Source organism: Falco biarmicus, chromosome 12, assembly GCF_023638135.1.
Source record: "Falco biarmicus isolate bFalBia1 chromosome 12, bFalBia1.pri, whole genome shotgun sequence".
Lineage (NCBI taxonomy): Eukaryota > Metazoa > Chordata > Aves > Falconiformes > Falconidae > Falco > Falco biarmicus.
The window spans coordinates 34,014,697-34,134,682 of record NC_079299.1 but is presented as its reverse complement, the minus strand read 5'-3'; the positions used below and the strand labels follow the sequence as shown (position 1 = coordinate 34,134,682).

General features: G+C 51.3%; 1 pseudogene; it reads left to right on the top strand.

The window, feature by feature from the left end:
• Positions 1–47,700: 47,700 nt before the first annotated feature.
• On the top strand, positions 47,701–114,837 carry LOC130157684 (hydrocephalus-inducing protein homolog; annotated as a pseudogene).
• Positions 114,838–119,986: the final 5,149 nt, after the last annotated feature.

The window sequence follows — 119,986 nt, the reverse complement described above, 5'->3', positions numbered from 1 at the left end:
TTGCTGTGGGCGCAGTCCCACAAGCCACAAACACACATCAAAGACTGCGGCCACTTCTCATCTTCTCCCCCTCTGCCATGTATTTGGGAACTATTTGCTGGAATTATTATCCAAATCTCTATTAATACCCAAACTGTCCTTTATTACTCTTTAAAAGTTTTTTGGTGGGAACAATGTCACTTCACTGCTTCATTTTGCAAAAACAGCTGACCCGATGTGACTTTGTGCCTGACCCTACTAAGTGCTCAGACTATTATGAACAACCTTAAACCCAGGGATCGCTGCTGCCCCAAGCATCAAAATCAGACTGCTCTCCTACTTTGCAAACCAAACGCCCATCCTTTGTGCAAGGAGGTTGGTGATGTTTTTAACTAAGGGACCATAGAGTTCAATACTCTGATTAACAACTATGGTTTCTCAAAGCTAATTTGGTTAGGTTACAAAACTTATCCAGCAAATATGACTCCTTCCAGGCATGAAATTACCATGCCCAAGAGCCTTTCTCCATGGAGAATGAGGGCCTTATTTTTCACTTACTAACACCCAAACTCTAGGCTCCCTACAGGCATGAAAAGCTGTAGCAGCAGAAATAAAAGCATGAAACCATTAAAGTCGCATGAGCAATTAGCTCAAATAGAAATACAACAGATGTGACAGCTTGGCCACTTCAGGCTATCCTAATGGCAGTTCCTCTCAAGCATCCTTATCCTGCAGGCAGCATGGCTTGACAGGTCCATGGGCCATCCTTCTTCTATCACCAGCCTGCTGACAACCTCCCCATCTGTCTCTCAAAAAGTGGGTGTGCAAGAAAGGGAAAGAAAACACCCCCAGAAAGTGGGTCTCAAGCACCGACAAAAGTCAAAGGTGAGTATGTACAGCATTTACTAAGCACTACTTTGGACGAGAAACCGTTTCCCCTCCCTTTCTGGCTAACTGGACCAAGGAACAGATGGATGTCCCCACCTCTTTTTTTTTTCTGGGACTTGAAAGACCAGTGGCCTCAAACCCCAGCTCTACCCTAAAATTATTTTACATCCTGACAATAAGTAAAAAATCACAGATCCTACCCCCTCCTGCTTCCTCCTGTTCCACATCATTTTTCTTCATGTGGACTTGCTGTACACAGCTAGACACCATTCTATGCAAAGACCACCATTCCCTTCCCCTCAAGTTTGACCCACATCCTGCAAACGAGGCAATACTTTCAGCTCATTACTCCCGAAACAGCTACAGCATTGCGCATGTTCACGGTACCAGGCCCTTCATAGTTTCAGGGAACAACAGGGTTGCCATTTCCTTTTGTCCTTGCCGGGAACATGAAAGAACAGCACGGTCCTACGGACACAAGGGCATGCTGCAGCTGGAGCTCAGATTGAAAGCCAGAAATAACTATTCGTTAAGAGAGAAATCTAATGGGGATGATACAACACTAATCTGGGTATCAGTGCTTTATTACTGGGTCTTGAGAGTAACTGGATTATTTGTTTCAATTTTCTAACTGTAATTTCACTTCACTTGAAACTAATCCTGCTCATCATGCCCACACCAGTTATTTCCAGAGGGCTTCCAGTCTGCATGCCCCCATACCAGTCCAGCAGCTTCCCCTACCCTCTAGCCCCAGAGTTAGGCACTTCCACAGCCCCACTTCCCTGGAGCCTGCAGGGACCAGCCTCCTGCATTAGGAGGAAAGCAGCAGAACTAAGAAAGCAGCCACATTCTCCTGCGGGGGCAGGACAAAACAGCAACCGCAACACAGCCCACCTCCAGCCACCACCCCTGGCTGCTGCACGCGGAGCTCCATCTTCCCCACCTCAGAGAGCCCTTCACCCCCCCCAGAAATTAAGGACAGACTGCAACTGCCCCTCTGCTCCAGGCTCAGGGCACAGACGGCTCGGGCACCTCGACTGTGGGTTCAGAGCATGAACGCCCCAACCCTGGGCAGGGGAACCAGCTGCGCCAGGACACAACAGCTACCATCACCTCAGAAAAGCAATGAGGAAATATACCCAGGGCTGGGGTACAATTCCTGACGTGTCTCAGGAAACCCACATGTGCCAGAGCAGGGGTGCCAAGCTCCAGCCCCCTCCCCCACGCTCCCTTTACTCCAGTACCTACTACTATGTACTGCTCTGCTTTTGTGCTGTGCCTCACATGGCTGCCAGGGCAGGGTGAGAAGCAGCAAGAGAATTCCTGCCTGGCACCTTCTCCAGGGGAGCAGCGCTGCACTTTGCCAAGGTGAGGTTTTTTGGCTCTGCATGATTTCAAATGTGAGGGGTCTGTTTTCTCACCACAGAAAGCAGGGAGCAGAACTTTTGTGCTGTACCTCACATGGCTGCCAGGGCACGGTGAGAAACAGCAAAACAATTCCTTCCTAGCATCTTCTCCAGGGGAGCAGCGCTGCGCTTTCCCAAGGTGATTTTTTTGTTCTGTGAATGATTCCAAGTATGAGAGGTCAAATTTCTCAGAACAGAATGCATGGAGCAGAACTTTTGTGCTGTTCCTCTCATGGCTGCCAGGGCACGGTGGGAAAAAGCAAGAGAATTCCTACCTGGGATCTTCTCACCATGTCCTTGCAGCCACGTCAGGCACAGCAGAAAAGTTCGGCACCCTTCTCTCTGTGGTGAGAAATTGGACGCCTTTACATTGGCAATCATGCAGAGCCCCAAAGAGTCACCTTGGCAAAGTGCTGCACTGTCCCCCTGGAGAAGGTGCCAGGCAGGAATTCTCTTGCTGCTTCTCACCCTGCCCTGGCAGCCATGTGAGGCACAGCACTAAAGTTCTGCTCCCTGCTTTGCGTGGTGATAAAATTGACCCAAAAATTTTGCACTCATGCAGAACCAAAGCTGCCCTTGACATAAGTGCAGCACTGTTCCCCCCTGGAGAAGGTGCCGGGAAAGAATTCTTTTGCTGCTTCTCACCCTGCCCTGGCAGCCATGTGAGGCACAGCACAAAAGTTCTGCTCCCTGCTTCCTGTGGTGAGCAAAACTGACCCTTCAAAGCTGCAACTGTTAAGAGCCCAAAAAAGGCACCTTGGGAAAGTGCAGCACTCCTCCCATAAAGAAGGTACCAGGACAAAATTTTCTTGCTGTTCTCACCCTGCCCTGGCAGCCATGCGAGGCACAGCACAAAAGTTCTGCTCCCTGCTTTCTGTGGTGAGAAAATGGAACCAAAGTTTTTGCACTCCTGTAGAGCCAAAAGAAAAAAATATATCTTGGGAAAGTGCAGCACTGTCCCCCTGGAGAAGGTGCCAGGCAGGAATTCTCTTGCTGCTTCTCGCCCTGCCCTGGCAGCCATGTGAGGCACAGCACAAAAGTTCTGCTCCCTGCTTCCTGTGGTAAGAAAACTGACCTCTTTTCATTGGCAATCATGCACAGAAAAAAAATAATCACCTTAAAGCGCAGCGCTGCTTACCTGGAGAAGATGCCAGGCAGGAATTCTCTTGCTGCTTCTCACCCTGCCCTGGCAGCCATGTGAGGCACAGCACAAAAGTTCTGATCTCTGCTTTCTGTGGTGATAAAATTGATCCTTCAGAGTTGCAATGGTTAAAAGCCCAAAAAATCACCTTGGGAAAGTACAGCACTCCTCCCATAAAGAAGGTACCAGGAAAAAATTCTCTTGCTGTTCTCTACCCTGCACTTGCAGCCATGTGAGGAACAGCACAAAAGTTCTTCTCCCTGCTTTCTGTGATGAGAAAATGGACCCAAAGTTTTTGCACTCATGCAGAGCCAAAAGAAAAAATATATCTTGGGAAAGTGCAGCACAGCTCCCCTGGAGAAGGTGCCAGGCAGGAATTCTCTTGCTCTTCTCACCCTGCCCTGGCAGCCATGTGAGGCACAGCACAAAAGTTCTGCTCCCCGCTTTCAGTGGTAAGAAATTTGACCCAAGCATTTTGCACTCATGCAGAACCAGAGCTCACCTCAGCAAAGTGCAGCGCTGCTCCCCTGGAGAAGGTGTCAGGCAGGAATTCTCTTGCTGCTTCTCACCCTGCCCGGGCAGCCATGTGAGGCACAGCAGAAAAGTGCTGCGCCCTGCTTTCTGTGGTGAGAACATTGACCCTTCAGAGTTGCAGTCGTTAAGAGCCAATAAAAATCATCTTGGGAAAGTGCAGCCCTGCCCCCCTGGAGAACATGCCAGAAAGGAATTCTCTTGCTGCTTCTCACCCTGCCCGGGCAGCCATGTGAGTCAGCACTAAAGTGCTGCTCCCTGCTTTCTGTGGTGAGAACATTGACCAAAACCTTCTGCACTCGTGCAGAACCAGGGCTCACCTTGACAAGTGCAGCACTGCTCCCCTGGAGAAGGTGCCAGGCAGGAATTCTCTTGCTGTTTCTCACCCTGCCCTGGCAGCCATGTGAGGCACAGCACAAAAGTGCTGCTCCCTAATTTCCAAAGTCAGCAAAATTGACTGTCCACAGTTGCACTGATGTAGAGATAAGACTTTCTTACTCAAAAGCAAAACCCAAGAAACCACGTACCCCTGGGAACCCCCTTGTCCTTCCGTGTGGCTGGTGACTTCCCATGGCTCTTCCACAAGGCAGGACAGGTAACCATGAATTTGGAAGCCCACGTAAATTCAAGTACACTTAGTCCTCTGACAGTCACTACTTATGGGCCAGCGGTCCTCTCACCCCTCCACAGATCTGCCTGTTAGTCCTCTAGCAGTCATTCCCCATGGAGGGACCACAAGTCCTCCACACCTACCCACCAGCTCACCAGAAATGAGTCAGACCACGCCAGAAGTGACACTGCCTGACCTGCAGGAGATCTATTAGACCACTAACGATGGTTTCAAGACAGAAAAAACACCACCATCCACCAGCACAGCAGAAAAACCACCAGAAGAAACTTCGTACACAAACCAAAGGCACCCATCCGTACTGTACAAAGGAAAAAAAAGCTGAAAAAGGCACTCTCCACAAAAAAACCCACCACACAGATCACAAGATAAGATAAAAATGCCATAACCCCAGGAACACAGGGCCAACAAACACAGATTCTGTCCATAACAATAACACACTTTGACACTAACTCGCTTGACCTCTGGCATACCATAACCTTGTTGCCACCAAACCCCAGCACACTGTAGCCCTAAGGCAACACAAAATGGAACACAAAGTCCCTGGAGATCTCCGCCAGGGCTTTCAGGTGCTCCCTGACCTCAAGTATCACAACCTTCAAGAGAGAACAAGATGGAGGCACCAGGACAACACCGCCATGCGTCTTCACACCCTGGAAAAGGGCCTGAGATAAACGCTCCTGGGCAGAGAGGCTGAGGCACTCGGAGGCTTTGAGCCAGCCCTCCACCACCACAGGGCTTCAGCTCATCATTTCTGTGTCAGAGCCACCAGGCAGGTGGCCCCATCCTCCCTGAGAGACCGCTCAGGGCACCTGTACCCAGCTCCAGGGGGCTGGACACACAGCCTCGGATCCATGGGGGGAGGGGTGCTTTAATCCTGGGAGCAGGATTTCTGACAGTGCCCCTGAGGAGGAAAGCCTCCTCAGGCCTGGAAGCCTGAGAGACATCCCTGCGCTGCTCCACACGTCACCAAAAGCAGGGGCTGAGGAAGGCTGCTTTGGGGCCCGTCGAGGGAACCAGCTCCCCTGGGCTGCTCTGCGGCCACCAGCTGCCGTTGCTGTCGCGCGGGTCTCAGGGCTGCTCTGCAGTCGGCCGTCACCTCCCCGCGGGACACTCCCCAGCGCAGCACACGTCTGCACTGGCTCTCCCTGGGGACAAAGATCACAAGCGAGGGATGGGCTTGGCTTTGCCCCCAGTCCCAGGCTGCCACCAGAGAGACCTGCCACCCCCGCCCCAGCTGTGCGATGTGGGCACCACGTACAGCTGCAGCTGTGGGTCAGGGCAGCTGTGGGCAGGGGGCAAGCCCCGTGGCGGTGCCCCCGGCGCTGGCAGCAGGCAGAGCTGGGGAGAGCGAGGGGCAGCCCAGGGCAGCCGGCAGCCGGCGGCGGGGCCTGGCAGGGTGCAGCACCCTCAGCAATGCCCGGCTCCTTGCGCCTCGGCCCCAGGGCTGCAGCGCAGGGCTGGCCCCAGCCGGGGCTGGGCTGGGAACAGCCAGGCAGGGCCCCTGGCACCCCGGCACGCACCTGCTCCCTGCGTGGGGCGGCCTGGTCCTTTGCAATCGACCCCGTGGCACCCAGAGAAGAGCCCTGCCCTGGGCCTGAGCCATCGCTGCAGGGATGAGGCCTTCCTCGGCGTCCGTCCCTCAAATCCCTCCCTCCGGCCCCCACGGTCCGTCCCTAAAACACTTCCCCTCGCCCCCGGTCCCTGCTGGCCCTGAAGGCTGGCCACAGCACTTGGTTTCAAGCCTGAGCTGGTCATGTCGTGGCTGTTCTGGAATGTGGTACAGTGAAAGGAGAGACTGAAATGGCAAATTTTCCCCCTCGGGGCGATCAAATGCTGGCAGAGGTTGCCCAAGGAGGTTGTGCAGTCTCTGTCCTTGGGGATCTTCAAAGGCCAAGGGCACACAGTTCTCAGCAACCTGCTCGAGGTGAGCGTGCTGGAGCAGAGGGCTTGGCCCAGAGGACCTCCACGGGTCCCTTCCAACCCCCCCCTCCTGTGTGGCTCTGTGCTTTCCTTTTCCTCCTAAAGCCCCTCAGCTCAGCCCCGATGCCCGCTGGAAAGGGTGCTGGGGCAAGGGACCATCCCAATCTCCTCCCCGAGGGTCCACCCCAGCACAAGCGCTCCCCACTCCACAAGACCCTATGGCAGACACAGTCAGGAGAGGGAAAAGATTCTTTTATTGTCAACAGCAGCTGCAGGGGCCCAGGAGTCACAGCTGTTCAGCCGGTGAAAATCAGTCGGCACCTGCAACGACAGAGTCAGAAAGCTCTGATAAGCCCCCAGAGGCAGGAAGAGGCAGGATTTGGTTCCCCCCTCTTTGGGGGACGCTGTTTCCGAGGAATTCCTCATGGCCCAGAAGGGACAGCTCTTGCTGGCCTCCACTCGAGGCCGGCTCCGGTGCCTTCTCCCCAGGGGTGATGTCCCTAGGGAGCTGTGCGTGCGCAGGGATGCTGACAGTGCCCCTGTGCCGCGCAGCAGGGCTCGACGGGGAGCCCCCGGGGAGCTGCCGTGGGGCTCATCCCAAACCCTGCTCAGCACCAGCCCTCGCCGGCCCTTGCCAGCCAGCTGGGCTGACTTAGGGCCGTGTTCAGGGCTGGGAAAGATGGGCAGCAGCGCGTGGTACGCACCTGGCCTTCCTGACGTGCTGCAGCTTCCTGCATTTTCTCAGGTTTGGGTCCACAAAATCACTTCCTCTCTTCTCCTTTTTATTTGTGCTTGGCTGTCCCTCTCCTCTGCCCAGGCTTCTTTTCTCTTCCTTTTCCTTGACTTTTCCTTCTCCTGCTGGGAGCCTGCAAACCTTTCCATCCCACAGCGTGATGAGATGGGGAAAGCCCCAAGCCCCTGCAGCGAGCTCTCAGGTCAGGCAAGGGGAGCTCTTCCTACCTGGTTTCCTGGGGCAGGCTGGTCAGTTGTGGCAGGCGTGCCAGGGACTCTGCCGTGCCCTCGGGGGTGCCTGGAGGCAAATCTGGAGGTGCCTAAACCAGAAACTTGGGAGGTAACGGGTGGCAAGTGACAGCCTGGGGTAGTGAGGGCCTGACTGCCAAATTGCTGTATGAGCTCTACAGAGGAGATGCTGGTTTGCATCGTGCACATTTTGCACAGTCCAGCCAACGCAGCCTAGACTTGATGAAGCTGCGACGGAGTAGGATTTGAGCAAAAGCCCTCTCAAGGTGGCAGCTACTCCTTTCTGTCCTTTTGTGGGTATTTTGTAGGTATGTTTTGTTTGATGAAGCAGATCACACTTAATGAAGTGCATTCCAGAAACAGCCTTTCCAGTTTTCCTTAGCACGCACCACTCTGGGGGGAGAGGAGGGACCCCAAAGGCACAAGAGAGCGGCTGCCAGGAGGAGGCCCAGCGGCTGCTTGGCCTCCTGGGAAATTACTGTCCCACTTGAGACATGTTGCCCCAGCGTCTGTGGAGCTGCCGTACCTCTGCCGCTTTGGGCCCTGCCCCTGTGTCTCCCCCAGCTCCGCTGTCGATGCCCAGCAGAGAGGCGGCTGCATCCAGAAAGGCTTTTGCCGGACGCTGGGTCTCTGCTGTGCCTGCAGGGCCACTTTGCTCTTCGCACCGCAGCTCTGGAAAGCAAAAGCACGTGCAGCAGCGCGACTTCTTGGAAGTCAAGAACACCTAAGCAAAGCCCAGCCGAGCCCTACACCACTTGTCTCGTCAGCGTTGAGGTTTCTGGCATCCCAAGCCCCAGTGTCTGTGACAAGCCTCAGTCCCGCCTCCTACCTGTGCCCCTGTCCATGGGTGCTGGCACCTCCTCGGCTGATGGAGGGGAGAGGCCGGCCACCTCCTCCCCAAAGATGTCCCCGCAGTTTTCAATGAGGAACTCCACCAGCACGTTCACCTGCAGACATCAAAGCCTTGGTCTCAAGCCAGGTGCCTGCAGACGTGTCAAGCAGCCTTTCCCACTGCTGACCCTTCGCCTGCGCAGGCGGCTGCGGCTGGGGGTTGCTCTTCCAGGCACCCAGCCCACCAGCACTGGCCCAAGGGAGGAGGCAGCCAGGGACCTCGCAACAGCCAGGCTCCGATGGGCCGGGAAGGCAGCACTGGCTGCTGGGTAGGGCGTACCTTCTCGGTCACCGCCAGCATGGCCTGCAGCGGGAGCAGGTCCTCGTTGGGTGGGCTCAGCAGGTTGGGCCCGACGCAGATGGCCAGGTTGCTGCAGCTCATTCTGCTGGTGGCTGCGTTGTGGCCGATGTGCTGCAGCAGGGCCATCAGCCGCTTCAGGAGGAGGAGGTTGGCCGCAGGCAACTTGTTGGCCACCCTGAGGGAAGAGGAAGACAAGGCTGATGAAGCAGAGGGTGCCCACAGCCGTCCCCGCAGCTGGCCCCAGGCGGGTGGGAGCCAGCGGCCGTGTTGCACAGCTTTGCAGCTGCCCGAAAAGACAGCTTTCTGAGGAGCCCGTGCCTTTGCAGGCAGGTCCCAGAACTCTCCCGGTCCCTGCTCACCAGGCAGGCTGCTGCCCACACTTACGCTTTCAGCTCCTCCACCTTGGCCTGCTTGCTGGCCCTCTCCATGGCTGCCATCCAGTCCTCGTAGAGGTCGACGACGAGGAGCTTGGTGGGGATGCTTCGCAGGAAGTCCTGCAATGCCAAGGGCTGCAGGTGAGCCTTTGAACGCTGCAGGCCAGCCAGGAGCTCCTCCAGCTGCACGTCAGAAGTGCTCACCTTCAAGATGACGGCCAGCAGCAGCGCAGGCTGGCTTCCTACGTCGATGTCCTTGCCGCGGTCCAGGGCCTCGCGCAGCTGCCGAAGTTCTGTCCCACCGGCAGCTCTGCGGAATATCCCCTCCGTTGCTGGTCCTTGCTGGCGCAGGACAGCCAGCAGCTCCTGCAGGAGAGGCAGGAGGCCACTTGCTTGGCTGAAGAACCAAGCGGTGGCAAGGACCAGAGCTCTGCCCCAGACGTGGTTGCCTAAGCGCCACAAAGGGTCTGGGACCAGAAGCAGGTTCTGGGGGTGCAGAGTCCAGTGCCCTGTCCCCGCAGCTGCTGGGGACACGCAGGCCCTCTCCAGAGCAGCCGGAGGGAGGGCTGGGGACCCCGTCTGTCCAGGCTGGCTTACCTGGATGGGCCGGGGCAGCGTGTTGTCCTCCCCACAGAGGGCTGCCAGGGGCTGCCCAAAGAGCACCCTGCTGCAGCTGGAGCCCGCCTGCCCTGGCGCCTGGGCAGCGGCCGGGGTGCGCCGCAGGGCGAAGGGCCAGGGCAGCCCCATCCTCCTCCTGCTGGTGCTGCTCCCGCTGCTGCTCCCTCCTGCTGCAGAGGAAAACAGAGTAAGACACCACCAATGGAGACCCCAGGCTAGCGGTCCCAGCGCCTGCCCTGCCCTGCGCTGCCCTGCCGGCAGCACGGTGCTGTGTGGTGCGGCAGGATGGGCAGGGAGGCAGCAGCTGGAACCGCGGCTGTGGCTCGGAGGTGTTGACTTAGAGGCTCTTGAGAGCCATCGTGCCACGGGGTCAGCCTGTGCCAGCCTTCGCCCTGCCCTCCTGCAAGCTGCGGGCAGCAGCAGAGGCTCCGTGTCCCCGCAGAAGCATATGCAGCAGGCACTGCCCAGCAGTTGTCCTTGTCCGTCCAGGTGACATCCTTCCGTGGGCTGCCCAACCTGCATGGCGACACTCGGGACAAGTGAGCACAGCATTGCAGGAGGTTGCCTTGCTTGCCCAAACTCACCTGGTGCGGGGCAAAGTCCCCCTGCGTTTGCAGATGGGGCCGTCGCAGGCCCTTGCTTGGGATGAGCCTGCAAGAACCAAGAATCGGGCTGTGCTTGGAGAGCAGCCCCGCAGCAGAAAGGGCCACCAGCAGCCTGAGCGCGGCAGAGCTGGGACCCTCTGCCCTCCCGGGCTCTCTTCCCCATGTGGCAGGGTTCCTCCCAGTGTCACCAGTCAGAACGTGCTGGCGTGCTGCTGGCTTCCCAAAACTCTCTGCTCCCTGAGTGGCACCATCAGACCCTCTGTCCCTCCCGCACAAGCTCACCCCAGTCCCTGCGCATCCCGGCGCAGCCAGAGGCAGGTGCAAGGCAGCCATTCTCACCTCTGCCTGTGCCTCCATCAGCCTCTCCAGGCTCCTGGCGCGCAGTGTCCTCCACTGGGCAGGAGAGAAGGAGGGGAAGAAGTTGAGCAGCCATGGCTCTGCTGCTCGGCTGCAGGAGCAGTGCCTGGGGACAGGGCCCAGAGCAGAGAGACACTCACGGCGTGGCGGCGGCTCAGCTCCCTCTCCAGGAGCTTGATGGATGTCAGATGGGTGACGCGGGCTCCCGTGCGTCCTTCTGGTGTCCTGTGCACCGGGAAGGGAGAGGGAGAGAGCTGGGTGAGCCCCAAGCCGTCTCTTGTCTCTTGTCAGGCAGCTGTGCCCGAGAGCTGCTCGCAGCCACGGGGGCACCTTCCCCAGCTGGGGGCTGTGTTCCCCCGTCCATCCAGCTTCTCCTGGAGCATCCCCCCGGCTTACCCCAGCAGCGTGGCCACCCACAGCTCCTTCAGTGCCTGGGATCTGCAGATAGAGAGGAGAGAGAGCGTCAGGCCGTGCTGCCCCCAGCCCTGGGCAAAGGTGGGTGCCTGCACAGCCCTGTGCTGTGGGGCAGGATAGAGGTGCTGTCCAAGCCCTGGGTCGCTCTGTCCTGCCTGAGCGGCTGCATTTGCCCTTCCCTTCTGGGGACCAAAAGGTGACCAGGGGATGCAGGATGGGGAAACATCCCCCATCCCTCCCTCCCTGCCACCGGGCTGCCTGCTCCCTGCCCAGCTCTGCACGCAAGGCAGAGGCCTGTGTTCATGGGATGGCGTGGGCACGGCTGGGAACCTCTGCTGCCCGACCACGACTCACCCAAAAGTGGCGATGCAGGAGCCGGTGGGCCAGGCGAGGATGACAGAGGTGCTGTCCTCATCGGTGCCTTCCTCCTCCTCCTGTCCATCCTGCCCCGCAGCCTCCTTCCCGCTGCTGAGCACCCACAGCTGGTCCAGCGCCAGGCGGAGCTGTGGGCGCAGGCTGGTGCCATGTCTGCAGAGAGCAGAGGCGGGCACTGAGCTGGAGGGGGGCTCCTTGGGCTGGGTCCCCACGCGCAGAGCCCTGTCCCCCACCTGCCCTTGGGACGGACATTGGTGCCTCCAGCACCGAGGGGCCGGGGCCTGGGGCTGGTGCCAGGGTGTCCCTGGGCCGGGGCTGGGGGCAAGGATCTGGGCTCTGAGGGTCTTACCGCAACTTGGCGACCACCAGTTCCTCGTGGAGGAGCAGAAGGCGCCTCTCGCTCCTCTTGCGGCCCCGCGTCAGCCGCACGTCCGCGCTCAGCACCGGCTCGGCGTCGCTGAGAGCCTCCCTGCAGAGCAGAGAGCGGCGGGCGTGAGCAACGCCAGTGCTGCGTGGCCCAGCTGTGCCCGCGTGTCCCCGAGCCCGGGGGGAGCCCACCTGGAGCCGCAGCAGCAGCTGGCCTGGCCCATCCTGCCCGGGAGAGGAGGGCCCTGGCCGTGCAGCGAGGAGGGGGCCCAGCCGGCGACGGCGAGGCTGGGAAGCGGGGTGCTGGTGCTGTGGCAGCGCTGCTGGGCCAGAGGCTGCCTCCTGCCAGCGCCGCTGCGTGCCAGCACGGCTCTGCCCTGCTGCCTGTGGTGGCCGTGGGCTCCCCGTGACCAACGGTCTGAGCCCAACGGAAAGTGGGCGGGGCCTGCGGGGCGGGGCTGGGGCCCTCTCCAGTATGGCCGGGCCTGCCTCGCCCCGGGGAGCCCCGAGCAGGACAGGGCAGGGGGCAAGGGCCACCTCCCTGCGCCTGCGGCCAGCGCTTTGCCCTGGGGTTTGGACAGGGTCCTGCTCGATAAAAGAAGCCGTTTTTCCTAGCGGTGACCGTTGTGGCCTGAGGCAGACTCCTCTTGGTGGAGGCCGGCCTAGCGGTCGGAAGGCCTCTGGCACACAGGCCGTGCCAGGCCTCAGGCCCCAAGGCGCTGGAACTGGAGCAGGCCCAGCAGGAGGAAAAACTTCCATTTTTACCAAAAGACGGGGGGACTAGCAGCAGTCAAGAGCCGCTCGTGTCCTGCCAGGCGCCACAGGGAAATGAAATGTGTGGTGAGCTTCGGCAGGAATTGTGGTGCCCCTGGAGCACCACCCTTGCTTGGGAAGGCTTTATTCCACCTGGGTGCTAAGGCTTCACCCTTGGCAATCAGGGCTGGATGAGCGCCACACAGGAGCCCCTGCCCTGTTAGCCATGACCTTCACCCAGCCGGTGGCCGACACGGCCAGGGGCGAGTCTGTGGGGTAGGCCGTGACCATGGCAAAGAAGGGGAAAAGTAGTCAGCTTTTGATGGCCCGTGTCTCGTTTCACTGTTGACCCTAAGCAATGCCTTGCTTCAAATAGAAGTGATTCAGAGAGTTACACACCCGCCCTGTTCAGGAAAAATGCAGGAAATCAGAGACATCTAGCAAATTCTCTTGTGGCTGTTGTACACTGCAGCAAGAAGCAGCGTGGGTCCAGTGGCTAATGCTGGAAGGGGAATTCAGCACTTCTGGGAAAGGGAGATAAAGGCACTCTTGTGGGCCAGGCTGGGATTGGAGAGCCTGGGTGGGTGTCTGGGGTCCCAGCTTTCCCGCAGTGCTGACTGTGGTGCCTGCTGCTTGTTCTTCCCTGCAACGCCGGTTGCATCCACCTGCTGGGGCTGTGCTTGGGAAGGGCTCCGGGGGTGAGCAAGCCCATGGGAGAGGCCTGGGGAGAAGCTCTTCTCCAGAGATCTACCAGAAACTGTCCAGAGCATCCGAGAGGATGCTCTGTATGACAAGGGAAGGTGCCCGTTGGTCCAATGTATGAGAGCCTGCAGGGCTCCCATCAGGGTCCTTTGACCTACCCATCCTCCAGCCAGCAATCCAGGTGCTGGGGGGTCCCATGTAGGTCTCCTGAGGTACCCTTTAGCCCCGGGCAAGGTGTCGTGCCTCAGTGTGTGCTTGCAGGGCATGTTTCCTTCCTGCTGACAAGGGCGGAATTGCAGTTAAATGCCCCTGGGCGATCCCGAGCCAAGCAAACTTTTTTCTATGGGTCACACTGCTTTGCAGTCCATGTGTGTGGTTCAGCTCCTGCATGGGAGCTGAGGACACGAGGTGACCTAGCTCGGAAGCTGGCCACTCTTGCTCCAGGCAACTCCAGTTGCTTGCGTTTTCCTTCAGCTTCCCCAGCCTGATCATCTCCACTGTCACCTCCTCCCTGTCCTACAAGAAGTATCCCTATCCCAGCCATTAGGACAGTGGCACAGCACTCAGAATCCAGATCACTGGTAGAGAAGAAGGACAGAGGAAAAGAGAAGTTCTCCTTTGAAAGAAATCCTTCTTTGTCCTCCTTTAGCTACTAGTGGATGAAAAAAAGGGGGACAGAATTTCAGGCCAGCCACAGCACTGGCTTTCAAGCCTGAGCTTGTCATCTCATGGCTGTTCTGGAATGCGGTACAGTGAAAGGAGAGAGAGAAATGGCAAATTTTCCCCCTCGGGGCGATCAAATGCTGGCAGAGGTTGCCCAAGGAGGTTGTGCAGTCTCTGTCCTTGGGGATCTTCAAAGGCCAAGGGCACACAGTTCTCAGCAACCTGCTCGAGGCGAGCGTGCTGGAGCAGAGGGCTTGGCCCAGAGGACCTCCACGGGTCCCTTCCAACCCCACCCTCCTGTGTGGCTCTGTGCTTTGCTTTTGCCCTGGCGGAGATCTTCAGGGACTTTGTGCTCCGTTTTGTCTTGCCTTAGGGCTACGATGTGCTGTGGTTTGGGGGCAACAAGGTCAAGTATGTCAGAGGTCAAGCGAGTTAGTGTCAAAGTGTGTTACTGTTATGGACAGAATCTGTGTTTGTTGGCCCTGTGTTCCTGGGGTTATGGCATTTTTATCTTGTGATCTGTGTGGTGGTTTTTTTTTTGTGGAGAGTGCCTTTTTTCAGCTATTTTGCCTTTGTGGGGTTTGGATGGGTGCCTTTGGTTTGTGTATGATGTTTCTTCTGGTTGTTTTTCTGCTGTGCTGGTGGATGGTGGTGGGCTTTTCTGTCTTGAAACCATCGTTAGTGGTCTAATAGATCTCCTGCAGGTCAGGCAGTGTCACTTCTGGCGTGGTCTGACTCATTTCTGGTGAGCTGGTGGGTAGGTGTGGAGGACTTGTGGTCCCTCCATGGAGAATGACTGCTAGAGGACTAACAGGGAGATCTGTGGAGGGGTGAGAGGACCGCTGGCCCATAAGTAGTGACTGTCAGAGGACTAAGTGTACTTGAATTTACGTGGGCTTCCAAATTCATGGTTACCTGTCCTGCCTTGTGGAAGAGCCATGGGAAGTCACCAGCCACACGGAAGGACAAGGGGGTTCCCACGGGTACGTGGCTTCTTGGGTTTTGCTTTTGAGTAAGAAAGTCTTGTCTCAACATGAGTACAACTGTGAACGGTCAATTTTGCTAACTTTAGAAAGCAGGGAGTAGCACTTTTGTGCTGTGCCTCACATGGCTGCCAGGGCAGGGTGAGAAGCAGCAAGAGAATTCCTGCCTGGCACCTTCTCCAGGGGAGCCGTGCTGCACTTGTCAAGGTGAGGGTTTTTTGGCTCTATATGATTGAAAATGTGAGGGGTTAATTTTCAGATCACAGAAATTAGGGAGCAGAACATTTGTGCTGTGCCTCACATGGCTGCAAGGACAGAGTGAGAAGCAGCAAGAGAATTCCTTCCTGGCACCTTCTCCAGGGGAGCAGTGCTGCACTTTACCCATAGTGAGGGTTTTTTCGGCTCTGCATGATTGCAAATGTGAGAGGTCAGTTTTCTCACCACAGGAAGCAGGGAGCAGAACTTTTGTGCCGCGCCTCACATGGCTGCCAGGGCACGGTGAGAAGCAGCAAGAGAATTCCTTCATGGCCCCTTCTCCAGGGGAGCAGTGCTGCACTTTGCCAAGGTGAGCTCTGGTTCTGCATGAGTGCACAAGGTTTTGGTCAATTTTCTCACCACAGAAAGCAGGGAGCAGAACTCTTGTGCTGTGCCTCACATGGCTGCCAGGGCAGGGTGAGAAGCAGCAAGAGAATTCCTTTCTGGCATGTTCTCCAGGGGGGCAGGGCTGCACTTTGTCAAGGTGAGTTTTTTGGGCTGTGCATTATTGCCACTGAAAAGAGGTCAGTTTTCTCAGCACAGAAAGCAGGGAGCAGCACATTTGTGCTGTGCCTCACATGGCTGCCAGGGCAGGGTGAGAAGCAGCAAGAGAATTCCTGCCTGGAACCCTCTCCAGGGGAGCAGCCCTGCACTTTCCCAAGCCATGTTTTTTGCTTCTGTATGAGTTCTAAAGTGCTGTGTCAATTTTCTCACCACAGAAAGCAGGGAGCAGAACCCTTGCGCTGTGCCTCACATGGCTACCATGCACGGTGGGAAGCAGCAAGAGAATTCCTTCCTGGCACCTTCTCCAGGGGAATTTCCCAGTTCCCGAGAGACTCCTGGCACCAGCTGCAAGGGGGCTCCCAGCCGAAGGGAATTGGGGTGGGAATTGGTGATGTCTCCTTTCCTTAGGCATGTTAACACTTTGGAATAACAATTGGATGTTTCGCTTCTGTTGCTCTTTTCTCATATTGCTCACAGTAACTGCTACTGGTTCCTTTTATCATATTGCATGCTATTTTCTTTTATTGTAATATAAGAAACTGCGTTTGATATATTCCATCATTTGATATATTTGATAGATTTGATTATATTTGATGTAGAGTTCAGCTTTGCTGTGTATCCAGTCAGTCAGCAAAACATAATTTGGCGTAGTCGGCATCGTATGAAGTAAAACTCTCTCTATTTAAGAAGAAAAAATGTTCCTCGACTTGCTATTGGCAGGTGGGAACCATTGCCTTACGGTGTTTGGGCCAGAGTGGTCTGGTGGTGCTGGGCAGTTGGGCCGTGCCAGGGACAGAGGGACGGGGGCAGGGGAGGGGGCGGGGGGAAGGGGTTTAGGGACGGACGGGTGGGAATGGATGAAGGTGTTTAGGGATGGAGCGGGGTGTGTGGGGGTGGGGCAAGGATGTGTGTTTGTGGGAGTGGGTGTGGGGGGGGTGGGGGATGTGGGGAGGTGGGTGTGTGTGTATTGATAAACCGGGGGTGGGGGCGTGGGGGGGGTTGAGGGTGTGTGTGTTATTTAGAGAACAGATTGGGGGGCCTGGGGGAAGGGTTTTAGGGACGGACGGGGGGTTGATGGAGGCCTTTAGGGAAGAACCGGGGGGTTGGGGGAAGGATTTTAGGGACGGGCCGAGGGTGGGGGAGGGCTGGACCAGGGTCTGGGGGAAAAGGTTTTAGGGACAGGGCGGGGAGGTGGAGGTGGGGGATGACTTCAGGAACAGCCAGGGTGGAGGAGGGGGTCAAGGGAAGTCTTTCAGGGTTGTTTGGGGGGAAGGATTTTAGGGACGGATGTGGTGTCTGGGCGGACGTTTGATGCCACCGTATAGATTCCACTGTATATACGTTTATGTCCAGGGATTCTGTTAAGGGAAGGCTGCTGGCTCGGCAAAGGGACAAGATGTCTGAGCTCCCCAGTTACCACACTGATTTGGTGTTTAGCTCTACGTTAAACACACCTGCGCACAAAGGTTAGGCCAAGCTGACTCTCTAAAGCTGTTAGAAGTGACAAATTAAGGGACCTCTCATCCAGGGAGTCAGCCTTGGGAAGGATGGGGAACAAAGAATGGATGGGGAAAAGATCTCCGTTCTCTTCAGTGATGCAGAAAGAGCCTCTGGGTGAGGACGTTGTGGCCACAGGAGGAGACAAGCCGATAGAGTGCTGCGATCCGCAGAATGTTGGTTGGAAGTCGGGCAGAGGTAATTGTTGTGGGGGGAGATCGCGACCTCTGACTCAGATAGCCCCCCGAGAGAGGGCAAGGCCCCGCTTGGGGAGCATGGGGAGCTAGTAAAAAACCTCAGCAGTGCTGTCTGAGGGTGTGTGCTCATTTGTATTAAAGCAAGAAACTTGTAACCCATCCTGTGCCTGACTGAAAATGCATGTGTAATGCGCTATGAGTGTGCAAGTGCTCTGCTGTCCATAGTGCGTGCCCTCGAGTAACTGGGTGAGCACGCTCAGAGGAAACATTCCCCCGTGCTCCCAGCACTGCCATAAAGAATGCCTGCCTTCTGAAACTTGCAAGCAAGGCTTAGAGGGTTTCTCTCCATGACCGACTTTATGGCATCATTCCCACCATACTGGAGAAAGCAAATCTTTTATTGTTTGGTGGTGAAAGCAGCTTGGGCAGTGTCACTGATGTGCAGCACTTTTTTAACCTCAGGTCTAAAGTGCCACCGGTCCCACCGTGGGGTACATCCTTCCTCAGGCTTTCACCAAACGGAAAGGATGCATCAAACCCACCCCACAAACACGTCCTGCACTTTTTTTATCTTTCCTGGAACGTGGGGACATGACCCTGCTGGGCCATCAGTGCCACCTGCCTGGGAGCCAAGATGGTGCCTTTGCATTCCAGGCTAGGAACTTACCTTCTTTTTTTCCTTTTCAGTGACTTTAGAGCCATCCTTAGGGAGGCTGGTTAAGCTGGTTTACTGCACAGCTGGTCGCCAGTGGAGGGAAATGGTAAGCTCCGCTGTTGCCTTTGGTGTTTACTTGTTACTGTGTCGCTCATTTGAGGGATCTTCTCATGCCCCGGCAAGCAGAAGCTATCACTCCACTTTAGGCCTTGGTCTAATAGTCATGCAAAGCAATATTGAAAGTCATTCTGAGGTCTGGAACAGGCCCCAATATGCATTTTATAAAAGTGCTTCTTGGCTGCTGTTTCTCTTTGTATGGGGTTTTTTTCCCATTTCTCCAGACTGTTGAAGCTCTGAAAGGCGCCGATGAGCTGCTCTCCCTCAGTTTGCTCCTTTGCCTTTGGGGAGTGCGGTTCATGTTTTCTTCATGGCTTTGCAGAGGAGAAAATCCATGAGTACACCACCTTGGTTTTTTCACCTAAGCTAATTTCAGAAACTGCCTCCTTTAACTTAAACATGAAACTCTTCTTCACCTCTTTGTGCACTTGTAGAAAAGCAGGGTGGGTGGGGTGTGGGGGTGTCTTCAGGAAGTGCCTGCAAAAGAGCCTTTGGGAGATCCTGTCCCTTGACTCACATGTGGGGTAGTGAAGAGTCTGAGAAAGTCATGGGTGTTTTGGTGTTCACCTAAGCAGGTTTTCGTTTTGGTTTTTTTCTTTTTTCTTTTTTATCTTATGTAGCTTATGTCACCAGGTAGTGACAGCCTGGGGATGACAGGAGGGGACAGCAGGCAGTGGCAGTGTGGAGTGTGACCAGAGGGGACAGTAGGCAGGGACAGGCCTGGGGGTGACAGGAGGGGACAGCAGGCAGTGACAGCCTGGGTGGTGACAGGAGGGGACAGCAGGCCATGACAGCCTGGGAGGTGACAGGAAGGGACAGCAGGCCGTGAAAACCTGGGGATGACAGGAGGGGACAGCAGATTGGGACAGCATGGGGGTGACAGGAGGGGACAGCAGGCCATGACAGCCTGCGTGGTGACAGGAGGGGACAGCAGGCAGTGGCAGCATCGAGGGTGACAGGAGGGGACAGCAGGCCGTGACAGCCTGGGGGGTGACAGGGCACGGGGCGGTGACAGGCTGGGGGACAGCAGGGACACCGGCGGCCCAGGCGGGGCTGATGAAGGCCCCTCCCCCAGGGGCGCTGAGTGGCCCCCTGAGCCCCTCTGTCACAATGCGGAGCCGCCTGGGTTGCCATAGCGAGCAGCTTGGCCTGGCAGCGCTGGTGCGAGGAGGGAGCGGAGGCCGAGCCAGGGCCTGTCCCCATCGTCCTCCCACCGGGGCTGCGAGGAGGAGCCGGCGGGCTCAGCCCGCGCTGCTGGCCCCAGCCCCTCGGTGGGCCCTGACCTGCTGTGGGGGCCGCGAGGCCAGCTGCTGCGTGAGGTGCCATCGCGGAGCGGGCACCGCCTGGCCCCGGCCATGTCGTGTGTCCACTACAAGTTCTCCTCCAGGCTGAACTCCGATGTGGTCACCTTTCACGGCCCCCACATCTCCCTGCGCGACCTCAGGCGCCAGATCATGGGCCGCGAGAGGCTGAAGGCGACCCACTGCGACCTGCAGGTCACCAACGCCCAGACCATGGAAGGTGCGTGGGGGCGGCGGGCGCGGGGACCGGGGACCGGCCGGCTGGCGATGGCGCAGGCGGCCAGTGAGGCGGTTGGGCCACGGCCGGCAGCGGTGACTTGTGCTGGGGCCTCAGAGCTGCTCTTCCGTGGTTGTGCGCTGGCAGCTGCCGTCAGGGCTGTGTGCGCAGCCAGGCACAGCAGCGTACGGGGTCCGTGTGCGACACCGCGCGTGGAAGAGGTTTGGTTTCTGGGAACCCTTCTAGGTAAAATGATAAGGGAATGTGGGACAATGCCTTGTCATCACAGACCTGCCAGATTTCTTTGAAAGCCGGCAGAGAAGGCTGAACATGATAGAAAAGGAGTGGGTGGCTAATTTAAAGGGGAAAAAAAAGTGGGTTTGGTGACTGAAATTTGTCTTCAGCTACTTTTACTCCACCGCATTGGAAAAGCGGTGCTTGGCTGCTGCAGAAACTGCTCAGTAGCAACGTTTTGGATCAAGGGTGTATCTGTGAGTGAGAATCTATGCAGACCCTGGAAAGCCATCTTGTAGACGAGTGTTCTGTCTAAAGTATACTTGGCATTTCTTGCTAATACAGCTTCTTTGCTGCACCATGCTACACATTCATTCAGATGCTATTGAGCATCATTTCTTCATTTCTTTCAAACGGTGCATTTTTGTCGTGGTACTGCGTGTTAAACGGTGTCAGGGCAGTACTGAAGTTTTATGGCAGATCAGTTATGGTGAATATACCTAGAAATGTTCTTAGAGAAACCCTAAGTTCTTTTGAATCTGAGAAATGGTGCTTGATTCTCAGAGACGGTAATGGTTTTGTATTACTTAGTGTGCTGTTTCAGTTTGGTAATCTACCGTCTGGCAAAGCTTGCATGTGATTAAAGACTTTGGAATATGACTTGTCAGAAATACAAAGACTTGGAAACCATCTCCATTCCTTAAACATTCAAATTTTATCGGTTGGGGTTTTTTTTCTTTTTTCCTGTGGTTCTGTGACATTCCCACAACAGTCTTGTCTTTACAATGTGTACTCATAGGATTTTTTCCTCTTCCTCTTTGATGTATTAAAACTTAAACAGAATAACATGCCTGCTGCGGTAACTGTAACTTTGGCCCCAGCCTTTCAAGTGGTTGGACCTAAAGACACTGTTTACCTACAGATAGGTAAAGTAGGTTCAGGAGAGTATCTGTGAGCAGACTTAACAGCACGGTGTTAGGGGTCTTGGGGGTGTTACGGGATCGCGTGTCATATACAGCAGTAGAGACAAACATGCAGGTAGAGGCAGACGTACAGGTTGTGACACAGATGCTTACTGGAACTTTTGTAAGGGTGTTTTCCCCGTGAAAATGCAAAAAATTCCCCAGCGGTTGTCAGAGCAAAGCTAAGGAATACATTTCGGTGTCATTTATGTGTATGCCAGATTTTGGGGTTTTATACATAACCGTGACTTTCCGTTTTTATTGGACAGCATCTACGTGCTTAAAGTCACCTTCAGAAGATGAAGGAAAGAACTAGGCCTGGATGCTCTGCCTAAAGGGGGTTCTTGGAGATCCTCCCTGTGGAGATATGGTAGTGGGTTTTATAACTTTGTGCAGGAGTCCTGACTAAATGTTGGCATGATCTTGGAAAGACCCTTCAGTGAACCTTGAGTGAAGATGGCCAACTTGTTCAGAGTTTTCCGAGCCGCGTGATCACGGAAATCTCGTAATAGAAGCAATGCTAATAGAAGCTAAAAGTAAACAGGATTTTACACATCACTGGGGGGAAAAAAAAGAGATGGTGGACTCTTTTTGAAGATGGTGGGAAGGCAAAATGGATGGTTGGGATGTGTTTTAAAAGGTGGGAGGCGGGGTGGGGGTGTCCTCTTCCGTGCTCGCTATTATAGAGACATGTTCTAGGGTTTTGTAAGCTAACAGGAGCAAAAGCAATGAAAGTTAGATCAGGAAAGAGCCTCATGTTTTAGCAGACTCTGCTTTAGTGACTTTAGAGACCATTTTGCTGTTGGCATTGAAACGATTCAAAACAAATGGAAAAGATTTTGCTGCTTGTGTTTGACTATCAGACCTGAAGATTTCTGGAAAGGTACCGTGAGTGTGTGGACATGATAAAAGCATGACGCTGTGTGTAAAATGTTGCTTTTCTATCCGTAAAGGGTTCCCTGAAGTGCTATGTCATGACATATTAATATCACTCTTACGAACTGACTGATGCTTTCTCTGTATTGATGTTGTTTTCAGAATACACAGATGACAATGCCCTGATTCCAAGGCACTCATCGGTAACTGTTAGGAGAGTCCCTGTTAGAGGAGTTAAAGCTACCGGCAAGACAGACCTTGGGTAAGTAGCCGTAACGCGTTGTGTTCTTTGGGAGGGGTTTCAGTGTGTTCACCTTCTTTGTGGCTGTTGGTTTACGGAGGCATTCCGGTTGTCTCTTTCTTGTTAAAGCTGCTGTTAAATTGTGTTGTGACAGGGCAGATTTGAATGTATCTGTCCCAAAGCAGACTTAGATTTTTCAGCCCGCTGGGACGTGGCATTCAAAGTCCAACAGTGGTAGCTGTTCAGACGTTTGAATTGGGTTTGTTCTTGGGGTTGGTTTTTCTGAGAGTCAAGTTCTCCATCCTGTTTCCTCTATGCAGAGAGATTCCTTATTTTATGCTTTTGCTTGTATTGCTTTTAGAGTAAACGGAGAGACACATTGCAGTGTGAACTGGTAATTGGTTCCCATCTGCCAGCAGTCCGAGTCCCAGTGTTTGACTGCTTCCTTTGTTTGGGGGCGGGGGGGGCAGGGTATTCTTACACCCCAGAGGGGTGGGGGGTGGCGGGGCTGCATGCTGTCTCCAGAGGAAAGACTGAGAGTGGCCAGCTGGCAAACCGTGCGAACAAGAAGTTTCATTCTTAAGTGATTCCTATTAGTTTCCTAAAGACAGTGCCTGTGTCGGGCAAGAGAAAAAGAGCAACGTCCTAAAGCGTATTGCCTTTTGTGCCAGGACGGTGAAGGAGCAGTTGATCTTTTCCAAACCTGAAGCTCAGAAAGCAGTTGGGCACATTCCCAAATGTTGGTAGTTACCTTTCTAAGTTTGATTTCACCCTAAGCTGCTCTCTGTGCTCCAGGTATTACTGCTGTATTCCTCAGATTTATGGAGGACAGAGAATCTGATTACAATTGCAGATATTCAAATGTAAGCCTGACTACAGCATTGTTGCTGTCATCGATGTATTCGTCCAGTCCAGTTCTGTATCAGCTGCGTCAGCATGGTTTGAATGGTCATGTTTTCCAGCCTTCTTCAAGACAGACCTCTCCTCCACCATTAGTAGATATTATTGACTTGTGGTTTTGCCGTGTCTTTCTAATGTTAGTTCTCAATAAATAAAGTATACTGGCGAGTTACAGCGTGTCTCTAAGACTTATCTCTAAGACTTAACCTTGAGACATAACCATAAGTCTTAACCTAAAGACCTAACCTTAAGACTTAACCCTAAGACTCAACCCTAAGACCTAATGGGTAGAAGCTCCTGATCTGGCTCCGGTCAATCTGGGATCATCACTGGGAACCACGGAACTTGGCCAGCACAAGGTCTGTGAGGTAGCAGGTTAAATGAGGCAGAGGAGAAGCCCACCACTCTGATGAGCTGGGTTCTTGGCACCAAGGTACCTCTGTGACATTTTCACTGTGCTGCAGTGTAAAGACGGCCTGTGATTTTCAAAAACTGAAGATCAGTCTTTAAAATGCAATTCCTTGGACAATAATAACATTGTGTCAGGTAAATACATACACCCCTCACCAATGGAGTTTTGGTTTTTTTCTTTGTACCTTTGCTGCTTCTGCAGAAGCCAGTAGTGCAGAGGGCTGAGGGTACAGCTACACAGAGTGGCTTCTGTTTTGTGAGCTCTAACTAGACGTGCAATGGACAGCCATTAAGATTGGGAAAGCTCACAAAAAGCTTAAAAACAGATAAACCACAACATTTCTTTCTTTTTTATAGAACTCCTTAGACTACTCCTTTTTTTATAAAAATGAGAAATCAGGGGTTAGTCATGCTTTGTATGCTATCTAAAGGCTTTAATCAGCAGTGCCTCCCCTGTCCATGCAGAGGAGGTCATGTCCATCTTTTTTCAGATTTTCTGTAGCTGGAAGAAATGTTTTTGCCAGCCACCACAGACAAGTTTTCCTAAAAGGCATAATCTGTCCATTTAAGTGTTCCTTCAGCCTGATAATGATTTAAAAACTGTGCCTGCTGGTCTGAACCTGGATTTCATGTTCTAGTTCCCTCCTAACCAAATAAATAGAATGTTCTTTGCTGTAGATGCCCCATTGCAACGGGGTCTTCAGGAAGGGATTCTGCATCCAGCCCATCATAAATAATCACGCAGAATTCCAGAGAATATTTTAAGACCAACACGCTCTGCACTGATACACGTCTTCACCACTGTCATCTACAGTGGTGAAGATGACAATGAGGAGTACAATGAAGAGGAAGAGAACTGTAAACAGTTTTTTTCTCTTTTTTTGCAAGGAAGAAGAATGAGGGGCTTTTCAACGCTTGCAATGCACTGCGTGAACGATTTCTTAGAAAGAGCATTACAATTCTAGGAAAGACTTGTCAACAAGTTTTTTGAAATAGTTTCCTAATCTTCAAAATATTGGAGCTGGTAGTCACCAGCTGTGGCTGACGCACCATTTTCTGACTCCTGTGAAATGCCTAACTGTCTGTTTCCATAGTGGTATCATTCCCATACCTCCTTTTCCTTAAATAGAGTTTAAAATGGGGTCCACAAATCAGATGATGCGGTCCACAATTCAGATGGCCATCAAAGAGTCTTCAAAATTTCTCAAAATTCAGGTACTTCTTTTCTGGGAAACATACTCTTTGCGACTTTAACAGAACGTGTATGTGTATGTATGTGTAGGTATTTACAAAGAGGCATTTTGTAAAACATTAGTTAAAACGTTGACTGTCTCTCACTTAGAGGTGAGAGATTCCGGGGGAAGGAATGGATTGCACATTCCCAGCGAGTGAAAGCGAGAGAACACCCTGCTCCCGCGCGTTCCCTCCGTAAATGCCTGTGCTAGTTCTCAGGCGGCCCCAAGCTGCTTTTCACATCCCCCCTGCCCTTCAGGCTGGCTGGCAGGGCTGCCGGTTAGCGCTCCCTCACCGCCTTTCAGGCTGAGCACGCCTGTCAACAAGACAAACAGGAGGGCTTTGCTAACCTTAGTATCCTCAACGGAGACGGGGAAGGAGCACTCGCGTCACCAGCTCTGCTGGCAGGCATCACAGGGCAGCAGGTCTGCGCAGAGGTTTTGTGTCGAGCCCTCCCTGGGGACACGTTGATCCCAAAGGTTTCCTTTTGGGTGTCAAAGGGCGATTGTTTTGAAAAGGAGTGCTGAGGATGGTTTTGGAATCATTTAAGATCAACAAAGAGCAGCTTCTGAGTACGTGTTGGACCTGCAGTTCCACTGCACTTGGCAATAGCTGCTGTTAAGGACTCCTTTTCCTGGCCAGAAGCAGAGCTTGTGGGCAGACAAAAACCAACAGAAAATCCAGTACCAACAGAAAATTCTTAAATCCCTTGCTAAGGGATTATCAAAAGCTTGATTCCTTTTAGTGCTTCTGGGTCTGAAGCTGAATTTCAGCAAGCAAAAGCATCTGCCACAACTCTTAAGTTGTGTGTCCTTTTAATGCTGCAAAACATAACTAATGCTACTTGCATGCATCCCAGTTAAATGTACCGTGGCTAGCTTCTTCAACCAGTCTGGAGCTTAAAGGCCAGCTTCAAAATGCTGGTGGTGTGCTTTTTTCTACACATAGCTTCAGTCCGCTTGGAAGAAAACTGGATTGGTTAAACAAGTCTTTATGTAAGGTACAAAGAGAGCCTATTTGTAGCCTAACATGAGTGTCAAATAATCAGTACCTGTTAAACAGACTGACAACCTGGCTGAAGACAATGCTACCAAAGAGGATAAGGTACAGGCTATGATGGTACAGTCTTGCTGTGAATACAACCCAGTCAAGGAAGTGTCAGGTATGTTCCTTGAAGGTTATGGGAACATTGTAGAGATGTTTGTTTTAAGAAGAGAGATGCATGCATACCTTTTCCTTTTTTTTTTTTTCTTTTTCAAAAAACTTCTAGTTACATGAAAGACCCCTGGGATCCACCTCCACCATAGTACATTTGCTTTCGTTTTGGAAAACCTGGCCACCATAAGGTTAAGTCTTAGGTTGAAGTCTCATTGTTGAGACCTAGGCATAAGTCTTGGAGCTAAGTCTTAATGTTAGAGTCTTAGGGTTAAGTCCTAAGTTTAAGTCTTAAGTTTAGGTCTAAGGGTTAAGCCTTAGGGTCGAGTCTTGGGGGTAAGTCTCAGGGTTATGTCTTAGAGTTAAGTCTCAGTGTTAAGTCTTATGGATAAGACTTAGGGTTAATTTGTAGGGTTAAGTTTTAGTGTTAAGCCTTAGGGTTAGATCTTATTGTTAAGCCTTAAGGTTAATTCTTAGGGTTAAGTCTCAGGGTTAAGATTTAGGGTTAAGTCTTAAAGGTTAAATCTCACGGTTAAGTCTCAAGGTTAATTCTTAAGGTTAAATCTTATGGTTAAGTCTTAGGGTTAAGTATTAAGGTTAAAACTTAAGGTTAAATCTTAGGGTTAAGTTTAGGGTTAAGTCTTAGGGATAACTGTTAGGGTTAAGTCTTAGGGCTAAGTCTTAGGGTTAACTATTAGGGTTAAGACACAGGGTTAAGTCCCATGGTTATATCTTAGTGTTAAGTCTTAGGGTTAAATCTTACCTTTAAGTCTCAGGGTTAAGTCTTAAGGTTAAATCTTAATTTAAGTCTTAGTGTAAAGTCTCAGGGTTGAGTCTTAAGGTTAAGTCATAAGGTTAAATCTTAAGGTTAAGTCTTTGGTTTAAGTTTTACGGTTAAGTCATAGGGTTAAGTCTTATACTTTAAATCTCACGGTTAATTCTCAAGGTTAACTTATAAGGTTAAGTCTTAGGGTTAATTCTTGTAGTTAAGTCTGGGGATAAGTCTAAGGGTTAAGTCTCAAGGTTAAGTCAGGTTTAAGTCTCAGTGTTAAGTCTTAGGTTTAAGTTTTAGGGTTAAATATTAAGGTGAAGTCTTAAATGTAAGTGTTAGTGTTAAGTCTAAGGGTTAAGTCTTAAGGTTAAGTTTTAAATTTAACTCTTAAGGTTAAGTCTTAAGGTTAAATCTTAAGGTTAAGTCTTAGGGTTAAGTCTCAGGGTTAAGTCTTAAGGTTAAATCTTTAAGGTTAACTATTCAGGTTAATACTTACGGTTAAATCTTAAGGTAAAATCTTAAGGACAAGTTTTAGGGTTAAATCTTAGGGTTAACTCTCAGAGTTAAGACTTAACATTAAGTCTTAAGTTTGAGCCTTATGAATAAGTCTTAGGGCTAAGTCTGAACGGTGAGCCTTAGGGTTAAGTCTTAGGGTTCAGTATTAAGATTAAGTCTGAAGGTTAAGTCTTAGGGTTCACTCTTATGGTTCAGTCTTAGGGTTAAGTCTGAAGGCAAAATCTTAAAGGTTAAATCTCAGGGTTAAGTTTTGCGGTTAAGTCATAGGATTACATCTTATGGTAAAGTCTCACGGTTAAGTCTCATGGTTAACTCTTAAGGTTAAGTTTTAGGATTAAGTCTTAGGGATAAGTCTTAGGGTTAAGTCTCAGAGTTAAGTCTCAAGGATAAGTTCCAGGGTTATGTCTTAGGGTTAAGTCTCAGGGTTAAGTCTTAAGATTAAGTCCTAGGCTTAAGTCTTAAGTTTATGTCTTAAGGTTAAGTCTTGGGTTAAGTCATAGGGTTCAGACGTAGGGTTGAGTCTTAAGTTTCATCCTTTAAGGTTAACCCTTCACCTTAATTCTTAAGGTTAAATCTTAAGGTTAAGTTTTAGGGTTAAGTCTTAGGGTTAATTCTCAGGCTTAAGTCTTAAAGTTAAGTCTTAAGGTTGAGCCATAAGTATAAATCATAGGGTTAAGTCTTAAGGTTAAGTCTATAGGGTTAAGTCTTTAGTGTATATCTTATGGATTGAGACTCAGGGTTAAGTCTTTAGGTTAAGTCTTAAGTTTAAGTCTTATGGATGAGTCTTAGGGTTAAGTCAAAAGTTTAATTCTTAAGTTTAAGTGTTAGGGTTAACTCTTAGAGTTAAGTCTTGGGGATAAGTCTTAGGGTTAAGTCTTAAAGTTAAGTCTTAAGGTTGAGTCCTAGGGTTAAAACTTAATGTTAAGTCTTGGGTTCAGTATTAGGGTTAAGTTTTATGGTTAAGTCTTAGGGTTAAGTAGTCTTAAAGGTTATATCTCAGGGTTAAGTCTTAGGGTTAAGTTTTAAGGTTAGATCTTAGGGTTAAATCTTAGGATAGAGCCTTAAGGTTGAGTCTTAAGGTTAAATCTTAAAGATAAGCCTTAGGGTTAATTCTCAGGGTTAAGTCTAAACGTTATATCTTTAAGTTTGAGCCTTAAGGTTAGGTCTTAGGGTTAAATCTTAGGTTTAAGTCTTAAAGGTTGAGTCTTAGGGTTAAGTCTTAGGCATATAGTCTTAGGTCTCAGTCTTAAGGTTAAGTCTTAAATTAAAGTCTTAAGGTTACGTCCTAGGGTTAAGTCTTAGGGTAAAGTCTTAACATTAAGTTTTAAATTTAAGTCTTAAGGTTAAGTCTCAGGGTTAAGTCTTAGGTTAATACTTAGTGGTAAGTCTTAGGGTTATGTTTTAAGGTTAAGTCTTAGGGTGAAGTCTCGGTGTTGAGTCTTAGGGTTAAGTCCTAAATTTAAGTCTTAGGGTTAAGACTTAAGGTTAAGTCTTAAGGTTGAGTCTTAGGGTTAAGTCTTAGGGTTACTATTATTACCGGGAACAGAGGTGTATTTCTCAAGTTCTTGCAACTTAGTCTTCTGCAAGATTGATCGATAGATAGATAGTCAGACGGACAGAAAAATTACGCAAGAGCTGCCGTAAATGGTTCAGAGATTTGTTTCCATCAGGGTAGGGCGCAGAACTTCCTACAGTGGTTATCTACTTCCTCATGCGGCCAAGAACTCCATCGTGTTTGCCATCACTGCTACCAGTTGCTCTGTTCCTTGCTTCTTTGGGCAACTTTGGAGCCTTTGCTGTGGAAACAGGCTGGTGTGATGAAATTTAGCACATAGGAATACTTCATGGTTTGCTGGCTCTTCAGCAGGGGTTTCCTTCCTCCACTCCCTGCCCAGCTCCACCCCTGTTCTCTTCATTCCTCTGTCCCTCTCCTGTCCCTCTCCTGCCACCACACCGCCCCATCTCACCCCCCTCTGCTGCTCGAAATATTAAGGGAACTAGACCTGTATTGAAAAAAGTGGGGTTTCTCTTTCCTCTCCTGAGGATTTACCACCCAGAGCAGGCTCAGGTTCTGATCCTGCCAACTGCTCCCCAGCGCCTGGATGCTTGCTCTGGGAAACAAGGACAGCTGCTCTAATTCTTTTGCAGGCACAATCTTTGTTTAAATTCTAGTTGAAATGAAATAAAGAGCTGTCATCAGTCCCACCTGTGGCACAGAGAGACACCTGTGTTTCATGCACATGTCTGCACAGAAACACACACAGAGGGAAAAAAGCCCAGAACTGCTTTGTGCAAGGAAGTACGTAAACTCTCCCTATCAGCATTGCTGCTTTGAGCAATTGAATTGTTCTACAGTCAACTGACAAGCCGACATGCTGCCCATCAAATGAGAACCAGAATGTATGCCATTTGCAAGATGGGGCAGCAATAAGCCTTCGACCACTTTCCAGCAAGATCATGTCAAGCAAGGCGGTGTATTCATGGATTTTCTCCTCTGCAAAGCCATGAAGAAAACATGAACCGCACTCCCCAAAGGCAAAGGAGCAAACTGAGGGAGAGCAGCTCATCGGTGCCTTTCAGAGCTTCAGCAGTCTGGGGAAATGGGAAAAAAACCCATACAAAGAGAAACAGCAGCCAAGAAGCACTTTTATAAAATGCATATTGGGGCCTGTTCCAGACCTCAGAATGACTTTCAATATTGCTTTGCATGACTATTAGACCAAGGCCTAAAGTGGAGTGATAGCTTCTGCTTGCCGGGGCATGAGAAGATCACTCAAATGAGCGACACAGTAACAAGTAAACACCAAAGGCAACAGCGGAGCTTACCATTTCCCTCCACTGGCGACCAGCTGTGCAGTAAACCAGCTTAACCAGCCTCCCTAAGGATGGCTCTAAAGTCACTGAAAAGGAAAAAAAGAAGGTAAGTTCCTAGCCTGGAATGCAAAGGCACCATCTTGGCTCCCAGGCAGGTGGCACTGATGGCCCAGCAGGGTCATGTCCCCACGTTCCAGGAAAGATAAAAAAAGTGCAGGACGTGTTTGTGGGGTGGGTTTGATGCATCCTTTCCGTTTGGTGAAAGCCTGAGGAAGGAGGTACCCCACGGTGGGACCGGTGGCACTTTAGACCTGAGGTTAAAAAAGTGCTGCACATCAGTGACACTGCCCAAGCTGCTTTCACCACCAAACAATAAAAGATTTGCTTTCTCCAGTATGGTGGGAATGATGCCATAAAGTCGGTCATGGAGAGAAACCCTCTAAGCCTTGCTTGCAAGTTTCAGAAGGCAGGCATTCTTTATGGCAGTGCTGGGAGCACGGGGGAATGTTTCCTCTGAGCGTGCTCACCCAGTTACTCGAGGGCACGCACTATGGACAGCAGAGCACTTGCACACTCATAGCGCATTACACATGCATTTTCAGTCAGGCACAGGATGGGTTACAAGTTTCTTGCTTTAATACAAATGAGCACACACCCTCAGACAGCACTGCTGAGGTTTTTTACTAGCTCCCCATGCTCCCCAAGCGGGGCCTTGCCCTCTCTCGGGGGGCTATCTGAGTCAGAGGTCACGATCTCCCCCCACAACAATTACCTCTGCCCGACTTCCAACCAACATTCTGCGGATCGCAGCACTCTATCGGCTTGTCTCCTCCTGTGGCCACAACGTCCTCACCCAGAGGCTCTTTCTGCATCACTGAAGAGAACGGAGATCTTTTCCCCATCCATTCTTTGTTCGCCATCATTCCCAAGGCTGACTCCCTGGATGAGAGGTCCCTTAATTTGTCACTTCTAACAGCTTTAGAGAGTCAGCTTGGCCTAACCTTTGTGCGCAGGTGTGTTTAACGTAGAGCTAAACACCAAATCAGTGTGGTAACTGGGGAGCTCAGACATCTTGTCCCTTTGCCGAGCCAGCAGCCTTCCCTTAACAGAATCCCTGGACATAAACGTATATACAGTGGAATCTATACGGTGGCATCAAACGTCCGCCCAGACACCACATCCGTCCCTAAAATCCTTCCCCCCAAACAACCCTGAAAGACTTCCCTTGACCCCCTCCTCCACCCTGGCTGTTCCTGAAGTCATCCCCCACCTCCACCTCCCCGCCCTGTCCCTAAAACCTTTTCCCCCAGACCCTGGTCCAGCCCTCCCCCACCCTCGGCCCGTCCCTAAAATCCTTCCCCCAACCCCCCGGTTCTTCCCTAAAGGCCTCCATTAACCCCCCGTCCGTCCCTAAAACCCTTCCCCCAGGCCCCCCAATCTGTTCTCTAAATAACACACACACCCTCAACCCCCCCCACGCCCCCACCCCCGGTTTATCAATACACACACCCCCACCTCCCCCCACCCCCCAACCCCCCCCACACCCACTCCCACAAACACACATCCTTGCCCCACCCCCACACACCCCGCTCCATCCCTAAACACCTTCATCCATTCCCACCCGTCCGTCCCTAAACCCCTTCCCCCCGCCCCCTCCCCTGCCCCCGTCCCTCTGTCCCTGGCACGGCCCAACTGCCCAGCACCACCAGACCACTCTGGCCCAAACACCGTAAGGCAATGGTTCCCACCTGCCAATAGCAAGTCGAGGAACATTTTTTCTTCTTAAATAGAGAGAGTTTTACTTCATACGATGCCGACTACGCCAAATTATGTTTTGCTGACTGACTGGATACACAGCAAAGCTGAACTCTACATCAAATATAATCAAATCTATCAAATATATCAAATGATGGAATATATCAAACGCAGTTTCTTATATTACAATAAAAGAAAATAGCATGCAATATGATAAAAGGAACCAGTAGCAGTTACTGTGAGCAATATGAGAAAAGAGCAACAGAAGCGAAGCATCCAATTGTTATTCCAAAGTGTTAACATGCCTAAGGAAAGGAGACATCACCAATTCCCACCCCAATTCCCTTCGGCTGGGAGCCCCCTTGCAGCTGGTGCCAGGAGTCTCTCGGGAACTGGGAAATTCCCCTGGAGAAGGTGCCAGGAAGGAATTCTCTTGCTGCTTCCCACCGTGCATGGTAGCCATGTGAGGCACAGCGCAAGGGTTCTGCTCCCTGCTTTCTGTGGTGAGAAAATTGACCAAAACCTTGTGCACTCATGCAGCACCAGAGCTCACCTTGGCAAAGTGCAGCACTGCTCCCCTGGAGAAGGGGCCATGAAGGAATTCTCTTGCTGCTTCTCACCATGCCCTGGCAGTCATGTGAGGCGCGGCACAAAAGTTCTGCTCCCTGCTTCCTGTGGTGAGAAAACTGACCTCTCACATTTGCAATCATGAAGAGCCAAAAAAACCCTCACTATGGGTAAAGTGCAGCACTGCTCCCCTGGAGAAGGTGCCAGGAAGGAATTCTCTTGCTGCTTCTCACTCTGTCCTTGCAGCCATGTGAGGCACAGCACAAATGTTCTGCTCCCTAATTTCTGTGATCTGAAAATTAACCCCTCACATTTTCAATCATATAGAGCCAAAAAACCCTCACCTTGACAAGTGCAGCACGGCTCCCCTGGAGAAGGTGCCAGGCAGGAATTCTCTTGCTGCTTCTCACCCTGCTGTGGCAGCCATGTGAGGCTCAGCACAAAAGTGCTACTCCCTGCTTTCTAAAGTTAGCAAAATTGACCGTTCACAGTTGTACTCATGTTGAGACAAGACTTTCTTACTCAAAAGCAAAACCCAAGAAGCCACGTACCCGTGGGAACCCCCTTGTCCTTCCGTGTGGCTGGTGACTTCCCATGGCTCTTCCACAAGGCAGGAGAAATAACCATGAATTTGGAAGCCCACGTAAATTCAAGTACACTTAGTCCTCTGACAGTCACTACTTATGGGCCAGCGGTCCTCTCACCCCTCCACAGATCTCCCTGTTAGTCCTCTAGCAGTCATTCTCCATGGAGGGACCACAAGTCCTCCACACCTACCCACCAGCTCACCAGAAATGAGTCAGACCACGCCAGAAGTGACACTGCCTGACCTGCAGGAGATCTATTAGACCACTAACGATGGTTTCAAGACAGAAAAGCCCACCACCATCCACCAGCACAGCAGAAAAACAACCAGAAGAAACATCATACACAAACCAAAGGCACCCATCCAAACCCCACAAAGGCAAAATAGCTGAAAAAAGGCACTCTCCACAAAAAAAACCCACCACACAGATCACAAGATAAGATAAAAATGCCATAACCCCAGGAACACAGGGCCAACAAACACAGATTCTGTCCATAACAGTAACACACTTTGACACTAACTCGCTTGACCTCTGACATACTTGACCTTGTTGCCCCCAAACCACAGCACATCGTAGCCCTAAGGCAAGACAAAACGGAGCACAAAGTCCCTGAAGATCTCCGCCAGGGCAAAAGCAAAGCACAGAGCCACACAGGAGGGTGGGGTTGGAAGGGACCCGTGGAGGTCCTCTGGGCCAAGCCCTCTGCTCCAGCACGCTCGCCTCGAGCAGGTTGCTGAGAACTGTGTGCCCTTGGCCTTTGAAGATCCCCAAGGACAGAGACTGCACAACCTCCTTGGGCAACCTCTGCCAGCATTTGATCGCCCCGAGGGGGAAAATTTGCCATTTCTCTCTCTCCTTTCACTGTACCGCATTCCAGAACAGCCATGAGATGACAAGCTCAGGCTTGAAAGCCAGTGCTGTGGCTGGCCTGAAATTCTGTCCCCCTTTTTTTCATCCACTAGTAGCTAAAGGAGGACAAAGAAGGATTTCTTTCAAAGGAGAACTTCTCTTTTCCTCTGTCCTTCTTCTCTACCAGTGATCTGGATTCTGAGTGCTGTGCCACTGTCCTAATGGCTGGGATAGGGATACTTCTTGTAGGACAGGGAGGAGGTGACAGTGGAGATGATCAGGCTGGGGAAGCTGAAGGAAAACGCAAGCAACTGGAGTTGCCTGGAGCAAGAGTGGCCAGCTTCCGAGCTAGGTCACCTCGTGTCCTCAGCTCCCATGCAGGAGCTGAACCACACACATGGACTGCAAAGCAGTGTGACCCATAGAAAAAAGTTTGCTTGGCTCGGGATCGCCCAGGGGCATTTAACTGCAATTCCGCCCTTGTCAGCAGGAAGGAAACATGCCCTGCAAGCACACACTGAGGCACGACACCTTGCCCGGGGCTAAAGGGTACCTCAGGAGACCTACATGGGACCCCCCAGCACCTGGATTGCTGGCTGGAGGATGGGTAGGTCAAAGGACCCTGATGGGAGCCCTGCAGGCTCTCATACATTGGACCAACGGGCACCTTCCCTTGTCATACAGAGCATCCTCTCGGATGCTCTGGACAGTTTCTGGTAGATCTCTGGAGAAGAGCTTCTCCCCAGGCCTCTCCCATGGGCTTGCTCACCCCCGGAGCCCTTCCCAAGCACAGCCCCAGCAGGTGGATGCAACCGGCGTTGCAGGGAAGAACAAGCAGCAGGCACCACAGTCAGCACTGCGGGAAAGCTGGGACCCCAGACACCCACCCAGGCTCTCCAATCCCAGCCTGGCCCACAAGAGTGCCTTTATCTCCCTTTCCCAGAAGTGCTGAATTCCCCTTCCAGCATTAGCCACTGGACCCACGCTGCTTCTTGCTGCAGTGTACAACAGCCACAAGAGAATTTGCTAGATGTCTCTGATTTCCTGCATTTTTCCTGAACAGGGCGGGTATGTAACTCTCTGAATCACTTCTATTTGAAGCAAGGCATTGCTTAGGGTCAACAGTGAAACGAGACACGGGCCATCAAAAGCGGACTACTTTTCCCCTTCTTTGCCATGGTCACGGCCTACCCCACAGACTCGCCCCTGGCCGTGTCGGCCACCGGCTGGGTGAAGGTCATGGCTAACAGGGCAGGGGCTCCTGTGTGGCGCTCATCCAGCCCTGATTGCCAAGGGTGAAGCCTTAGCACCCAGGTGGAATAAAGCCTTCCCAAGCAAGGGTGGTGCTCCAGGGGCACCACAATTCCTGCCGAAGCTCACCACACATTTCATTTCCCTGTGGCGCCTGGCAGGACACGAGCGGCTCTTGACTGCTGCTAGTCCCCCCGTCTTTTGGTAAAAATGGAAGTTTTTCCTCCTGCTGGGCCTGCTCCAGTTCCAGCGCCTTGGGGCCTGAGGCCTGGCACGGCCTGTGTGCCAGAGGCCTTCCGACCGCTAGGCCGGCCTCCACCAAGAGGAGTCTGCCTCAGGCCACAACGGTCACCTCTAGGAAAAACGGCTTCTTTTATCGAGCAGGACCCTGTCCAAACCCCAGGGCAAAGCGCTGGCCGCAGGCGCAGGGAGGTGGCCCTTGCCCCCTGCCCTGTCCTGCTCGGGGCTCCCCGGGGCGAGGCAGGCCCGGCCATACTGGAGAGGGCCCCAGCCCCGCCCCGCAGGCCCCGCCCACTTTCCGTTGGGCTCAGACCGTTGGTCACGGGGAGCCCACGGCCACCACAGGCAGCAGGGCAGAGCCGTGCTGGCACGCAGCGGCGCTGGCAGGAGGCAGCCTCTGGCCCAGCAGCGCTGCCACAGCACCAGCACCCCGCTTCCCAGCCTCGCCGTCGCCGGCTGGGCCCCCTCCTCGCTGCACGGCCAGGGCCCTCCTCTCCCGGGCAGGATGGGCCAGGCCAGCTGCTGCTGCGGCTCCAGGTGGGCTCCCCCCGGGCTCGGGGACACGCGGGCACAGCTGGGCCACGCAGCACTGGCGTTGCTCACGCCCGCCGCTCTCTGCTCTGCAGGGAGGCTCTCAGCGACGCCGAGCCGGTGCTGAGCGCGGACGTGCGGCTGACGCGGGGCCGCAAGAGGAGCGAGAGGCGCCTTCTGCTCCTCCACGAGGAACTGGTGGTCGCCAAGTTGCGGTAAGACCCTCAGAGCCCAGATCCTTGCCCCCAGCCCCGGCCCAGGGACACCCTGGCACCAGCCCCAGGCCCCGGCCCCTCGGTGCTGGAGGCACCAACGTCCGTCCCAAGGGCAGGTGGGGGACAGGGCTCTGCGCGTGGGGACCCAGCCCAAGGAGCCCCCCTCCAGCTCAGTGCCCGCCTCTGCTCTCTGCAGACACGGCACCAGCCTGCGCCCACAGCTCCGCCTGGCGCTGGACCAGCTGTGGGTGCTCAGCAGCGGGAAGGAGGCTGCGGGGCAGGATGGACAGGAGGAGGAGGAAGGCACCGATGAGGACAGCACCTCTGTCATCCTCGCCTGGCCCACCGGCTCCTGCATCGCCACTTTTGGGTGAGTCGTGGTCGGGCAGCAGAGGTTCCCAGCCGTGCCCACGCCATCCCATGAACACAGGCCTCTGCCTTGCGTGCAGAGCTGGGCAGGGAGCAGGCAGCCCGGTGGCAGGGAGGGAGGGATGGGGGATGTTTCCCCATCCTGCATCCCCTGGTCACCTTTTGGTCCCCAGAAGGGAAGGGCAAATGCAGCCGCTCAGGCAGGACAGAGCGACCCAGGGCTTGGACAGCACCTCTATCCTGCCCCACAGCACAGGGCTGTGCAGGCACCCACCTTTGCCCAGGGCTGGGGGCAGCACGGCCTGACGCTCTCTCTCCTCTCTATCTGCAGATCCCAGGCACTGAAGGAGCTGTGGGTGGCCACGCTGCTGGGGTAAGCCGGGGGGATGCTCCAGGAGAAGCTGGATGGACGGGGGAACACAGCCCCCAGCTGGGGAAGGTGCCCCCGTGGCTGCGAGCAGCTCTCGGGCACAGCTGCCTGACAAGAGACAAGAGACGGCTTGGGGCTCACCCAGCTCTCTCCCTCTCCCTTCCCGGTGCACAGGACACCAGAAGGACGCACGGGAGCCCGCGTCACCCATCTGACATCCATCAAGCTCCTGGAGAGGGAGCTGAGCCGCCGCCACGCCGTGAGTGTCTCTCTGCTCTGGGCCCTGTCCCCAGGCACTGCTCCTGCAGCCGAGCAGCAGAGCCATGGCTGCTCAACTTCTTCCCCTCCTTCTCTCCTGCCCAGTGGAGGACACTGCGCGCCAGGAGCCTGGAGAGGCTGATGGAGGCACAGGCAGAGGTGAGAATGGCTGCCTTGCACCTGCCTCTGGCTGCGCCGGGATGCGCAGGGACTGGGGTGAGCTTGTGCGGGAGGGACAGAGGGTCTGATGGTGCCACTCAGGGAGCAGAGAGTTTTGGGAAGCCAGCAGCACGCCAGCACGTTCTGACTGGTGACACTGGGAGGAACCCTGCCACATGGGGAAGAGAGCCCGGGAGGGCAGAGGGTCCCAGCTCTGCCGCGCTCAGGCTGCTGGTGGCCCTTTCTGCTGCGGGGCTGCTCTCCAAGCACAGCCCGATTCTTGGTTCTTGCAGGCTCATCCCAAGCAAGGGCCTGCGACGGCCCCATCTGCAAACGCAGGGGGACTTTGCCCCGCACCAGGTGAGTTTGGGCAAGCAAGGCAACCTCCTGCAATGCTGTGCTCACTTGTCCCGAGTGTCGCCATGCAGGTTGGGCAGCCCACGGAAGGATGTCACCTGGACGGACAAGGACAACTGCTGGGCAGTGCCTGCTGGATATGCTTCTGCGGGGACACGGAGCCTCTGCTGCTGCCCGCAGCTTGCAGGAGGGCAGGGCGAAGGCTGGCACAGGCTGACCCCGTGGCACGATGGCTCTCAAGAGCCTCTAAGTCAACACCTCCGAGCCACAGCCGCGGTTCCAGCTGCTGCCTCCCTGCCCATCCTGCCGCACCACACAGCACCGTGCTGCCGGCAGGGCAGCGCAGGGCAGGGCAGGCGCTGGGACCGCTGGCCTGGGGTCTCCATTGGTGGTGTCTTACTCTGTTTTCCTCTGCAGCAGGAGGGAGCAGCAGCGGGAGCAGCACCAGCAGGAGGAGGATGGGGCTGCCCTGGCCCTTCGCCCTGCGGCGCACCCCGGCCGCTGCCCAGGCGCCAGGGCAGGCGGGCTCCAGCTGCAGCAGGGTGCTCTTTGGGCAGCCCCTGGCAGCCCTCTGTGGGGAGGACAACACGCTGCCCCGGCCCATCCAGGTAAGCCAGCCTGGACAGACGGGGTCCCCAGCCCTCCCTCCGGCTGCTCTGGAGAGGGCCTGCGTGTCCCCAGCAGCTGCGGGGACAGGGCACTGGACTCTGCACCCCCAGAACCTGCTTCTGGTCCCAGACCCTTTGTGGCGCTTAGGCAACCACGTCTGGGGCAGAGCTCTGGTCCTTGCCACCGCTTGGTTCTTCAGCCAAGCAAGTGGCCTCCTGCCTCTCCTGCAGGAGCTGCTGGCTGTCCTGCGCCAGCAAGGACCAGCAACGGAGGGGATATTCCGCAGAGCTGCCGGTGGGACAGAACTTCGGCAGCTGCGCGAGGCCCTGGACCGCGGCAAGGACATCGACGTAGGAAGCCAGCCTGCGCTGCTGCTGGCCGTCATCTTGAAGGTGAGCACTTCTGACGTGCAGCTGGAGGAGCTCCTGGCTGGCCTGCAGCGTTCAAAGGCTCACCTGCAGCCCTTGGCATTGCAGGACTTCCTGCGAAGCATCCCCACCAAGCTCCTCGTCGTCGACCTCTACGAGGACTGGATGGCAGCCATGGAGAGGGCCAGCAAGCAGGCCAAGGTGGAGGAGCTGAAAGCGTAAGTGTGGGCAGCAGCCTGCCTGGTGAGCAGGGACCGGGAGAGTTCTGGGACCTGCCTGCAAAGGCACGGGCTCCTCAGAAAGCTGTCTTTTCGGGCAGCTGCAAAGCTGTGCAACACGGCCGCTGGCTCCCACCCGCCTGGGGCCAGCTGCGGGGACGGCTGTGGGCACCCTCTGCTTCATCAGCCTTGTCTTCCTCTTCCCTCAGGGTGGCCAACAAGTTGCCTGCGGCCAACCTCCTCCTCCTGAAGCGGCTGATGGCCCTGCTGCAGCACATCGGCCACAACGCAGCCACCAGCAGAATGAGCTGCAGCAACCTGGCCATCTGCGTCGGGCCCAACCTGCTGAGCCCACCCAACGAGGACCTGCTCCCGCTGCAGGCCATGCTGGCGGTGACCGAGAAGGTACGCCCTACCCAGCAGCCAGTGCTGCCTTCCCGGCCCATCGGAGCCTGGCTGTTGCGAGGTCCCTGGCTGCCTCCTCCCTTGGGCCAGTGCTGGTGGGCTGGGTGCCTGGAAGAGCAACCCCCAGCCGCAGCCGCCTGCGCAGGCGAAGGGTCAGCAGTGGGAAAGGCTGCTTGACACGTCTGCAGGCACCTGGCTTGAGACCAAGGCTTTGATGTCTGCAGGTGAACGTGCTGGTGGAGTTCCTCATTGAAAACTGCGGGGACATCTTTGGGGAGGAGGTGGCCGGCCTCTCCCCTCCATCAGCCGAGGAGGTGCCAGCACCCATGGACAGGGGCACAGGTAGGAGGCGGGACTGAGGCTTGTCACAGACACTGGGGCTTGGGATGCCAGAAACCTCAACGCTGACGAGACAAGTGGTGTAGGGCTCGGCTGGGCTTTGCTTAGGTGTTCTTGACTTCCAAGAAGTCGCGCTGCTGCACGTGCTTTTGCTTTCCAGAGCTGCGGTGCGAAGAGCAAAGTGGCCCTGCAGGCACAGCAGAGACCCAGCGTCCGGCAAAAGCCTTTCTGGATGCAGCCGCCTCTCTGCTGGGCATCGACAGCGGAGCTGGGGGAGACACAGGGGCAGGGCCCAAAGCGGCAGAGGTACGGCAGCTCCACAGACGCTGGGGCAACATGTCTCAAGTGGGACAGTAATTTCCCAGGAGGCCAAGCAGCCGCTGGGCCTCCTCCTGGCAGCCGCTCTCTTGTGCCTTTGGGGTCCCTCCTCTTCCCCCAGAGTGGTGCGTGTTAAGGAAAACTGGAAAGGCTGTTTCTGGAATGCACTTCATTAAGTGTGATCTGCTTCATCAAACAAAACATACCTACAAAATACCCACAAAAGGACAGAAAGGAGTAGCTGCCACCTTGAGAGGGCTTTTGCTCAAATCCTACTCCGTCGCAGCTTCATCATCTAGGCTGCGTTGGCTGGACTGTGCAAAATGTGCACGATGCAAACCAGCATCTCCTCTGTAGAGCTCATACAGCAATTTGGCAGTCAGGCCCTCACTACCCCAGGCTGTCACTTGCCACCCGTTACCTCCCAAGTTTCTGGTTTAGGCACCTCCAGATTTGCCTCCAGGCACCCCCGAGGGCACGGCAGAGTCCCTGGCACGCCTGCCACAACTGACCAGCCTGCCCCAGGAAACCAGGTAGGAAGAGCTCCCCTTGCCTGACCTGAGAGCTCGCTGCAGGGGCTTGGGGCTTTCCCCATCTCATCACGCTGTGGGATGGAAAGGTTTGCAGGCTCCCAGCAGGAGAAGGAAAAGTCAAGGAAAAGGAAGAGAAAAGAAGCCTGGGCAGAGGAGAGGGACAGCCAAGCACAAATAAAAAGGAGAAGAGAGGAAGTGATTTTGTGGACCCAAACCTGAGAAAATGCAGGAAGCTGCAGCACGTCAGGAAGGCCAGGTGCGTACCACGCGCTGCTGCCCATCTTTCCCAGCCCTGAACACGGCCCTAAGTCAGCCCAGCTGGCTGGCAAGGGCCGGCGAGGGCTGGTGCTGAGCAGGGTTTGGGATGAGCCCCACGGCAGCTCCCCGGGGGCTCCCCGTCGAGCCCTGCTGCGCGGCACAGGGGCACTGTCAGCATCCCTGCGCACGCACAGCTCCCTAGGGACATCACCCCTGGGGAGAAGGCACCGGAGCCGGCCTCGAGTGGAGGCCAGCAAGAGCTGTCCCTTCTGGGCCATGAGGAATTCCTCGGAAACAGCGTCCCCCAAAGAGGGGGGAACCAAATCCTGCCTCTTCCTGCCTCTGGGGGCTTATCAGAGCTTTCTGACTCTGTCGTTGCAGGTGCCGACTGATTTTCACCGGCTGAACAGCTGTGACTCCTGGGCCCCTGCAGCTGCTGTTGACAATAAAAGAATCTTTTCCCTCTCCTGACTGTGTCTGCCATAGGGTCTTGTGGAGTGGGGAGCGCTTGTGCTGGGGTGGACCCTCGGGGAGGAGATTGGGATGGTCCCTTGCCCCAGCACCCTTTCCAGCGGGCATCGGGGCTGAGCTGAGGGGCTTTAGGAGGAAAAGGAAAGCACAGAGCCACACAGGAGGGGGGGGTTGGAAGGGACCCGTGGAGGTCCTCTGGGCCAAGCCCTCTGCTCCAGCACGCTCACCTCGAGCAGGTTGCTGAGAACTGTGTGCCCTTGGCCTTTGAAGATCCCCAAGGACAGAGACTGCACAACCTCCTTGGGCAACCTCTGCCAGCATTTGATCGCCCCGAGGGGGAAAATTTGCCATTTCAGTCTCTCCTTTCACTGTACCACATTCCAGAACAGCCACGACATGACCAGCTCAGGCTTGAAACCAAGTGCTGTGGCCAGCCTTCAGGGCCAGCAGGGACCGGGGGCGAGGGGAAGTGTTTTAGGGACGGACCGTGGGGGCCGGAGGGAGGGATTTGAGGGACGGACGCCGAGGAAGGCCTCATCCCTGCAGCGATGGCTCAGGCCCAGGGCAGGGCTCTTCTCTGGGTGCCACGGGGTCGATTGCAAAGGACCAGGCCGCCCCACGCAGGGAGCAGGTGCGTGCCGGGGTGCCAGGGGCCCTGCCTGGCTGTTCCCAGCCCAGCCCCGGCTGGGGCCAGCCCTGCGCTGCAGCCCTGGGGCCGAGGCGCAAGGAGCCGGGCATTGCTGAGGGTGCTGCACCCTGCCAGGCCCCGCCGCCGGCTGCCGGCTGCCCTGGGCTGCCCCTCGCTCTCCCCAGCTCTGCCTGCTGCCAGCGCCGGGGGCACCGCCACGGGGCTTGCCCCCTGCCCACAGCTGCCCTGACCCACAGCTGCAGCTGTACGTGGTGCCCACATCGCACAGCTGGGGCGGGGGTGGCAGGTCTCTCTGGTGGCAGCCTGGGACTGGGGGCAAAGCCAAGCCCATCCCTCGCTTGTGATCTTTGTCCCCAGGGAGAGCCAGTGCAGACGTGTGCTGCGCTGGGGAGTGTCCCGCGGGGAGGTGACGGCCGACTGCAGAGCAGCCCTGAGACCCGCGCGACAGCAACGGCAGCTGGTGGCCGCAGAGCAGCCCAGGGGAGCTGGTTCCCTCGACGGGCCCCAAAGCAGCCTTCCTCAGCCCCTGCTTTTGGTGACGTGTGGAGCAGCGCAGGGATGTCTCTCAGGCTTCCAGGCCTGAGGAGGCTTTCCTCCTCAGGGGCACTGTCAGAAATCCTGCTCCCAGGATTAAAGCACCCCTCCCCCCATGGATCCGAGGCTGTGTGTCCAGCCCCCTGGAGCTGGGTACAGGTGCCCTGAGCGGTCTCTCAGGGAGGATGGGGCCACCTGCCTGGTGGCTCTGACACAGAAATGATGAGCTGAAGCCCTGTGGTGGTGGAGGGCTGGCTCAAAGCCTCCGAGTGCCTCAGCCTCTCTGCCCAGGAGCGTTTATCTCAGGCCCTTTTCCAGGGTGTGAAGACGCATGGCGGTGTTGTCCTGGTGCCTCCATCTTGTTCTCTCTTGAAGGTTGTGATACTTGAGGTCAGGGAGCACCTGAAAGCCCTGGCGGAGATCTCCAGGGACTTTGTGTTCCATTTTGTGTTGCCTTAGGGCTACAGTGTGCTGGGGTTTGGTGGCAACAAGGTTATGGTATGCCAGAGGTCAAGCGAGTTAGTGTCAAAGTGTGTTATTGTTATGGACAGAATCTGTGTTTGTTGGCCCTGTGTTCCTGGGGTTATGGCATTTTTATCTTATCTTGTGATCTGTGTGGTGGGTTTTTTTGTGGAGAGTGCCTTTTTCAGCTTTTTTTTCCTTTGTACAGTACGGATGGGTGCCTTTGGTTTGTGTACGAAGTTTCTTCTGGTGGTTTTTCTGCTGTGCTGGTGGATGGTGGTGTTTTTTCTGTCTTGAAACCATCGTTAGTGGTCTAATAGATCTCCTGCAGGTCAGGCAGTGTCACTTCTGGCGTGGTCTGACTCATTTCTGGTGAGCTGGTGGGTAGGTGTGGAGGACTTGTGGTCCCTCCATGGGGAATGACTGCTAGAGGACTAACAGGCAGATCTGTGGAGGGGTGAGAGGACCGCTGGCCCATAAGTAGTGACTGTCAGAGGACTAAGTGTACTTGAATTTACGTGGGCTTCCAAATTCATGGTTACCTGTCCTGCCTTGTGGAAGAGCCATGGGAAGTCACCAGCCACACGGAAGGACAAGGGGGTTCCCAGGGGTACGTGGTTTCTTGGGTTTTGCTTTTGAGTAAGAAAGTCTTATCTCTACATCAGTGCAACTGTGGACAGTCAATTTTGCTGACTTTGGAAATTAGGGAGCAGCACTTTTGTGCTGTGCCTCACATGGCTGCCAGGGCAGGGTGAGAAACAGCAAGAGAATTCCTGCCTGGCACCTTCTCCAGGGGAGCAGTGCTGCACTTGTCAAGGTGAGCCCTGGTTCTGCACGAGTGCAGAAGGTTTTGGTCAATGTTCTCACCACAGAAAGCAGGGAGCAGCACTTTAGTGCTGACTCACATGGCTGCCCGGGCAGGGTGAGAAGCAGCAAGAGAATTCCTTTCTGGCATGTTCTCCAGGGGGGCAGGGCTGCACTTTCCCAAGATGATTTTTATTGGCTCTTAACGACTGCAACTCTGAAGGGTCAATGTTCTCACCACAGAAAGCAGGGCGCAGCACTTTTCTGCTGTGCCTCACATGGCTGCCCGGGCAGGGTGAGAAGCAGCAAGAGAATTCCTGCCTGACACCTTCTCCAGGGGAGCAGCGCTGCACTTTGCTGAGGTGAGCTCTGGTTCTGCATGAGTGCAAAATGCTTGGGTCAAATTTCTTACCACTGAAAGCGGGGAGCAGAACTTTTGTGCTGTGCCTCACATGGCTGCCAGGGCAGGGTGAGAAGAGCAAGAGAATTCCTGCCTGGCACCTTCTCCAGGGGAGCTGTGCTGCACTTTCCCAAGATATATTTTTTCTTTTGGCTCTGCATGAGTGCAAAAACTTTGGGTCCATTTTCTCATCACAGAAAGCAGGGAGAAGAACTTTTGTGCTGTTCCTCACATGGCTGCAAGTGCAGGGTAGAGAACAGCAAGAGAATTTTTTCCTGGTACCTTCTTTATGGGAGGAGTGCTGTACTTTCCCAAGGTGATTTTTTGGGCTTTTAACCATTGCAACTCTGAAGGATCAATTTTATCACCACAGAAAGCAGAGATCAGAACTTTTGTGCTGTGCCTCACATGGCTGCCAGGGCAGGGTGAGAAGCAGCAAGAGAATTCCTGCCTGGCATCTTCTCCAGGTAAGCAGCGCTGCGCTTTAAGGTGATTATTTTTTTTCTGTGCATGATTGCCAATGAAAAGAGGTCAGTTTTCTTACCACAGGAAGCAGGGAGCAGAACTTTTGTGCTGTGCCTCACATGGCTGCCAGGGCAGGGCGAGAAGCAGCAAGAGAATTCCTGCCTGGCACCTTCTCCAGGGGGACAGTGCTGCACTTTCCCAAGATATATTTTTTTCTTTTGGCTCTACAGGAGTGCAAAAACTTTGGTTCCATTTTCTCACCACAGAAAGCAGGGAGCAGAACTTTTGTGCTGTGCCTCGCATGGCTGCCAGGGCAGGGTGAGAACAGCAAGAAAATTTTGTCCTGGTACCTTCTTTATGGGAGGAGTGCTGCACTTTCCCAAGGTGCCTTTTTTGGGCTCTTAACAGTTGCAGCTTTGAAGGGTCAGTTTTGCTCACCACAGGAAGCAGGGAGCAGAACTTTTGTGCTGTGCCTCACATGGCTGCCAGGGCAGGGTGAGAAGCAGCAAAAGAATTCTTTCCCGGCACCTTCTCCAGGGGGGAACAGTGCTGCACTTATGTCAAGGGCAGCTTTGGTTCTGCATGAGTGCAAAATTTTTGGGTCAATTTTATCACCACGCAAAGCAGGGAGCAGAACTTTAGTGCTGTGCCTCACATGGCTGCCAGGGCAGGGTGAGAAGCAGCAAGAGAATTCCTGCCTGGCACCTTCTCCAGGGGGACAGTGCAGCACTTTGCCAAGGTGACTCTTTGGGGCTCTGCATGATTGCCAATGTAAAGGCGTCCAATTTCTCACCACAGAGAGAAGGGTGCCGAACTTTTCTGCTGTGCCTGACGTGGCTGCAAGGACATGGTGAGAAGATCCCAGGTAGGAATTCTCTTGCTGTTTCCCACCGTGCCCTGGCAGCCATGAGAGGAACAGCACAAAAGTTCTGCTCCATGCATTCTGTTCTGAGAAATTTGACCTCTCATACTTGGAATCATTCACAGAACAAAAAAATCACCTTGGGAAAGCGCAGCGCTGCTCCCCTGGAGAAGATGCTAGGAAGGAATTGTTTTGCTGTTTCTCACCGTGCCCTGGCAGCCATGTGAGGTACAGCACAAAAGTTCTGCTCCCTGCTTTCTGTGGTGAGAAAACAGACCCCTCACATTTGAAATCATGCAGAGCCAAAAAACCTCACCTTGGCAAAGTGCAGCGCTGCTCCCCTGGAGAAGGTGCCAGGCAGGAATTCTCTTGCTGCTTCTCACCCTGCCCTGGCAGCCATGTGAGGCACAGCACAAAAGCAGAGCAGTACATAGTAGTAGGTACTGGAGTAAAGGGAGCGTGGGGGAGGGGGCTGGAGCTTGGCACCCCTGCTCTGGCACATGTGGGTTTCCTGAGACACGTCAGGAATTGTACCCCAGCCCTGGGTATATTTCCTCATTGCTTTTCTGAGGTGATGGTAGCTGTTGTGTCCTGGCGCAGCTGGTTCCCCTGCCCAGGGTTGGGGCGTTCATGCTCTGAACCCACAGTCGAGGTGCCCGAGCCGTCTGTGCCCTGAGCCTGGAGCAGAGGGGCAGTTGCAGTCTGTCCTTAATTTCTGGGGGGGGTGAAGGGCTCTCTGAGGTGGGGAAGATGGAGCTCCGCGTGCAGCAGCCAGGGGTGGTGGCTGGAGGTGGGCTGTGTTGCGGTTGCTGTTTTGTCCTGCCCCCGCAGGAGAATGTGGCTGCTTTCTTAGTTCTGCTGCTTTCCTCCTAATGCAGGAGGCTGGTCCCTGCAGGCTCCAGGGAAGTGGGGCTGTGGAAGTGCCTAACTCTGGGGCTAGAGGGTAGGGGAAGCTGCTGGACTGGTATGGGGGCATGCAGACTGGAAGCCCTCTGGAAATAACTGGTGTGGGCATGATGAGCAGGATTAGTTTCAAGTGAAGTGAAATTACAGTTAGAAAATTGAAACAAATAATCCAGTTACTCTCAAGACCCAGTAATAAAGCACTGATACCCAGATTAGTGTTGTATCATCCCCATTAGATTTCTCTCTTAACGAATAGTTATTTCTGGCTTTCAATCTGAGCTCCAGCTGCAGCATGCCCTTGTGTCCGTAGGACCGTGCTGTTCTTTCATGTTCCCGGCAAGGACAAAAGGAAATGGCAACCCTGTTGTTCCCTGAAACTATGAAGGGCCTGGTACCGTGAACATGCGCAATGCTGTAGCTGTTTTGGGAGTAATGAGCTGAAAGTATTGCCTCGTTTGCAGGATGTGGGTCAAACTTGAGGGGAAGGGAATGGTGGTCTTTGCATAGAATGGTGTCTAGCTGTGTACAGCAAGTCCACATGAAGAAAAATGATGTGGAACAGGAGGAAGCAGGAGGGGGTAGGATCTGTGATTTTTTACTTATTGTCAGGATGTAAAATAATTTTAGGGTAGAGCTGGGTTTGAGGCCACTGGTCTTTCAAGTCCCAGAAAAAAAAAGAGGCGGGGACATCCATCTGTTCCTTGGTCCAGTTAGCCAGAAAGGGAGGGGAAACGATTTCTCGTCCAAAGTAGTGCTTAGTAAATGCTGTACATACTCACCTTTGACTTTTGTCGGTGCTTGAGACCCACTTTCTGGGGGTGTTTTCTTTCCCTTTCTTGCACACCCACTTTTTGAGAGACAGATGGGGAGGTTGTCAGCAGGCTGGTGATAGAAGAAGGATGGCCCATGGACCTGTCAAGCCATGCTGCCTGCAGGATAAGGATGCTTGAGAGGAACTGCCATTAGGATAGCCTGAAGTGGCCAAGCTGTCACATCTGTTGTATTTCTATTTGAGCTAATTGCTCATGCGACTTTAATGGTTTCATGCTTTTATTTCTGCTGCTACAGCTTTTCATGCCTGTAGGGAGCCTAGAGTTTGGGTGTTAGTAAGTGAAAAAAATAAGGCCCTCATTCTCCATGGAGAAAGGCTCTTGGGCATGGTAATTTCATGCCTGGAAGGAGTCATATTTGCTGGATAAGTTTTGTAACCTAACCAAATTAGCTTTGAGAAACCATAGTTGTTAATCAGAGTGTTGAACTCTATGGTCCCTTAGTTAAAAACATCACCAACCTCCTTGCACAAAGGATGGGCGTTTGGTTTGCAAAGTAGGAGAGCAGTCTGATTTTGATGCTTGGGGCAGCAGCGATCCCTGGGTTTAAGGTTGTTCATAATAGTCTGAGCACTTAGTAGGGTCAGGCACAAAGTCACATCGGGTCAGCTGTTTTTGCAAAATGAAGCAGTGAAGTGACATTGTTCCCACCAAAAAACTTTTAAAGAGTAATAAAGGACAGTTTGGGTATTAATAGAGATTTGGATAATAATTCCAGCAAATAGTTCCAAAATACATGGAAGAGGGGGAGAAGATGAGAAGTGGCCGCAGTCTTTGATGTGTGTTTGTGGCTTGTGGGACTGCGCCCACAGCAAAAGGCTGTTTTGGAGTGTTTGTTCTGGGCTTTTACTTCTATCAGTCTTAACTCTGCCACTGAAATATGGTCTAGTTATGAAACAGGGTGGGGATGCCGGCTGCTCTCCAGTTATGAAGGAGCCACAGCCCGGAGACACAGCTGTCTCCTTTGGGTCTGCCATGGAAGGGGATGCTGGGTTTTCCAAGTCCCGTTGCTGTTCCTTGCAGGTCAACTGAGGCATGGCCACTGGAAAGCCCCGCTGGTTCACGGGGTCCTCCAGGATGGCTGGTAGATTCCCGAGCCAAGTGGTAGTGCCTCGTAAGCCGAAGCTAGCCAGAGGGACAGAGAAGCCTGCAACTGTAAGTACCTGCTGCGGCCAGGTAGGAGCTGTGTAAGGCTGGAAACTGCCCCCGCGTCCTTCCTCTACCTGCCCCTCCTGTTGTCTGGCAGCACTGTGAAGCTGGACACCACCTCCCCGTCTCTCTGCTGCCATGCTTCTGTCGGAGGTGGTGACCATGGTGCGGTAGGGGATGGACTGTGTGCTGCTTCAGGGGAAGTCCAGAGTTGTGTCTGGATGTGCCACTGGAGCCATTTAAATGAACGTACCGGGCATTGCACCGGAATAGCTGAAGCGTGAGCGTGTGCTTCTCTCCGCCCCCTTTGTGTGGGCAGTAACGTTTTGTCACCTCGGGATGCTTGCCAGCGCTGCTCTGACCATACCTGCCCTCCAGGCAGCTGGGCACGTGGTGGGCTGCTCAAACTCTGCCTGAAGGTTTCGAGAGGTATGGCTGGTCCCAGATGGAACAGGTTCCAAAACAGTTGTTCTGTCCCGTATCCCGTGTGGAGCACAGATCCAGCGCTGCAGACAGCAGCGGAGTCAGGGCAATTCCTCCTCCCCATCCTCAGACAGCCCTTTGCTGACCAGAGCTCACTTGGCTGAAGATGACCTGGTGCTGAAGCTCTGTCGAGGAGATACCTTTGCATACTTCTGTGGAGGGGTCTCGGAGGCCCAAACAGAGAAAACAAGTGCTAATTCAAAAGAGATAACTAAAACTTGGAGCCATTCCTCTCCACCTCAGTCTTGGCACAACACTGATTTTCTGCTTTCCTGACTCACCCAGCAGTGACATCTCCACATGTGTGGTGGTTGTGAGCGTTGTGCAAGGGTGGAGTTAAGGGATTTCTGGTAACTCCTCCCAACCTTTTTCAAAGGTCACTGGCTCACTCCGGCCAAACTGGAAAGGAAACAAATGCCCGAAGAGCAAAACCCCCAACATGTCACATCAAATCACGAAGGAGAAGCTAACGGGACAAAGCTACTTGTTTGGAGCATGTGTATTGCGCTCTCTATCATTAATTTACTAATGGTAAATATTTCAACAGGTAGTTATGGGACTTCCAGGACTATCCTAGCGGCTATGATCACAAATTATTCATCGGTGGCTCTTGAAGAAGAAAAGCCTTTCTGAATAAAGGCAGTTCTGTAGCTCTTGCTGGTGTTTTGCATTTCAGCTGACTCCCTCTGCCCTCCTGAAGGAGATGTCTCTTACCACCAAGCAGAGGCTGGCCAGCACTCGGGAGATGCGGCGACCCCAGATTATCCAGATTCTAGACATGAGCGAAGCCTCCCATCGTAAGGTAGCCTTTTCTTGCCCTTTTCCTTGCTGTTTGATGTGACGTTTGAAGAGAGCGCGTGCTTGTGACAGGCTTGCCTCCAGCTTATCTAAATGCCTTGGTGACTAAGTCCTGTTGTTGTTTCAGACTGCTGCTGGTGTGGAGTTCCTTCTGCTGGGGGAAAGGTAAAACATTTTTCCCCAGTGAGATGTTGAAGTCCTGACCTGCGCTAAGCCCATATAAACAACCTCTGTTGAAGTTGGTGGCTTTTGCTGGAGATGAGCTACTGCGGCTAAAGCATGATACTGGGGGAAGGCTGGGGCGGGCCACAAGGATGCAAGCTTGCAATTTCCCACCTTCCTGCTGAAATAGCCAGCCCTTGGTTTGGTGTAGTCTCTGTCGAACACTTGGGGTCATAGGATGCCCTCAGTGGTGGCAGCGTTGGCCTTTGAGGGCTGAGGGCCTACGGTAACTACTCAAGGTGTAGCTAAAGCAATTGCATGAATGCTTTGGGTTGGAACAACGAGTGGGACCCGTACAGGGTGTTAGATTTTTCAGGCTGCCAGGTACACAGGGGAATGGCCCTGGGCAGAGGGGAGTGGGTGTGCTTTATCTGGATCAATGTTTAATTACACGTGTGTTTAAAGCTGCTTTTCTTACAGATCTGCTTAGTATAACACACGTTCCAAAGGGGCAGATGACTGAGGTAGGCTGTTGAGTGGAAAACTGCCAGCGAGAGACCTGTAGCAAATTGGTTAAGGATTGCCCTAGACAGCGCGTGAGGTTGGGAACGCCTCGGACGAGCGCACACAGAACTGGCCGTGTGCTGTGGCCGCTGGCTTCAGCACGACCCTGACTCCTGTGGAGAAGCAGGAGACGTGCCTGTGTCTTGTGAGTGTGAAGAGTTCAGCTGGAAGGGGGGAGGCAGAGCAGGGAGGAGTTTTCTCAAAGTAACGCCTCGGCGCTGTAAGCATTTGCTGTTTCTGTATGTTTTCAGACCTGCTTCTGTAGTGGTATTAAAGAAAATGGCAATAATAGAATATAATGAAGCATCCATTTAAAGCTCGTGGGAAAAGGAGATGCCAAGTCCAGCTTTACTCAGATTGCCCAGTGATGCTGGGAAAGTACCTGGAACTTACCACCTCATCTGTCGCTTTCTTAACGGCGGTGTTCCTTTCTGGCCTGTCTTCTCTTCTTCCTGGTTTCTGGGCTGTGTGTCAAAAAAGAGATTTGAGGATGTGTTGGGCTCGGTCTCTGTGTCTCAATGTAAAGATGATCCCCAAATTGTTTCCCATGGGGTCTCCTGTAAATTCTTGGCTTTCCCTTGCTCCACGAGTGCTTACAGCTCTTGCAGTGAGTGCTCTGGAGCTGTGTGACCGTGTTAGCCCAGGGCTCTGCCGGAGGTAAGTGCTGCCTTGCCTGTTGGAGAAGGAGACCTGGAGAAACACCTGCCAAAAGAGCTGCTCGCTTGAGCCTGCTCTAGTGTGGCCCAGAAACTTTTGATCTGCTCAGAACACAGGTGGGTGAGCTTCTGTTCCCCTAGCGTGAGCTGGGCAGGCGTACTCACCAAGGGACTGTCCTTCGCTGGAGGCCAGTGTTGTATTCTCTCACCGATGAGTCTTTCTCCCCGCGGCTGAAACTCTCTGCTCTCTTTTGCATCTCCAGTTCTCGGCAGTTGCCCTGGAACAGAGCTTGTTCCGGCCTTTCCCATCAGAGGTGGTATTTCAGAGCTACGTCCCCGATGAGGTCTATGAAGTGCCACTGATTCTGAGGAACGTGGACAAGGTAAGTGCTGGGATGTGGAAGTTTAACCCTGTGCTGGAACTGGAGAGCAGTGTCATCCGTGCGGTGCACAGCACAGCCAGTCGCCTGCTGCAGCACAGCGCATCCAGAATAAAACGTCTCACCGCCTTTATTTTGCAAGACGGTGGAAATCTTGCCATGCTGAGGTTTCTCCCCCTGGTTTTGGCTGTGTGTTGGTGGTACCTAGCTGAAAGGAGCTTTTCTGGTCAGCACCTTTCCCCGTGGAAGCCCTGCACGGGTGGGAATGTTGGGGGCTGTACAGTTCTTCCCTGCCCTCGTGCTTTCCCTCGAGTGTGCACCGCGTCCTGGTGGCTCCGTGGTTAATCTCAGTTTCCACAGGGCACCTCTGCCTCTGGGTGAGCTGCACAGAGAGCTGAACGGGCTGTCAGAGCTCGGGGTGGGGTCTTCTCCACTTTATGCTGGAGTAAGTTATAATTAGTGGTAACAGCGCTTCAGGAAAGGTGTTTTGAAACAGCAGTGGAAGCAGGCGGATTTAGCAGCAGCAGCGGGAGGCCTTTAGGTGCCCCTTCAGGCTCCTGCTAAGCTTAATTGGGTTCTGCTCAGGTTTTCCTGAGACAACGTGATGCTCTGCTTCCCCTTTGGAGAGCCACGGCCTGTTTGGAGTAAAGTGCCCTCAAAGGTCTCCACCTTTACTTGAAAAAAACGATCATTTTGAGACTTCCCAAGAAAGTTGAGAATGGAAAAGTTGAAAAATGTCAGCAGTTTTGTTCCATTGTCAGGAGGGAAATTGGGACCTTTTGAACTTCAGCTGGGGAAACGTTTGCTGGAATGAGGCATGTGCCAAGGGCAAGCTGGTGGGAAAAGGCAGGAGGGAGGAAAGGAGCTGAGCTTGGTGTTCTCTCCCTGCGCACTTTCATACACGCAGGGGTTTCTCTTGATACATAGCAGTAAGTGCACGGGCAGTAGAGACAGGTCAGAAAGAGGGGTGTAATTAAGGATACTCTTCTGTAATGAAGAGGAAGGGGTATGCGTGAGGGCAGGGTGGGATGGGAAGATGGAAGTGTGCACAAGAGACGGTGAATTCGCCTCCTTTCCAAATTTCCCTGTTGGGGAGGGCAAACAGGTGGACAACAAAAAAAAGCTGTCGAGGCATATTGCAGGTGGAAGAACAGCAAGTCCAAGTATCTCCTGAGATAACAGGTTGTGACAGGGATATGGGTGAAAATGGAAGACCCTTTGGCAAGGAAGGATGCGGGTGTGCTCCCTCAGTTATTCCGGGAGAGTACTGCACCATTCCTGGTCTGGCATTTAACTTGGGAACATTGATAAGATGCAGCATGTGTGCCTGCACCCGGGGGATGCCACTGGTGTGATCTGCGCTGAATTTTGGGCAGTCTTTGCTGTAGGTATCCTCGTCCCTGATTAAAATGTGCCTCAGTCCTCACTTTCTCTCTTCCTACTCTGTGCTTCATTCCCACTGAGTCTTTGGCTTCACCTGCTCCATTATCCATGCAGCACTTCAAAATGTTTATCTTTGCCAAGTACCAGCCAACAGGCAAACAGTTAATTTGCTCTATTCATGCTTCCTCAAGTGGAAAAGATCATCTGCATTAACATTTCTGCCATTCCCAGTAAATGATAATAAACTTGTACTGTGTAAAGCTGCACCTTGGGATTTACGTGCCCTGTGAAGGGGGAGGCAATGTGTGAACTGTGGTTTTTTTCCCAAAACAATGTCGTTTTGAAGCTAGTTAGAGCTCAACCACTGGAGAGCATGGGTGTAAAAGTAAGATAAGCTCCAGGAAAATCTTTGGTATGTTTTAAATACAGAAAGACAGAGAGGATAATCCTGCGAGGGTGTTATATTCTAAATTGGTTGGCTTTTGGCGATGTCCTGGAGAAAAGCAACGTTGTGCTCCGTCTCAAGTTTTTCGTGCCAGTTTCCCACATTCCTCTGAATCATACTGAGTTACACTGCATGGTAGCCTGAAGTTGTCTGCCCCATAAAAATCCAGCTGACAGCAAAATATGTTCCGCATAGAGGCTCTGTAATCATGCAACTACAGAAGTGCTGTACTATATACTTCCTGCTCTTACCTGTGTTGTAAAAATTGCTTTTCTATTTTCAGGCTGTTCCTCAGCACCCTCAGATGTTCTGGGTGGCTTTTGCTGAAGGTCTGAGCCACACGTGCTCCCCTTCTAAGGGACATGGTGACCAAAATGCTTGTCTGCACTGTGAAGTTGGCTCCTGGAACTCGCCGCCCCAGGACATTGCTGGGTTCCAAGGGCGTTTGGAGAGTTCAGGACTGCCTTGGCCACGGGTTACCAGGCTCGGGTGGGTGGCGCAGAGTGAGCCTCCATTTTTTCCAAGCCTCATGTGGGGTTGTTGTTGATCCGTGAAGCTGCCCACCAGTCCAAATCACCTGCTTCAGACTTTGAGATTTGGCGCTCAGGGGTTGCTCTCTATGTGCTAGGAAAATGCCTGTGTGCTGTCTGTGTGCTGGTGGTGCCCCAGAGGGCAGAACCGTGCAGCAGGGTGCCTGCAGGGACTGCTGGGGGTGGGCAGGGGTCCCCAGGGATCTGGCTTGCCCGCGCTGGCAGCTGCCTGGCTACAGTCACAGGCAGCAGGAGCCTCCGGAGAGCAGAGGTTGGCTTTTAATAATGAAACCACCACCAGGCAGTGCCAGTCATGTATCTCGGGGCAGAAAATGCCTTTGAGGCCCCTAGTTGATAGGCACAGCCTGGGGGGTCGCCTGGCTTTCCATCACTTGGCCAGGTTGCTGGCTCTCATCCTCTGCATCAGCCTTTCCTTGTAGCATATTGTGCTTCTCCCTTGCTTCTTTCCCAGCCATCTCTCTGTTTCTGGGGTTGTCTCTTTGTCTTCCTGTGTTTCCTCCTTTTGCTCTTCATTTGCTGCTTTTATTCCCAGTAAGGCCACAGTATCTGTGGTCCCCTCTTGCTGGTCTGCCTACATGACTGTAGCACCGCAGCTTGACTGCCCCGCTCAAACCCAGCACGTTAAAGTGAATTTCTTCCTTCCGCCAGGATTAACACGTACTGTTTGGCGTTCAGATAATACATGCCCCTTCTAGGGGCATGTCTGCCTGGATGTGTACGGGCAGAAGCCAGCAGATTCTCTGGGCTTATTGAATACACGGGTGACTTGATTCAGATATTATACCGCCGTGCTGCTGGTGTCTTCCCTGCTTGGCCCTTCCTTCCTTGCCCTGCTGCCTCTGGCCTCGAGCTGTTTTGCCCAGGCAGAAGGGATTAATGTTCACTCTTATGTGTTACGTGCATGTACCTCCAGAGCTAAAAGTGCTTTGTGAAGGTGGTATCACCAGGCCTCTTCTCCTCCTGTTTCCACAAGCTGCAAGATCATACTTTCCTCTCTTTTCTGCAGGTTCCTGGGCTGGTGAAGGTCATCTTGGAGAGCTCACCTTATTTCAAGCTGATCAGCCACCATGCTGTGTGCCGCAAGGTACTGCCTGGCATGCTTGCGACTTTCCGCATCGTTTTCTCCCCTGATGAGAACAAGGTGAGACTGGAGGTCCCGAGAGGTGTGTGCCTTCAGTGGGAGGTGAACCTGCGGGGCTGGGTTCAGAACAGGGCATCTGCTGTGGGTTTTGAGGCACTGTCCTGGTTTCGGTGGCATTGCACTGGATCTGCAGCTGGGGGAAACTTTTCCTGTGGTGAAGATGATGCTGTCATAGGCTGGAGGCTCTTCTATGCTTCAGACTGTGATTATCCTTCGGTGCTGGAACGTTTAATGCCATGTCTGTTGGCTTCAGGGATAAGAGTGCACTGTGTGGTGGGGTGGCCTCTCATGGTGTTGGTTTCTAGTATCTGACTATTGCTGCATAATTACGGGTTTGCTCTGATAATTATAAATACAAAAGCCTGTTTGCATAAATACAAACCTGTTGTTTGGAGGACCCAAAGCTGAGCCTGATCAGAGTGAGGACCACCACCTTTGAAAACTGGAGTTGCTTCTTGAATGCATGTCGTGTTGGCCGCAGTAGTGAGACGGCGGAACGTTCTGTCTGAAGCCGGCACTTTTCTTGCACACCGGTCATAGCCCATGCCGTGCTGCGAGGTTTGCTCTAGGCTGTGGTCAGGCAGCCTGCAGCTGGTCACATCCTGGCTGGCAGCACCATGCGATGCCACCGCAGCAGGGACTGACGAGCTGTGCGTTCCCTCCCTGTGCTTTCCTGGGCGTTTTCAGGGGAAGGCGCACGTGGGACAGTAGGGAAATGGCAGGGAGGGGTGCTGGTAAGGTGTTTAGCCATCGCACCTCTCTACTCGATGTTAGGGGCTTAATTATGATGGAAAACGCTAGGGGAATGGCTAGATCCAGAGAGCTTTCCCCTTTCCCGTCTGGCAACCAGTTCCCTGCCTCACCCTGGGCTGGAGCGAAGGTGATGCTTTTTCATACCCTCTGTGTTCCAGCCTTGCCGCTGTGCTGCCCCTGAGGATACTTGCCCACCTGTGCTCCAGCTGTGATTCTAGGGGAGAAGATGCGCTGTGCTCGTGGCAGGGAGCCAGCCTGGCCCAGACACGCTGAGCTCCAGATGTCTTTAACCAGCAGGAGGCTGGTGTGCTGCAGAGGACTGAGGCATCTGGAGCGCACACAGGAGTGAAGGGGCAGGTAGCATCTGCAGGCAGAGTGTTAGCCTGGAGCCTTTGGGCAGTCACGCTGGTGTGGCTGTGCCTGCGTGCATGGGGCTGTGGTTGCTGTGTCAGCTGGCACCTATTCCCTGCCCCGTGTGCCATGCTTTTGCTCGGAGGTTGGAACATCGGTGCTGTGGCCCTGGCAAGTCTGGCACTGTGCCGTGATGTGAAGGGGCGGCGGTGTTACCTGGAGGCTTGCTAACGCAAAAGGGTTTGGTACCTGGCATGGAAGGGAGGAAGCCCTGCAGGGGAACACAGACAGACAGGCTGACTCTTTACACCAGCACTCTGCTGCCTCTTGGCACAGTTCTTTGCGTGACTTTGTGGGTGATGCAAGGTGAGGGGGTCGCTCTGAGCCAGCTGGTGTTTCTGTGCCAGGCCAGAGGTGCAGGCTCTCTTTGGGCACAGCTGTTCTCTCATCTTCTGTTTGCTGCTTAGATGTAGTTGAACACCCTGTCCTATCCTCAAACAGCATGGCTGTAGCAAACTAGAGAGGAAATGCCCTGTGGTGCCTGGCTCCCCATGCTTGTGAAATGATCTGTTGCTTTGCGGAGGGACTGAGAAATTGTTTTACGTCATTCGTATGGAAGGTTAAAATGATGTTGGCTTAGGGCAGTTCTCCATACTGCCCAAGTGACATAAGAGCTTAATCTCACCGAGGTAGGCTTTGCAGGGGACACTGCTTCCTTTAAAATGTGATTGACTAGTATTCATGAGCATTCATTTTTGGGATGGAAGTAAATCGGTTCCCATGAAGGGCAAAGAGCTGCTCTTCAACTACAGAGAAGCAGCAGAGCAACACATGAACATCACCCCAAATAGAAGTAGGGTGAGGTAACTCCCAGGAACACTCATGTCCAGTACTTTGTCCCTTGTCTTGCCCTTGAACTGGTGAGTGTGTGGCATTAGGGAGCTGTGCCAGCGAGGTCCTCTGCACAGCTTGAGCGACACCCTGGCGGTTTCTGCCGACCTGGGTTTTGTGCTCCTTGCAGGGCATTGGGAGAGGGATGTGGGCTGCTTGGTGAGGAGCACATGGGGACTCTACAGCAGAACCAGAATGTTGTATAAATCGAACTTTTTGTCTCGTACTTGATGGAGTGTGAGTCAGGAAAGTGCCGGAGTGCTGTCGCTCAGCTAGAAATGCATCAGTAGCATGGTCAGGATGTGCAGAGCACCTTGAAAAGCCCTTAGCCAAGAGGCAGGCTTTGGGAGATGGTTCTGTAAAGCCACCTGTGTTGGGCTTGCAGTTGCTTGCCTGCAGAGTATCTGTGTGTTAGTTGTGGAAGGCTCAGGAGTGCTGCCTTTGAATAACTCCTACATCTCTGATACTGCATGATCCACAGGGACTGTGGGTAACCCAGTGAAGTGGGGTCTGGGTCTTCCTGATGAGGAGCCGGTTTGTGTCATTCTCTTGCTTTGAATCTGTTCTTCCCTGGAGTAAGTCTGACTTCAGTGAAGTCACTCCTGATTGAAAGGAGTAAAATTGTGCCTCAGCCCTAAGTAATAGGGCCATGTGAGTTGTTAGTGGCTGAAATGCCACGTAGCCCTTTCTTGGAAAATGAGCAGTTTCCTACTGTCTCGCAGTCATTTGGGAATGTGCCACGTGGTCAGACTGTCAGAAAAGGAATAGCTGATGCGCCTCTTGGTTTATTGGCACTCGTGTTATAAATGAACTGCTAATTTTTCTGCTGGGCAACATTTCCAGTTTGTTACTCTTGCTGCTTCTGATTTGCACGTTTCTGTTTTATGGCTCCATTGTACAGCGTGGGTGTTCTCGTGCCAGCCCCTGTTCCCGTGTGTTCTTGCGTTATGGTCTGACGGCCTCTGCTGAACTGGAAACCATTGTGGCACTGACCGGCAGATAAACAACAGACAGAAATACTTCCATTTGTGCGTCCTTCAGGCTTATTAGTAGTTTATTGTAAAGGAAGAAGGAAGCAAGAAGCACATAAAAACATAGCAGAGCTTATTCTGTGTTGTCCTCTTGCTCTTTTCACTGTAGCAGTGCACTGTTTTCAGGCAGTGCAAGTTCAGTCTGTGAGGTTTGTGAAATTCATTGCTGATGCTCAGTGGAGACTGAATTAATGCACATTGATTACTCTGAAATATGACAGGACGGTGAGTTATTGCATGACTGAAATGAAGTCCTTTAAAATTCAGCCCAGCCCTGCTAGATGTTTTGTTGTGCACAGAAGCTATTCCAAGAATACTTTTAAGATGACTCTTGTGAGGAGGAAAGGGGCAGAAGACCAAGGCAAATGGCGCGGCGCCACAGGAACCTGAAGCCAAGTGACTCATTTCAAAGACTCCTGCGAACCGGCGGCTGAGGGGGGCAGGCGCAGGGGCACCCCCTCTGCTGCGAACGGATCTTCATCCTCTGGTCTCTCCTCTGTTGTCACGGCCCTTATTTTCCAGCCTTTTTTTATATCAGGGTTTCAGCAGGAGCTTTCCCTGCTTGGCTTGCTGTGTTACCTCATGCTACAAGGATCTTTTCTTTGCAAGTTGGCTGCTGCAAGGAATTCAGTGAAGCATTTGGGATAGGTTATGCAGGGAAACTGACATCTGAGTTTGGGGTTCTGGGCAGTTAGGCTTGATATTGCTGCGACAGTAATTACTGTTAGCCTGAGTTTACAAAGAGCCTGAAACAACACCCAAGACGAGCAGCTGCTTCAGTCTCAGTGGGTGCCAGTTCAGACGCCAGTGGTGATACCTGGAAGGCCAGAGCTTGTAATTTACTGCTTGTCACAGGGGAGCACGAGAAGGGGAGCCATCGTACAACTGTCTGTATCTTCCGTGAAACTGAGAGGGGAGTTGTATGCAGGATGAAGTCGTATTTTCATGAAAACCTATAGCCTGAAGCTGTGTCTAAGCACAGCAAACTTTAAAGCATAGATGGGATGCAACCCCTCTGTCATCCAGGCACGTTTATTTAGAAACCTGGTCTTAAACAGTCTGCTAAGGGTTTGCAGTTGCGAAGCAGAACAACATTTTGAACTGGTCTCAACTGTGCCCCTAGGCTGCAAGCAAGTGCGTAGCAGGGTTAGTGCCCTGGTAACACGAGGCAGTGCTGAAGTAGAGACTTTGCAACCTGTTGCCCCCAAGGGAGGGCAATTCGGCTTTCAAAAGCTTAAGGGACCATGGGTTCACAGTGGCACAAACAGCCAGCTTCTGCCTAGCACCCCTCTTGCCTTGGGTTTCCCCCTGTTTGGGCTGGCGCTGCATTCAGCCTGGTGCAAGGTCCCACGTTGGTGGGGTGGTAGAGCGTGGCTGAAGGGTCAGCCCGCTCTGAAGTGCTGAGTCAAGCCTTGCACGGGATGCCATGTCCCACGGTGTCCCTGGAGAGGGGGCTTGGAGCATAATGTGCATCTGCATGAATGGCGAGAGGCATCTTTCTCTCTCAAGGTCGTGGTTGTCTCTGTGAAACCAAATCCTTGTTGCTTTAGCCTTGCCCTCAGGTCCCTGGAGAAATCCCTTGTGCATTGCTGTGCAGGTGGTCCCAGCGCCCCTCACCAGCAACGGAGCTGGGAAGGCTGCCTGTGCTTGCTTTTGGGGGGGGATTTATTTCTTGGGCTCTTAATTGCATTGCTGTTGATCCATTTGCTCCTTAGCAATGACAACACCTTGACAATTACTTCCTTTTACTTGCTCCAAGTAGCTCCAGTTGTTGAAGTTCCTTTTTTCTTTATCCTCCTGCTGATCTGAACTTGCATCCTCCTCTGCCTACCTGGCACCTGGAAGAGGGAGCTAAGTAAATATGGCATGCCAAGACTTAATAAGGCAGGTAGCTTTCAATTGGCTTTGCAATGCCTTTGTTACAGTAGTGTGGCCAAAAGAACAACAACAACAAAAGCAAATAACATTCTTCATTTGCTAATGAGTTTCTGAGGATCGAAACAGTGCAGGACGTGAAGTAGCCAGATAATAGGTGCTTTAAATTCATATGGGCTGCCCATAGCTTTTATTTTAGAGGGCTTAGGCTGCAAGATTGAGTACAAAATTGCTAACTCAGAACGACTTGCTGAAGATGAAACGCTTTCCTGAAATGCGGTATTAAATCATGCAGGTTGCTTGCTGCAGTTCCCTTCCTAGTATTTTACCTTCCAAATAGGAAAAGCAAAAGCCCTTCTGCAGTTTCTAGGGTGAATATTTGAGATGTCTAGAAAAGGAGATTATTCTTTTTGTCTTGGATGGGGCAGCATCTGTATTGACAAGCTTAAACCCCAGCTGAGCAGGTGGTAGGCGAGGTGCTGGGTGGTGGGTGAGGCGCTGGCTGTCAGCGCTTGCGTTAGAGCAATAGGTGCGTGTCTGTGCCTGGGCTGGCTGCCTTAGGGCCCTTCCAGGAGGGGATGGGGACAGGAGCAGGAAATCCCAGCTGTGGGGGAGTCTGGATCGGTTCTGCTGAAGGGAGTTTGCTGCTGTATGCAATTCCTAAATCATTAAAATCCTAAAGCGCTTGCTGCTTCAACAGTGATAAAAATATCAAATTAATTAAAAGCACTGAGGAAAAAATCAGGGCAGCCAGTGAGTGACGAGAAGCAGAGTTTTTATCAGCTCATCCATAAGAGCGCTGCTGGGGGTAATGGCTCCTGGCCCTATGGCAGCAGATTTACCACTGATTTCAGTGGGGGCAAGGTGATAGTTCCAGCGCAGCGATGCCACGCCATACATCTGGAGACTGCTCTGCTCATCTCTACAGTAACATGATTTTGGTAATTTGATTTGCCTTCCTGCTGCTAAACGCCAGACAGCCGGGGCGCGGGGGGGATTGCCTGGCTCTGTTCTGCAGAAGGCAGTGGCTGGGACTGCACAGCCGGCTTTGCTCTGGTGGGGTGTCTGAGTGTCCCCCGTGTGCAGCTCCCGATGCCGCCTGCCTGGGGTGGGTGTGCTAACCAGGCACGCCGTCACTTACTCCTCTAGAACAGACCTTACAGAGGGGTGTGATTACGGCATCAGCCAGGGCTGTCTCCTGTGCCCCCTGAGGCTGGGTGAGATGTAAAGGGAAACGGAGTTCAGACACAGGAAGAACTAACACCCTTTAATTCTAGCGCAGAGGTGGCATAGGCTGCTGAGGGCAGGGGTGGAACTGTTAGCACTTCTAGGTACTTGTGAAACCTCTCGCAAAAACAGTTTGGGTCTGGAGCTGAGCCAGCTCTGGTGTGGGGAGATGGATCAGGTGGCTTTTGAAGGGTGCGTGTCCCCAGCCTTGGCCCTATAACGCTGTGAGAAGGGGCAGGAAATACAGCCGTACCCTGCACTGCCCTGACGCTGCCGCAATTACCGTGTCCAGCTTGTGAAGTATTTCACCGAAGACTGACCATTGACTATGCATGTGGTGAAGTCCTTTTGAAAGTGTACCTGAGCATCCCCTGCCAAGCTTCAACGAGGTCGCCGCGTTGCTGGCACTGGAGTTAGTGCTGTGGCACAGCTGGGTTCTCAGTGGTGCTTCCAACAGTCTGCAGTGGCGATCGAAGCAGGTTGCGTTAGTGCTGTGATCCCTTGCATGAAGAGACTGTTCTGGTGTCTCAGAATCAAAGCATCAGATAATTGTGGTGCTGCCAGCTTGCTGCAAAAGCAGGTGAATCAATGGGGTTGTTTCTCCTTTGCAAGTTAACGACCCTGTGCAAGTCATGCTACTGGAATGAAAGCTCATGAAGGTAAAAAGTACTGTTGCGTTACTGAATGATACTGCTACAGCCATAGAAAACAGCAGTTTTCCTTCTGCCGTGGGGAAAGTACTAAAAGCATTGTGCTGAGATTGTTTCTTTCCCCGCAGGATTATTTCCACGAGCTCATCTGCATCACAGAAAGGGGAGAAGTTTGTTGTGCCTCTCCGAGCTATAGGTGCCCGAGCTATCCTGGACTTCCCCGACCAGGTGAACTTCTCAGCCTGTCCAGTCAAGTACAGCACCCAGAAAACACTGCTGGTTCGCAACATCGGTAACGGGGCGGCCCGCTACTGCATCAGCCCTCAGAGGTAGGGAGCTCATCTCTTTTTGTGCAAAACACTGTTGTGTGATAATACAGTTGGTAAACAGCGACAAAAAGGAGCCAGAGCGTGTGAGCTGCTGTACTGCTGCCGTGGCTGGAAATGGGCAGGGCACGTGGGGTTTGCTGTTGATTATAGTGTTTGAAGCATGGCGCAGCCTCTGCTAAAACTCTGCAAGCTGCAGAGTGGAGTTTTATAGTGCAACGGTGTCTTCAGTGCACAGTCGTGCAAGACTGATTCTGTTAGATTGAACGAGCAAATGTAGGAAGGCAGCTGGACTGCCCTCGGGCTGTGTAAGATCCTGCGTGGCAGACGACAGCTCTAGGAGCTCAGTTCCTGAGGACCAAAGGCAGTGTTAAGAAATGGGCAAGCTCTGAGCTGGTGGAAGAGACATTTAAGAATTTATCATCAGCTTTACCAGCAGTTTGTCTATAGTAGCAAGTGCAATCAGAGATGATAGATCAAAGCAACTGGTATTGAGACCCTGACAAAAACCCTGTGGGGTCCAGAACCTGGTTTTCCAGTAGGTTTGATCTGGTCCCTGGGATCCACTGTTCTTCATTAGAATGAGCTCTTAAGTGGAGATGAGCTGGCAGCGGCTTCAAACCTGCACTTTAGCCCCAAAGCAGAATGCCGATGGGCGCACAGGCAAAAGGTGCAGCAAATGCCTGGTGCGTGGGTTGGGAGCCTTTTCTAGAGCTTTGTCTCTCTCAGATCTCCTGGAAAGTGCTCTAGCATGCTGTAGTAGCTACCAGCAACCCCCTTGATCTTCAGTACCTTCTGAAATGGTTGTGTGGCCCTATTGGCCAAATATACCCATTCCCTGGGAGGCCACAAGCACGTGGCATTTCGGCAGTCTCCTGGTCAAGCGCCTGATGTGTGCTGTGTTGTGGACAGCCTGTACTGTTCCTCTTGGTCTGAGAAGACAGTCACTGGTTTTCCAGTTTGCTGAACTGGAGAGGGTAATGCGTTTTGGAAACTGCACCTGCAAGGAAACCACTTCAGCTGGCTGGTAGTTAGCTCCGTGTTGCTTGGTCCCAGAGGTTTTGGTGTAGGAGCTGAGGTCCAGAATGCAGCAAAGACGTGCCATCTGCCTTAGTGCACCTGAGTTGCTTCGGTTTCTTCCCCAGGAAAACAGGGGTCAAGAGAAGGCTCTTTGCTCTTTCTCCTGGGAAATGCGAAGGTCCAAGAGGCTTCTACCAAAGCCTGGCAAGGCTGTTGAAGCAGGCTTCCAGGATGCTGTTCAAGCAGGCTGCTTCTTTTCACTGTGGAAATACGTAGGCAGGAACTTGTAAATCCCTGTACAGCTTCCCTCTGGGATTTCCAGATCTACTTGTCACCACCAAAACAAGTACCCAGTCGTGTGTAGCATCTCTTGGCAATGTCCTTGCCAACTGTTCTATCGCGTGATACGGCGTACGTTGAATCCTGCTTGATATGGATTTTATGCTGAACTTCACCAATTGAATGTTTCAGTCCTGACTTGCAACAAAGGGATGGGAAGCGTTACGAAAGCTTTATTTCAAACTACACAAGAAAGTACAATTCTGAATAACTGGATTGCGTGTGCGCAGAGATCAAAAGCTGGTAAGATTTCCCATGTCAGCCAAAGGCATCAGTCATCTCTTCCATTTCGTTATGAACTTTTGAAAGCCAGTCTGAAATTTCAAACTGATGATCTTTGAATATAAGCAGCGTTTTATTCTAATTAGGTCGCCCCCACTTTCATTCAGATTTCTTTTTTAAGTACTCTGAGGTTCCTGTCTTTCTGCTCTTTTATTTTTTTTTGCTTTAAGTGTTCAGCGAAATGTCATAATGAATTCCTCATTGGGAACTTTCTTAAAGGTTGAGTTCCTCTAATGCCTGTGTGTCTACCATCTGCCTATATATATGCACAGATGTATAGGAAATAATATGAGAAATTTGGGGAACACGTGAAATGGAATTGGGCTGCTGGAGAAGATAAAATCCTAGAATAACTTTGGAAGAGACCTCTGGAGATCATGTGAGCAAACACAGTGCTCAAAGCAAGACCAGTGTCAAAGTTTGATCAGGTGTGCACTCAACACGAAAAGTAAGACCAAGTGATACCAGCCTTCGTCTTTCCTTCTCAAGGCTGTGCAAAGCCATTTATCCCAGCATCTCCCTGTATGTGCTGTGCTCCAGCCCCTAAGCTCCTCTTCTGTAGAAAGGCTTTCGTGCCCACCAGCCTGCACTGCCAGGGATTCTTCCATCCCAAATACAGGTTTTTGCATTTTCCATCCCTCGGCTGCATGCGGTTCTGCTGTGTCCCCTGAATAGCAGCCCAGCCCTCCAGTATCTCGACTGTACTCCCCCAAGCTTGTATCCTCCACTCAAAATCCGAGTGCTCCCCACTCTTGACCAGGTCACCACGTCCCCTTGCAGCCTGGGAGCAGAACAACCACGTTCTCCCTGTGCGATGAGGCCATGGTGTGCCAGGAGTGGTTTCTCCAGCCAGTGCCGGGGACTGCGCTGGGTGACAGTGGGTTCCCTGCTGCTTGTGCTGTGAGAAGTTGCTCAGGTGCCTGCCCCGAGGTCCCAGGTGAGCTCAGTGGCTCCAGCAGCCCCAGCAGAAAAGAACTGGCCTCCCAGCTGGCATGACAAGTTGGCTGGAGAGTCTCACCAATACACTGCTCCACAGGCGAGTAGGTCATTAGCTGTTAATTGTCTTTGAACAACTCTACTTACAGAGGCTTTCGCGGGAGAGACCGTTTTCCTCCTCATGTCAGGGGATTAATTTCCCTGCGTTAGAGGCTGTGACCAAGGCTGCATCATTATTAACGACAGGGGAAGTTTTTAGTTTAATGTCATTGCATTCTTTTGAATGACTCCCGTAATGATTGTTCAGCATCACAAACACTTAAACCTGTGCTTTGGACATTAATGCGTGATGTTTCCTGTCCTGGAGAGCTTAATGTGTAGATACGAGACGCAGTATTTAAGAGTTATGGCATAGGTGGTAGGAGTGCCAGCCTTACAGACTTACATTCAGGACTGTTTTAGTCTCTTCCTATTTAGTGGAGAACTGAAGCAGCTTTAGTGTGTGCTTAACTTTTGCTGAGTACGGATGTAGTGTTGTGTTAAAGCCAACATCAATATCACGTAATAGTTTTGTGTGCCGCTATGTGTAAGCATGCGTGCACGTGAGAGGGGGAGGAGGCTTAGTGGAGTAGAAGGGAATGAGAGATCAAAGTTTGCGGACCATCAGCTGGCCTCTGTGTCCTTCATTCTCTCTCTGCACAACTGAGACTTCTTAGTTGCTGCAACTTCTGTCTTCTGGCCTGGGCGAATTCAGGCTCTTGCCCCTTTGCAAGGCAGCTGCAGGCGCCACAGTTTCCTAGTCCAATGCGCCGCTCGTATCACTTCTCTCTGCCTCCTTTCTCAAAATTCCCTTGGCATCAAGTGTAACCTACCAGCTTTCACCTTCAGTGCATTTTTCAGCCCATCTCCAATGCTAACCTTTCCTCTCGGTCAGTACTGCGAGCTCTGCTCTTGCAGCGGGTCACTTCATAAGGACATTCCTTGCCTCTTACAACTTTATCTAAGGACTTGTATGGTGTATTTTACTCCACGGCAGAGCTCTCAAATGAATCCACGGGGCCAGTTCAGCATCCTTCTGCTGTTGCTTGTTCAGAACTCTCCCTTGCCGTGGTATCTACCAGAAAACATGGACACGTTTTGACTCCTCTTTCGTAAAGGGTGTGTGTGTGTGTGTGTGTGGGAACCCTGACACCAAAGCACTCCCCATTATGCAGCTTGGCTCTGTGCCTGTCCTCCCCCTGCATGCCCATACCCAGCTGTTCACTGCATAGTGTAGTAATAAAAAAAAATAACAATAGTATAAATATAAAAAGTCTTTTCCTGCCGTTCTCATTGTTAAGGCTGGTTAGTGAGTTTCTTCTCCACGGCATTCACGGAGATAAATGTCATTCCAGTACATTTCAGTTGAAAATGGTGCCTGGAAGCAGATCTCAGTGCAGCACTGCCTTTTCCTGACGTTACACTGTGCTGTGCTGTGCTATGGGTTAGAGAGGATCTGTCTGAGAAGGTCCATTTAGGAATGTCCCATTAAGCTCTGGAAGCTCAGGAAATGATCCTACATGGCACAGTGCCAGGAGCCGCCTTGCATCCCTCCCTGCAGTACCCATTATACTACATGGAGGTGTGGGGCTGGAGAGTTACCATGGGATGTACAGGGATGTGACAACAGAGCCTACGTGCAGGGAAAGAGGGAAAGAGAGAGCTTGTGAGATGCTGGCTCTGTGCAGGATTTTTTCAGTATGGAGATGGAGTCTTGGATGCTTTGACCTAACAGACTGTGTTTACTGGAGTGGTTACAGTGCTCGACTTTGGCTTTTATACCATTACCAAAAAATTACGTATGCCAAGATTAAGTGATCTTTGGGGTTTTTTTCCTGCGATAGGTCTTAGTTGACAGAGGGGGCAATTCAATCACCAGTAATTTTACTGTCGGTCTTGGGGTTGGAGGCAGCTTTTAATGAAATCAATTCTCACAAACTCAGATGATTTTATAATGCAAATTAAGGCACCAGAGGAGTAAAGGGGTTTTGGCTGTAGAAGAGAAACATACCATGGGACGAAGTATGTTGCAGCCTCGTTGCACGCTGCACTGACTAAACGTATGGTTCCAGGAGGAAAGGCAGCGCGGTAGTCGGGAAAGCCTGAGCCACAGAACTGTCAGCGTTGTTCACTTGTCAGTTGGTTGCTAAATTGTCAGGAGTATTTTGCCCGTGGTATCCTCATGGGATTTAACTTTTGCCCAGCTTGGGGAGCTGATGCCTGGTGAAAGCAAGCAAGATGTAAACGCCAAGGCAGATCACAATGAAATTGCTTACTAATCTGGTGTTGTTCCCTTTCTGAAGGGCAATTACGGGCAAGATCTCAGCAGGTTCTGCTGGGAAGGTCTCCCTCAGATTGGTGCGGCTAGATGAGTTTATACAAGCTGGGGATTGCAAGGCACCGTTGGGAGATCTGGACCTGTGAAAGTTTAGATGTTGTACAACAAAGCAAACGTACAAATGGACGTAGTTGAAAAGCATGTCAGAAGAAGAGCTATTAATAAACCTCCAAACCTTATCTTTCCTGTTTTGTCAGGAGCAGTAGTTATTCATTACAAGGGTAGATCTAACAGGACAAGAATTACCGTAAAGAACAGCTCACAATTAATGGCTAAAAGGCCAAAGTTGAGCCTGCCAGCTTCATCTGTTGGCAGTGGTTTTCATGTGGCTATTAGTGTGTCAGGGACGTTTCCTTAGCATCTCTTATCTGTAGGCTGCAGGGAACAGCTTAGTGATGTGGACTGAAGTTCAGAGTTCAGGTGAAGCACGGACCTTACATCCCTCTGGGTCTTGGAGAAGCAGGTCTACGTGAGGGATACCAAGCTCCTGCTACATCAGGAACCAAGTTGTCCTGTGGGTACAGCGTGGGGTGGGAGGCAGGAGGTGCGGTGTCTGACTTGTGCTCTGTTTCTCCGTCCTGAGAATGAGTCCTGACCTCGGTGGGATCCTCCTCTCTGGTAATTTGAAGATGTGAAGGTATCTACTTTCTCGGGCATCCCCTGAAGTCATCCTCAGGAGTGTCATTCCCATCCCAGCTATCTGAGGGCAGGGGTATGCAGACATGGGGATGGAGTAGGAAGGGCATGGGATGGGAGGTAGTGCTGAAGTGTGGCCCTTAACCGGCAGCTTTTCTGTTCTGGCAATGTTTCTGGTAAAAACAACAAACTAAAAGAGGTGGGGGGGAATTTTTCTGTGCCTTTCCCACAGCAGGCAGTGATCCCCGCCAAGCACCAGCAGAGCCCTGCCCAGTATAACCAGGCACAACCCCCAGCGCAGGTGCAGGGCCATGTAGAGCAGCCCGGTTCTGAGGCTGGCGGCGCCTTGGCTTTCCTCCTCCCTCTCAAAAGCCTCAGGTCCAGCACGTGAACATTGCGGGCCCAATGCTTCCCCATTAGTCACTGGCGATGTTCTTGCTAGTCGTGATGGGAGCAGGTCAGGCCTCCAATTGCATCAGTGTCTCCTTAACGAGCAGGAACTCCAGCAGTTTCATCAGCTGTCACTGCTTCCATGAGCGAAGCGAAGCTTGCGCATGGCTCCATTTTTTCTCATTATTTCTGTGGGCTGCACTCCCCAATCACTGTAAAACTCTGCAGAAAATATTTTTAAGGTGACAAATTGACCACCAGCAAAGCACTAAATCCAATAACTTTTGCTTTCTAAGTGAGGCTGTACAAGAGCCGCAAAGCCCAGCTGCTGTTATGCAGAAACATGTTGCATCTGACTTTTCCCTGAGCATTAAAGGACTGAATTATGTGTCTGTCAGCTGAGAGCTGTTTACCTGGCGACAAATCATAATTGCTCGTGTTAAATCTAAAGTACACCGACACATTTTCATACTATTTCCCACACATTGCACAGAATTTCTCTAGTAGGCCAAGCAAACAGTTACCAAGCCTGGATTACAACCCAGAGCCCCAGACTGCATTGCTTGTGAATACGCAGAAAACCTCCTGTTGAAGGTGCCTTGATATGCTCCTGCTAGCGGTGCTTCATTTAGCTAGAGATTTAATTGTTCAGGCTGTAAATGGGATACTCCTTTTGTGTCTTGTTTTCTTGTTTCTGTATCACTCTAATCTGCCTTTGCACTTGTACAGATTTTTCTTTGCTTAGAACAGCTTTCATTGAAATGCTGATAAAATGTGCCCTTTCTGAGGCAAACCCAGGATGCTTTCAAGGTAAAAAAAAAAAAAAAGAAAGATAGATTAATTCTGCCATTAAAGTCTAATTATTCTCCGGTCATTCAAGAATAAACTTCTGTTCTCCCTGTCTGATTTCCAGGCTGTAATCTCACTGGGACAGGTATTGCCTTGACATTTGCATCTCTTGAGGTTTATAGGTGGCAGGAAAAGACGGATTCCTGAGGAACTCAGTGTCAAGTTGTGCATGCAAATAACTCTTGCCATCTCCGTGCCCTTCAAAAACCCTCCTCCGATCGTATCGCTAGCAGTCAGACTCTTGAGCCTTGCTGCAGAAAACTGGATGCAGGGTATGGGGGAGACGAGGTCATTTTATCGCTTAGGATCTTCTGAGGGCTGGAGCTCTTCAGGAGTTGGGTCGGTGGCTCAGTTCCTGGCCCTGTATGTTCTCTTTTTCTGCTGCTGACTGTGGTTTCTTGGCCCCTTGCTAATACAGGTGAGCTGGAGTGAGCTGGACGGCAGAAGGAACGTAGTCCCCAAAGGTCCCACAATAATCCTGATGTGCCTCTCCGTGTTGCAGCCCTTTCTCTGTTGATGCCTCTGCTGGGACTCTTGGGATTGGCGATGCCATGCAAGTAACGGTGGACTTCCACCCAGAGAAGACTGGTGATTATTCCAGGCCCCTGACAGTTCACTATGACACAGGTAAGGTCTGGGCACTGCATGGTGCCCAGTCTCTGCGTCCTTCAAAACAGAGACCTTTCAAAGCAGAAAAATGTTAAGCTTGCTTTGCAGACTACTTCTAAAACCTTTTCTTTCAAAACCTCTGTATGTTTCGGTGCTTAAGTGAGCAGGTAAGGGGCAAAGGCTGCGTGTGCCCTCGTTCTGTGTGGCTGTGTGCCGGTCTCTCCCTGGGGGATGCTGGTGTCGGCTGGGTGCTCTCCACCCAGCACCCCCCATGACTGCCATCTGCCATCATTCCCTGTTGTCCCGGTCACCTTAATTGCCTCTCCAGGTGTATCTCCCCTGTCCCGGCTTTGCCTCAAAGAAAAGTGACAAATAGTTGGTGTTTAGGGGGCTTTTAAAGTGCATCCCCTCAAGCAGGAATGAGGTTTTTTGGAATCCGGTTTTGCTGGGAGTTGCTGAGTCGGAGGCGGGAGGAACCTTGATTCTCCGTTACGGTGTGCATATGCACGTGTGAAGCTTCATTCCTTGGCGGTGCTATGTTTGAAGCGCGACGTGGGAATGCGTGCCTCTGTCAGACTCGCTCCAATGCCGCTGTCTCTTACACATCTGTCCCCTGCACTGCTTCTACGTTGTTTTGCCGCAGAGCCTTGTTCTTTCTTTTTGCCTTCTCCCACAGCTCACGACATCAGGACTAATGCAGCCAGGACTTGAGGGCTCTTGGGATTTGGCAGGAAGAGCTCGCTGCCTCCCGAGATAGGTGTAACATTTATATTAGGCTAGGAGAAGCTGAGGTCAGGCCACAGAAACACCATCAGCTTTACGCTTCACTGAAGAGTAAGCGGGGAATATCTTTAGGAAAAGGCGCCATGTTAGAATGCTTCTGTCGGCCTTGGCTCAGCAGGGGTATGTTGTGGTGCCGAACGAGGCGCTTCCTCAGTTGCGTGAAGGCACTTGGCGTGTGTTTCCTCTCGCCTGAGAGGGAGGTTTGGTTTGTCCCTGTTCCTCAGCGTTGGTCCTTGGAAGTGTGGTGTCCTAACCGAGGGGATACTGTGTGCTGCTTTAGCCCGGCAAAGAGCATTTTAGTTGTCTTGGGTTTGTGGAAGTTACAAATGCTCCTGTATCTTCCAAACACTTATGTAGCCTCACGACTTATTTCAGCTTTGTCTAATGTTTTCCAGTTATTGACATATTCACGGAGAATGGTTGATGCTCACTCAGAGGAGCTTATTGTTTTGGGTAACAGTTTCTAGGACGGGTGACTGAAATATCAGCTAGGGAAGCACAAAAACGTGCCTTATTTGTATGCCTATACAGAATCTATAGGATAAAATTCAGAGGGCTAGAATTTCTCTGGGGCAGATGAGCAGTGACAGTGGAGATTAGGGCCGTAGGGTTTATACTTTGTGACGGAACAGAGTGAGCGAATAATTAGGGCCAGGATCTTCGTGGCTCGCTTTGAAAAACCTGAGAGTCTTGTTCTTACTGAAACAGCTGGTTCCCCCATAGTCAATCTTTGCAAAAGTGATTTGTGTGGGTAGGCCACGGGGATAAACTCTCTGCTGGCTCTGAGATGGGTGTTTTCCCAGGAACACGTGCAGCTCCCTGGGAGATGAACCCAGGATTTCATTCCTGCCTGCCAGTACAATGTTGCAGTTATTTTGAAATAAACTACGAATTGCGAAGGAGAGCAAGGGGATAATGAAGGGATTATCTCTCTAGCTTTGAAGCGTACAGGTAAGTGAAAGGCTGCTGAGATGAATTGCTAAAGTGAAGCAGAAACGTGTAATCAATCAGTCTTTCGAGGTGTGGTGCAGAGTTTATTGCAGGAGTAGTGCAGAGCACCAGACAGCGTTCCCTGACCTCGCGTGGCGAGCCCTGGCTCATGTGTCCGGCACCACGGCAGGCTCCCTGTGACGCGCGTACAGAAAGCAGCCGGGTTGCTCTTTCAGAGCCACCAACAGAGTGTTTATTAAGAAACAGAAGTGCTAAGAGCAAAACAGCAGTTTAAGGTGTTGGGAGGCGTTTCCCTCGCTTGGCTGTGTATCAGTACTGACTTGCTCGCAGGCAGCAGTCATTCTCAATGGATCACACCCTTCTTAGGGTGACTTACGCAGGATCGGGTGAACATTGCTTAAATTTCTGCTGAAGCTGGGTCAGATCTGTCCCTAGCATTGCTTAAGCAAGCATGGAGCTCTTCCATGTGAACAAGTCACAATTTTTCCCTTAGCGTATGATTTGGTTGATTTAAATTGTGTGTCTTTTGGGCTGGTTAGGAGCACAGGTACTGTCCCCTGGATAGACTGTGTGTGTGGTGGCGGTTCTGTTGCTACAAATTTATGGATGAGTGTGGAGAAAATGTTTGCTGCTATGAGCGTAATGATTTACAATGAAAACTTGTCCTTCAGTGCTTTACATGCCTAAACTCCTCCTTTTCGCCTGTGTACATGTGTCTGGGTGTGAAAAATCCCAGCTCGTACTGAAATGAGGGTGACTTGGGATGTTCTGGGCTCCAGCATATCCCTGTCCAGCACCTTAACATCAGATTATGGTACTTGAAAGGGTTTCTGAAACCTGCGTGCGAAGCACTCGTACAGCTTTGGAAAAGGTTTCAATACCACTGAAAGTCCTGTCGGTCACTTGGCCTTTCCCAGATGACGTTCAGCCCACCCTGTGTGGACCGTGTGGATGTGGGAAAATAAGTTTATGGAGGTAAGTCCTAGTCTCAACCAATCCAGTATTCATAAAGTTTCAATATTCTTTCAGCTGTCAAGTCCTGCTCAAGTGAGATGATGCCCAAGCTGCTTGCCCTGAGTGCTGCTGATTGTACACCAAACCCAGTTTGCTGCAGTAACAACATTTATTGCAGCCTGGCAGCGTAGCACCAGCTTGGTGTGGGAAGGTGAGCTTTGCTCAGGGACACGTGGCTGAGGAGATGCATGACGGGTTCCCAGAGGTGTGCCAGAGGTGCAAAGCAAATCCACCAGTCCAATGCCATCCAAAACAATAACGTCTACGGCAGGTGCTCCATGCAGGTGAAGAAGGCTGCCAGAGACAGGAGGTGCCGGCGAGATGCTTGGAGTTGTGGAAGGAGAATTGCTTCTCTACTCAGAGCTCCCTAAATGCTGACTCACATTAGGCTCCTGTCTCCAACGAGTACTAGTATAGTATGATGGGTGGTCTTCAAGGTGTAGGACCAGATCCTGTGCCTGTATGTGGGTGCCTCCAGTGCCCACTGGCCCTTGTGGCAAGGCGCTACAACACGCTTCTAGCCCAGGGGATCTGTGGTGCGGTATTGAAATTCCTCTGTGCAGTTTTTCCCCATCGGTTGCTGCATCCCTTGGCATCTCTTTGTCAGCACAGAAAACTTCAGTAATTAGCAAAGCACCACTGAGCTTGTGCGTGGCCGACGGACGCTATGTATTGAGATGCTTTTATTGCTGTCAGTAATAAAAGTAGTGATGCGGATGGCTCTCTTTCAGTAGCTCTGTGAGTCTAATGCAGAAGCAAAAGCCTGGGGCAGGATCTCACCCTCTTTGAGGGGGGAGATCAGAACCCATACCCATAGGAGTATTTTAGGAGACAGCACACCCAAGAGGAGGCAGCCCTCAAGCAGAACTGCCTATTCCATTACTCTTCTGTCTCCCCTTGGTTCAGAGCCCCAAAAAGCGGTTTCCCCAGAAGAGAGGTAACGTGTGTGGCTCAGGAGTAGTTCTCGGTGGTTTTAGTCCTGCTGGAAGCCTCCAGCCTTGTGCTAAAAGCCTGCTGAGGAACCGTCTAGGTGTTTGGCAGATGAATACCCTGTTTTCCCTCAACTTCCCACACAGCTTGCAGGAGGGCTGACAGCTGCTGAGCAGGAGCTGTGCTAAAGCAAATCTTGGCTTGTTTGCTGTGGATGGCAGACCCAGGCTCAGAGCATCCTTTGTGGTTCTGCACGCCCAGGGCACAGATGGGGGAGTTCAGCCTCGGCTCCTCAATTGCTTACTTCAAGGGCAGGTAGAAAGTGCGAGCAGGGTCTGATTCTGGCTCCGTGGTTGTTAATCAGAGTGAGTTTTCCTGCGCTGGCTCAGTTCCTGTCCCCGTAGGAAGTGGGTGAAGTCATGTCTCCCCTCCTGAGCCCTGGGCAGCAAAACTTGCTCTGTGCCAGATTCAGGTTATTCCTATATGGCAGGAGGGAGCAGCTAAATAGGCTTCTTCAGTGCAGCACGCTGGGAGCTGGAGACAATGTGGAGCAGAGCTTGCCTTGCCCTGGGTCAGGGAGGGGTCTGGCTGCCTTGTTCCCCCGCCGCTGAGCTTTGCTGCCTGGCCCTGGAAGCAGGGGGTCCCCAGCACCGTTTCCTCCCCATTGCTGCTTGCTAGGCGTGGGGCAAATGCCAGCAGCCTCGTAGAATCATAGAATGATGGAGGTTGGAAAAGACCTTGAAGATGACCAAGTCCAACTTAACCCCGGATTGCCAAGCCCACCACTAAACTGTGTCCCGAAGCACCACATCTGTGTGTTTGTCAAACGCGTCAGGGGTGGTGATTCCAGCCTGCAGCGTGGAGAAGCAAGCCCTGCCGGAGCCGTCTCCTCCCTGGCAGGCTCCCGCCAGCCCCCCAGTCCCGAAGGCTGGCCAGCAGCTGCTGCTTAGGCTGCCCGCACGCGGGGGGCTGCTGCAGGGGGGTTTGGTACTGAGCACTGGAGAGCTACTGGGATGTGTGGTTTGGGTTGGTCAGTAAGCGTGATGAGCTGGCCTCAGATCTTCCCCTTCCTCTAAGCCAGCACCAACACTTGCACGATAGACAAGATCTCCTTAGGGCAACGTAAGCATAAAAAATAATAACAAAAGAATTTCTTGGGTAGATCTGGAAGAACTGGCTGGGGATCACTGTATTTAGTGCGGCAGCAATGCTCAGGGTGGCAGGGGATGTCAGAAGAGGATCTGGGTCTTCTGCCCTACGCAGGATGGCCCGAGCCACTGCCCTGAGGTGCCTCTGCCCTTCTCGGTCTAACCACAGGCAGCTTCTCTGTGCTGCAGCAGCCTCTGGAGCTGTGAGTGATAACCGCCAGCTTGAGAAAGCACCGAGGTTTCATCACAAATGGGGGAAAATGAGGCATGAGATCACAGGAAAAACCAAGGCATATGAAACACGATTAATTAGGGAGCTGATGTGGAGCTCTTCAGTCACCTGTGGCACGACAGAGAGTTTGGTGTGGTGTGTTAGAGCCATTTGGGTTTGGTGAAGATGACGGTAACTACAGAACCGGGTGTGCTCGGCTGGCAGCAGGGCAAGCACAGCCTGTGCATCTCGGCCGCGGTGGGAAACTGTGGTAGGGGCTGCATCGCGTTGCAAATGGGCCGAGGGGAATTGTCAGGGGCGTTGCTGACTGCTCAGCTCCTGCACAGATCAGCATGGGGTTCCCAGCCGGGAATGTCGGTGTGTTGGGGTGCTGAATCCCTTTCTTCAGCTGAAATTGATGCTGGGCTTAGCTGGATCAGCTTACGTTGGTAAATGAGGCCACCTCTGCAAGGGCTTGGCGGTGTGTTAGTGGCCACTGTACACACGCAGGAAGCTCATTAAATCCCAGCCCTACGTGTTTATTGATGTTTGAGGCTGAACGAGTAACGGCAGCACGGATGTGCCATCACCTCTGGGCATCTCAGCTACTCGCAAGAGTAAAACATTACCTTGCTGTGATATTAGTCTGTGGTTTTGTGCAGACTTTGGAGAAGACAACCACCTCTGCATGCCTCTCTTCTCTTTCCTTTAAGAACCCCCTTTCTACCGAAGGTCCTGTCATCTTGCCAGGCTGGCACTGCCATCAGTAGCTTCCAGGAACTTGTTTGAAAACAAAATGAAAATCCTATTGGCTTAGCCTCTAGATCAAGCCTTTTTCTTTGTCTTTTCTCTCTGCAAACCCACGGATGGATGTGGATAGGCAGCAGGGTTTAGCTGAGGTTCAGCCCTTGCTGTGTTGCGTTTCACGTTCCTGAGATCACTCAGGTTGCTGAGCCCTCGCGGTTTGTGCTGACTCCAGCCGGAGCGGAGGAGGCTCAGGACTTGCCTGAGCAAACCCTCTGCCTCGCTGCATCTTGACCGGAGCTGTGCCTGTGTCGTGCAGGGTACCAGGGTGGGAATGCCAAAACCATTTCTGGTTTTAACCTTGGTCTGGTGTGAGCGTTCACAGCGGCTCTGATGTCGCAGTGTGTTCGGTTCCTATCGAGCTAAATTCACGGCAACAGCCCCATAGCTTCTGGTGGCCACCGCTGTGTGCCACTGCTGGTCAGGTCTGTAGCTCTTCATCGCCGCGCAATTCTCCGATCCTTCAACACCAGGCAGGCTGGTAGTGGCTTCTTACCAGTGCTGGGAGGTGGGGAAACCTTCTGCTTCCCTAAGCAGCAGCCTCTCTTGGCTCCAAAGCTTTACTGTAGTGCGTGAACTGATGTAATTATTTCCGTTTGTGTTTAGTGCTAGCAGATGCAGACAAACTTGTTTTGTTTGGTGAGTTTTTAAAGATCTTGTTTCCTGTGTTATCCTAAGGTGTAAGCCAGGCTCTGACGCCGTGGTTATTACAAGAGGCTGCTCCAGCTTTTCCTTGGACTGCCAGGCATTTAAGAACTTTGCAAAGGGATTTTCCTTTCTGCTTGCCTCAGGTCGTGGGTGCATGTTGTGCTTTTCTTCCTTCACTTGTGAGAATTCCCAGCAGGATTGGCTAGTTTCTGTTGGACTTTTATGTTCTTGTACGTCTGCTTCAAAGCGAGTGCAGGGTGGCATATACTGTAGGCAAAAAAAGGTGTAAATAGGAGTTTGTGCAATTATATGTTGACTTTGCATCTTAATCGTAGCAGTGCTGCAGCGGACTGAGGATTGGTAACTAATACGTTATACAAATAATTGGTTATATAGGCTTTTATGGTTCAAATCAATTAGATTGATGGGTGAGTATAATTGCTCTCCAAAGTGTTCCTTTATGTCAGATCAGCTAACAGTTAACAACTGTTTCCTGTCTTTGTTCCCCTTTTCCACAACTGCCTGTAACAATGATTTTTCTTTATATATACTGTTTTAGATAAGGTTGTTAAATTTCTTGCAAACAGAGTATGGCCTTCTCCCCTCTCTAGGGCCTTCTGTTTCAAAGCCGATGGTCTGTCGCTTTGAGGGTAGAAGAAGAGGAATTAAGTTTGTGCTTCATTTGCTTGATCGTTTTTTTTTTTGTTAGTCATGGCTTTATATCTCCCAAACTATGTAACACCCCTTCTGACAAAAAAGCTGCTAAAGCAACCCGTGGCGTTGACTGCATGAGCACGGCTTGGGGGTGGGTGCTCGGAGGGTTATTTGGAGTTAAAAGTCTCCTTTTGGCTGTTTTGTTCATCCCCAGAAGCAGACTTCCATGTGACGCCGCCTATCCCGTTCTTAGCCTGTGAAGGATTTCTGGGAGAATGTAGTTTTCATCTCTTTGCAGGGCATCCTGGACTGCAGCTTGTCTCTTCTATCATCAGTGGAAATCACTAGTATGTTCTTAGGTGCCATGAACCCTGGATGCGTTTCGGGGCAGAACTGAGCATTCATTAGTCTCCTTTCCTGGTGGATCAATCAGCGTTCGCTGAGAAGCAGAAGAGTAGCTTGAAGGGTGATTGATTTATGAAGTGGCGTATTAAGCATGTCTTTGCCAGGCAATCAGAAGGAAGGTTCCTGCCCTGTCTTTCCCCGTGGGCCAAAAGCAATGTTTCAGTGATCAGCAACCCCAGCGTATCATGGCTGTAGTACCAATAATGATTATATATAGCCCACGGCATCCTGGATATGCGGCAGCGCTGTCTTGTGTTATCCAACAGTTTCGTTGTCCTTTCAGTCCATTCTGCGAGGCTCCTTCACACTGGGCAGCACAAAGGCTCTGTGCTGGCTCCCAGATATTCCTGCGCTGGAGTATTTCATCCCGTAAGAAAGCCAACAGCCCTTCCTAAGCACAGTGCGGAGGAGGTAATGGGGAATCCTTTGGGTGCTCCATTACAGGAGGATGCACAACAAGGAGCCTGGTGGAAAGCAAGGTGACTCCTAAGTGCAGGAGAGCCGTCTGAAGAGCCTGCGACCTGTCCCGTAGACGCTGTGGCTGGTCATTGCTCTCCATCTCCCTTTTCCTGCCCATCTGTTGTCTCACGGTGGCTTGCAGTGCTCTGGGGTAGCAGATCCTTTCCTTGCGATGGGCTGCATGGGCTCAGAGGGGGCTTTGCTGGGGGCTTTAGCTGTTGACAGCATCAGCTGTGGCAGCAGTGATGATTAGGGTGCCCTGAGCTTTGTTGTAGCCTGGGCAATGGTCCTGTAGAAACCCCTGTGCTGGCAGCAGTTATTTAATGGTGAGGTTTATAAACAAGCTGCTCCTAGGGCTGGAGTAACTAGCACGATGGTTTTAATGATGTCTGAAGGTAGCTCATGAGCACTGCCTCCGAGAAGCACTTAAAAATGACTGTCGCTGCCCTGTGTTTTGCTCTAGTGCTGGAAATACGAGCGTGGGGACTGACAGGTGGCCTTTGTCAGAGACCCAGCACACTTTGTAGGTGATGCCATTAGCTTCCTGACAGCAAAACAGCTCAGAGCAGCGCTCCTGACTCTGACCGAGGTAGCTCTGTGGGAGGTGCAGCCAAAAGCGTATGGTGGGGAGGGCTGGATCCAGCCGCAGGGGACTCCTCTCGCTTTCCAGAGATCGTTAGCCTGGTGAAGTGACTCCCTTCTCCGGTGATGAAGTGGTACCAGCAGACCTTTGCATGCTGTTTGAAAAACCAGAATATGCTGGTGATGGTGAGGCAGTTGGGTATCGTGATAGTAGCAGGAGCAAAAGAACTGCTCAAAGGGTCGATGTGGAGGTACAATGACACTTCTGAGTGAAGAGCTCGGCTTTCGTTGCTTGCTTGTATTTTCAGTGAAAAAGCAGCAGGACCTGTCTCTTTTAGAAGAGGTGAGAGCCAGGCATAGTTTTCTGACAAACTGGGCAAATTAACTTAAACTTGCTTTCCCTGTTACCCAAATATTCTGAACCTGACTGTCATGCACTCCTAAAAAGGTTTAAAATCCAAATTCAGCGAGGAGGGAGTTACAGGGATAGAGGGAGAATATTACGGTGAGGACGAAAGGCAGCAGAGTGCTGTTTTGTTTCTCTTCAGTCTAATCCATCTGGCTACCAGCTTCCTAATATTTAGAGCAGTAATCGATGGAGGAAGGTACTGGCTGTTGAATGCTGGGAACGCATTCTTCATAAAACCTGAAATTTGTTTTGAAATCTTGTTCAAGGGTTTGCTTAATATTCGGAAAGATATTTTAGCTCTTCTGTAAATTCCCTCTCCTCCTGCACAACAGGCCCCCCAGAGGACGACCCAGTGCTGGGTTTCTTACTTTCAGATAGTTAAAAGTTACCATGATGTGCTGAGATACCGGTGGCCATAGCCATGCAGATGGATGCTGGAATAAAACACGGTGGTGTTCCCGCTGTCTCAGAGAGCATCGCTCAGGAGTGCACAGCCCAAAGCACCTGCTCTACTGCTGTGTAAGAAGCCTCTCTTTTAATTTCAAGTTCAGGTGTTGCTTTGTTCAGGTTGCAGAGTGAGCTGTGTCCTGCTGTCTCTGGGAAATACGTCAAAAGCATGTAAGAATGAGAGAGCTGACAGCCTGTAATAAGATCATCGTGTTGTGTAAGTAACGATAGGGCAGGTACGTCTGGATTCAGTAAATGTGCTTTCATGGCAGCAAAGCGTCCCAAAGCACAGACCCATGGACATTACCCCATCAGGTGAAATACCTAGGGCTACATTGCTGGTACAGTACAGAGATTGTTTTGTTGTTGTTTTTTTCTTTTCCTCCAGACTTATATAGTAAACCATCAAGAGTCTTAAATAAATGTCACATCTGATTTGGCACCCAGGCCGTGAAGCCTGCAGCTGCCCTGGGCCAACCCTGACAGCTCTGCTGTGTCGGTTTATCTGCCTGGCAGAAAGACCTGCTGCTCCCTCCTGACTCGCTGGCGTCTGCACGCTCTCGTCTGTACCGGGAGGTTTGTGGGTTTACACAGTCAGCACGATGCCAGATCCTTCTCTCTGTGGTAGAAGGTGCTCCGGCAAAGCCCTCCAGCCTTCAGAAGCGTCCTCGGTGCCTGCAGCCGGGAGTGTAAGTGCTCTCCAGGAGAGCAGCAGTAGGGGATGCTTAGCAAAGCGTGTAGAAGCAGGCAGTGCATATGCTTTCTCCCTCGTGGGCCTTGGAGGCAGCATTTTTCTGTGCTGGAGGCTTTATTCACGTCTTTGTTTAATCGCTTCTGATGGTTTTACCTTCCAAGCCTTTGTCCAGTTGCTTTGTGGATTTATAGCGATGAGCGTCTGTAGGCACCTATGGCAGTACGTTCCAAAGGAAGGAATATTCCTAGGAAAAGTACTAGAACTACTTTTCTCTCATTTTAACTAATACCATTTCAGGCCCTCAGGTTCCTGTTTTACAACAAATTGTGACAACTTTTTCCTCGTTCACTTTTTCCCAGGCCATTCATACTTCTACAAACCTACCTATCTCCTGTGTGGTTTCTAGGTTGAGGAATCCTGTTCAGTCTTCGTATAGAAGCTGCTCTGTACTTCGGAGAAGGGCAGAAATTTCAAAGGCTTCAGCCTGGTTTTTAAGATCAGAACTATACCCATTATTTCAAGACCCACCTGGCCATGGGTTTAGACAGCGAGATCATGATAGTTTTCGTGGAGTTCATTTTGCAGTAGTTGAAGATGTCAACATCAGGCTAGACAGGAACTCCTTGACAGCTGGGAAGACCTACATCACGCTGTCAAACCACAGATCCGTGGTCATCCACAATCGGAGTAAAGTCATAGCCCACTCCAGTGGAAGGCTTTTGTTAGTCAAGAAGAGGAGGTTCAGGAGAAGCTGAGGTTCATTGGGAAGATTCATTTCAGTAAGACACGCTGCCCAAGGGTAAAACTAACGTACGGCCTCAGAGGGATGTTGGTGCTTTTTTGAATGGCGTAGGACAAGTAAACCATCCACGACACCAGGGTGTCCCCCCCTGGGCTTCAGGGTAATGGAGCTCAGTGCTTCCCATTCCGGTTCCATCCATGTTCCAGCTCATGTTTTGGGGAGGAAAGGCTGCATTTCCTCGGAGAGCAAATTGCCATCTGTGGGAGCCCTAAGTCAGTGAGGCCAGGTCCCTGGGCTCGCAGAGGGTCTGTGAGGCTGAGGAAGGTGTCGGCACTCCTTACCTGGGACTGCGTTGAGCGGTAGCACCTAACAGCTGCAGGCAGCGTACCTGCTGTGATATTCACTGCAGTTTCTTCCCCTCCAGCTTTGATAAGATGGCAACCTTCTTCAGCCTTCTTGTCCAGTAGTGCGCAGGGCAGGGTGCTTTGCTGGCCCCGAACGTTGAGGCCATCCGGCTGTAGGATGCTGAATTGCCTTGCGCTGTCCCGGCTTCCAGCACAGCGAGGTATCCCTGCCCCTTCTCCGGGGCTCGGAGAGTTCGGAGGTGGAGGGTTCTGCGGGGAAGGCAGGGCAGCACAGGACTTGGAAGTGCCTTTGGGCGTCAGCACCTGTGTCTTCGTGGTGCTGAGAGGTGGGGCAGGCTCTCCACAGGGTGTCTCTGAAGCTTTGAAATTCCATTTGGGGCAGCAGGGAAACACTTCTAGCCCAAGGGGATGCACTGGAAAAGACACTTAGAAGCTGGGGTGATTTAGGGAGTCCTTGTGTGCCTTCTCAGAGTTGAATGGCTGTAGGTGTATAGGAGTTAGTCTGAACCCAGAGCTGGTCAGGAAACTGCCTTCAGCTGGAGAACTTTTTGAGGGCTTCTGAGCAAATAAAGTTCAGTGTAATTAGGTCAGAAATGCCTTGAAGGCCAAAACTAGTTTTCCACTGTTCTCTGTTTTTAATTGCGCAGTGTGTGACTTCTGTGCAAGATCAGTGTGTTAACAGAAAAAGTCTCATGACCTTCTCTTAGTACGTCCCTGCGCCATTCTTTTAGCATCTCTTCCCACCTGCCTATCTCAGATGGGACCCTGAGTGATCCTCTCTCCCCTCAGAAGCAACCAGGTTTCCCCACAGTTAACTTCAACCCATTTTTTTCCAATGGCACTTGATCTTATGCCAGCTCGTGTTCTGTACTCTGAGCAGAGTGCTTTGTTCTTCCTTACTTGCAGTCTTAGGGGTGGTCATAGCTCCGAGGCCTCTGTGCTGCTGTAGCAGAAGCTTTTGAGATGTCAGAGCAGAGAGGACCTTTCCAATGGGAGGAGGCAGTTCAGCACCCTGCGCTTGGCTGTCACCCCAAAAGACCTGGATCATCACAAGGTCTACCCAGGGGTTTGCTCTGTCTCCCTCCTGCAGGACTTTCTGGGATTCAACAATGGAATTATTGTCTGTTGATGAAGGCTTAGTTGAGGGTTGCTCATCTCGGTGCCTGGAAGCCCCCCTCATGCACAGCGCTGTAGGTCAGCCGTGGAAAAACATTTCTCATGACACTCCACAGGGAGCAAGCCAAAGAAAGTATTTTTGGCACTGGTGACAGCATTTGCCCGAGGCTCTGTCTGCGTGCTGCTAGTAATGTCCATGGCTGTGTTTCCTTTCTAAATGTATTGGAATTCAGCTGGGTGGTGATTGCGGTCCTGTTTATACCACGTTGCCCTGATGTGCTGTGTATGGAGCCTTCCCCTCATCCCCCTCGAGTAGTCACCTGCTGGTCCTTGGTGGCCAGGGGACTGGAGCGTGAAGGGGGCACATCCACGTGCCAGCTGGGAAGCAAGTGCTCTGCAGCAGTGCTCCCTTCTCACCTCTCGGTTGCGAGCTTTAAACACTAGAATGATTGCTGCTACAACTACCGAGTGAGGGAGAGGTGACCTGTGTCAAAGCTCTGTGGAGAAGGCCAAAAAGAGAAAAATGTTGCAGTGGTTCAAGGCTGGATGTAAGGGTTTGCATTCAGAGATGCTGGTCCTGCCTTCGTTATTGGGTGATGCTAGGCAAAGTCCCTTCACCTCTCGGGGCCTCTGTCTTCATGCATATAAACCCATTAATTTCACTGAAGTGATGCAATGCCTGAAAGTCCGTGAGTTGGCTTTTCAAATGCTCTGGGATCCTCTGCTGGATGGCAGTGTAGGCAGTGGAGCAGATCTAGTTTGCTTATCCCTGCCAGTCCAAAAGGGAAGGTAAAAAAGAGTGATGCTGGTAACCTGCAGCTGAATCCCAGCTGCTCTCCCCTTGCCAGCGAAGCACTGCAGTGTGTGCTCCTTCATCTTCATCCATCTCCCCAGAGCACCTCTACGGGAGGAAAAGCCATCTGAGGGTGTTGGTGGGTTGTCCATTAGTCGTGGCAGTAGCTTTGAGCCAGGAGGCTCTCCTGAGGGCTGCTAGCTTTCAAAAACCTCCTCTTAGCTCGTGAGTGTGGCGTAAAACTACCTGCCGTGCCAGCGAACAAGTGATAACCTGATCTGCTTGGGACCCCGTGGCTTGGGGTCAGCCCCTTGCTGAGCTGCTCCTGCTGTTCCTCCCCCAGTGCGTGGCTGCTCCTGCGCTTACGCGACAGTCTCTGCAAATATGTTGTTTATTAAATGATCTGCTTGGTTTGTGTCTCCCCATGGCTGCAGGGGCTGTCTCAGGCTGCAGAAGCAGGAGGAGAATGAGAGGGATTCTTTTCTCAAGCAGCGTGCAATGGACCCCACGCTCCAAGAACGCCTTTCCCTTCTCTCCCGTGCCTTCCAGAACCAGAGGGCAAAGGTGCGAGAAGACTCTATGCTTTTCTCCAGTGATATTTTTGCCATTGAGCCGGTGGTAAGCAATAGCTGAGAACCTCTCTTCCTCCTCCTCCTCCTCCCTGAATGAGGTCACTTGGCAGATACCCGCGTCAGCGTCTTGATGTGCCGAGAGGGAAGACATGAGGTTTCTAGTGAGGCTGGGAGAGGTTGTTGCAAAAAGCGTTTCTAAACAGTGAGCTCCTGGCAGGCGGCGAGAGCCTGCCTAAAGCTGAGCTCTGCTGCAAGGGCTGTAAATTAAGGGCACTTCATAAGTGTCCTTACAGTGTTCAGGGGTACTGATTATTATATATAAGGGCAGGCTTTACACGTAGCGCATGGGGATTAACCATGGGCATTAGTTCACCTATTGAAGAATGAAAAGGTCCTCTATGGAAAGGAGGCCAAGTTCAGCCCGTTTAATCACGGAAAGACCAATCCCTTCATATAATCTGGATTTGTACCATGTGTGACTCTCCCTCCCAGCATCGTCTGTGAGCCTGCACGCAAGGCTGGCAGCTTTAAACGAACTTTTTGAGTTTCACTGCAGACTTGGAGAAAACTTTTTGCTTTTGTGTTTGCGCAATCAAAACCTCATGTCCTTCAACGAAACAGAGCCCTGACTGAGTATTTGCATGGTCTGAGATGAAGAATGCCTGCTGCCTGAGCAATGCAAAATCCCTTCTCATCCTGTTGCAAACGCTAGAATAATCCGAGCCTCTTCTTTCTTTTATAGTAGGTGAAACTATTATTTTTTTTTTTTAAGGAAGGGGATCTTGTTCTCTTCTTGGTTACTCCTATAGCCCGAATGAGGCTGAGAGCCCCCCATGTGAGCACAGCTGCAGTTTCACACCACTGCAGCTGAGAGCAGCATGATGGGACCAAGAGCCTGTGTCAGAGCAGCAGGGGTATTGCAGAGAGCGGGAGCCGATCGCCTGAGCTGTGCCAGCTGGTTTTGGAGCATGTCGCAGGGCTCCTGCTTCATTACAACTGGGCTAGGTCTCCATAACGAGCTTAACCTGCTCTTGGGCTCCTGAAGTGCATTAGGGTGAGGTCCAGCAGCCTGGCTGCCCGCTGAGTCCTGGTGCTCCGTGTAGCGCTGTACGGACCCAGAGTGTAGCCTGGCCTCAAGTCTTGAGTGGAAACCTTTCCTGAATGGCTGTGTTGATGTTACAGTTTGCTTAGGACTGGGTGTAAGTGGGATACTACAGGAGTCGTTCCCCTCCTGGCTGGTTCAGCATTATCAGTCTTTAGATTTCCATTAATTCCATGATTTATGGACCAATGGGTTTCACATTCATAGTTTTGCTGATGTCTGTCTTCCCCCCTGGCGTACGGGTGTCTTCACATCAAATGTTAGTCTTTTTTCCTATCAAATGTAAAATCTAAAAATCCACTGCTGCTGACTTCCACAACCTTCTCCCCGGTGAGAGTCCCGTAACTTGTAGCGTGGACAGAGACCCTTCTTGCAGCGCCGTGTAAATCTGCTGGAGGGGCCCCACCAGAGCTGGGACCTTGCTGCCTCGGACCTTCTGGCCAAAAGCGGCGGCTGCTCTTCTCACCTATCACCTGTGGTGCCTGGGAGCACCCTATAGAAAGAATCAAACCCTTGGAACAAGTGGCTGGAGGTTTCCAGAGGTTAGGAGGCCGCTGGAGGGACGATAGCCTTGGAAAGGCTCTCTGGGCAGGGTGGCTTTGCAGGGTTTGTGCAGCAGCTTTGCTGTGTAAGCGGGCCGTTAGCTGCCAGGGGTTGCTCTCAGTGGAAGCTGCAGCAGGCTGTTTCAGCCTGTATAAGGTTAACTTGCTGATGAAAATAATAAGAGAAAAGAGGAGGAGCGGTTTTGCAGTCAGCCTGTGACCATGAACGTTTTGAGCAGCCGTCCAAGCCTGTGGGAAACAAGCTGTTCTGTAACTCTGACTTCCTGAGTGCATCTCAAAGTTGATTTATTTTTGCAAAGACACATGGTATGTCAGCAGAAGCATCTGTGGTAGAAGCCCAGGTGGCTCTCAAAGGACAAAGTCCTTGCTTTTTGCTGCACCTTCCCCACCACAGCTTAGCTGTAAGTCACAGTACAGACACGTGGGAGCTGACTCCTTGGAAATGGAAACCAGAGGAAAGGGAGGAAAAGGATTTGTAATCATTGCTCTTACCTTGACAAGTCATCACTGTCTTGTCATTGCCTGGTAGCGACTCCTCAGTGCCACGTGCCAGCTCTGAGCCGATGGAGGTGGTCTTCAAGATGTGCAGGTTACGCAAGTGCTACTGCTGTTGGTGCAGAGGTTGGGCCAGGAGATAACAGCGATATTTGTTCCTGCAAACGTCCACCTCAGCTGAGGTGCCCAGCTGGTCCCCATCCAAATGAGAGGGGACTGCAGAGCACTTTGGTTTTTGGCAGAAGGCGCCATCTCCAGTGGGAGCTATGGTCCATCCCTCCGCTCGCTGTGGGTTCGGTTATTGATGGGAAGGGGCAGATACTGGCTTTGGCGCTGCCTTTTCCCTGAGTGCCCTGAACTAACAGGATGCACTTTGGGGAGTCACTTCAGTACTTGTGTTGCCAGCTCTGTCTTTGGGGGTTTTGGTGTGCTTTGAGCAGTGATTTCCTTTCCATGGATCACCTTCTCCCTCCACCAAACAAAGCAGGCCGACAGTTGGTGGTGCCCCACTTTCCAAGACCAGCTTTTTCCTTTTCAGGCTGGTGGAGGTTGAGGAGATTCGCATTATTTAGGGGCTGAGGGAGGGGAAATAGGATCTGCATCTATTTATGGTTGGTCTCCTTATTGAGGTCACTTCTGTAGCGGTGAGTCATGGTGTGCCGTCCCCTCGGGTATCACGTCGGCATATGCTGTAGCAAAGCCAGGGCACAACAGCAGGAGTTTTTGTGCTGGATCATCATACATCCACCGTCTGTATTTTATGCCACCTGCCAGCTGCAGCCTGCCTGAGGCTGACATTAAGCCAGAAGTGTTGCAGTATCGTGTTCACAGCACTGCATAGTTGCATTTCTGCCCTGGCAAGCATCCACGGTAGTTTCCCATGATCTGACTCAACTGCCATCTTACGGAGAATATGCTAGCCGCGGCAGACCGCTGGCTCCTGCCGTGTCCTAGGGCTGGTACGCCTATGTAGCAGTAGCCCGCAAGGGTGAGTAGTGAAGTGTATCCTTTTAACCAGCAATTCTTTCTTCCCCGTGGGGTAGCAGGAATGTGAGGAACCTTTCCAACAGCCTATTTTCATTTCCCAGGAGAAATAGGTCACAATATTTTCCAGTTTTATGGTCTGACATACAGCAGTAATGAAGGGAGAAATGGCAAAGGTTTCCCAAAACAGTCATGTCCTTCACAATTTTTTTTTAGCCACAGAATAGTAGAATAATGTGTAACTGATGATTTCTTCTTGCCCTCTCCCTTTGAGTCAAACAGTCTGGCGTGCAGCTTCACTGACAATACAGGGAAGCTGATTGTGGCCGTACTGCCTGAAGTTTCTGTCCAAATACGTTGAATCCTGGAGAATGGTGATTTCATGTCAGAAGCTCAAGAGGTTTGAGTCTGTTAACTGCTGGTGCAGGTTTTCTTGGGAGTGAGGATATGAGTGCAAGGCTCCATCAATAATGCTGCGTTAGGATTGTTGCAGAGAGCTGTGCGGGTGCATATGAATGGATGGGTTGTGTTGCTCGTCCGTAGGCTTGTCTCCTCTGATGCCTTAGAGCAGTCTCATCTGACTGTGCCTTGGGATCCAGCAGCACCCTGGATGTAGGGAGATATGTCCCTTACCAGGATCTTATTGCACCACTGACTGGCTTCCTGGAGCATGGCAGGACATCTGGTGAGTTATACAGCGTACAGAGAGATGCCAGCAACACTGCAGCGATCACCGTGGTCTCGGTGGTGTTGGGCAAATCATCCCGCTGGGGCCTCGGCCGCTGGGAATAACACCTGCAGGGACCCATCGCCACTCCCTCGCTGTTTGAAGATTTACGCTTGCAGGGTTCTCCCAGGTTCTTGCTGAAGCTGGACTTTTTTTGTGCAGCGGAAGTTCACCATTTTGGTGTTCGGTTTGGGTTATTTTGAGCCAGGATCACATTCTAGTGTCAGAGAAATGCCACGTGGGCACTGACCCAGCTCCGGTTCCGCTTCCGACAGCAGCGGTGATGCAGGAACGGGAGGAGGCCAGGACAACTAGGGCTTTGTGTCATGGGCAATGTCTCATACCCCCTGTGGAGACCTGCAGGCAGCTGGAGCAGATTGCAAAGCCCTGATATTCCTCTTCTGCCAGTTGTTGCCTGCAAGCAGAGGGAGGCTTGGACAGTGAGCCCTGGCCGGGGTAGCCAGCCCTGACGGGACCTTGCCTTTGTTTGTGAGCTGGTTTACAGATCTCTTCTGCAATGATGAAGGCAGGCATGGTTTTCTTTCTTTCTGTCTTTGTAACTAAGAATGGAAAAATCCATTTGACTTGCTAAATCTCTTCTGATCTGAGAAGACGTGTTCACATGGCTGTAGTGACACAGGGATATAAGGGAAGGTTTGGAGGGAAACCGTATCTTTTCTTTAGGTCAGCTGGCACTTCTGAAGAGATCCTTGATATGCCGAAGCCAGCCAGTTTAGTTCCTTTATTATAGCCCTAATTAAAAAAAAAAAAAAAAAAAAGGCAAGCCTTTACCGGGTGCTAGTTAAGGTAAGGGACTTAATTTTTTTCACAGCTGCTTCCAAAGTCTTACACATTTTGTAAGTGTTGTTTGCTCCTTGCTCGTCATTGATGCTCTAAATAAAGGCTTACAGGGCTGTGGTTGAAAACAAGAAATGTAACATTTGAAGGTAAATGGTTTGTTGTCTCCTGTCTTAGGAGGGAGATGTCTGGCCAAATTCTTCAGTTGAAATTTACGTGATCTTCAAACCCCGAGAAGCCAGAGTGTATCAACAGTCTGCTGCGACATCTCAGGTACAGCTCCTTTCTCCTCCTCCTGCTACCCACAGCAAAGGCGAGGCACAAATACTCTTCCAGCCCAGTTGGTTCCCACGGAATTCCTAGGAAGAGCCGGTGGTCAGCAGGGCAGTGCCAGCACCTTCCTGCTGTCCCCGTGGCTCCCAGCTGGTCTGTGCAGAGCCAGGGCTTAGCGCGCCTGGCTCCGACCGCTGATCCCAGAGCAGCCAAAGCAGCGAGCTTTCATACCATGCATTCGTTGTGCTGCAAGGTGTTTGTAAAGGCAGAGAGGTACACAGCAGAAGAGCTTTGGTGGACGAGCACTAAGCCCCTGTAGACCTCCAGGATGAGCCTTTATTACGTGGATGCACCATCGGGCTCCTGAGGCGGTAGGAGCTGAGTGAAACGTGCTCCCTGCCCCTGGGTCACCTCCCGCTCTCCAGGCGCTGCCAGACCGTAGTGGCTGAGCCCTGCTGAGCGCAGGGTGTCTGTGAACGTACCACACGTGTGCTGCTGTCCCTGCGTGGGAATCGTCACCTCGTGGCTCAAGTCTCTGCTTCATCTGGGTCGCGTGTTACAGGGCTCGCTGTCCTCAGCAGGGTGAGCACCCTCCCCAGAAGTCAGAGTGCGAGCAGCCTGCTAGACAAGCTTTATGCTCCTCCCGGCTGACAGAAGTGCTGTCAGGTCTTTTTCTGGGAGCGGTTATCACTGACCCACCGAGTTACGCCGCCTTTGCCCTTACAGAGGTGATGGCCTTGCTGTGCTGGCACGGGGCAGGGAATGCCTGCAGCAAGCTCCGTGGTTCAGGTTACCTTGTCCTTCCTCTCCGTCCGTGTGGTGCTGCTTGAGGTGTTTTTCAGGAGTGGGAGGTCCCTGTCAGATTTCCATCCAGGGAACGCTCTGGTTTTCCCCATCTAAGAGGAAGGAGGTGCGAGGCCCGTGGTCCCCAGCAGCCAGGCTCCCGTTCTGGAGGGTGCTGAGATCACTAACCCAGCTGCTTCGAGCCATTCCTTACTGCTCCAAGCTGACAGATACAAAGGCCATGAAACAGCTTTTTATTGATACGGTAATTGCGCAGGGTTTACTTGGCAGATGCCACCTACAGTAATTAACCAGGGCTCGTGTTAACAAACCGCCTTCCTGGCCGCCAGCTGCAGTTGTTAGAGCTGTGGAAGGAAAGGGTTGATTTAAAAAGTTGCTCCCAAGGGAATCCTGGCTCAGCGCTGTGCTCCTGGCCCTGGGATTTTTGCTGTGGTGGTGGGGCTGTCCATCACTTTGCTGCAGGGATCTCCAGGGGTTGTGCCTGGAGAGCTTTTGTTGTTGTTGTGGCAGAGAAATAGGAAAATTACTTACATGCAACCTGGGAGTTACAGGAAACAGAGCTGGGCAAGCGATCGGTGTTTAGAAAGAGGAGCCTGCTCTGGAAAAACCCTCGTGGTCCCTCAGGAGATCTGAACTCTTCCATGGGCCCCTTGGGAGAGGACCTCAAGGAGGTCACCTACCCCCCATCCCTCACAAAACAGAGCTGAGCCGCTGTATCGTCAGGGTGGAGACTGTCCCAGGGTGCAAAAAGAGTTTAAAGAAGAAACCCGTGATCTTTAACTAGGGAGTCATTAATTTTGCTTCTTGACGACTCTGAGCAGTGTGACAGCCTTCCTCGTGCATTTGCATGCCAGTCACAGATCCCTTTGGAGGACGATTTGCAGACAGCGTGTGCCCCTTGCAGGGAATATTTAGTAGCTTTGCCCTAGTGCAGCACTGTGAAATTGCAGCTGGATCTCGAGCCCCACGGGGAAGTGGCTGGCCTCCATGTGTGTTTTTGCAGTTGCCTCCATAAATTGCTTAGCCGAACGCTTCTGGATCAGGTGATTTACAGAACTCATCAGCACTGTGCAACTTGCAAAGCCAGCGGTTAAGAAGTGGTTTGAAATTTGTTTTGTTTAAGCTCAAAATGAACTTTCTTAGTTATTCATGCAAATAAAGCCATGGCTCTTGAGTGCTGGAAGGAAGCACGTGGTGGGGGGGCTCAATCACCTAAAATTCTTTTTTTGTTGTTTTTTTCTGGATGTGGAAATGTACTGGGTTACATCTGATTTCTTCCAAAACCCATTTCTAAGCCGCTTTTGCAGGGAGAAGCAAAATCCTAAGTGCTGATCCCTCCTTCACTTGCCGTGTCCTACATCGTGTAAAACTGGATCTCTGTGTTGATGTGGTTGGTTGAGAATCACGTTCAAAACCAACCTCAAAACCTGGGGACGTTCCGTGGGCAAAAAGATGAGTGCCAGAAAGCAGCAGAAGTTAGGGACTTGGGAAACAGTTCTGTGCTGTTGGGCCACCCACACCCCTGTTTCTTTGAATGCCGAGTTGTAATCCCTCCATGATGTGCCAAGGTGTTAACCCGACTGAGATCCGAATTCTCACTCCACAGAACCAGGTGTGGCTTTGGGACTGAGGACAAGGAGGCTGCGGCCCCTCCATGCCCTGGTCCATGTGCTCTGGGACATGCTGTGGTGGGAGCATCACACGGTCCCAGCCCGGGGTCCCCAGGCCTTGGCCAGCGGCTGGGTGCTCCTGGAAGCCCCAGCTGCTAGCGAGGAGCGGGACATACTCTCTTTTTTCTTTCTTTTTCTCTCGGCTGTCCTGAATGGTCTGTATTTTACTCTGCTCCTCCTCCTTTCAGGAGAGCACTCTCTGAGGTTCACCTGGAAGGAGAGAGCGTAAAACTCCCAGGGTTTCCTAAAGTTCCAGCATCAATGGTGGGGCAGAAGAAAGGATAGCTTCCGCAGACCTTCCAGGAGAGGCTGAGGGCCTGCTGCAGAAGGGAAAGAATGGCCACTGATTTTTTTTGATGATAGTGGCCGTGGGACATGCCTCACCCATGATTATGGGCAAAACTTGTCCCTTGGAAATCTTTGTCATTTCCTAAGAGCTTTGATGGTTTAGAACATCAAGTTTTTAATGAAAATTAGGCCACATGTGATGCAAGATGGAAAAATCTTCTGAACAGCGAGCACCCAGTACTGCCTCTTTTCGGGTGTCTGTGCAATAGAAGTACACAGCCCTCTGATGCGTGCCTGAGCTGTGAAGTGTAACTCATCTCTGCTGTCAGCTGGGCTGCGGCTGGATCCGCTGAAAAACCACTGAATTCAGCAAAAGCTCCCTAGCTCTTCCTTTCTGGCTTTGGATGTGATCAAACATCCCCGTGCCACGGTTGCAAGCCCAAAGTCAGGGATCACTGAAAAGGCTGTTCCAGGAGGGTTTTTTCCGAGTTGTGATCTAGTCACACGTGGGCTGCTCTTTGCAGTAAGAAGTTGGTTTGGACATTCTGGAATGGCTAAGCAGCAGACTTTTATAAAAAAAGAAATCAACTTTCAGTCCCTAAGCTTTAGTTAATGGTGGGTGTCACACAAAAGGAGCTCAAAGGATAGAGGAATAGTTTTGCACAAAAGCCACAGTGACGGTTGTGTACAACTTCTGGGGCTATCTTCTGCTCCTTGTGCTACTCGCTTTCCGTACAAGAGTAGAATGGGATGGCAGTGTTACCGAAATCTCGGAATGAAGAACTTACCGACACCAATGTGATGTAGATAAGCAGACATTTCTTTATGGACGGCCGGGTGCGTGAGTGAGTCCCCTCACGATCGATGCACACCATGGTTCAAAATCGTACACCTTGTATAGAACTCATTCATACATATTCATTAAATATCCATGCATAATCGTAAGATTTCCCATAAATCATTAACATACTCTCCTCCCATATCCGATTCTGCGCAGTAAAGGTTAGAAAGGTCCGGAAATGGGTCTGGGGTACGATTTGGGTAGGTGGTATGTGAGTCGGTGGTCTCGATCTCCCCCTGCCGGAATTACCTGCCACTTGAGGTAACTGTTTCTTGGCCGGCAACTATGGGTTGCTTCACTCGACTCTTCCCAGTTCACATAAATTCTCATTTTGACGTTTTAGTACATCCTCCTAGGTTACATATAAACAATCATCTCAAATCTTAAGTCTGTTATCTAAGTTCTAAACATTCCTACTAGGTGATTCTGACCAATTCCTCCGGCCTTGGTACGGGGCTGTACAGAGGGTTTTCTATAGCCGCCTTTTACTATAACTGTAAGTTTCATTAAAATATATTTTCTTATCCTCTTATATTTCTATTACATGATTGATTTTATAAAATCAAATAATCAATCAAATAAAGTCAATCAATCTTAACTTATTAGCAAATCTATAACATTTCCCCCCTTTGAAAGTGTTGAAAATCATTATTTCAATACTTTCACATTATTTACATATCATTTGTTTCAACATATTTTGGTGGTGGGCTATACCTTGGTGGACTGGTTGGTACTTCTCTCATGATCATACGATTGATTGCAATTCTATTGGTAAACTGCTTCTTCAAACATGCATATACCAACATGATCATCAAAAAGACAATCAGTAACAGAAACAAAGTTTTGATTAGGGATTGTATCCAAGAGCTCAAGTTCCTTCCTAATTTGTTAAAAATTTTCCCTAACCAGTCTTCTGACATATCTTCTTGAATTGATTCTGTTTCTTTTTCAATTTTATCTAATAAATCCAAATCATGTTCCACATCTTGTGTGACATTTGAAATGGGGATGCAACAGTGGTCCAGTTTATCTTTGAGATATCCACATACTCCATGTTCTTTAAGTAGGAGCATATCTAGTGCCATTCTATTTTGTAAAGTCATTCTAGAGGTCGCCTGTAATTGTATATTCAATTCCTTAAACCCCTTTTTGGTAACGTTTGCTAATTTTTCCACTTGACCAGTTAACTTATAGAGCCATGCTCTGTTTCTATATGATGCTATAGGATTTAAAAGTGATTCAATTGCCCAGCCAATTTTCACTCCTGTAGATGGTTCATTCCAAGTATCATCATTTGTCTCAGATCTCTTTGTTCGTTTCAGTTCTAAATTTTCTAGAGATCCTCTAAACGGTGATTTCTTCCAAATCGGACACAATGTTGGCACGCCTAACGTTATTTGTTTCACTTTACCATCTAATGGTAGATGAGTTGTCCAGGTTCCATCACTCAATGCCCAAATTAAATGTCCTGGACTTTGAATAGTAGATTTTCTACAACTAAACATAATTCCTCTTCTGGGTATATAGGCGCTAGATAGATTGAGAGTATTCTTAAGACCTCGACAAAAACAACCATATTTTAAAGCGGCAGCCAAAGGAGGGATTCTTTGAATTATTAAGTCTGCATTGCTACAATCATACACTTTTTCACATTTCCACCATGGCACTATTTTATTCTCCTTTTCTCCCAATGGAGTTGATCTATCATTGACCCAGGGTAATACTGAAAACACTTTTCCATCCCAGGTAAAACACCAAGGAGTTTTTGCCATATACTGAAAATGGGAATATAAGGTCATAGACCAAACCGAATCCCAAACTATTTCCTTTTCCTGTAGGGTTCGATTCTTTTTCTCACATTTTGTCTCGGTTATCCATACACTGGTGTTTGTTGTAGCCATTTTAGGCTAGTAACACCATCCCTTGTTCCCTAAATCTCCATATAATCCCGGTTTAGCTACAGATCATCCTTTACATTCCCAAATGGTTGAATATACTGGTGATTCTTCCCCAACTTTAACCTTTTGCAATTCCCAAGTTTCCCTAGGTTCTTGTTTACAATCCATTGTCTCATTTTCATATTCTAATTTGGTCAGATTCATGGTTAAGATTCCCCATGGAATAGATTCACCTACTGCCCTCGGTATTGGTAAACAAGCAGTGATCTGCATAACATTTTGTAAATTGGCAAATCCTTTAATCAATCCTACCATCAAATTTTCCTCAGCCGTTTGTTTGGGAATTTCAATCACTTGTTCTGTCTCTATTTGTCTTTCATTCCTGTCCACCAAGTCAGCCCATGATCCTGCCAACACTACCAACCCAAATGGAATCCAAAGAACGATCATAACCTGATATGAAAAATTAGACATTTTTCAAAGTCAAATTTAAAGTCTTTGGGTCACGGTTGATAATCTTCCATGGAATAGGTGCTTTCTTCACTCGAGTATAATGGATCCAAGCATCCGATTCTGCTATCTTGATAGCCGTAAAAGTGGTTAACAGTACTTGGAAAGGTGCTTTCCAACGTTCCTGTAAAGGTTCAGAGGTCCAGGTCTTCACATAGACATAATCTCCTGGTTGGAAATCATGCACTGAATTTTCCAGGGATAAAGGTCTATTCCAAATTACTGCACTCCGAATTGCAGCCGGAGTTTTTCCTAGAGAAAGCAAATAGTTATATACATCCTGCTTTCCTTTTACATGTACGTTTGGATTTGGTTCTGGAGACTCATATGGTTTTCCATATAATAATTCATAAGGACTGAGTGAGGTTCCACTCTTTGGCTGTACCCTGATACGTAATAATGCCAATGGAAGCGCCTGAGGCCACTTTAGACTGGTTTCTTGACAAATTTTACTTATTTGTGGTTTCAAAGTTTGATTCATCCTTTCCACTTTCCCACTAGATTGGGGTCTCCAAGATAAATGTAGGTCACAATTAATACCCAATACTTTGCTAACACTTTGGACTACTTCAGCAACAAAGTGTGGACCTCTGTCAGAAGAAATTCCAATAGGAACTCCAAATCTCAGAATTATTTCTTGTAATAACCACTTCACCACTTCTTTTGCTTGTGTAGTGCGACAGGGAAGGGCTTCTGGCCATCCTGTAAAAGTATCAACCCCTACCAGGATGTACCGGTACCCATTTTGTCTAGGCAGCTCTGAAAATTCTACTTGCCAATAATCTCCAGGTTCTACACCAGATTTCAGTCTACCCATTTGAACCTTTTTCTTAATCATTGGATTATTTTTCAAACATACTTCACACTTTGCAGTTACCATTTTAGCTATTCCCAACATCTTAACTGATATTACTTGTTTTCGTAAAGATGTTACTAAGGCTTCTGCTCCCCAGTGACATTCCTGATGTCTCGTTTGAATTCTCTCTCTCATCACAAGAGGTGGAATTACTAACTGTCCATTAGGAGTTACCCACCATCCCGCTAAGTTTTTCTTAGCATTTAATAACGGACTCAATTTGTCATCTTCCTCTGAATATCTCGGGTTTTCCCTAGGAAGGGTTACTGTTTTAGAAGGAATTATTGCCATTTGCAATGCTTGTTTCTTTGCTACCTTTTTTGCTGTTCTATCAGCTAAATTATTCCCAGCTATTATTTTTGTATTCCCAATCTGGTGTGCCTTACAGTGCATGATTGCTACTTGATCTGGCCTTTGAACTGCTTGCAATAATCATAAAATTTCTGTTTGATGCTTAATGTTTGATCCTTGAGAGGACAATAACCCCCTCTCTTTCCACAAAGCTCCATGGACATGCACTACCCCAAAGGCATATTTTGAGTCAGTCCAGATATTTACTTTCTTGTCTTTGCTTATCTCTAAGGCTCGAATTAAAGCGATGAGTTCCGCCTTTTGGGCTGATATGGTACTCGCCAATGCTCCTGCTTCTATAACTGTAGTCTCTGTTGTTACCGCATATCCGGCGTATCGGACTCCTTGTTCCATGAAGCTGCTTCCATCACTATACAGTTCCCAGTCTGGTCGCTCCAGTGGTACATCCTTCAGATCTTCATGACTGGAATAAACATACTCGATGGCAGCCAAGCAATCATGTTCCAGTCGTCCTTCTTCCTGTATGTAACTTAAAAATACTGCAGGATTTACCAGGTTAGTTGTCTTTAGAATCACATCATCCTGTTCAGTCAATACCACCTGGTACTTCATCATTTGGCTGGGAGACAGCCAGTGTCCCCCCTTCTGTTCTAGGACAGTTATCACCATGTGTGGGGCATAGACTGTTATTGTTCTTCCCAAAGTCAATTTCCGAGCTTCTTGTATGAGCATCACTGTTGCTGCCACTGCTCAAAGGCAGTTTGGCCACCCTCTACTCACTGTGTCCAGTTGTTTAGAGAAATATCCGACTGGTCGTTTCCAGCTTCCTATCCTCTGGGTTAACACGCCCAGTGCAAGGTGTTGCCTTTCATGAACAAACAACTGGAAATCTTTGGTTGGATCTGGCAGTCCCAGGGCAGGTGCAGACATTAAGCCACGTTTCAACTCTACAAAAGCCTTTTGTTGTTGTGGGCCCCATGCAAAGGGAGAGTTCTTTTGGGCCTCGTACAGCGGTTTAGCTATTAGCCCATAGTTCATGATCCAAAGGCGACACCACCCAGTCATTCCCAAAAATGCTCTGAGTTCATGAATATTTCTCGGCTCAGGTATACCACAAATAGCTTCTTTGCGATCTTTTCCTAATTGTCGTTGTCCTTCTGAAATCTCAAAGCCCAGATATATCACAGTCTGGCAGGCTGTCTGGGCTTTCTTCCTGGACACTTTGTATCCATTTAGTCCCAGGAAATTCAAGAGGTCGATAGTCACCTGTATACAGGTAAGTCTTTCTTCTGTAGCAATCAATATGTCATCCACATATTGTAAAAGTAAATGCCCAGCTCTTGATTTATCCTGTTTCCACATTTCAAGTTCCTTTGCTAATTGATTTCCAAAGATAGTTGGACTGTTTTTAAATCCTTGGGGTAATCTAGTCCATGTCAACTGCATCTTTCGCCCGGTTTGAGGATTTTCCCATTCAAAAGCAAACAGTTTTCTGCTTTCTTTTTCCAAAGGTATACAAAAGAAAGCATCTTTTAAATCAAGCACTGTAAACCGTTGATAAGTCTCCCTTAATGCTGTTAACAGTGTATAAGGGTTTGCTATTACAGGATAAATGTCCTTAACTATTTGATTTACTGCTCTCAAATCTTGTACCAGCCTATATTCACCCGAGGGTTTTCTGACTGGTAAAATAGGAGTATTATACTCAGATTCACATTCTTCCAAAATGTTATACTCCAAAAATTTATCACTCAATTTCTTCAATTCCTGTCTCACTTCTGATTTGATTGGATATTGTTTAATTCTCACTGTTCCTGTGCCTTCCTTCAAATCTATTTTAACAGGCTCTGCTAGTTTCGATTTACCAGGAATATCTGTTTCCCATACAGTAGGGATCACTGCCAAATCCACCTCCGGTGGAATTTCTTGTTCCTTTACTCTTTCGTGTATCATCAAGATTTCTCCCGTTTTTGACTCGGGTATTTTCAAGAAAAGTTCTCCTTCATCAAAAACAATTTGTGCATTTAATTTAGACAACAAATCTCTTCCTAAGAAGGGTATCAGACATTCTGGTACATACAAAAATTCATGTGTAATTATCTTATTTCCAAATTTCAAATCTAGGTGTTGTAGGAATGGCCTGGTTCTCTTCTTTCCCTGTTGCTCCTATTATATTGGCTGGTTTTGTTCCTATTTTTCCTTTACATGTATTTAATACCGAAAATGTCGCTCCTGTATCTACTAAAAATTTAACTTCTTTATCTCCCAGCTAAATTTTAACCAGAGGTTCAGCTGGGTTCCCCTCCGGTCCCCTTCAGTCGTCTAAAATCATTATCTTGGCAAGGTCGTGAGAAACACTCTTGTTTCTAGGGCAATCCTTTTTCCAATGTCCTTCCTCTCTACACAAAGCACACTGATTTACTCCTAAGGGGGTATTAAATTTCCGATGGCCACAGTGCATACAACCTCCCCTCCCATTAAATCCTCGTCCTCTTCCTCTGCCCCTTCCTCTGTCTACCGTTCCTGTCATTACTGCCAATAAATCTGTTCTCCTTGATTTTCTTTCTTCTCTTTCTCTGTTGTTATATACCCTCCATGCGACTTCCAGCATTGTATTCAAACTCCTTGAATTCTCTCCCTCCAGTTTCTGGAGTTTTTTCCTTATATCTGGTGCCAATTGCCCCATAAAAATCAAAGCCAGTTGCATTTGTGCTGCCTCTGTTTCCACTCTCAAATCAGTATGTTTTCTGGCAGCTTCCTTTAATCGTTCCCAAAATGCTGAGGGAGATTCATTTTTATCTTGTCTTACTTCATATAATTTAGACCAATTCAGAGATTTAGGCATGGCATGTCTAATCCCATATAAAACCCATTTCTGATACCGTCTCAGTCTTTCTCTATGTGTTACATTATTTGGATCCCACTGCGGATCCCCAGATGGAAAATTCTGTTCTATTGTTCCACCTGTAATTCCACTCATCACATCCAACTCTGCCTGAGCTTTACCAGCTTTTAATACCGTTTGCTTCTCTGTATCATCTAACACATTATCCAGGATCACCTGTAAATCATTCCAGTCTGGATTCTGTGTTCTAGTTATAGTATCTGCCACCTTGCCCACTTTTTCAGGATCTTCTCTATAATTTCCTGCTGCCTGCTTCCAAGTCATCAAATCCATAGCTGTAAAAGGTACTTTCACATAGACCGGTCCATCACTACCAACTCCCTGTCGCAGGGGAGCTATAGTCTGTGTCTGTTGCCGAGTTCTCCGTGAAACAGGAGTATGAATTACAATCTCCGATAATCTCTCTTCCACATCTCCTGTTCCACTGCTATCCGGTTCAATCGCCTGTTCTCGTGCCCTAGATTCTCGACCCTGATTCCTTTCTCTCCTAAGAGGGGATATATCTAATTCTGGTCCATCATCACTCTCAGTGACAATCTTTTTCTTTAAACAACCTTTCCCGATCTCACAAGTTGAGCAACACCTTTTTACTTTCTTGTTATCAGCAGTTACAGCCATCACAAAATTATCTCCATCAGTTAACTTGCATTCATCCTGCCAGTCTTTTCTCTGTCTCAGGTAAAAGAACAAATCCACATATGGCATTTCACTCCATTTCCCTTCCCTTTTACAGTATAACATTAACTGCAGAATAGTATTATAATTCAGTGTTCCATTTATGGGCCACTTTTCCTGATTTTCCAATGTATACAGAGGCCACCAATTATTACAATACTCAATCATCTGGCTTTTTGGCAAATCCTCATATAAATCTCCCCAATGTGCCAATGAACATCCCAATGGAGAATTTTTCGGGATTTTATCATTTACAGCAAGATTACCCATGCTTTTACTTTTAAACAACCGAGTTAACTTAGATGCCATGGTATAATCACTCACAGTACAATACACAATTATTCAACTCTGTCTCCCCGATCCGCGGATCCACGCTGCACACTCGCTTTCGTGCTTAATTGCACGTCTCACCCTTACAGCCACACTCACACTTTTCCACAATTGTTACTTTAAACAAAGACATAAAACACAATATTATACACTTCTTAATTTTCTTCTCGATACACAGACACAATAAACAATTCTGTATCAGAAGAAAAACCCCTCCTAACTTCTTGTTAGAGGCACTACCTTAGAGAACACTAGAGCATGTAGTTTCTCTTGTTTCCACTTTTGTCCAACCCTGCAATAGCTTTCGCTTATGTCTTACGGGCAGGCGCCTAGGCTTCCTCTTCCACAAGGATCCTTATAGTCCAACCCTGCGCAGCTCTCACCGCGTCTGACAGGCAGACTTACTCAGTGAGACTCAAACCCACTGGTGGGTCTCCAACCCACTCCTTACCATACACTTATTATAGTGGGACTCCTACCCACTTACTACAATTACAAGAAGAAGTGTCTTACCAAAATCCAGGGAACGTCGCGAAGAGCCTTACGGATCGGGGATCGATGGGTATCCCCGAGAAATCCTCGGTGCCAGCTGGAACCGATCAGGTCCCCGACTCCTCCGGTCTCCTTCAGCGAGGTCCCATCTGGGTCGCCAAAACTGTTACCGAAATCTCGGAATGAAGAACTTACCGACACCAATGTGATGTAGATAAGCAGACATTTCTTTATGGACGGCCGGGTGCGTGAGTGAGTCCCCTCACGATCGACGCACACCATGGTTCAAAATCATACACCTTGTATAGAACTCATTCATACATATTCATTAAATATTCATGCATAATGGTAAGATTTCCCATAAATCATTAACATACTCTCCTCTCGTACCCGATTCTGCGCAGTAAAGGTTAGAAAGGTCCGGAAATGGGTCTGGGGTACGATTTGGGTAGGTGGTATGTGAGTCGGTGGTCTCGATCTCCCCCTGCCGGAATTACCTGCCACTTGAGGTAACTGTTTCTTGGCCGGCAACTATGGGTTGCTTCACTCGACTCTTCCCAGTTCACATAAATTCTCATTTTGACATTTTAGTACATCCTCCTAGGTTACATATAAACAATCATCTCAAATCTTAAGTCTGTTATCTAAGTTCTAAACATTCCTACTAGGTGATTCTGACCAATTCCTCCGGCCTTGGTACGGGGCTGTACAGAGGGTTTTTTATAGCCGCTTTTTACTATAACTATAAGTTTCATTAAAATATATTTTCTTATCCTCTTATATTTCTATTACATGATTGATTTTATAAAATCAAATAATCAATCAAATAAAGTCAATCAATCTTAACTTATTAGCAAATCTATAACAGCAGGGGGACCTAAGCCAAAATCTGAGCTAGAATTCAGGCACTTTAGGCTGCTCCAGTGGTTCAAGAAAGGCTTCAGACTGAAAGATCCTGCACTATGCCATCTTAGCAGACTTAAGGAAGAAACTCAGCATCCTGGAGTTCAGCTGTAAGCCTTGTGGTCTCAGTTGCCTTTGCAGCAAGGGATATGTGTGTTAGCAGTACACTTAGAGCTTATCTGGTTTCAGTAGCGAGGAGGCTGGTTTTCCGTAACTGCTCAGTATGCTTCAGGTGGGGCGTCTTTACAAAGCTGAGCTCTTGGTTTGATGGTGGGAACAGGTGAGTGCTGCTCTCTGGAGACCGTAAAGCCCCGTCTTAACAAGGCGCTGCTGCAGGCGGTGAGCCCTGGAGCACCCCGGTACGGAGCCCTACGTTAGGCGCAGGTGGTGGCTGAGATGCTCTGCCTGCTTGAGGCAGCGCTCGGGTGCGCGTGTCGCTGTCAGCAGGCTGCTGGGGTATCGCTGTCAGCAGGCTGCTCTGCCTTGCTTGGGCTCATACTTCTCAGCTCCCGTGCGGTCGTCTCCGATTGCAGCGATACAGACAGCAGATTTTTCTCTCCGGCTCTGTTTTGTGAGCTTTGTGCCTTCTCTGAATGGATTTCAAAGCTCGTTTAAGTGCATGGGAAGGAATTCAGAAATCATGTTTTATATGCAGCATCACTTTCTGAGGGTGCAAACTGATCGCTAAGTTACAAACCAGCCCAAGGGCTCCGTCAGAAGTTAGAAACCAGCCGCAAAGTTGATGTGCTGAGGGAAGAGAAGGGTCCCGTATCTTCTCGCGGAGCATCTAGTGCTGGTGCCACCCAGCCCGGAGTCAGGGACTGGCTCTGAGGCTGCCTGGAAAATCCAGGCGAGCCGAAGGAATTCTGTACTGACATGGCAACCTCTCCCCAGGCCGTGAGACCAGGCTGCCCCTGCGCATCAAAGGGAGCGGCATAGGGCCCCAGCTGCGCTTCAGCTTTGACCAGCTGGACATCGGGAAGGTTTTTGTTGCATCAGCCCCCAGCTACGAGGTGAGCAGTGGGGCTTGCTGGGGTTGGGGTGGATCCTGATGGCCCCTGGGGCAGCAGTGAGCTTTGTGCACCTGCTGGATTTCTGGCAACACAGGCAGTTATGTGCACGCATTATTTGATGTAAGTTAAATGTGGGAGTTTTTGCAGAATCTGGATAGTTTTGATGGGGTCTGAAAGGTGTGTATGTTGTCCACAAAGCCCCGATCCCTGCGTTTTGGCAACCTCCCTTTGAGACCAGCTGGGAGGCTTCATGCAGAAAATCCAGCCCTTGACACATGATAGCAACACCGGGTCAAAAAGGTCAGGATCCAGAGGCTTTTGTTTCAGCCCTAGATGCACTGCGCCCTGGTACCCTGGCGGTTAAAAAGCAGCTGGAACAAAGGTGTTGTGTTCCGACTCGAGTCCGTTGCAAACACCTTTCAGTGAAGCGCAACTTGCTGGCTCCTGGCGCCGGAGGGAAGCCGGGCAGCCTCCCCGCGCAGAGCTGCCCGCGCAGGCACCGGGAGCGCTGTCCCTGCTGAGCAGCCTCCTGCCACCCTTCAGACCTGGTGCCCCTCTGGCTCTATGAACAGAGCAGGGCAGTTCTGGAAATGAAGCAAAGGAGCTTTCTGGGTATTTGCCTCCCCCCGCCGATGGTGGCAAGTTTTCTCAAAAAAAAACCAACCAAAAAAACCCCCAAGATACAGCAACTGGAGGCGGTAGAAAATGAGGCAGTACATGGTGCCAGACACTTTCAAAAGCTTGACTGTTGCAGGGAAGGACACGTTAAGGTGTTTTCTTGCCAAAATATTGTGCACTGTATGTATGCATTTTTTAATGCTGATTCTTTATTGATTCTATATATATCAATGTGTTGGTTTCATTACTGGAGAAAATGTGAATAAGTAGATGATACTCCAAGTGCTGTATTAAGTAGCCAGACTGGAGGTAAACTTCAGTGTAGGATCCCTAAGTGCAATTTGTAATTAAGGTGTAAAACATATGAGTAGTTTCCAAGTTACCAGTGCAGAATTTGAATACAGGAATGTTTTCAACAGCAGCTGCAAAATTAAAAAAATAAGGGCTGTACCTCTGCTTCTGTCTCAGTTTTTCTGACAGGTTTTGCGAGGACAAAACTTAGGGAAAATAACTGCCAAGCAGGTAGATAAGTCCACAGAAATGGCCGGATTTCACCTGCAGCCTTCGGAAACTGTAGAGCTTTGCTTTGGGTAGGTTTGGTGACCACCAGTGTGCTGATACTCACAGGCAGGTGTGGGCATTTCTTGCTGAATCTCAGCAAATGCTGCAGGATTGTGTAGCTTGTTGGAACAGTAAATAATGGTAAATTAGTAGATGATGGCTGTGAATATTTATGAAAGAGATTCTTTAGAGCAGGTGGAGCTGCTATGCCCCTCACTCTCATCCTTTCTTGACATGTCTGGTTGAGCAAAGACAAAGAGACTCTCAGATCAAAGAAAAGAACAAAATGCGCCTCACTGACGTACCCTAGCAGAGTCGGGGAGTGCTGCTGAAGCTGGTTATGGGGCTGTCCCAAGGTATTTTCTACATCCAGTAAACTTGCTGGCTGTAACGGGAGCTGAATGTGTTTTGCCCTTGGCAGGACTGGGCTCATCTGGAGCGGGAGCAGTTAGGTGACGATTCGCTGTAATGCTGCGACCGCCCTTTGCTGCTCTTTGGGGCAGGTCTGCATCGCCTTGGTGATGCTGAGCACATCCTCAGCCCTGCAAGTCCAAGCGGACTGCTCTGTGTCAGTGGAATAAACCCAGAGTGACTCTGTTTATGTGAAGTTATCACTGGGGTTTTTTGCATGCAAAAACCCAAAGGCAGAAACTGTCCTGTTGTGTTTTCTTTGGCTTCAGCCAAGCAGCAGCACGCAGCATCTTCTGCCTTTTGTAGAAGTTTAATTAGAAAACAAGTCAGCCTTCTGTAAGGAAAGAAGATTCCTCATGTATTTCCATTTTGCTTTCTTGCTGCTGCAGGTGATCCTGTTTAACAAAGGAGTCATTGATGCCCCCTCCAAGTTGGTCCTTCCAGCGACCGCTCTGGGCTCCTGCTTCTCCTTTCTCCCCCAGGAGGGCATCGTTTTACCAGATGTCCTCCAAGTCATCCAGATCTCCTTCAGTTCCACCGCCCTGGGGCAGTTCACAGAAGGATTCCGGTTCAGTGTGGATGGGTCCCCTGAGCCCGTGACCTTGACCGTCAGGTGAGGAGGGTTACAGGAGCCTGGGGGGTGCCTCCACAGTAATTCCCACTGCAGACTCCTCTCCTCGAGATGGCATCTGCCTCCTTGCTTTCTGTCTTGCCTTTGTTCCGAGGACCCCTGTCCAGCCCTTATCTCTCATTCTCCAGCCCCACAACTCAAGCTGTTTGTTTCAAATGCTTTTGAGATGCCCACCCACCGGGGCAAGCCGAGCCTCCCTCTTCAGGGGGGGTTGTGCACTGGATTTAGTTCTCCAGGGAGGGAAAAACTCCCAGTTCTTTTGAGTGGAGATGAGCTGGCTGGTGGGACATGGGGCTGCAGAGGAAGGAACAGCGGTGGGAGTGCAGGTGGTTCCTCTCCTACCTTGTGCTCCTTCCTGTTCTGCGAGGACCCCGATCTCCCTTCAGAAGCACTATTGGAAGATGTGGCTGTTGCCATAAAGACTGCCCTCTTCCCCCGTTCTCTTGCAAACTGCGCTGTTACCGGCTGTAGCGCACAGGGCTCTGGGCTGGCTGCTTGGCCGAGCCCTCTGGGCAGTCCTTCAGGTCTGACTTCCTTGAGCACAGCTCCTGTGTGCTCAGCAGAAACGGCAGTTATTTCCCCCCTCGCTGCAAGGCTCACCCTTGGCAGTTTCCCAGTGTGAGACCCAGTTGTGGCTGGTTTGGAGGCAGTTTTCTATCGTCTTTTGGCAAGTGCTATTACGGAAAGCATGTCTGCTCCCTTTGCTCCATCCAGAGTAGGATGCTGGGGCTTGGCAGGTTAAGTCTGATTACGTGAGGTCCTTGGAGAGGGAACCTCATTGCCAGAAGGGATTTGCTACCTAACTTGTTCTCAGGAACGGATTCAGCTCCAGGAATCGAGAATTAGCATGGGATTGAAACTCCTGAAAGTCAGATTTTGAGTGCTTTTTGATTGTGCAGTCAGAAGATGCCCAAACCATAGGTGATCACTCTTTGCTTGGAAACAGACCTGACGAGGTCCTGAACGCTTGTTCTTTTGCTCTTTAGAAAGGGATGCTGGAACTGGGACACCACGGGTGAGTGCAGGTCCCTCCTGCGGGAGGCTGGGGTCTGTTCATGTGTACGAGAGACCCGGTGGCAGTCCTGTGAATAAAACTAGGAGGCACGGGTCACTGTGCTCCTTGATCTGTATTTGTTTTTTTCACCAAGAGGCAGAGCTGGCATTGATTGGCATCAACCATGAAATTAATGAATGTTGTGCAGCTTCAAGTGCTGATTTCAGTGGATGTTGGTGAGTTTGGGAGTTTGGAACATCTCTGAATTTAGGGATGGGCGGGCTGGTGTGGTGGCTTCAGGACACTCATGTTTGGTGGTGCAAATAGTCTTGCTCTTGGATGTGTCAGCCGGTGCACTGGTGACAAGCTGATACTTTCCTCCAAGATTCCACCATCCACTGTGTAGAACTTGTGCTGCGTTTCTCAGTAGATGTCTGGGGCTCCTGTGGATTCGTGCCTCAAAATCCTGCACGCATAATGGTAGTGTGGAATAAGGTCTGAGGAAGATGTCCATCTAGCCCGTGGAAAGGCCAGTTCCAGCAAAGAGATACCAAAGCAGGGAACCTGTGGCTGAGAGGGCTAGTTACAATGAACCTGCTTCTGCATGGACAGCTCTGCCCGTCACATGACAGGTGGGGAAACTGAGGCACAGAGCCATCACTTGTTCAGGGTCCTTCACTGGGCCAGCAGCAACCTGGGGGTGTACCCTGCCTGCCCTGGTGCCCTGAGCCACCTCAGCAGCTGCCACCTGCTGACCACGTTGCTTTGGCTGCCCCTGTGCACAGGGATGCTGTGCCGAGCGCAGGGGTGACGGGTTGATTTGAAACCCACCGTGCTGCTGAGACCAGCTTCTATCCGTCCCGGTGGTAACGAAAGCCGAACACTTTGCAGTTCTTTTTAACCAAGCCAGTTCCTCCTCTGCCTTTGTCCTTACAGGGGCTGTGTCATCGGACCGACTTTCCCTTTCCATGTACCTTCCCTCCATTCGGCGACGTCTCCTTTGGTGAGTGTGCCCTGGGCTTGGACCGCTGGTGGGGAGGTCTGTGCCTTACTGAAATGAAGCGCTTTGGGAGCGTCTGTCACTTGTGTTCCTCCACAGCAGCCTTCAGGGTGTTAGAACCAGGGCTGCCGCTTGCTCAGGTGGTATTTTGCTGCCGTGAGATCAAACAGGACCAAAGGAATAGAAAGTCAGTATTTTCCTGGTGCCCTCAGAGCCTGCTCAGCCCCAACCTCCCAATCCTTGGCGGCAGAATGATGGTGAAAGCCCTTGTCCCAGAAGGGCCCAGGGGATGGGGCTGCAGGAGAAGGGAGTTGGAGCCACACGCTAGCCTGTGGCTGCTCAGGGTGAACGTTCCTGTTGCAAGGCGAGGACACCACTTACCCACTTGACCTTTAGTGTGAGCTGTTAATTTGTGCTGTGAGGGCTCCTCGTTATCACCTGCCCGGTAATAAGCCCAGGCAGTAGCTCGGCATTGGTTTGGGCAGTGATGTCTCCAGAGATGTGGGCTCCTTCTCCTTCCCCAGCCGAAGCACTGCTCCACTGACGGAGCCGGTGGCTGAGCACCCAGAGCATCTCCACTGAAATGCAGATTCTGATTCTCCATCTCGAGTCTCAGAGGAAAGGCTTTGTACTGAGATGATCTAAAGTTTACATGTGAAATCAATTGGGGATTGATTGAAGGGCCATGATCATTCTGTGCCCAGGATGCCTCTGTGGTTTCATGCGGTTCGTGGACTTTCTAGGAAATCTCAATACTTTCCCTGAGCCACTTCCCCCTCTCCCTGCATCACCACTCGGCCACTTCTCTGCTTCCTTTTGAATAAATAGACCCACAAGAAACGCACCGGCAGAAATGCGGTTGTGTAATAGGAGGTTCATCCTACTTTAATCTGATTTCATTAACAAGGCCTTTTCAGCTGAAGGCAGCTATTGTATTTTTGCTTCTTGTCACTGTGCTGCTGGCTGTTGTCTGCATCTGGTGACTTCGGTCCCATTTGGGGCTGTGCAGTGGGTCAGTCGGTGCATGTCCTTTCTGTGCCCCACCCCCGCCTCCCTGCCGGAGTAATTGCTGGCGGTGGGCAATGGTCACTGCTGCTGGGCACAGAGGAACTATCTGCTGTGTCTGCAGGTGGTTTTCCTCCCTGTCTTTATTCAAATAGCACTTGGTAAGCAGGGCATGGGAGGTGTCTTCTGGCAGAGCTGGTGTCCGCTCCAGACCAAGCTGCGGGCTGGTGTCCTGCCTCTGCAGAACAGCCACCCCCTCACCCAGTGTGGTTGTACCACTGGTTTTCCGTTGTGGAAAGCAAGTGTCAGAGCTGAAGTGATGTCAGGCTTTGTGGGCAGTAATCAAAGGCAGTGTGGATGTGATGTCCCCGTTTGTTAGGTAAGGTGAGACACAGTTCCTGCTCATTTCTAAGGAAGCATCAGGTTTGCCTGCAGTGAGGTGGGCCGAGTTGTCATGTGCTCAGTCTGGTTGCCCAGAAACAGGAGATGCCTTAAGGGTCCTGCCTAGAGAAACTGCATTAGAGTGCAATGCATCATGTTGTAGTGCCCGGTCTCATCCTTTCTTTTCCTTACATGACAATGCCCTACTTTCATATATTGAAAACTGGGGGAATGTTCATGGAGTTAATGGGGGATTTTACAGACTGAATTTTCAGAATAAATGCTCTGTCTGGGTGCACACTGATCAGTGAGAAAGAGTTGGGGCTGGTTTGGGGGCAGGTGAGAGAGCTCCTCACAGGTAGAGACAGCTCTTCAGCACCAACGGCACTGCCCATTGCCAAGGAAGCAAGCTGTGCCATCCATGGAAAAAGCAACTTCAGTCACAACTCACTCCTCCCTGAGCTTCTCCATTACCTCTCATTCACACTGAAAAGAGATAAACAACAAGCACCGGTCTGTCCTAATAGGAGAGTCACACCAGGAATCACGGGATAGCCGGGGACTTAACTGATATTTGTCTCACCTTCCCAGGCTTTCCTCGCACCCTGCCGTGTCGCCTCACTAACACCTCCTTGGTTCCCATGACTTTCAACCTTCGCATCCCTGGCGAAGGCTCAGGACAGCGCAGCGTCACCAGTTTTGCTCAGATATCAGACAACACTTGCCCGTCCTGGAGAAAGGGAGCCCAACATCACATCAAGCCAACTGAATTCACCATAATGCCCTGCAAGGGGACCATCCGCTCCCAAGGAGCCCTGGGTATCCAGGTATGGCACGAGCCCGGCCATACGTGCTTCAGCAGGTGGAGCTGAAGCTTCACTGGTGCGCAGGAGGGCTGTAGTGCTGCTGGCTTTGGGCATAACGCAAGTAAGAGATCGGTGTTCGTGTTAGGTTTTTGTGAGCTGGGGTACTCTGGGGCGGAGCACCGTTTTGTTTCCAAAGTTGTAAGCCAAGGATCGTGTACCCTACGGTCAAGCACAGAAGCCATGCGTGTGTGTCTGAGCTGCTTAGAGCAATTTGATTTAAAGTGGGCCGAGGAAGGATGGGGACAGAAGGTGACTGTTAAAAGAAAGATGTCATTGCATAAAGCAGTTTGCTATTCTTCCCGGTCTTATCTTTCCTCTCGTGTGGAGCAGAATGGTTGCATCCACTGCAGCGAGGACTGGAAAAGCTCCAGCAGCCATGAGCTGCACAGCTGCTGCTGGGCCACGTTTTGCCCTCGGCTTCCCACTGTAAAGCTGGACTCATTCTGTGAAAGTCAACAGATTTCCTCTGGATTTATGCTGTTGTAGTTGAGAGTAAAAATTGGTCCCAGTGGCAAGTAGAACATGAATTGTGCTTTAATTTAGCTTACATATGCCCTGGTATGCAAGGCGTACTTAATAAATCGGATATCGCCAGAAGAGTTTTGTTACTCGGAAAGACAGTGGTCTACACGTGGACCAGCAGGAGAACTAAGGCAAAATATCGCTCCCTTTCCTGACCGTGGGTGAGAGCCAGAGGACACCATGCGTGGCTGATGGCTTCTGGCAGTGATTAAGTATCTGACGCTCTTCTCCTCTACCAGGTCACCCTGTGTTCCAACACGGTGAGGTGATACGAGCTGGCGCTGGTGGTGGGCGTGGATGGTGTTGGCCAGGAGGTGTTGGCGTGCCTCTCACAGCCAGGTACCGGCGCTTTCCTTGCAGCTGGCCACCTTTCCCCGCGTACCCATGCCCAGCACGCTGCCTGGCGTGGGGTGTCCTGGCTTCAGCTCCAAATGAGAAATGTTGCTTAACGAGCTAGTTCTGCCCAGCTCGCTGTGAGCACAGCCGTGCTTTGAAAGCAGCCCATGTTGAGAGGCACCTGTGCTCAGTGCTCAGGGCCATGCCTCTGTCTTTTTTTTTTTGGTTTATTTTATTTTTAAGGGAGCAGTGATTATATTCACTATTGGCCTGTTGTCTGGGACGTGAGGAGTAATGAATCTCCAAAGGACTGCCCCTGCTTCTCCCTGCAAGCGGTGGGCTTGTGCTGGGTTGGCCCAAAATGCAGCATTTGTTTGGAAGGCGGCGAGCAGCCTGCTGAAAGCTGGGGTCTGGCTCAGTTAGTGAAGGCGTGTGCAAATGGGAAAGGGGCTTACGGCAGGAGTGGTGAGGGGAAACTAGTCCTTGGTGTGGCAGGTGAGCTCAGGTTTCTCTGGTTCTCTTGAGCATGAACGTTCCCAGACTTAAGCCAAAAGCTGCAGCCACGTTCAATGCCGTTGCGCCGCAGCAGGTGCCAGTTTAATGACGAGAGGGACGCAGTTGCTGGTGCTGTTCCCTCTCCCCGGCAGAGTCACCCACTGGGTGCCTGGGCTGCAATTTTGTAAAACGAGTGGGCATGGGAAGAGTCAGTGTGTGGGCTGGTGGGTGGAGGACCCAGGCAGCTGCAGGAGCTGGGAGAGGCTGGTCACCCACTGCGAGAGGCAGGCGGTGCTGGTGCCCTCCATCGCGGGGGCAAGCGGCTGAGGTTTCAGGCAGGGCGAGAGCGGTACGGGAGAGGAGGGAGTTGCTTTTACTGAGATGCGGGAGTCTTGTTTTCCTTGAGCTTTGGGGAGCGCTGGTCCTCAGCGGGAAGGCTCCCGCAGAGCTCGTGCCTTGCTGGGACTGTGGGAGGGTCCTTGCCGGCCTCCTGGGGCAAGGGAGGGGCAAAGCTTGATGAGAGAGCACTGGGGCAGGGCACTGGGCAGCCTCTGCCACGGGAGTCTGGGGCTGCCCCTCCTTTACAAGAGGCTGTTGAGTAAGAAGAAGTTAGAGGTGATCGATTGCCGTAGAGGTAGGAAATGTCTATCTGGCAGAGACAAATGCCTTGTGTCTGTTTCATGCTGTTTGGGGAGTAAACAACTTCTACATTCTCTCAGTGTCTCTAATTCCCTTTGGTCATCTCTTCACCCGGATGTGTCGTTCCTCCACTGCCCGTGCTCAGCCCTGTTCTGACATTTGGACGGTGCTTTCTGAAGTTCCCTTGCGAGTGGATGCTGACCCTTGTGAACGACAGCGATCTTCCAGGCTGCTATGGAGTCCTTCCTCAGGCTTGGCGTCGTGTTCGCCTCCTGCCCTCAAACGTCGTTATCGAGGGGTTTGTTAGGAAAAAAACGGGGTTTGGATAAGACCTTGCTGTTTTATATTCAAACCTAAAGTTTTGGAGAGAACGGGAAGCTACCTGAATATGAACTTCAGGAGCGGTTTGAACTCTTCAGAAAGCAGTTTCGGTTCTAGTCTTTGGGGTGCTTTCATGCAGGAGAACTTGGAGGGTTGTGAAAAGCTGCTGCAAGGAGGCCGCCAGCACCGGAGTGGGCGTTTGCGAGTGCAGCAGCTTTTGGACCCTGTGAGGATGCTAATTAGGCCCATACAAATCTTGCACCTTGTGTTGTGCCTTTCTGCTTTCTCCTAGGGATTTTTAAAAATGTGGGTGAATTGCCGTTGTGGTGGATGTTAAGAAGCTTGGAGTTTCCTCAGAGGTCACTCTGAAGTTGTCTTTGATTCTGTCCCTTATAGGAGCACAAGGAGGATGCTGCTGTGTGGTACTCCAGCCCTGTGTCGTGTGGGATTATCCAGCCTCACAGCTCGGTAGAGATGCCGTTGACGCTGGAAGCCCAGGCGATAGGAAGGCAGGACACTGTGGCTAGTGTCTCAGTGTTTGGGAATGAAAGATCCCCGCTGGTGAGTGCTAGGCGAGATGCGTGCCTTTGTGTGACTCATCTTGTTGGGCATAAAGTGTACAGGGGTTCTGCCAGGGAAAAGGAGAACGTGACAATACGTGGCTGGTGCGGACACGGAAAGAAGGGATTCATGGCATAAGTAGCAGCTAATGCCTAGAGAAGGGTGGTGTCCTCTTAGGTGGAAATCTAAGTGTCTGAGATGGTGTTTAATTACGGACGTGTGAGGCGGGATAACAAGCCCAGTCTGAAACCCAGAGCAATTCCTGGGTCTCTCGCTCTCCTGCGTTACGAGATGAGCAGCAACCGCTGCTTCATTAGAACTCTTGTTCGGGAGCGCACGGGGACATCGCTGAATACCACTAAAGCAAGAGTGGTGTAAGAGACCGTGCTGAAATGATGATTTCTGTAAAGCTGGATTTAAGCTTTCCTGAAAGTCAGGTCCATCCCGCCTGAGAAATATCCATCATATCTCTTTGCCAAAAGCCCCAGCCAAAGACGCATGAGACTCCACACTGCTTGCATCTGGAGCACAAGCTTTTTTTTCTTTTCTTTTTTTTTCCCTACCAAGCTTGAAAAGGGGTGAGGCAAAGCATTCCTGGACTAAAGGCTCCTACAGGACATTTGCATTCAGGCATATACAGCAGCAACAACAAAGTGTAGGCAAGAGAACGTTGTATCTGGTGTCCTGGCTTCCACTGGCTGAAATCGAGAACAAATTTAGTTAATTAAACTTTAATTTAAAAGGATACTAACTTTTGAAGCAGCTGTTTTAAAATGTCTTGTCCTCTCTCTGAGCACGGAAGGGGATATCAGAGGATTCCCGAGAACGTGAAGCTTTCTGTAACAGAAAGGAAGGCTGACATTTTGAAAACAATTGCAGGGATATAAACTTTTTATAAACCGAATTGAAACGATGATGCCAAATCCCTTGGATGCCACTGGTCATCTCAACCCTGGCTGCTGGGGATGTGCATGTAAACCAGTCAACAGCAAGGCCAGGCAATGCAGGCTTTGCAGGGAAGTCTCACGTTTGACAAAACAGTTGCTTGCAAACAGAAGGCATGCTTCCCCGAAAGAGGAGGGTTTCTCCCCACTGGAATAACCAGTTGTTTAAATGTCAGCTGGATTTTGAACTACAGGTACCTTGAAAAGCTTTTACGCTTGGGCTAACAATTTATAAATTGAAAGTTGACCTTACCTTAATCTTTTCTGTTTGGACGTGAACGTGTCAATGTTTTGCCCAAAGGGCGAGCATTTCAGCTGGAGAAGCGTAGCTGTGCCTAAAGAAAGGACTAGATGCGTTGCATTTTCTATAGGTCTGTCTTCTGGTTGCAGTGCAGTTCCAGTAGTTCCCTGGTAGCTGACGCACCCAAAGCTTTCTGGGCTGGCAGAAGAGCTGGCTGTCTTGTTACGTGTCCTGCGCTGGTGGCAGATCCTACCCGTACGGCTGCAAGTCTGACCTTGGGAATCGCTGCAGTGTGTTCCAGTAGAACTTCAAAGCTCGTTCTTGCCTTAGGCTGGGGTGCCCAGTGTCGATGCCTGGTCTTTACCACCGTTTCAGGCAGAACGTGGTACAGATCTTTCATCCAGGCTGTGCAGAGTCCCTCCACAGCTCCGTTGTCGGGTATTTTGTTTGCAGGTGAACGCGTGCCAGCTCCAGTCTGGCGTGTGTCATCTGCATGAAGGAGCTGGTAAATCCCAGCGCTGGCGTTACTGGTGGCAGAGCTGCCATCGCTTGTTGCTGCCTTTCCCTGTGCCATGTTGCCTGTAACGCTGTTGCATGGCATTTTCCTTGTCCCTTTTAGAACCCTGTAGATGAAGGGGTTGGGGTTTTTGAAGCCCTCTCCTTGGTGGTGAGGATGCGTGGTGTTAGTACACAGGCTGACAGAAGGCAGCTCTCCTGGGCATCCTCCAGATGTTGTTCCGCTCATCCCCAAAGGGCTCTGCCCTGCCTTTGCTGCTGCTGTCCCGCTGTCACCGGGAAGCTGAGCTGGCTGGCGAGGCGCAGCTCTTCCCTGCAGCTCCTCCTTCCCGGGAGCTTTGGGCAGCATCGCCCAGACATGCATCATCGTGCATGGCTTCAGTTCCTTATTTTGGAGGCCCCAGCCTTGGTAGGTGAGGTTTTTGGCTCTTAGTTGCACGCAGCAGTGCCCTGCCAAGGGATGAGCATTTCTGGATGCTGCTGCTTCTGGCTGAGTTGGGCTGGTGATTCTGACAGCGGTCAATACCACTTCCTTGAGCCAGACATCATTAAAGGTTTTACATCGTGGAAGCTGGTTTCTTTTTCGGTTAAATCGTACTCTGTGCCCTCCAGTGAATCCTACGGCGTCTGGTCAGTGTTGGGAGTTCTATGCATTCAGATCCTGTTGAAGTGTTGAGGTGTTTGGAACCAGTGAAATCCACCACAAGAGTGCACAAATTCTCGTTGTTTTTAATGATGTGGGAAGGTGGTTTAGCAAAGGGATCTGTGTTCCTCCTCCAGTAGTCTGTGCCAGTTCTGCAAGGAGAAAGCTTTTGGTTCTGACTGTCAGAGAAAAAACACCACTTGAATGATGTAATGAATAATTAATGCCTGTTATTCATGCCATACCAGGAATACACATAAGCACACATCAGAGGCCATAACTTGCACGATCTCTGCTCTGAAGAGCCTGCTTCGCTTCTGGCTTGTGCTGGTTTTCAGAGGTGCATTTTTGGGAATGTCAGAGAAGTAACTGTCCAAGTGTCGCTGTGCAGCAGCAGCGGTCAGGGAGGTTTGGGGCAAGGCTGAGCAGCAGAAGGAGCGGGAGCAGGCACAAGGCAGAGAAAGGAGAGCTAACTGTGGACGAGGTCTGGAAAGGAGAGCGTGGGACCCAGGGTTTCTCTGTCCCCTGAGAACGGGAGCTTGTGGCTTTCAGATGGGGTCACTCCCGAGCCTGCACTTGCCCCAGGCCTTCTGTTTCAGCCTTGCAACACTGAAAACTTCCAACAGCCGTACTTATCGCCCAGTCGAGGAGGACACTTAGAGCTGTCTCATATTTTTTAACTTCCCCTGCTTTTCTTTTTTCTTTCCTACCTGCTTCCTGGAGCAGAATATCTGTTTAGTGAGCATTGGAGAAGAACGGGTTGTCTACGTGCATCTGAGTGAGATAAATTCCAGCAGTATTGAAGTTCTACAAGATGCGTCCAAAACTCTCCACCTCTCCAATCAGGCTGTCATCCCTGCTTCCTTCTGTGTAGAGATGGTAAGTATCTGTGGGGCTATTTCCCAATGAAAATTGACTGGTCTGTAGCAGCCTGTGGCCTGATTTTTACATGCAACGTTCCCATATTGCTGTCTCGGAGAGAAAGCAAGATATTCCGTCCCAACGCAGCGAGAGGAGCCTGGCTCTGGGGGCAGTTTTAGCTGGGGCACCCCTCAGTAAAATAGACAGCTTGCATAGATGTTTGTGCAGAAATGAGTCTGGATCATCTTTACAAGTTTTCCCTCTGTTTTCTGGACGGTATTTAACGGAGAGTCGTGTCTTTGGAGCTCTGAGATCAAGAGGCCCCTGTGGCCCTTTGCTCCTGGACGGGCATGGATTTCCCGACGCTTTCCCCATTAGGTCTGCGTTTGCTTTGTGTCAGACTGCTGTTTGTGACAGAGTCTGGGGTGTGAAGTTTGTCCTCAGCCTGCCTGTGGTGAGGTGAGTTTCACACCTGCTGGGGGCCCAACCAGCTGTGGTGTTGCACAAAAATATAACGGTAAGGGTTGTGTAGCTACAGAGCGTGTGGGCTCCGTCGCGTTGCAGGGCATCTCCGGAGGCCAGCCGCAGGGAAAGGCCGTTGAACTGATGGAGGCTGCAGCTGACAAGCTGCGTGGCAGGTGGCAGGAGGCGGTTGGGTCGCTGCCCTGGCAGGGGGGGGCAGGGCTGGTGCAGCCAGGGAGGGCTCCTGTGCGGACGCTGGGTGGGATGTGCCGCTCACTGGAGGTGGGATCTGTGAGGGGCTTAAAAACAGGGTTGGGAGGAGGTTTGTTCTGCTCCACGCTAGGTGGGCTGGATTTGTGGAGCTGGTTCACCCAGGCCTGGCTCTGTGGGCTTGGTTGGGTCTGCGGGTAAAGCATCAGGCAGCGTGCGAGAGGCCAGGCTCAGCCTCCTGGGCCAAGGGGGAGGGGGGCGAATTTCCTCCTTGCTGCTTTTCCAGCTGTTTGGGGGACAACAGTAACCTCCAAGTGGGGGAGGGATTCCCAGGGCAGCTTTCTTTGAATCCACCATGAAAACCCGCTTTCCATCTGTGGCGAGAGCAAGCCACCAGGGATGGCTGGTACTGGTGTTGAAATGATGGGTTTGCATGTCTGTCGCAGGCAGTGACCCGCAGAGCTGTTCGGGTGCTGCTGCCCCGGTGCAATGCCTCCCTCCTCCCTGGGCAGCTCGCGGTGTAGCCGGGGGGCTTGCAGGGTACATCTGCCCCTCCGTTGCCTCAGGGCCCTAACCCATGGGACTGGGCAATAAAGCCTGTCGTGCTTCACCGCCATCTCTGCCAGTCCTGGGGCTGATCAGTCACTAGAGCAGTAATACGAGGCGGCTCAGGGACGGTTTCTTTCCCTGCAATAAAGACGGGCTCTGCTTGAGCAGTGGCTTGGACCAGATGATCTCCAGAGGTCTCGCCAGCCCCAGCCGCTCTGTGACTCTGTGTGTGATGATCCCCCCTGCTGACTCCACGGGGCTGAGTTCCCCCATGGTGCGCATCTCTGCTTTTCAGGGCAGCTGCTGCTCTCATGGAGACGTGCCAGGAGGCAGGTCCTGGGAACCTGCTCCATCAGCCGCTTCACCAAAGGCTCTTCAGACAGACTCCGGGCACGGTGCTGCTGAGGCTGCCTGATGGGAGCAGCGCGGGCGTGGGCGAGATGTGCCCGAGCTGCGCCCTGGCCCTCAGCAGCTGCCTGCTCTGCCACTCTTTTGCTGCCCCAGTTGAAGTTTTGCCCTTGGCTGCTTTACGCTGCCTGGCAGCTCCTTGACGGGAAGCAGAGGGGACTGAATAATTGTGGAGATAAAGCCTGAGATGCAGTCGGGTGTCAGGGTGACGCGCACGTGTCCACCTGAGAGCGGAGCAGGCTGCGCTGTGCCTTAGCCCAGCTGATGGGTGACACGGGCATCCTTCATTCCCCCGTGTCCCTGAACCCAAGCCTTGTGTCCTCTAAAGCGCCAAAGCCGCTGCTCTGATTCCTGCTTGGAGGTTGCTGCAGGGGGGTGAGCCGTCATTTCCCTGTCTCCCATTTGTTGGCCAATCTGCAAACGGTGGCTGTGAGGCTCAGAGATCATGGTCCCCAATTGAAAGGGCGAGTTATCGACTGAAATTTTCACAGGAGCGTTGCATCGGGAATGTTATGCAGACTGACGGACAGCTTGACAAACTGAATGAGGTTAATTTAAGGGGCGGCAACAGGGCAAACGAAAGGCTGGTGTCTTGTTTGAAACAGAAAAGGAAAATGCTGCAATGCAGGTGACCGTGCTGCCACCCCGGTGGTACTCTTAACCCTCGAGTGATAATTGCTCTTCCTGTTAAGGCAAGCTTGCTGCTGGCTTTGTGGGAGACAAGATCATTACCTGAGCAAGCCAGCATGATTTGTGGTAAACTTCACTTTGGGATAGTGACTTCAGGAATTCCTTGCAGTCCCCCTCAGGCACCAGCTTCCCTGTACCCCTCTCCTCTCTGCTGGGTGAGTTGTGTCTGTTCTATTCTCAGTTGCAGGGAGCAGCAGGGAGGGAGTATCTCTGCCACCAGAAGAAAATAAGTAAAAACCCGCCAAATCTGTGTGTTGAGACGGGGCTTTTTGGGTTGGAAGAGGGGTGTAGGGACTGCATACCTGCGTCCTCGGTTGGCTTATCCCTGCTTGCCAGGGTGTCTGCAGATCTGCGACCCTTGGGACCAGTGTGTCGTCCTGTGCTCACACTGTCAAATCCTGTGTCTGTCGGGTGTGCTTTTCCCTGTCAGATTGCTTTCCCAGCTGCCAGGCAGCCCAGCGTGTTAGGGAATCCTCTGGATCCAGCAAGGGGAGGATTTGTGTCTGTCTTGGGTAAAAAAAGACTGGAGGAATGAGTCAACATGAAGGAGCTGTTGCAGCTTAGCTGGGGGCTGATGTAACCTGCTGACAAAAGTGGCTGTTTCTCCTCCTTGCTCCATTGTCATCTTCTTTTCCTGCCTCCCTAAGTGCCTGATTTTTGCCGTATTGACAAGTGCCAAAGGCTTGTTATGGACTGATGGAAGTGTTTGCTCTCCCTGCAGAAAGGAAAAAGCATCATTCTTAGGTCATTTCCTACTTGTTCTTTGTCATGCTGTCTTCTCGGAGATGTTTTATGTGGCTGCTAAGGCTGACATCTCTTGGCATCACAGAAGGCAGCTGCATGTCACGTCTCTGTGATCAGGAAAGAAGAGACAGGCCTAGGGTGTAAGTTTTCTTAATCAGTGGCAGCTTTTTTCTGCCAGCATAACCCCCGTGCTGGGTCTGTTATGTGCTGCCACAGGGCGCAAATGGTTTCCCAGCGCCTTGTAACGAGGGAGGAGGCAGAAGACCTTCCTTGGGATTTCCTCTTCTCATGACAGTCGTAATGCGGGGTCCTGTCTCCTTCAGCCTGGTCCCTGACCTCCCTGATCCAGAGCCCTGTGCTCCAGGTGAAGCTCGCTGCTGCCTGGTTTCCAGCAGCGGTCGTACAGCCAGCTGCTTCGTCTTCAGGAGGGTGCCTGGTGGCTCAGTGCAGATCCCCTTCGGCGTTCCCAGGGATGCGCTGCTGTCACATTCAACTGGAGCTGACCTTGCAGAAGGGACCAAGTTTTGTTTGTTTTTTAAAAAAAGAAAAAAAGCTGTAACTATTTGTCTTGTCACTGGGATTCACTGCAGATAACTGATTTTTCAGGCAATGTATAAAGGCTCTTGGTCAGGTGTGGTGTAAGCAAGGGCAGAACACGCAGTTCCCATTCCCATACTGGCTTCTCCCCTCTAGCACACAATTTTTTTCATTTACTAATTTAATTGTTTATTACCTCAAGCCTTTGGCGACACTGCCTTTATTAACAAAACGGCCATATGGAGAGACAGCAAAACACGGAGGAGATAAACTTAAAAACAGTGCCGATGAGGGGATGCTGCTTTAGTGATTCTGTTCCTTGTTCTGGCTGACGGGCAATTCTGTTGCTCTCTGAGCAAACCGTGCAGGCTGGGGGCAGTGAAGGCTTTGAAGAGCATGTCAGCATTGACTGCAGTTCTCCCCAGCTGCTCTCACTGAAGTCGGAGCAGACTTGAATTGGCAAGAGGGTGGTTTTTAAATCTACTGCAAATTACCACCACCACCACCACCACCACCCCCCGCCCCCCCAAAGCAGCTGAATAATTAGCCAGCGGGTCAGTGTTTGCTCCTAGTGAGACAGAGGCAGACAGTGCTGTGCCCTTCAAATGGTATCTGCAGTGCTATTTAGAAATTAGGGTTAAATTAACCTTCCAGGGTACGGGCAGCGCTAGCCCTGCATATGTGGCCTCTTCCAAGGTGAGCAGAACTTTTGAAGATGCGTAGGCTTAACTCTTTCCAGAGCTGTCCCACCAGAGCCTCATGGTGCTCCAACAGCTGACCTTTAGAATTAAACCCTTGGTTTGGGTTTAAAGGCTGTGCTGCTTATACAGCAGTACCAGTTTCTGATTTCCACCCAGTTTGGTTTTGCCAGAGCTGTAGGGAGCTTGTCATGTCGTGGCTGTTCTGGAATGTGGTACAGTGAAAGGAGAGACTGAAATGGCAAATTTTTCCCCCCAGGGCGGTCAAATGCTGGCAGAGGTTGCCCAAGGAGGTTGTGCAGTCTCTGTCCTTGGGGATCTTCAAAGGCCAAGGGCACACAGTTCTCAGCAACCTGCTCGAGGCGAGCGTGCTGGAGCAGAGGGCTTGGCCCAGAGGACCTCCACGGGTCCCTTCCAACCCCCCCCTCCTGTGTGGCTCTGTGCTTTGCTTTTCCTCCTAAAGCCCCTCAGCTCAGCCCCGATGCCCGCTGGAAAGGGTGCTGGGGCAAGGGACCATCCCAATCTCCTCCCCGAGGGTCCACCCCAGCACAAGCGCTCCCCACTCCACAAGACCCTATGGCAGACACAGTCAGGAGAGGGAAAAGATTCTTTTATTGTCAACAGCAGCTGCAGGGGCCCAGGAGTCACAGCTGTTCAGCCGGTGAAAATCAGTCGGCACCTGCAACGACAGAGTCAGAAAGCTCTGATAAGCCCCCAGAGGCAGGAAGAGGCAGGATTTGGTTCCCCCCTCTTTGGGGGACGCTGTTTCCGAGGAATTCCTCATGGCCCAGAAGGGACAGCTCTTGCTGGCCTCCACTCGAGGCCGGCTCCGGTGCCTTCTCCCCAGGGGTGATGTCCCTAGGGAGCTGTGCATGCGCAGGGATGCTGACAGTGCCCCTGTGCCGCGCAGCAGGGCTCGACGGGGAGCCCCCGGGGAGCTGCCGTGGGGCTCATCCCAAACCCTGCTCAGCACCAGCCCTCGCCGGCCCTTGCCAGCCAGCTGGGCTGACTTAGGGCCGTGTTCAGGGCTGGGAAAGATGGGCAGCAGCGCGTGGTACGCACCTGGCCTTCCTGACGTGCTGCAGCTTCCTGCATTTTCTCAGGTTTGGGTCCACAAAATCACTTCCTCTCTTCTCCTTTTTATTTGTGCTTGGCTGTCCCTCTCCTCTGCCCAGGCTTCTTTTCTCTTCCTTTTCCTTGACTTTTCCTTCTCCTGCTGGGAGCCTGCAAACCTTTCCATCCCACAGCGTGATGAGATGGGGAAAGCCCCAAGCCCCTGCAGCGAGCTCTCAGGTCAGGCAAGGGGAGCTCTTCCTACCTGGTTTCCTGGGGCAGGCTGGTCAGTTGTGGCAGGCGTGCCAGGGACTCTGCCGTGCCCTCGGGGGTGCCTGGAGGCAAATCTGGAGGTGCCTAAACCAGAAACTTGGGAGGTAACGGGTGGCAAGTGACAGCCTGGGGTAGTGAGGGCCTGACTGCCAAATTGCTGTATGAGCTCTACAGAGGAGATGCTGGTTTGCATCGTGCACATTTTGCACAGTCCAGCCAACGCAGCCTAGACTTGATGAAGCTGCGACGGAGTAGGATTTGAGCAAAAGCCCTCTCAAGGTGGCAGCTACTCTTTTCTGTCCTTTTGTGGGTATTTTGTAGGTATGTTTTGTTTGATGAAGCAGATCACACTTAATGAAGTGCATTCCAGAAACAGCCTTTCCAGTTTTCCTTAACACGCACCACTCTGGGGGGAGAGGAGGGACCCCAAAGGCACAAGAGAGCGGCTGCCAGGAGGAGGCCCAGCGGCTGCTTGGCCTCCTGGGAAATTACTGTCCCACTTGAGACATGTTGCCCCAGCGTCTGTGGAGCTGCCGTACCTCTGCCGCTTTGGGCCCTGCCCCTGTGTCTCCCCCAGCTCCGCTGTCGATGCCCAGCAGAGAGGCGGCTGCATCCAGAAAGGCTTTTGCCGGACGCTGGGTCTCTGCTGTGCCTGCAGGGCCACTTTGCTCTTCGCACCGCAGCTCTGGAAAGCAAAAGCATGTGCAGCAGCGCGACTTCT